Here is a 122,087-nt window from a genome sequence, read left to right as displayed (position 1 = left end):
AGCTAGGAACTTGACCTTCCTATTATCAGGCATATCCTTGTATTCGAACATGTACTCTATGGTATCAATCCAATCAATAAATTCTTCTGCCTAAAATCCTCCTATGAACTCCAGCAGATCGACTTTAAAAGCGAAATACCAAGATATGCTCTCCCCAACACGAGGCTCCAACACAAATAATAGGTTTTCGAAAGTAGCTTCTAACTCACCCGTCATCATAGTGTGTCAGGCCTAGAGTTTGCACCAAGCACCGAGTTAACTCCTCAAGTTTCTATCTCAATGTCTTGGAAGTCTAGTTCTTACTGGATGGGCTCATTCCCAATACCTAGCCGTTGTCCATATCCACAAACCATGATGCCTTATGGACGAACGTTTTGCGGTGGCAGTCAACAATTGACAAGTACAACAGTGTTTTAGAGAGAAGCAAAAATTGAAAGAAAAAAAAAATTACAAACATAGAGATCTCCGTTCTCCACCACACACCACAAGAACAAGCAAAGAAAAAACCCACAAAAGTTTCTCTCGCCATGTCAATTGCTTTTCATTCACCGTCATAAAAAACAAACCGTTACAATGTTCGCTGCTGTATTTATATAATTTCCCCGTTGTTTACTAAAGATCTCCTACCAAAGATAAATACGTAATTGCTTTATCTTTATAAAGACTAATCTTGCTAACCAAGAAAATCTTGCTAGATAGGGGAAACAAAACATGGAAACAAAACAACTTATTGGATATAGACTCTTATAAGGATAAGGAAAAAAAAAAAGCAAGATAAAAACAAGGACACTAATAAAAATAAGGCCTTTCCAAAAAAGAAAATAAAATGGACTGCTAAAACAAACAACTTTCTTAAAAATTAAAGAGGTTCTAGAAATAAAATAAATATTACGATATGATAACTACCCAATAATGTTTTCTTGCTAACGTCTTTTCTTTCGATCCCGATTTGACTGCTCTAGATAATCCATCGCGATAATTTCGACTGTATGACCTAGTCACCAAATCCAGCAACAATATAAGTCCAAGATAAATTTGGACATGAAATATCCTCTTACCGCATGGTTTACTTGTTGGGCTACCCTTTAACATATATTCCTAGATAAAATTCCAAAAGTACGCCCGGAGTCTAACCACACACATATTTACCCAAGTGAGCGAGCTTTGGAAGTAAAGGTTCTTATTCCACATAGAAACACCACCTTCCAACCTTCATACACATAACACTCATAATTTAGACCTCAGAGAGAGAGGGAGAGAATAGGGAAAGGAAGTACAGAGCACAGGCAAGGTAATGAAAACACACCGTAGGGAGACAGAGAGAAAGAGAGGGGTCAATGTTCTATGACTTGGGGTACATCGACTGGGTAGCGATCGATCCGATCCGACCATGCATTCTCCGGTCTCCCCTCCAAATCCGAAATGCATTTCCAGACCGCGCTGTTGCACTTAAACCCACTCCCAAACGCGATCTGCCATATCTTGTCCCCCCTCTTCACCTTCCCCTTTGCCTCCAAGTAGCACAACTCATACCATATCGACGAGGACGAGGTGTTCCCAAACCTAAACAATGTCATCTTAGATGCCTCCACTTGCTCTTTGCTAAGCTTCAAATTCTCCTCTATCGCATCGATCACTGCCCGACCTCCAGCATGTATACAAAAATGTTGGAAAGCACTGCCAAAGTTTGGAATGTACAATTGGGATTTAGCGGCCCATAGGGCCTTGCGAGCCGCAGAGAGCGCATAACGAGCTTGCTCGGTGAGGGGAAGAACGAGGGGACCGAGGGTGGCAATGTTGGTGCGCAGGGCATTGGCAGCAACATGGGGGAGGCCCCGGGAGAGGGCGACACCAACTGCCCCTTCTGTGTCTGTGTCCTGAAAGACGCAATGGTAGGCACGGTCATCTGCGCCCATGTGGGTGCGAACCAGATGTTGGAGCTTGTACTTGGCGGAGGGCCGGTTCTGGCGACGGTTCGAGAGGAGAATGGCCGCGCCGCCCATTCGAAAGAGGCAGTTGGTCACTAACATGGACTTCTCCTGGAACAAAACACCATGGTAGCATCATATTTAGCAAAAGTGCTTCGTAGCGTGCTACATGTAGGATACAAATAAGAAGGTGAATGTGATTTCAAATACAGCATATGCTAAATGTAGTATGAAAATAGAATACTTCACGCAAATTTATTTCCTTCAACTCACAATGGGGGCCTTCAGTGCCGAAGGTTTCATTTCTTATCATTACATGTAGCATTCGTGATACTGTTATATTTAGTGTTTAAAACAACGATGCAGTTTCTTTATGGAAAACAAAGTAACTCCTCACCTTGAATCCTCATAAAGCACTTTGGACGTCAAAAATCTCAATGATGACTCCAAAATTAATTTCCCACACTAATTATCAAATTTGAAGTTAAAAAAATAGTCCAGATCTTTTGGATAACGTGTTTTTATGGCAAAATAAACGGTTTAGACAATGTGTTATAATATACACTATTTTTAAGATTTAAAATGTTTATTTTTTCACAACTATAATGGTCAAGGTTAAGATGATCAATTTAAAAGTTTTTTCGATTAGTTTTGTGGTGAGGTTTTACTTACTTTGATAAGCAGCCCTATGAAGATGTTTTCCTTAGAAAAAGGACAAAACTACTAGAACCGACCGGTTTGGATCACAAGCAGGGGCAATTGGTTCCATCAAAATATTAGAGAAAGAACCGACTGATTATGTTAGAGAACTGCGTCCACCTTTTATTTTTACTTTCTTTTTAAATTTTTTTGTTCTCAAACCCATCAAAATATTAGAGAAAGAACCGACTGATTATGTTAGAGAACTGCGTCCACCTTTTATTTTTACTTTCTTTTTAAATTTTTTTGTTCTCAAAATTTTTCAATTTTTATTGGCCCGTTCATGTGTCCGGATCGCCGATCCAAACCAACCATCTGCTGAACCCGACCTATTTTCCAATGGGGGATCAAGGTCACCAATCCATTTTTTAAACCTTGGTTAAATGGAAAATGCCGACCTGAATCCATATCATCTTCATAATCACTCGGAACCAGGTGGTCTGCAGTTTCGGATGTGAGGAATTGAACACTCACTGGGGCTTCAGGAGAATGTCTGATTTAGAGTTCATTATAGTGAAGCAATTCACTGTATGGACTTCCGAGTCTGGCCAAGTCTGGTATGAAACCTCATTTTTGGGGCTGAAATGGACGAACGTGATTCAATCGTAATTTTATCGGAACTATGGATCTTCAATTTCGTAGCAAATCATGAAATTTAGCATTGAAATGGACGAAATGTGCACGAATTTTGCAAAAAAATTCTTCTTATCAGTTATTTTGAAGATAAACTTGAATTTTGTTAGGAAACAAGTGAAATTTGCATGAATTTTTGCAGAAATGTTTCTCTCTCTAAACTATGATGTGTTATTGTACAAAAACTGTCGGAAGAATTTTGCGTAAAAATGGGCCAAATTTGCTGAAATGCACTTTCACGTGATTCCTTTAAAAGGTCTATCTCTCTGAATGGCAAAAAAATGGCAGATTATTCTTGGTGTTCCAAACTGCATTAGAATCAAGCCAATTGTTGTAATAATCAAGGATTCCGGGGTTTTATTGAATCTCTTGCCAAGAAACAAATAGGAGAAGATACAAAGTGGATAGAGATTGTGTACCAATGTTTAGGAACTTGACTTGGGCCCTGCTCGAGCCGAGTAACTCGAACGCGTCTCGTAGTGTAAGGGAAAAAAACAACAAACTCCTAAAAATAATCAAAAACATTTTTAAGGACAAAATAAAAATATAAAGTCGAAATAAACTGTAAACAACATTGAAAGTCCAAATAAGATAAAAAAATATTTAAAACATGATTTAGACAAAAATTGATTTATAGCTGATTTCAAAAAAAATCCAAAACAAGAGAAAAATATAAAGGAAAATTTACAACAATACTTATAAAAGATGAATTATTCAACAATTAACTCATTTGGAACTATACCAACTTAAATTATTTTTCCAAATATAATATGTGACAAGAAACACTCACAAATCAACATAAAAAAGATTAGGGTGATTATAAAAATGTTACCCTTTTCAAAACTTCGAAACATATCCAAATTCTTTAACATTTACATATATGCCAATTCATGTGATGGTTTTTTTTTTTTTTGCCAAAAATACCCTTAATGTTTTTATTAGAATCATAATGTTCCAAGGCCCATTGATTCGACTTCATGATGTGTTACCATACTATTAATGTGGTGATGCTTATTTCAATATTATTAGTACTGTCATACTCGCTAACATGAACGGTGAGGACATACCACTAATAGTGCCATGTCACTAATAAATAGTAAATATGAACAGTGAGTATCGGTCTATGTAGTAAGTATGAATAGTGACTATCATTGCACTAGTAGTACCATAACACTCACTATTGGATACTTATTGAATAGTGAACGTACTATCTATTGGGAACTATCATGGCACCGTGATACTCACTCTATTAATCCCGTGATACAATTGATATTAGTGGGTATCATGCACTAGCAATGCCATAATAAGCTTCATGTCATTAACAGTGTCGTGATGCGTTGTGGCCATCGATGGATCGACACGGTTCTAAAACGAACCATGTAAGTGTATTTTTTAAAAAATCTAAACCATCACTCGAAAGGGTATGGGTGTAGATTTCAAAAAATTTGAGTGTGTTTCAAATTTTTGGGAAAAAAAAGAAGATATCTTTTATAATTATTCAAAAGATTAAACATACACAAGAGGTACATTGATTTTACCATTGAACATAAATTTTTATATAACCTCGAGTTTTACCGTAGTACTTTTGGCAATAAGTGGACTCTGGGTAACTCGGCCGAGTCAACTGCCAGACCCAAAAGGCCAAAAAGATACTTCAAAATCGAAAATTGTTGAGGGAGAGAGAAATTGGGGTGGAGGAGAGTTGGGGGGCTTTGAGTAGGGGAAGAAGAAAGCATAGAGGTGGTCAACTGGAGAGCAAGAAGGAAAATTATTTGGAAAAATGAAGGTCTGAGGCAAATTTCTCAGAGCCCACATGAGTGAAAAAAACAGAAAAGAAAAAAAAAAGAACTAGACAAAGTCACAAATCACTATGAGTATTTGAGGGTTGGAATCAGTGGTCCAAACCGAGGATCTGCGGGAGCCCGAGTTGGCACCATAGGCTAAGTCTATTTAGTGCTAAAACTTCTTTCATATTTGTTAGTGAGTGTCGGACCGGTTGGCCTTGTCTTGATAACTATGGTTGATTCTGTAGACATATATAAGACATGTGTTTTGACAAACCTTGCCAGTGTAGCCATTAGAGCTAAGGATCTCCATGCTGACCACAAGTGCCAAGGAGTTGGTATGCACCCCGAGGAGGTCTCTTGCCAGGCTTATGGAGAGGAGCCCTGCACTGCACCCCATCCCAGCAAGACTAAAGGTTTTCACATTGCTCCTCATCCCAAATCGGTTCACCACCATGGCCGAGAACGAGGGGGTATGACAATATAGACTACAGTTAGTCACCAGAATGTCTATACATTTGGGGCTCACACGATTGCTAGTCAGTACTTCTTCGATTATGGGAAAGGCCACCATTTTGAGTTCTTCTAAACCACCCGTTACAGAATGATCAGCAGGCAAGTGACTAATGGTCGGGGGCATGCATGTCTCGTATCCGAGCCCTGAACGTTCCAAAACTTTTTCCTGGAATTCAATGCTCGCCGAGTCCCATGCCTCATTAAGCACTGTGTGCTCCATGAATGTGGACATTGGAATTCGGTACATGTCGGGTGGCCGATAGCAGCAAAAATCGATGAGGTAGACCTGCTTTCGTCCCCACAATGCATACACTGCTAGCGCTAAGAGGCATGCCGCTACCAGATAGTAGGCATATGTGATCTGCGGCACTGAATTCGGGACTAATGATCTTGCTAGATGGCTGGGATTCATGGCTGATTTGAAAAGAAGCAGCAACAAAGTGGAAAAGTTCAAGAGAATTTGGGAGATGAGTGTTGTCTGCCTCTCTTAAACGAATGGAGAGAGTATGTGTGGTTTCGTATGGTTTGGTGGTTTGTTTTGACAGAGAGTTATCATGATGCGGGGTTTTCTTTTGCTGAATGCATAACTACCGGAGAACTTTGAGGGCCATGCCAAAGGCACCTGTTAACACTTCTTTAAAAAAAAGTCACGGTAACTATAGCATGATACATGTAGTAGGACGGAATATATTGCTAGGATCACCTACACCATCATTTATCAGGATCGGTCTTATTCACAGATCCTCCATTGTAGCACTTTATTTTTCGTGGAAGAACAGGTCATCTCGACCTTGTAATGTGCGCAATGGATTATAGAGGTGACATGTAGAATACAGATTTATCATACTTCTTATATGCTACATGGCTTATAGTTTACATCCCAAAATGTTCATTTGCTGCATGTTTAGCCGTAATGATTTTATTATTATTTTTTATTCTTGAGCAATTTACATACGGAACCTAAAATTTTACATCAATTACAAAATGTTCCACTTATGTACGGAAATTACAAAGAAGGTCGGTCAACCCATTTTTTTTATTATTATTTTTAAAATTGCCCCTCAATCAACCCAAATTTTGAATTTTTTTTTTTTTTTTTTCGATAGTACGGCAGTGCCCAAGCTTTATGGTACAGCCCTACTAACGAGAGAACAAAAAAAAAACTAAAAAAAATTAAAAAGTTAAAATTCTGGTTGATCAAAGGGAAATTTTGGATAAAAAAAAAGGGTTGACCGACTTTTTTTTGTAATTTCCACATATATAAGTGGAGTATTTGTATTTTACTTAAAATTTTAGAGTCAGTACGTAAATGGCTCTTTTTTTTTTTCATATTTGGAAACGATGAAGAGCTCTTTTTAGTATTTGACAAAATGGTTGTGCTCTAGGAGTTGTGCCAATGAGGCTCGAGCTTGTCGTGCCACTCGAGAATGTATGTGGGGAGGTCTCATGCCCTGCAAGTTCGTGCGGGAGGAGGTGTTGCCTCGCTCCTAAGGTACAGCCAAAAGCCTTTCCCAGCCTGGGGTGGTGGGATGGTCATGGCCTCCAGCCTCAACCCAACATGAAAGAGTTAGCCAGACCTGCCCATGTCATGACACTAGAGACCAAGAAACGACCCACTGAGCCCGTAAGGTGAGGTGCTTATGCACCAAGGAGCAAGGGTGGGGAGTGCTACTCCTAGGTTTGTATACCTAAAGATGATGATGAAAATGGGGACCATCATTTTTCATTGTGCTTTTACTTCTTCTATTTCGGAGTGGGCTTTAAAGCTTATGGGTATGCAATTAACACTACCTGATAGCACATGGATATGACGGATTTGTCAAAGTGTGGACAAGTGATTTCGGCGTTAAAGAGAGGATATTAAATAGTTTGTGGAAATCTCACATTCTATTGAATTTGAAGGAGATTGTCAACAATTATATTGTGTGCTTCAGACGAGAAGGAAGGTGGAAATTGCCTTTGCCTGGTTGTATCAAAATGAATTTTGTTGGGAGTTCTCTTTGGAATCCAGGCTTGGCGGGGATCGATGGAGTTATTGGGAACCCATACGGATTTCTTTTATTCTTCTATGTTGGCCCTTTGTGGTTTTTTTATTTCTAATATTGCAAAATTCACTGATTTTATGCAAGGGCCGAAATTAAAGAAAGAGAGGGGATTAGGTAGCTATTGTGTGGTGGAAGAAGATTCCCAAAATGGTATTAACTAACGTAATAGGATCAGAAAGCCTCCTTATTTATGCCTATTTGGGCACAAGTGTTGGACTTATCTTAAGATTTGGTGGCATCCTTTCAGCATGCCTATAGAGAAGCCAATGATGTTGCTCGCGGTTTGGCGAAAAGGGGGATTTACTTTGGTAGCCTTGTAATCTCTTATGATATTGTTTTTTGAACACGTTGTAATGCTGTATGATCAAAATAAAATAAAAAAAATTATACAAAAGAACATTGGGAGAGAGAGGTAAAAAAAAAAAAAAAAAAAATCTTAGAGAGTTTTGGCTTTGATTCCAATAAATTTGGTAGGGCTTTTGTACTTAAAACATTTTTTTTGGGAGAAAGTTGAACACTCGAGCACTTTAACGGGTTGAATTTCAAAAGACGACAATAGAAGGTCACCTTCTTGCTTACGACACTCCTTACATAGTTACCGAATCTATACCTGCATCACCACCACCATCCGATGAGCAAATTCAAGCCTACAACAGATGGATGGAGAATGACTACATTTACAAAGGGTATATCCTCAACACTTTGACGGATCCGATTTATGACATGTATGCAACAATGGCCACAGCGAGAGAGCTATGGAAGCTCCTTGAAACGAAATACCTTACTGAAGAATCAGGTAACAAAAGGTTTCTCATTTCTGATTTTCTGGACTATAAATTCATTGAAAACAAGCCAATTATTTCTCAAGTGTATGAGTTGCAACTTGTGGTCAATGAACTTAAATATTGTGGAATTCCTTGGATGAATTTTTTCTAGTAGGCTCTATTATTCATAAGCTACTCCCATCTTGGAAAGAATATTAAAAGACAATAAAACATAAAAAAAAGTGAACTTTGATTTGGTTCAACTTCAAAGATCTCTTCGAATTGAAGAAGAGAATAGACTTCTAGAAAATAAAAAACTCTAAATTTTCATAGTAAGGCAAATATTGTTGTGTGCTCAATACATCAAGAAACCTCTCTTTCCCAAGGTCCATAATGCCTATTCTAAAGACCAAAAATCTATTGCCAACAAAATCCAAGAAAAACCTCTTTTTAAGTATGTGGAAAATTGGGACACTATTCAAGAGAGTGCCGACACTGAAAATTACTCAAACGGCCTAGAGATCAAGTGAACATAACCGCTTGATGAAAATTTTGTGGCACCGATTATTGAAGTAAACATGATCAATAAAGATAATAGATAGTGAATCTATTCATGTGTTTAATAATAGAGATCACTTTAAGACATTTGCACCAGTGGGTGATAATAATTTGGTTCAACTTGGAACCCAGATTATGGCAAAATGCTTGGAAAGAGTCCAGTGGAACTAAAATTTAGTTCGAACAAAGTTCTTACCTTGGAAAATATGAATTACATACAGGATATAAGAAGAAACCATGTCTCCGGATGTATCGGCTTTAAAATGGCAATTGGGTCTGATAAACTCATTTTGACCACTAGAGTATTTGTTGGGAAGGGTTACTCTTGTGATGGGATGCTTAAATTTGATTTAGTTAAATGAATAAATAAGTTTCCTGCTTATATTATGATTTCTTGTAATGTGTGGCATGGTATATTATGACATGTTAATTATGCTTCTATTAAATCTTTAGTTACGTAGGTTTGATTTCTAATTATGATGAATTATCTAAAGAAAAATGTGAAGTATATGGACATGCTAAAATGACTAGAAAATAATTTCCTTCAATAGAAAGAAATAATGAATTGTTAGGACATATACATAGTGATATATGTGATTTAAATAATGTCCTAATTAGAGGTGGTAAAAGATATTTCATTACATTTATTGACGATTTCTCGAGATATGTTTATGTTTACTTGCTTAGACAAAAACATATGGCTTTCGCAAATTTTAAAGTTTTCAAAGCAGAAGTGGAAATTAACTTAGCAAAAAAATTAAAATTTAAGAAGTGATAGGAGTAGAGGGTAGTTATCAAATGATTTTAATGAATTCTGTGAAAATAATGGCATTACATCAAGTGATTGCCCCTTATACTCCTCGACAAAAGTAGAGTAGCAGAAAAGAAAAATAGAACTTTAGTAGAAATAGTAAATGCAATGCTTACTGCTTCATTTTTGCCATTAAATTTATAGAGTTGAGTATACTAAGATCCTTTATGAACTTTAGTTCAATAGAAAACCTTCTTTAAACTTTCTTAAAATATGGTGTTGCCTTGTATATGTTAGACTTCCATATCATAAAAGAAATAAATTAGGTCCTACAACCTCTAAATGTGTGTTTGTGGGATATTCACAAAATAGTAAAATATATAGATTTTTTTATCTAAATTCTAATGCAATAATGGAATCTAAAGATATTGAATTTTTTGAAAATTTCACTTGTAAAAGTAAATTAAATAAAACAAGTAGCATACAAAATAAAAATAATCATAATGTTGACGAAGAGCATGTAGAAAATAATGTTAATGAGAAAATTGAACCAAGAAGAAGTAAAAGAATTAGATGTGATCCATCTTACAACTTTGAACCAAATTTTTACATTTATCTAATTGAGGCTACTCAAAATAAAATATTAAATTCAATACCCATAATATCAAATGTGGAAGAAGATCTTACATCAATAAGTGAAGCCTTGGCATCTCAAGAAGCAATTTTTTGAAGAGAAGGTGTAAATAAGAAAATGGATTCTGTAATGGCAAATATTATTTGGAAATTAATAAACCTTCCACCTGAATCTAAACCCAAAGGTTGTAAATGGATATTTAAAAGCAAACGTAATCATGAGGCTCCTATTAACAAATAGAAAGCAAGATTAGTTGCTAAAGGACTTAAACTAAAAGAAGGTATCAATTATTTTGACACATATACACCTGTAGCAAGAATTGTTATTATTAGATTGCTCTTAGCAATAATCTATGTCAACCATCTAATCATACATCTCTTTCTTAAATAGTGAATTAGATGAAGAAATCTATATGGAACAACTTGAAGAGTTCGTAATATTTGATCATGAGAACAAATTTTTTAAATTAATTAAATCTCTTTATGGACTTAAACAGGCACCTAAATCATGGCATAAAAATATGACAATATCAAATGGTTTTAAGATAAATGAGGTTGATAAATGTGTACATAATAAGTAATTAAATTTTATGTGTCATAATTTATCTATATATAAATAATATTATTTTTAGCACTAATCTAGAAATTGTGGCGGAAACTAAAAGATTCCTCACATCTAATTTCAATATGAAAGATTTAGGAGAGGCTACTGTGATGTTTGATATCAAAATAAAGAGAAAAGAAAAAAATTAATCTTGAGTCAATCTCACTACATTAAAAACATGCTCAAAAAGTTTGAGCATACTGATAGTAAGTCAGTCTCTACTCCGATATATCATCATATTAAATTAAAGAAAAATGATAGGAGATGTATATCTCAAATTGAATATGGTAAGTAATTGGCAGTTTAATATATGCAATGATCAGCACGAAGCCTGACATTGTATATGTGGTGAGCAAACTTAGTAGATATACAAGTTTCTCAGGTAGAGAGCATTGGAATGTTATATCTCAAGTATTAAGATATTTAAAAAGAACTATCAATTATGGCATAAAAGCTGTGGGTTATTCTGAAGTATTGGAATGGTATAATGATACTAATTGAGACAAAGAAATTCAAGATTCAAACATCGGGATGGATTTTTACACTAGTGCGTGGTACAATATCTTGGGGCCAAATATATAAACATGTATTTCACCATCTATTATGGAGTTCGATATTATTGCTTTAGACAATCGGTAAAGAGGTAAAATGGCTAAAAAAACTAGGGAAAAATTGTAAACACCCCCCCCCTAGCAAATGCCCCACTATGCAAAAAGTTAATTTTTTTTGACAAAAATACCCTTCCCTAGTATAACAAATCATTTTCGGGTCCCAATTAAAGGAAACGCCGGACGGCACTTGTACAACGTCGAACTGCTTACTTCAAAATGCCAAACTGCTACTTCAAAATGCCGGACTGCCCCTTCAAAATGCCGAACCACCATATCAAAACGCTAAACTGCCCCTTCAAAATGCCGGACCACAACTTCAAAATGTCGGACCGCCCATTGCAACAAAAAATAATTGCTTGACTGCCACTATGAAACGCTAGACTGCTACCATGAAACACGCCGAACAGCCACCATGAAATGCCGAACCAGCCATTACAGCAAAAATAATTGCCGAACCACCTGTTCAAAATGTCGGACCGCCCTCTCCAATGAAAATAATTTGTTATGTGAGGGAAGGGTATTTTCGTCCAAAAAATGAACTTTTGTATGGGGGTATTTGCTAGGAAAAGTTGGGTGGGGCATAAAGTATGTAAAAAGTCTATTTTGGGGGGGTTTTCACAATTTTCCCAAAAAACTTGTTATATAATATTCACATATGGCTAAGACCAATACCTACAATTACAATATAGTGTGATAATCAAGCTACTATTGCGAGAGCTTGTAATGATATATATAATGAAAAATTTACACATATTGCTAGAAGGCATAACTCCATTAAAATATTAATTGGAGATAGGGTGATTAGTGTCAAATAAGTAAGATCAAAAGAAAATTTAGCTGATCATTTGACAAAACGCCTTGCAAGGGATCACATTAGTAAGATGCCAAAATGAATAGCGCTAGAGTCCATTGAATAATCATCTACAATGAGAATCCAATCTAGTCTATTGAACCTCAAAATTTTAGGTTCAATGTGGTAAAAACAAATTGTACGTATGATTAGTTTGGTCACTAAACATCAAAATATTATAAGCACAAATTCTTAGAAAATCCATACTGTGGATAAGTTTAATGATGACTTGTATGTTAGTAGGTTGAATTATATTGTTAATATTGTCTATGGACTATATATAAATTGAAGTGTTGAACACTCTTGACAGACACACCTATGAAAATGTGGAAGTGAAACTGTTTCTTATGAGATGTGACTTGTCTCTAGAGCACTTATGAAATCAGGATATAAGCACAAGACCTAAATTGTGTGTGATATTATCAGTCTGTTAGATAAGCAACTTGGTTCAAAACTATATGCTACCACGGTACTTGATGGACTTTGTACTGTACACTCTAAGTAAATGTTCAAATCAAAAGATAAACTTTCATGGTATACAAATAATATGTTTCCGATATTTTTTTTATTATTTTGAAATAATAGAGGAAAATGTTGGTATTTTTGTTTGAAAAATAATTGTGTATTTTAAACAACATTATGTTTTTGTAGTTTTTCCTAAGCTATATTTTATAGAGAGAGAAAGTTGTAGGTTTTTTAATCCTACATTGAAGAGGAGAGAGTTAATTGTGTAATACTTTAAGTGTATGCATTCGCATGCCTTATATTCTTAATAGAAATGAGATAATGATGGTGCATGTACAAAGCACGCAAAGTATGCGACGTGCTCTTGGGCGTGCGAGGGCAAGGGCGTGGGCACAAGGACGCTTGATGACACACTTTGAACTTTGCACGCTCGCATCAGCGTGAGAGGCGCCCTACACTTGAGTACGTGTATGGCCTGAGGCTCGATATATTTTTGTGAGCTCAGCTCGTTTCGGTCATCTAATGATCATCCAGCCGTTGATATAATGGAGGCAAATGCAAGCTTGTAACAACAACCTTAATGAGGTGCATATAACTTGTAGCTATTGGTTGTGCATGTAACCACCATTACAATAATTGTGCAGCATCCGTATAACTCTATAATATAGGGTCTTTTTCTGATACATGATAGAGTTTTTTTTTTACATCCTTTTGCATCTCTCTTTGTACATCTTTCTCTATGATATTCCATTGAGTAAAACATAGCTCTATCTCTCTGTGTTTTTTTTTTTCTCTTTCTCTCTCTAAAACATCATAAGATTCTGATGCCTAGTGTGTGGGTTCCCACGTTCGGGTGCATAGAGCTTTGCAGCAAAAAAGAGACCTCTCTATTTTTTTGCATCCTGAGGACGAATTGCTCTTGTCATGCACACCAATTACGATATCGAAGGGGGATAAATATCATCTTGAGATAGCGCTCCTGTATACTCGAAACCAATAAGAGATCAAACTTCAATTTTCTGAAATTGGATTATATCTTGCTCATTTGTCACCTAACCAAAATTCAAACAAACATACCAATATTTTGAACCAAATGACAGACGATTTTCTTGCGAAATGAGACACTGAATGCAAGAATGTGGATTGGTTTTGATGTTCAAAATATTGAAAAAATCTCTCTTAAATGTGACTTTTGATCAAAAGAATGATTTTCGTGAGCTAAGATATTAGTTCGTGTCTAAATCGATCAAAATAAGAGTTTAGATTATTGCATATGGATTGTCGGTTAAAAATAAGAAATTGTATAATCCTTTTCTAAAGTTTTTCTTTTACTTTAAAAAAACAAAATGAAAGAGGTACGAGGTGACTTGTCCTATTACACGAACCTCCTTGGTATGGTGCCTGTTGAGAGCCCCAATTCAGAGTAGGCTCGGTGAGTTTTTGGACATATCCAAATAAAACAACCTGATTGAGGGTATTTTGAAGCAAAATAAAATCACCGAGACAGTTGATGTGGCTCCCAAGTTTTTTGGCCTTTCAAAAGGGCCTTTTTCTTGCCCAAATAAAACAATAAAAAAATAAGTCTGAACAGTGGCCGGCTAAGTGCAACCCCACCAGGAGTAAGTTGTATATACATCCAACATGATAACTACTCGAATTTCACAAGAATCATCAGAACTAGATACAGCCAAGGGAAATAATCTCAAATTAAGCTCAAAATCAGAAAATCCCTTTGAAATAGATTATAGAAAGGCCCTGGCTGGAAATGAAAAAAAAGCAGAGCTAGTAGTATGCTTAAGGTGATAATCAGACACGTCAGAAAAGAGCACCATCAAATTTTGGTCTCAAAATTGTAACCCGACCATCTAATCGTTAATCTACGGTATTTAAAGGCTACCCTTCCAAAATCATATTGATTCAACCATAGATGACCAAGATCCGGCCCCACAAAATTGGAAGTACAAAGGGGTAGCTAAATTGGTCTCCAATTTACAAAGGAAGCATATGCATTATGTGCTCGTTTGAAAAGACACAATGGAAAAGGCCCCAAATCTAATATTTCAACTCAATTGAATTTCCCACAAAAAAAAGAAAGAAATTCTTTCTTATGGAGGCCCATTCTGCAAACACTAATCTAACCATCTCAAACAATTCCTTCACACCCAAACACTTTGTCTTCAGAACATCTTCTAGTACGCTCCTTCCAAAGTTCCCATCCCACTGCACTTTTAACGATTCTCCACCACCTTTATCAACCTCCCTCAAATTTCACTGTGTGAACAAATCCATAGTTTACATGGGAAGGCTCAATAGCATCTCTAAATCACCTAATATCCAAAACCAGATTCTCTTTGTTAAAGAGCATTGTATTAACACATGATCAGTTGTTTCTTCAACTTCCTTCACAAAATGCAAACATTAGTAATTATTTTACCCCTTTTCCTTAAAACATCAATGGTACGCCTTCTTTAAACACATCAACCAAACAAAGCATCTCACCATATCCGGAACTAACAACTTCCAAACACAAGATAGTCTAGTTTCACTCACTTCCTATCATTAAATAATAGTGTAAGTCGAACTCATGGTGAACACCTCACATATTGATCAATCACCACTTCAAATTGCTTATTATAGCAGCATCGAATATCCCATGTAGTATTCTCTCCATAACCACTGACCATCTCTTTAATGTTTAGGCTTTTAGATGTAACTTTTCCAAATGATTTTGGAAATTGAACTTTGAGAAGTCTATCACTAATCCACTTTTGTTGCCAAAACCTTGGTTTTCTTTCATCACCTACCAATATTTTCATATTTCTTAAGAAAATCTCTGTGCATGGTACAATCCCTTTCCACATCCTTCTTATTAGCTCATTTAGCTACCAATCCATTATCTTTGTCAATCCCATATCTCTCCCCTCAAAATCACTCTCCACAATGGCTCCTCTTCATTTGCACATTGCCACCACTATTTAGTTATTCATTATTTTCAATCTCTTCACTCCCAAACAACCAATCTTTAATGGGGGTACACACCTTACTCTAGGCCACCAAATTAAACTTCTAGAACCTCCCTAACAGAACTTTCTCATAAGGCGTTCCAATTGTTTGACTATTACATTAGGCATCTTGTACAAGGAGATACTATAAATGGGTAGGTTAGACAGAGTTCCTTTTGCAAAAGTTAACCTCCTCCTGAGAGAGAAACTTGGACTTCAAAGATCAAATCTATATTGTATCCGCTTTACATAGGGTCCCATAAAGATCTAGACATACAAACATTAGTTAAAGATAATCAAGATACGTCAAAGGAAACTCTTCCACACCCCACATCCAACTATAACAGCAAAGTTACACACATCTTCATTTTTTACAAGCTACCCCAATAAAATGTTTTTTCTTTTCTTAGATTAATTTTCAGTGCCGAAACAATTTCAAAACATTTAAGAAATCTTTGAGTACAAGCACCACAAAATATCAATGTATCTTTCTTTTTTTTTTTTGACAAACATTCCAAATTTTATTAGATCATACTAAACAAAAGAGATTACATCGTTAGAGACCACAAGGGAAGGCAAAGATGCCCCACCCAGAATCCGCAAAAGCATTTGCTTCCCAAAAAACATGAAAGAAAGAAACAGACAGAGGGGCAGAGAGGTCCAAAATTTCCAGCCAGATTGACCACAATTTCCACGGGATGTGTAACTCCTTGTTGCACCAACCAATAGCATTTAAAGAATCCCCTTCAAAGATATAACTATTACCAATGTTGCAAGAGATAAACAGCTTTATCCCTTGCAGCAAGGAGGCAAGTTCTATATGGTTAGCTGTGGTAGAGCCTAATGGACCCGTAAATGAAAAGATGACCACTCCTTGCTCATTGCGTAAAACGCCGCTAATACCAGCTGGCCCATGGTTGCCTAACGAGCTTCTGTCGAAATTCAGCTTGAATGGACCAAGCTCCGGAAGAGACACAGTAGTTCCTCATTTGCATTCGTAAGTGCGACACAGTAGTTCCTCATTTCCCTTTAAATCCTCACAATAAACCATTCTCTTCAATCACTTTCAATATTACACTAAAACCTCCGGCCATGATAGTAACTAGAAAAGGGAAAAGAGGGCCCCCTTGTCTAATGCCTTCATTAGCTTTAAAAAAGCATTTCGATTTACTATTTATCATTATTGAAAGTGAGCACTAGATAAGCAACCTCAATCTATTTTTGCAACTTAGTCCTGAAGTGCATTCCTTCCATGATCTTACACAACCCCCCTTAATCCACTTTAACTAATGCTCTTTCCAAGTTCACTTTACATATGACCCTATGAATCCCCTAAATGATGGAAAAAACCTAACGGAAACCATTTCGTCCTGGAGAACTATTACCAAATATACTAAATACAGAATGTGATTTCAGTCTCGGAGAATGGCCTTTCCAAACATAATCTCCATTCAACAATCAACTTCTTAAATGGGACCATACTGAAGTCAACATCAAGGATATAAATTGAAGAAAATACAAAGTCAACATCAAGGATATAAATTGAAGAAAATACATTCCTATAATAATTGACAATCGCCGTTTCCAACCCCTCTTTATCATTGTAAGTAATATCTTAAATCTTCAGCCCTTGAATGATATCGATTCTTCTCCTAGTTTGTTGTGACCAGTGTTTCAAAAAGTGCTAGGCAACCCTTAGGAGGTCGAGGGTTTCCAGGCTGCCCAAAGCCTAGGCGGGCGCCCAGGCGGGCACCCAGAACCTGGGCAACCAAGTAAAAAAATATTTTTTTTTTGGGTTTTCTCTATCTAAAATAGCCTCTAATTGGTTTTAGGTTTCAAATGAACCTAAAACCCACAATTTTGCAATATTAAAAAATGATCCAAAAATATCTTGAAGGAGCTTCATTTCCTCCACCTCTAGGTGGGGTGCAAGCCCTGAGCAGCCGCCTAGACGGGTTCAAGCAGGCGCCTAGGGATATCCACCTAAGCAACCACCTAGGCACTGGGCGGTCCGCTTTTTGAAACAGCAGTGACGCGACAAAGTTTAGTAATTTTTTTCTTTTAACCAGTTCACCCTCGATCTTTATCTCAATGAAGCTCCTCGGCCCTCAAATGTTTCATGAGTTATTTATTGAACTCATTCCTTAATCTATCATTCTAATGTTCAAAGCTTCTTATCTACTGTTTAGAGGCATCTACCACCTTTTTATTATTATTATTATTATTTCCCCAATTCTTTTCCTAAAATCAGTATTACCTTCCTTCCTCCAAGACACTAACGTCTATTCTTTGAAACCGACACCAACCACTTGAATTATTTCATTCATCTTAATATCTATCCAACATATTTCAAATTTGAAATATGGTCCCCCCAACTGGTTAACTTTACTTTCCGGTAAGGAATTGCTCATGATTGGGTAAAAGAAAAAAAAAAGATTCAAATGTTTGGGAGAAACCAAATGCTGGATGCATTAAGTTGAACTTTGATGGTAATTCATATGGAAATCCAAGAAGGGTTGGAGGTACCTTGAGGAACTTTAACAGTGTAACATTTAAAACTTAACGTGGTCTAGATGGGTTTGGGACAATCTAAAATCTGATGTGGGCACTATTACGGCAAGAAGGAAGCTGAAGCTTTTCTAAGGTGATGTTATGGTAGAAGGTGACTCCATGAATGTTATGAATTGGTGTCTATAAATCATGGAGGTACCCTGGTCTATTAGATTGCTATGGCAGGAGGTAATAGATAGTGTTGCAAGAATGAATGATCGATTTTTACGTGTTTAATTGTTTATAGAGAAAAGAGTTCTTCTGCTGACATGTTGGCTAAAGGAGTGTTGATTTGTTCAAGATAATGTTGTTTCCGAAAAGATGTGTAATACGTGTGCATAGATGAGAGAGTACAAGGAAACTAATATTATACTTTGGTTTTGGTGTTATTCTTTGCATTGGCTTTATGGTTACAACATTTGTAACTATTGCCTGATTGTTGTGTTTTTTGCTCTCTGTTCAATGGAATAAAATGTGGTTATTCTCGTCAAAAGAGAGAGAGAGAGAGAGAGAGAGAGAGAGAGAGAGAGGTGCATAGCAATAATTAAACAAGACTCCAATTCCCATGTCGAGATTCACCTTTTCCCAGTACTAGTACAGGAAGAGGTGTGGAAAATGTGAACATATTTATTAGAGGAACCATGTATTTTTAGTAACATGATTCCCTGGCAGAACCATAAGAGAATTTTATTAAAAGGAAATGTAAGCAGTATGAGGCTACATTATGCTAATGAACAGTTATGATACAAAACTTGGCTAAAGAATAGGAAGAATCAATTTCTTGAATGAATAAAATCAATGCAACTCCCATTGACATACAGGGTTAACACTGAGTTAAAATTTCTGCCCCATTCTCAGTGATCAATAATGTATGCTCAAACTGTGCAGACAAGCTGCCGTCTTCTGTAACAACAGTCCAATTATCATTCCACATAATGGGATTAATGCTACCTAATGTCAGCATTGGTTCTGCACAAATAAGACAGTAAAAAATGAGAAGCACATAGAAAGATATTCACATCATGTGGGTAGTCTACATCCAAAGCTACAGCAATAGAATCAAACAAAATTTTAATAATAATTCCCACATGGTATACAATGGTCTACAGCTGCATATGCATACATGAAATTGAACATGAAAAACGATAAGGGGGAGGTAATGAACAAAGAAAGTTCTAGAACGCCCCCAACAGTTATAGTAGCATATACATGCATGTAGGTATGCAAGTATGTAACCGTTATAAAATTGGAAAGTTGACTTCAAATAGTCGACGTAATCCTATTCAAGTGGGGACAAAATATAGTTCACTTTTAATGTAAATAAAACCTTAAAAGGAAGAGCTTAATAGGATTCGTTTGAAGTTCACACGCTTCAACTCCATGAATGTCGGATTCACCGAGTTTTTAACTAAGTCAAAACTTAGTTGAATTGGTGAATTTAAACTTTGACAATAGATTTTATAAAATCACATTTCACAGCCTTTAAAGGTCCTAGGTGTCAGGTCAAATTAGTATGGTTGAGTATAAGACTATTTGTGTTTTTGAGATAAGGTTGCGTATGAGATTATTCATAACAAAAAATGAAGTCCTCATAGACTTTCCCATCATTTATGCGACAGTTTCTCAGAAAAGCAATACAAAACATCACCTATGAGATTGTCAGAAGTAGATCTCTCAAAATTAAGTTAAAACCATTGGAAACTCCCAGGGCGAACACAATTGCAGAAAATGCTCCATCAGAAATGTATGATAGTGACTAATACCAATTTCATACAATAAGAAGCTACTTAAGTTTACTAAAATATGTAACTAATGTTTAGGTACCGATTGTGAAGGTCTGACCGAGCACCATTCGTCCACGATCATTATTTCCTGCAAAAGTAATTTGTAATAAAGCTCATGAATAAATCAAGCTCAAGGAAGAGAGAGAAAACTATATAAATCAAATTATTTGGAACTATATTAACACGACTAAATTCTCCCAGTTTGTAATTGTTAACCTCAAATCGCATGCCTGGCTATAAAATTGAAATTTATCACTCAAAATATACAACTGAAGTTGTACATACTGTAATGGAGAATAACAGGATCAGAATGAAAAACCCGTCCCACACCATGGCCAACAAACTGTCTCACAACACCAAAACGAAACTTATCTGCATAATCACTTCAGAAAATACAATTTCTAATTAGCATAGAATACAAACCTTACAACTGTAGAAGATAAAATTATTCGTTGTTAAAAAATTATTTGTAGACCATGGAACTAGAATACTGACTACTTTAAATTGTTATATCAAAGAAATAAAGTATTGGTACCGAAGTAAATGATTAAGAGCACATTTGGTGTGAGGAAAAGTTCTCCCTTTCCCACTGGACACTGCTTTCCCAAGTTTATTTCATGGTAAACCAGTGGACACTGTAGTGCCTGGGGGAAGGCTAGTGTGCGAGAATCGCGCCACTAGCATATTTTTGTAAGAAAGCGCTTTCATATGAATTTTGGTATGAAAACTTTCCTGTGTGATGGGAGCTTTCATATTGGAAAGCTCTCTCCAGGGAGAGCTCCCAATGAAACAAACGTGCCCTAAAGCTTATTGTAGAATGCTCAAAGCCACTTAAGTAATTTAGAAACTAGAGGTGGCAACGGGTTGGGCCATGTCCGGGTCAACTCCAGCTCGAACTTGACCCATCTAGGTCTAACTTGGACCCAGATCCACATCAGGCTCAAGTTGTTTTGACCAGGTTGGGTGCGGGTATAAGAATAAAATAATAATAAAAAATGTATGATATATTTCTATATACAGGGTCGGGTTGTGTTAACCCCGATTAAGACCCAACCCAATCTGATAGGGTCCAAGCAGGACCTGGACCTGGACCCGGTAAGGGTTGGATCCCAGTCATTTGGACCCAGACCCGACATAGCCGGGTCCAACAGCTGGACCCAAATCCGGAACTGGTTCAGGTCGACCCACAGATCCACCTGATTGCCACCCCTATTGGAAACATGTCTGAACACATTGCGTAGGAAAGGCTGCATGCATGTGATTATTATTTTTATCAGTATCCCAACCGAAATATAAACTTTTTTTTTTAATTTTGGAAGTTTCTTTCTCCTTATTGTTACTTTTAGAAGTTTTGTAACTGACATTAACAATTATAGAAACTCACATAATGCATAACAATCAGAGAAGAGACATCATAAATTCAGAATTGAAATCCAAGAAGGAGAGGAAAAATTAGAAAGAAGCAGTAAATAAAAGGTTGCTGACTGCTATTCTCGTCCTCTAAAGTTCTTGCATATTCAATTTATCATGCTAAAATACAAGCTCAGGAATATGAGTTTCGTGTACTTGCTGCTCTGCCCCTCTCTTAAAATCATGGATCTTACTGTGGATGATTGTAGCAAATCCAACGGATGATTTAGCAAAGTAAATTCTTCAAATGAAAAAGAGACTCTGCACAAAGCCAGAATGGGGAAGTCATAAACGCACCTCTTCCCCTATTTTGACATTATTGAAGAACATAATGTACAGTTTGCCACCACTAAGAAGCTTCCTTCAATATTTTGCACTTCAAATCAGTTCCGTGATGTTTCATAGATCCCAAGATAGATAGTACTCAGGCAAACAAGAAGGGTATGGTGTAGAAAAAATTTTCCTACTCTTCACACAAAATATAGGCAGATATCAGAGAAGGCACTGAAGGCAGCTAGGGGAAGGCAGACTGAACATAGAAGGCGATGGCAACTGCTAATCATCTTACTCTGAAATTAGGCAGGTTGTCTGTTGTTGACAAACACAAAAAGGTGAGGAACCACAGCAAAGCCACTTAAAGAGCGTGCCTGATGGCATCTTAGCGTTTTCCGTTATTCTTTTCCTGCTCTTTTCTTTCCCCTTCAGGTCAAGGAAGGACTTTGTGGGATAGAAGAGACTAAAACTGCAAGGTGAAATATCCAGCACAGTAAATGTACCTTCATTGATAACCATAGGACTTCATAGAGCATCATTTTCGCACAACATCGATGCAAGTGAAATTAAAGCAACAGAAAGACCACAGAAAATTAACAAAACCGAACATATATGGTCTACATAGAAGACTTAAATCTACCAACCATTTCAGGACATCACATTTTTGGACTTTCATAAGCAACCCACAGAAGGAAAAACTAAGGGAAAAAAAGATCATACTGTATTGTCTGGCCAATTTTCTTAAATTCCACACCCGGTCCACATACTGATATTGCCTTATAGAGACACTCCCTCGTCACCTGAATAACGGCCATAAAACCATATAGTATGTCAGACGCATTAGGAATGAGATGAGCAGCCTAAAAAAAGAGAGCATCATCAATATCAAGAAATAAAGGAACCATGAATCCCAGAGCCCTAAAATTAAGGGAAGGATGAATTTAGTAGACTGCTCGATGTAATCAAATATCATAGAAGAAACATGTTCCACTTGTCTTCTCTAATTTCTCTTTTTGTTGTTTGTTTGAGGGACAGGTAAAGCTCTCAACAAGCCAGGATCATGCCAGGCCAGCCCTGCCGTGGGCCCAGCCTGAAACAATGTAAGGCAGGCCCAGGCCTGGCCCAGGAACCAAATTAGTTTTGATTCATGAGAACGAGGCCCGAGCCAAGCCTGGAACAGAAAAATTTGGGCTCAGCTGAGCTAGACTGGGCCCAAATATAAATATGGTAAAAAAAAAAAAAGCATAATATATATGTAATATACATTGAGAAGTTTTCAGACAGGGCCAGTGCTAGCCTAGCCCGAAATTATTTCAGTCCACCAAGCCTGGTTCACAGGCCTTAACACATGGCCCAAACCCTGCCCAAGAACCAGCAGGCGGGCCCAAAAGCCGATGGCCACCCGGGGCTCGTTAACAGCTCTAGGGGCCAGAGATATTTGTGTTTAGTTTGCTAAGTTTGGATGAGGCACAAACGTTGTTCAAACCATATACCTTCCTTCACACATACTGAACCATCCAAGCTTTATCGCCATCAGTGTACAACAATAGTCGTAGTGGAGAGATCTTGTAATAGAAAATTTGAAAATCAGGCCAAGTTATCATAATAGTTGAATTACTAAAGTTTAAAATCTTTTTGCATTTTGAAAGGAATACAGCCAGGCAGTTAGTAATGCTGTAACACGTCAAATCCTCTCTATTTGATTTAGGATATCAACTATCCAGGTTAAAATAATTGGAGTCCACTTATGCTTTACATCCTGTTATTTGCACTTCTCTTTTTTAGTTTTACATCACGAAAGTTTAACCCGTCCCAGGCTCCGATAAAGAAGGTGGTGTTAGGTAGGCAGCCAACATAAAACTTTGCCACCTCTTATCATGATAGCCGACCCCAAAACATTGGGATAAAGCTTGGATGATGATGATGATGATGACATCACAAAAGTTTCTATAATTATAACGAATTTGCAAATACAATGACAAAAGGAATAGGGATACAAGGCTGACAATAATGGCACCCTATGTAATACAACAAAGAAACACGCCCATTAAGGTCCGGCACCCAAAGTATTTGAAATATCAACATACTCATCGCAGCATCTCGGTTTTTCTCATCTAGTAATCTTTACATCAGCTCTAGCTTTTTAGAAGTAATAATAAATTTACATCTTTCAATATATGGAGGAAAAGAAGCAGTATACTTTCCAACTTGTGTACTAATGACTTATGATAGAGAGTATAGAACTTGCTGGTGACCTCTGACTGTGACGGATGGATCCACCCCATGGTTGTGATCGGAAGGTTCTAAAGGCCCTTTGGGTACTTCTGATTGGATGGAAGAAGCAGCCAGAGCTCTTCATTTGGGGCTCAGAGTCTTCTCTCAGTATTTTGGGTTTATTATGGCAAAAGATCAGATCCAAAACATGATGTGGATGTTACGTCATTAGATGCATGTCTTCTACTTGAATAGAATTGGATTAAAATCAAAACATAATGTTTGCTTGAGTTCAATAAACCAAAATAACGATGGCTTTAGTTCAATAAACCACTTTATGCTTTTTAAGATTATTTTGGTGCTTTCCATTTTCTCAGAATAATCAAATATTCCATGGATATATAGTGTTTTATAAGAAACTTATTTTTTAAATTACAATTTAGAAAAAGTCAAAGATGTCTTTCTGACTCAACATGTAGAGTACAAGTCGCATGTCTTTCAACAACAAAAACAATAGTTGCGGAGATCTTGGTCAAGGGGTGGCATTCCCCTCTTGGAATCTCAATCCGGCAATTTGGGAGCCCAAACCCAAGCGGTACTTGCTTCCTCCCATAAGGAGATCTCGATCCCTGCCTATTGGGATCTCGGTTCCTAATGTTAAGGGATCTCGATCCTTGATTGCAAAGGATCTTGATCCTATTGATGGGCGATCACAACTCCTAGAAAGATGGATCGCGTTCCGAATATGACGGGTCAATTTGTAGGACTTGTATGAATGTGCTTATTACCATTGATGGTAATGAGTTTATAGTCCATGAGAAATCTTTTAGTAATACTGATGTTGATGAGTTTATAGTCCATGTCCTCTTTTGTTTTTTTTTAGTAAATCCATGTACTCATTTCAATTATGGAGCATTGCCCATGACAAATCTTATAGTTTTACTATCAGACTATCAACATTAATTTAAATAAACTTTATCAATGTATTTAAATCAATTTACATATATGCTAATGAGTATACACTCAATGAACTCATTTCAAACATGTAGTATTGTTCATGAGACATTAATTTAATTCCATTGATTAGAATACTAAGGATATGGCTTTTTAATTAATAAAATTTCATACATTAATTTTTGTAAACAAAATGTCTTACATATCTTTTTATAGTTCCTACAACTGACGATTTCTTTTATTTTATATTACTTAAATGCGTTTGAAAGTAATGGCAGTTTTCATTTATTTATTTATTCTCAAAAAACAAGTTCTTTTTTTTTTGTTGAGAATAAGTTAACTTTATAAATAGTAAAAGAATTTTACAATAGAAACAAAGAAGAGGCAACCCACAATAATGGGCGCTCAGAGTACATAATAGAGAGAGAAGATGAGATAGGGAGTTGCAGCCCACAATATTGGGTAATCACAGTACATAATAGAGAGACAAGATGAGAAACGGGGTTAAGGAGAGAAACACGGACAGAAAACAAGTGAGTAGAGAGGGAGAAAAAAGCAGGTTTTAGAGACCACCATTATAGTCTATGCATGGGCATCTTGCGAGGGATGGTAGCAGCACCAACACAACCTGAGTAGCAGATAAGGCGCGGCACTGTTTAGGCAAGTCATGCAGCACCGACAAAACCGAGCAGCATATTTAGCGTGGCACAGACTTCTAATGTGAGGCAGCAAAATCTCCGACAAAAAGGAAAAATGACGAAGAACAAAGAGCAGACAAAGATATAGAGGTAGAAAGGAAATGGAAGAAAGAAGAAAGAAGAGAGAGAATAGACGAAAATGGACAGACAGAGAGAGGAAAGAGGGGAGGGAAGAGAGGAGAAAGGGAGGTTAAGGGTAAAATGGGAAGACTTCTTTCTTCCTCTATGTCCTATATCCCCCTATCTTTCTTCTTCTTCTTTCTTTTTTACTCCTTATGAATTTCATGATTAAATTATGGTTTATAGCACAAAAGTTTTTATGGATTTCATAACTACATTTATGTCTTTCATCTCTTTAAAAGTTAATTTAATATCATTTCAAACATCTCACTTCAAAGCTTTCTTAGATAGAGTTCTTGATTTTTTTAATCATTAAAATGTCATAGAAATGTATTTTTAATCAAAATGTCTTATCTATTCTATTTATATTTTCTACAATTGATGATTTTTATTATATAAGCAATGAAGTAGTGATACTTTTTATTTAGTTATTTATTATCCAAATTTTCATAAAAAAAATTTGGATGATATTTATTAAATTTCATACTTACCTTCATGTCTTTTGTTCGCTAAAAACTTAATTACATATCATGTCAAGCATTTAATGCATCTCTCTTCAATTCTTCCTTAAATCAATTTCTTGATTTTTAATTATTAAGATTTCACAGATTATATTGTTTTAAACAAGATGTCTTATTTATCTATTTATATTTTTTATAATTGACGAATTATTTAATATATTTTCCATTTAATTTTTTTATTCTCTTAATTTTCATGTCAAAATTTTAGATGATACAAAATCTATTATTGCATTCTGTACTTACGTTATGTCTTTCAATTATTAACAAACTTATTTTGCATCATTTCTAACATTTAATGCATCTCACTTCAAATCTTTCTTGAACATATTCCTTGATTTTTTTAAATTGTTAACTTTTTACTATAATACTCATACTTTTATTTATAAAGGGTATGGTTTCTATAAGGTATAGACCTTATATACGTGTGTATATATATACATATATATATATATATAGGAAGTATCTACGCAATGCCTATGGGTGAGATGCTATAGTGATCTTGCCCATAGCGCCATCGCCGTCCATTTTTTTAGGACAGCAAGGATTTTTCGACGGCCATAAACATAGCATGTCCGTGACGTACTATCCTGGCGATCGAAAAATCCACGGAACCACCACGGACCACGTGCCGTTCGTTGCGTCTCCATTCAATAAACCGCCACGGACATTGCAAGTCCGTGATGGTAGCGAACACTATTCATTTTTGTCTATAAGCGTTTTTAAGCTTTTTCCATATATATATATATATATATATATATATATATATATATATATATATATATATATATATATGGAAGCATCTACGCAACGCCTATGGGAAAGATCATCGCCGTCTGTTTTTTTCAGGCGGCAAGGTTTTTTTGACCGCCACAAACCACGCACCATCCGTTGCGGCTCCGTTCAATAAACTGCCATGGGCATAGCAAGTCCGTGACAGTGGCGAACACTATTCATTCGCTTATAGTCGTTTTTAAGCTTTTTCCTATATATATATTGAAAGGTGGACTATGTGACTGGGCAAGTCAATATCAATCAAAATTTTTCTACATTTTCTTTCAATGATTTTAAAAGAGGACTGCCTAGCGCCTTGGGGGTCCAGAAAGCCTAGGCGCATCGCCCAGACCTAGGCAGCCAAATTAGGCGGGATTTCCTTGAGCGCCCGGGAACCCGCACAAAGCCCAGCAATGGGAGGCCGCTTAGGGGCGGAAACGCCCATCGTTGAGGGGCTTTTTTGGATTTTTCTTAAAAAAAATTGTTTTTAAAGGTGGGTTTTAGGATCATTTGAAACCTAAAATCACTATAGCTCATTTTAGAGAGAGAAACCTCAAAAACTAGAACTAGATTTTGTGATTTTCATTGGATCGAAGTGTTTCTCAAAGTTAAGGGAAATGGATCCAAACTTCACCTATTAATATTAGATTTAGTTTTGGAGTTGTTTTAGGCTTATTAGATGGTGTTTTCAAATATTTTAGCACTAGAAAACATCTCAGAAGTGAAAGTTTGGAGATCAAGCAATCAAAGTGCAAAATTTAAATTTTTTGATTGCTTGTATTATTTTGAGATGTCTTCTTCAGAATCTAGTCCAAGTGGTGATCCGAGTCGTAAATATGGATATAACCCGAATCCTTTGGATAAAAATTGCATAAGATGCAATTATTGTGAAAATGATACAAAATGGGGCATAAATCGGTTTAAGAAGCATCTTATCGATATTAGGGGGAATACTGCCCATAGTAAAAATGTTCCTGAAGCCATCAAAGAGGAGATTAACCAATATATGAGTTCAATAAAACACAAACGAGAACAAAATCCTTTTCATTTGTATAAGTCTATTTATGGTTCTGCTAGAAGAGGTGACCCGGGTTGGAAGTATGGTTATAAACCGAAAATAAACGATAAAATTTGTATAAGGTGTAATTTTTGTGAAAAAAATATCAATGGGGGTATTAACTAATTTAAGAAATACATTGTCGGTATTAAAGGGTATGTTGTTTCTTGTAAAATGGTTCCGGGAGCTATTCGGGATGAGATTAGACACTATTTGAATTTAGTAGAACCAAAAAAGGAAGAAAATGAGCCTTGTTCTATGGAAATATCTTCTCCAAGCTCTTCCAGAAGTGGTGATCCAGGTTGGAAGTATGGTCATAATCTGAATCCGAATGACAAAAATCATATTAGGTGTAATTATTGTGGAAAGGATATTAATGGGGCTATTTACCAGTTCAAGAAACAACTTACAATAAGGGGGGATGTTGCCCTGTGTTAAACTGTTCCTGAGGCTACCATGGAAGAGATTATACAATATTCAAGTTCAGGGAAGCACAAAAAGAAAGGAAAAGGTGAAGAGGCACCAGGTAGAGCAGCCAAGACTCCTAGGGCCTCATCTACACAGAGTAAGACGGAGGTAGAAGAAGAGGACGATGAGGAAGATTCAAAAGAAACAGAGGAGGACAAACGTTATATTGAAGAGGGAGATGATTCTGACGATGATGGCCTCGAATCTGATGCATATGATGAAACTTACCCTACTCCATCAGATGATGATAATGATGACTAAAAAATGAAGACGTTTGATTCTTGGTGCTGACTATTGAGTCTTAGTCTGTATATATACATATTTTTTTTTTGTAGTTTCTAGTTTCTACTATTTAACTCTTGTGTGTATGCTTGTATGGTTTTAGCACTCCTCATTCATGGAATATAGATTATGGATTATGTGTTATAGAGTTATACTGTTAGACTTAGACACTTAGACTATAGACATTTTTCTTTCTACTGGGCCGCACAGATACCGGGTGCCCGCCTAGGTGCTAGGCAGCCTGAACCCCTCGACCACCTAGATGTTGTCTAGCACTTTTTGAAATATTGTTTTCTTTAGTATTGTTGCCTCATGGTACATATTTGCAAATAAAGATGCAATGGAATAATAAGAGCATAAAACAAGAGAATACCTTTATACCTTACCTCGGGTCACCCCGAAAGACTTATTACACTCCACACCGGGTCTCCTCCACCAATGGCACAAGAGATCTTGGTCTAAGAACTTGTCTCACAAATTTGAAAAGCCTTCACAAAAACTAGCAGAGACCATAACATAGGATATGCTTGACCAAGGCTCAACACATGAGCATAAAGCCAAGACCTAGGGCTAGGCTATGTGGTTTGGGCGTGCCATCCCCTTAGGATTTATTTTCTATCCTAAACCCTAAAGCTTAGAGAGAGAATTAGAGAGTGGCATTCCACTTCTTGAGGTTTAGATAGAGAGATGTCAAGTCTTGAGAATGAGTCCCACTCATAGCTAGTTTATATAGAATAAAGGTTAGGGTTTCTAGGGTTAGGTTTTTGCTATCTTTGTGAGACTTAATCTTGACCTTTGATCTTGGAGACCTATAGGGTGAAGGGATCTTATCCATTCATCCCTTAGATCAGCCATCATGATTAAAAGGATGAGATGGAACCATTATCCCTCAGTTTCCATAACTCCATTCCCATCAACTAGAAGCAATAAATCAATCACTATTAATTTATTACACCTTCTGATTTTGAAATCAATCAAAATCTCTATACAAAAGGTTTCCTAAAATATCACGTCAACATATGTGATATGGCATAATTTCCATCTTTCAATTTAGGAAAGTTTTGAGAAGGTGGCACACCACCCATAGGGTGGCCATATGGGCCCCACATCCTATAGTATGGTGGGCCCAATGTACCCCAATAGGCCAACAAATAATTTAAACATAATTTCAAACAATAAAACAATTTTATAAAAATCTCTAAATATTTTATTTTCTCTTTGATTAAAATAAATCCAGAAAATTGTTTTTGCTTAGTTAAAAATCATTTCTCAATAACATAAAATACATAGATAGGTCTAAAAATTCATTTTAATTATCTGAAAAATAATTAGAACATATTTAAACATATCTAAGAAGATTTGATGAGAATTGGATCTATAGAGTAACGATTACGACAAATATACCAAAGACTTCATCCTCTCTAGAGACCGTATCTCACTGCACCATCTCAAACTGACCCAACAGTTCCCATGACCCACAGCAACTCGCAAGGGTTCATGATTGGACTATCAAAGTCAGTCAATAGAGTGAAGGAGATATAATTCTAGACCATGAATTATACGTCCCTCCGTGAGGACAAGTCCATGCCTCATTTCAGTAGTATGCTTCATGGGTCCTTCCAACATAGTCCAGTGTTTCAGGGAGTCATCTCTTCTACACATGTACATGTCACATACCCTTATCCAATAAAAGGGCGGCTTCTCGGACACTATCTAGTGTACATGTTGTATGATGGTAATGATGAGGATTTAGGCTCTTGACCTATCAGGTCATCCATCCCACACGGGGGTCAAATCCATGGCTGCTGAACAAATATCCTAGGCATATTTCCGACCTCATCAAAGGATAACCCCACATCGAAATTATCGGTTGTGTTCACACAATGCCTAGGGCTACAGGTTTTTAAACATTGCACCGAGCCATAGCCAATCATAGCTCAGGTGTGTCCGGGCATCAGAAATACCTTACAGTCCAAAAGTGGACCACACTCCCACTAGAGCCAAGATATCACTATATAAATTCAATAAATGCTCTCATAAGGCCTTTAAATTGCCACATAACCCCAGCATATATTTGGAGCGCTCCCTGTTGGCATGTATTTTTTATGCACTTCAGTCCCTATGCGCATAAAAGAAGAGGTGGTTGCGACCACAGCCCATAGGCATCAGATATAACTAGGGACTACGGAAGCCCATGCAGAATAAACCCAATTTTGAAGAGTCATTGCAAGAGTATTATCTCGGTCCCAAAAGGTGTATGAGAGTAGCCTTTGACGTCCAAAGTCCTTCCCCAAGTTTCGCCCCAAGCAGGCAAAGGCATCAAGAGACAGAAACAAGATACGGCTTGGAGTACCGCACTCTAGACATGTACAAGCTACACCATACCCAAAAGTCCCGAAAGGTGTTCTCAGATGATTTCCAGACCACCACAGACAGCTTCAGAACATCGAAAAATGCTTAACTAGCAAGTTTCATGCCAAACAGAGCTTTCTAAGTCCTACTTTCCTAAAATGGGTAGCCATTTACTATTCAAGTATGGGCAAGCAAAGCCAGTTGCTTAAAATAGTAAAAAACTGATACACCTTCCCGATAAAGAGATAGTCTTGTAACACTCACATCCCATCAACCATATCGCAGATCAAGCCCAAATTTTGATATGTTGTGCTCCACATACGCAATGGATGAAGCTGACAACCGAGTCGAGAGAAATTTTAGAGAGAAGGTCACACAAAAATGCATTATACAGAGAGTGTGTGTATGACGTGCTCTCGCTCCAACAATCATAACTCGAAGCCCCAAGGTCGGATCGACCAAAAAGCAGAGGCATTTCGATCGTGACTCAAAGAGCTTCGATTTGAGATAAGATATGTCAAGAACAGTGTCAAAAAGCGCTAGGCGGGTCCTAGGCAGCCTGGGGGGTCTAGGCCGTCTAGCACCTAGGCAGGTGCCCAGAACCTAGGCGACTGCCCAATTGAAAAAAAAATAAAAATCCCAATATACCATATTCCAAGTTGAAAAAAAAAAAAAAAAAAGAGATAGAAGTCGAGAAGAGAATTTTGATAATCCATATTGTTAAAACAGTAAACTGTAAAACCATATACAAGTATAGGATATAAAAGTCAACACTCAACACAACAGAAACATACAGAAATTTAAAAAATATACAGTTTAACAAAAGTCAATACTCATGACTCAACACAACACTCAACGGACTCAACAGTCAGCACCAAGAGGTAAGAGTCTTCAGTCATCATCATCAGAAGGAATATCAATAGGGCAAGCCTCATCATATGCATCAGAGTCGAGGCCATCATCTCAGAGCCATCTCCCTCTTCAATATAACACTCGTCCTCTTTTGTTTCTTCTGAATCTACCTCTTCCTCCTCCTCTTATTTTACCTTCCTCCTCCTCTTATTTTACCTTCCTCTTACTAGTATGTGCAGTCTGTGCAGATGAGGCCCTAGGAGTCTTGGCTGCTTTATCTCCTTTTTTGTGCTTCTCTGAACTCAAATATTGTATAATTTCTTCCTTGGTAGCCTTAGGAACATTTTTACACGGGGCAACATCCCATGTCATACCGGTAAGGTGTTTTTTAAACTGGTAAATGGCCCCATTAGTATCCTTTCCACAATATTTACATTTAACACGATTTTTATCACTTGGATTCAGGTTATAACCATACTTCCAACCAGGATCACCACTTCGACTAGAAACTGGAGAAGATACTTCCATAGAACAAGGCTTATTTTCATCCTTTTTTGGTTCTTCAAAATTCAGGAGACATCTAATCTCATCTCGAACTGTTTTAGGAGCCTTTGTACAAGAAGCAACATTACCTCTAACACCAGCAAGGTATTTTTTGAATCGGTTAATACCCCCATTGGCATCTTTTTCACAAAAATTACAGCTTATACAATATTGATCATTTGGTTTTGGGTTGTACCCATACTTCCAACCCGGATCACTTTTTCCAGGAGTAGCAGAAATAGATCTATGACAAGGATTTTGTTCTTGTTTTTGTTTTTCATAATTTAAAAATTGCTTAATCTCCTCCTTGATAACTTCAGAAACATTTTTACAAGCAGCAACATCCCCTTTAATACTGACAAGATGTTTCTTAAACCGGTTTATGCCTCCTTTTGTATTTTTTCACAAAAATTGCACCTAACGCAATTTTTGTCATTTGGATTCGGGTTGTATCTATATTTCCAACCCGGATCTCCACTCCAACTAACTCCTGAAGAAGACATCTCAAAATAAAACAAGCAATCTAAAAAATGCACCTATTTTGATTGCTTGAACTCCAAACTTTGAGAAACACTTCGATGATTCGATCCAATCATATATAGTTTTTTGCTGGTTTTTGTTACTCTAAAAGGGGTTCTGGTGGGTTTAGGGTTCAAATGGACCTAAAAGTCATCATTCTTAATTGTTATATCTTTGAGAAAAATGAAAACAAAAAATTTCCGCCTCTGGGAGGGGCACAGGCCCTGGGCGGCCCCCAAGCGCTGGGCATCGGGTGGCCGCCTAGACGGATTCCGTACAGTCCAGGGACCACCGCCCAGTAGGAAAACTTCCCAACAACACAAAATGGTCAATCTGAAGTCATATCGTGTGATTCTTGATGCAAAATAATCAAGGCAATTTCCCTTTCGATTTACCAACAAAAAGAAGACCATAAGACCGACATTTTTGAACAAGATTGAGCGACAAAGAAAATTGCATGTTGACCAAAAAAGTGAAATTTGCAAGAACAATCAAAACTCTAGGACGCTGGTCAAATCTTATATCAAAATGATCATCTCGATGTGATCTACAATTTCAAAGCAATAGATCGCCTGAAACGTCACCAGAAAGTCCAAAAAGGAGGCCCCAAGCTATGTGGATGGGAAGAGGCTCCTTTTTAGGGACCTAGATGTCATTTGCATGTTTTTTAAGGGTCCTTTTTTATATTTTTCCATTATTTCGGGATTACTACTTAGTTTGCTTTATTCTACTTTTCTTCAATTGCATGAGTTTCGCCTGTACACCCATGTTTCAAGGGTACCTCTATATAAACCACATACTTTGTAATGTTGAAAAGGCTTGAAAAGATTGGAAATTGTGAGTGAAACTAGGCTTAACCTAGTAGAGAGAAAGTGCAGTTTTCTTTGAGCTTTCTTGAAAATCTACTACCCTTGAGTGAGTAGAGAAAAAACTGTGCTTAGGGGAAAATACCCTCCCACCATATACCCTAGTTGACCTACACTTCCATCCTAGACCCTACACCATACCCTTCCATACTCCCGACCACCCATACTCCCTACCAACCCATACAACACACCAACCCATACAGCACACCAACCCATACTCCACCCCTATATCCCTACACCATACTTAGCCGCTGGTTTCTCTGCCTAGCCATCAGTCTCTCCCTCTAACCGTCGGTCTCTCCTTCTATCATACTCCCTTACCCCACCACTCTCTAAGGAGGCTAATGCCTGGGTTACGTGACTTGGGTTCGTCCTGGCAATCACCCTTGACAAGTCTCCAGGGCACTTAGGCCTCAGCCTTAGTACCATTTCCCCATGTCGCCGGTAGTGCCTCCTAAGGAAGGTGACACCAGAAGGTCGGCGGATTTGTTGAGTGGTCCTCTAACCCCATAGCCTAGCCTAGCCTACTTAACCCAGTTAGCCATCTAGCCTAGCAATAGCACACTAGCCTAGCTCACCCATCCCAACCTAATCTAGGCTAACCAACCAACCTAGACCTGCCTTATACCCCAACCAAGACTCACATCCAAGCACATCTTTTCCAAGCCGAAGAGACAAGCCCAAGGGTCCATACGACTCAGACCATTTGAGTGTGCATAGCTCCCTAGGGAGCACCAAGCCGAAGCTTGCGAAGAGGTCAATTCCAAACTGCACCGACTTACGGCCAAGGGGCTTTTCGCAGGCGCTCGAGGTGCAGGAATTTAAGAGGGTAGCCTGCCCAAGTGCATCCGACCCCATCCTCACGAGGTAAGCCTTACCTTACACATTTCTTTTGTTGACTTGAACCGCTTCACCAAACCGCCCACTCTTATCCTAGAGGGCACGGGATCACCCATGTGTGCACACGCGCACGCACCCTAAAGGGCCGCAGCAAACACCTCTCTTTTATCAAAAACAAAAAGAAAGATCTCGTGGTTTTCAAAAGGGGTTTTTCGAAAAAATCTAAGGCCGACCACTCTCATATACATGTAGTTCACATATACGTGATCGCTCGCAAGTCGCTCCCTGAGCAACGCTCCCAAGTCCTCCAATGGTAGGGAGCTTTAGGCTTCACTCCTTGAGTAACACTCCCAAGTCCTCCAAGGGTAGGGAACTTTAGTCAAGTGCCATCCCGGGTTCTTGCACCCGCACCCGCTCTTGTTCTCGCTCCCAACAACTATGACAAAAACAGTAGAGATGCTTCACACAGAGGGCACTATAGTGTGTAAATTCGGGGTCTAGTTGGTGACAGCATTCAAGGATTCACGTTCGACTGCATAGACAGGCCCTAGATTCCAAGTCACCCAAAAGAGAGAACGTTTTTTTTTTTTCTATTGTATGGGTATTTGTGTGTGTATGTGGGGGGGGGGGCTCCCTCCCACTTATGGTTTCGATTTGTATAGAAAAGCAATATTAACGCCATGCCATGTATAGATAAACTAAGAAACACTAACATAAAGGCAAAGTGCATGTCTTATTGTGTAAATGTGCCACATGCGCGCTTTTTAAGAACCGAACCCTCTCTCTTCCAAAAATTAAAGAAAGGTACTTTGCTCTCACAAAAATAAATAAACAAAATGGAAAATATCTTCGTACATCCTATTTTCGATACCATTTCCCAAGAGACCTTGCGGTTTAGAAACCTTTTGGTGGCATAGAGATTCTAGATAATATATCTTCTAACCTCCTGGATTCCAGATAAAACTAATGAACAGAATTACATCTAAAATAAAAACTATCTCCATCTTTGAAGACCAAATTCTCTCTCTAATGAAAAAAGCATACTTTCTCTCTTCCCATAATAGAAAAAGGGCACCTTTCCCCATAAAAGTAAATGAATAAAGTACAACTACAATAAAAAAATCTCTCTATAGACAATTCTCTTTTCCTAAATAAAAGAACCACTTTATTTCTCTCAAAAATAAAAAAGGTACTTTTTTGTCTCCAAAATAAATGAACAAAAGTACAATTATAATAAAAGCTCTCTCCCTCTAAAGACCGAATTCTCTCTTTAAACAAAAGAACCTCTCTCCCAAGACAGCTATCTTGCTTTCTTCGTACTTTCCTTTTTTTTCCTAGGAGAATCTAATGCAGGCAGAGGTGCTTGCCTTGAGACTGCCAACGTGGCCACCTAGGCACAAGTGCCGAGGGCGCCTGCCTAAGACTTCGATGTCCTGTTTGGACCGCCTTGGCGGGTCCAGCTAGACATCCAGCCAGCCAAATTTTCGAATGGTGATTGGTAGTCCTACACATATCGCTTGCACAATAGACAGCAAGATCTAGCTCTACCGATGTGTTACAGCTAGTTGAAAAGTAGATAGGAAATGGTCCACAACAAATTGATGAGAAGTGCAGCCACAAATGCAGTTAGAGACAGGAACAGGTGTACCATTGTCCTCCTATTGACTCATGAGGTAATGGGACACCTAAAGGGAGATATTGATGAAAGAAATGAAGTTGAGTAAGACAACAAGATTCAATTCATGATGTCCTCTATGGCTTCTCCCTTTGTAGCTCAGAAAGTGAAACATATTATGGAGTTGCACCTAGGGAAATTACACCTAGTAACTTTAGCACATAGGGCAGCGGAAATTATCATCCTATTAAGCCATTAATTATTTGACAGAATAGGAAGTATGTATAGCAGTCTTAGCCATAATTGAGATAAATAATAAAGTTTTTCAGGAGTACTTTGCTCATCTGTGTAAATGTTGACGTCCACAGGCAGTTTCATAACTTTTCTACTAATCTTCAAGCATAAGATCTATGAACAAACAGTAATTGTATAATGTACAGTTCCTTGATCTTCATCAGTAGCAATCATGGCGAAGGGCAGATAATCCTTTAATAATATGGCATTTGTACTCTTAGAGGGACTTATAGAGCCAGCTATGATCACATGCAAGAATGGAACATGTTCTTATCAATAAATGGGATCAGTTTGAATAATTAGTGCTTCAATATAAGTCAAATAGTTAAATAAAAGGGTCCAACAAATTGCACCTCAACCAATTGCTTAGCTTCCTCTTCAACATTGCCACAAAAGAAAGTTGCAGATGTATCGCCATGATAACCCTACATTTGTATTGCAAACATAATTAAAAAGACATACATATTAAATATGAACCAAAAATCTGGGAATATTACAAATTAAGTATTAAATATGAACCACATAATCTGTGAGATTAACAGATTTCATGTTTTTGTTATCATTTTAATGAACATACCATGCATTACGGAACAATGAAGTACAAAAATGCAATAAAACCATACCATCACGAACACCAAATGGAATTGAAATACAAAGAAAATTTACTCGGTAACAAACAATAAGAGCAAAAGGGTATAACTATGAAAAGTATCACATTCAAGAAACTCCTCTCATAAAGATGCAGTCATCATATATAATGCCAGCATAAAGAAAAACTGTCATATACGTCGAACTAAATCGCATAATATATGAGTTAGAGCAGGCATCAAGCTTGGTTTGATAGCTTTTGTAAAGTAGTAATGAAGTATTGCTTCCAAAGAATTTCAGTGGACCATTCTTTGTTGATTTAGTCTGATGGAAAGATATCACCATTCTACCACTCTATGTAGATGGCATTCTTCTCATAGGTAACTTATCGAAGACAGTGAATAATGTTTCATGCATTTCAAAAGAAAGATAGGATGGGCAGCACAAATATGCTTTGGACCTTTTAAAAATCACAAAGATCATAGATGCAAAACCAGCCTCTGGATCTACAGTTTTTGAGTAGGAGATTGGGAGATAATGAAAGTTTTAGGGAATTTATTTCAAATCCAAAAGAACGTGGAAGTATAACTGGTTCCTTACAATATCTCACCTTCACAAGACCTGATATATCGTATGCAATCAATCAGGTATAATAAGAGATCACATATAGGATGCCAAGAGAATATTAAGGTACATAAAGGGCATTACGAATGATGGGCTGCTTTACTTCACGACTAATCTTAAGGATATGAATCCCTTAAGGTTTTAACTAAAAGTTTGCCATAGTGAACTAGCACGGTATATGCGGTTTTTAACTTTTCTCTTGTTTCATTTTCAAAAATACAATAGACTTAGAAAGGATCAAGAAACACAAACTGAATAAACAGAAAACACAAGTCCAGAAGATTACCTCAATTGGACTTGATACACCCCACTCCGGGTCTCCTCCTCTAATGGTCCACGGGATCAAGGTCTTTTTCAGATCTTATAAGTATGGGAAGCATACGCTAAGAACCCTTCAATCACAGAGAGCAAAGTGGAACAAAACTAGGCTCAGGCCCTTGCATGGGGCTTACTTACTCAAAGCTCAAGAACTAAGGCGTGCCGCCACTTTCTTTTTCTTACAAAAATATTTCTAACTCTTAGAGAGGTTTAGAGAGAGATCAGAGAGAGAGAGAGTGGCATACCACATTGTGAGGGAGGGAGAGAGAGAAAGAGAGATAGGTAAAAGTGTAGAGATTTAGGACCCCTCATAGCGACTATTTATAGAGTCACACTCAAAGTCAGGGTATTCTAGGGAAAGCCATCCTTATGGAGAATAGATCCAAACCATTGATCATAGGAGACATTGGGGTGAGAGATCTTAGCCTTACAATCCTTGAATCAGCCATCATGATTAAAATGAAGGTGCTAGAACTTTCTCCTTCAACTTCCTTAACTTAATCCCATCAAATATATATAATATGAAAAATATATTTATCTGGAGCAAGTCTTCTATGCTTCCCCTACAGCATAAAACTTATATACTTCCCCTTATCCAACCGTCCATTCTGAATGGAGGGCTAAGATTGCCCCAATCACAATGTCACGTCTCTACACTATTTTATTTTTAATTTTTTTTCTATAAACTATTTTGACACCAAATTTTGGATGTCCAAGCGAAAAGTATAAAAAAAAATATTTCCAATAAAATAAGATGATGAAAATACCCCTGAAAGTTTCAAGGGGTATTTTGGTCATTATATTTTATCGAAAATTTATTTTTAATATTTTTTATAGGTGCGCCCCAATGAGAAGATGGCACGTACCAAATTTCATATTCACACAATTTGTATAAAATAAACTAAAAATAAAATACTTTGAGACGTCGGATCTAAGAATCAAACGGTGAGTGGCTCTCTTGATCAAAATTGGACGACTGGATGGTAAGGGGAGGATAGTTCTTCTATGCTGTAGGGGAAGTATAGAAACCTTGCCCATTTATCTTTCCTTTCTTTTTTGTAAATTTCTTACACATGCTTTATTTGAAAACTTAAGTCTCTTTAATTGCAAAAACCTTCCTATTCAATTCAAATCTCTTAGATGGCATATTACAGCCTCATAAAATAGGAAAGTATATCAATGTGTGGGGCGTGCCCCTCATGGGGGCCACAAGTGGGCCCCACGCACCACCCGCATGCAATTTATCTAATGGGGCCCATGGAAATAATGGGCCCCCATGGGTACTATTAATTTTAAAATAGAGAAAATGATTGCTACATTAATTCTCTCTAATTTACCAAATACTGAAAATTCAGTTTTAGCCAATTTATAAATTCATTTTGAGAAAATAAAATACCCAGGGACTTCTAAAAATTCATTCTATTAATCTAAAAATTATATAAAATCAAAATAATTAATTTTAAATAAATTTGTTGGGATTTGGATCCAACTATGTTAAGGAATATCATAAATTATTGAAGCACTCCATCTTCTACTAGAGACTATGATCGACACCCACTTTCTCAAACTGACCCAGTAGTTCTCAAGACCCACAGTCCATCACAGGGTGTTCATAATTGGGCTACCAAACTCAGCCAATAGGTGAGAGGAGACAATCCTAGTTGTGGATTACAAGTTCCCCCTAGGGGCAAGTCCAAGGTCACACAAACCTATGCACACACAACTCATATGATGCATTTGAGGGTCATCTCTCGCACATGTACATGTCTAACCCTCAATGGTGATTTGCTTTCCGATATGGGTATCATGTATACATGACATGTGATGGTATATGATGAGGCTTTGGCCTTAGTCCCTACAGGCCTACCAACTACACACAAGGATCACACAGTCCCTAGGCTCACTACCTTGGGCAACTCCGACCTCATCAAGGTATAACATTGCTAACCCTTATCGATTGTGCTTTATGCCTAAGTATTTGGGGACTCAACCGGCCTAGCTTGTCAAACCTAGTTTGAGTCTCGGCAAACAATATTACCAACCTCGGTTCTAGACGATACTCCCACTAGAGTTTATTGTTCCACTATAGCAAATTTGGTTACATGCTCTCATAAGGCCTTTAAATTGCCATAAAAAACCCAACAATAACGTCTTTAGATGCAATCTAGGTTAGGGACGCAGGTACTAGATTCAGCTAAAGGTCATTGTGGGCAGCAACTTGGTTTCCTAGGGTAGCAAGAAACAAAGGAAGTGACACGATCAAGCACAAAGGTTGAGTATAGGGCAATCGCAGCAGTCACTTCTGAAATTACATGGATAATGAGTCTTGTTATGGTTCTTGGTCTCAAATTATGCAGTATCTATCCACACTGTGACGATTAAAGTTTGATAACTATCTCCATGAAGCCAGTGCTTCATGGTAAGACCAAACACGTCAAGAAAAATCAGCACTTTGTGAGAGACAAAATTGAAGACAAAGAACAGTTGAAAAATTTGTTGGCACAAATGAGCAAGTGGAAGATACTTCTACAAAAAGTCTGAACTGTAAGGAGTGGCTATGTGGAAATCAAAGTATTAAATACAAAGAATTTCTTTTCTTTTATTCAATATACTTGAATTCCACTCAACATGTTGTTGTAAATCAAAATTCATACCCTCGACACAGCCGAAGATCTTTACTTTCAATGCCAAAGCAAATAAAACATCCAAGAACAATAAACAATCTTCCACTATAGCTTTGAGTATAATATATATTCTGTGAAATTCACAGAAAATGAAATATGACTGAAAAATAATTAAATCTATTGGGAAGACTTATTAGAAGGTGCCTGGAGTAACCCTCACAGGTCTTGATTCACCCCGCACCTGATTCCTTGATCGATGGCGCACTTTTAGTCCTTTAGATGTTGCTGGAAAGTTTGAGATGGAAAAGCTCTACAGGTAATACCTTTCAATCTAGGATTTTATAGAGCTCAAAAACTTAACTAGGGTTTATAGAAACCCTAGAGCAAAAAATTAGGGCTGAATTGATGAGTTGATCTCTCTCTAGGTTGGGCATCTGCCTTCTTTCGTCATAAATACAGTAAACCTTAATTTAGGGTTTCACTTGCCACCCCCTTATTCTAATTTCTTGTTTAGGTGGCATGAAAGAACATGAGAGAAAAGAATATGGCATGTGCGAGAGAGGAAAAATTGGGGCGTGAAAGGGAGAGTAAACTTGGGCGTGAAAGAGAGAGAGACAATGGCGTGATAGAGAGAGAGAGAGTGAGGCTTGTCATAATTTTTGGAAAGGTTCAAACAAGTTTAAAGAGAATAAAATCTATTTCCTACTTGCAGCAAGATATCATCTAGGTATGCCTTATCTCACTTTCTTGCTTGACATTCAGGATAATTAGGAAATTTGTACGATGAGAGATTGAATCAGAGCCATCCATCGCACAAATCAGCCATCATGATTTTCGGTGGAAATTGGGAACCTTATTCGCTTATAATTTAACCCAAGTCCAACTTCAATTTGAAATATAAATAATAACCACTTTTAGCATTATGTAGATCTTCCATAATCTTTAGGAAGTCAAAAGATAATATTTATTTTTAAAACTCCCGTTTGAATAGGAAATCAAATCTATTTTAAAATTAAAATATTCATGGCAAATTTAAAAAAAATGGGGCATGCCATCATAGGAGATGACGTGGGCCCCACACATGCGTGGCACATACATGTGGGGGCTGGATCCTTGGTCCCTACATGTGCCTACTTGAGTTCTGAAATTTCAAAAACTTACAGCAAAAATAAAATTTTCAAATTCTGAAAAAATTTGTAAAAAAATCATAAAAACATTTATAGTACCAAAATAAAATAATTTTGAAGTGAATTAGTACCAATGGATCAAAATTAGCGACAATAGGGCCACCCCACCTGACCCAAGAATCATGATCCAATACTGTTTTCTTATTCAACCCAATAAAGACCTATGACCCACAATCTCAATGTTGGGCTCATGATTGGCTTATCAAAGTTGGACAATAAACAGTGGGACCATGATCCTAGAATGTGGATTTCTGCCCCTCCCCCTTGAAGAGCAAGTCTAGCACTAGTCACCACAGTGTAAAGGGGGCTCTCTCTATGCACATGTACATGTGTCCCTCTGTAGGGCTACTTCCCACTAATGCGTCTGTCATAAGTAGATGTCGTGCGGAAGATTGTTGATGTTTTGGCCCTTGCTCTCACAGGCCTAACAACCGCACACAGAAGACCACACAATTCTCCTGGCCTACAAACATCATCCTTAGACATCTCTCCTACTTCAACAAGCGATGACCAAATTGTAAACTCTTCTAGGAGTGCCACATGCCCAAGGGTAAGATTTTTGGGCATGACCAGGGTCATAAACCGCCCATCCCATGGTCAATCAAACACACAGACTCTCACTGAAGTGCATATTCCACTATAAATTATAATTTTTACAAGCTCTCTACGCCCACAAAACCCAACATCTCCTACTTGGCCTTTGAAGACTGTACAAGTACTACCTCTCAATTTCTGTCAAGCCCATCCCATATAGATGTTTAGTAAAAATAACATTTGCCACCAATCATTTTGTCAAAGGATATACTAACATAGCCTCTGTCAAGAGAAATGCAATCTAAATCTAACCTACTCAGAACTCGTTGTGAATGTGGTAGCAACACGGCTTTATATGCCTCAATTTCTTGTGAAACCTAGGCTCTTTTGACACGCAAATATCTACCTGATTATCGCAGAAGACTCTAACACACGGGCACTTCACTGAATCAAATCTGAGTTGATTCAAGAACTTCTTCAACCAAACTGCTTCTTTAGCCATAAGACAACAGGTAATGTACTCTGACTCAATAGTCAAGAGTGCAACATCTTGTTTCTTTGAGCACCAAGAAACAGCTCCACCTGCAAGCGTGAAGACCTATCCGAATGCGTCTCATCTGGATCACTTTGATAGTCTGCATCTGAATACCCATGTATATTTATATCCGAGCCTCCTCCATAAGTGAGTGTGTAACTAACTATTCCCTTCAAATAGCGCAATACTCTTTTGATGGCCTTCCAGTGCTCCGTGCCTAGATTACTCGAGAACCTGCTAATCAAACTTGTGGCAAAAGACAAATCCGGTCTTGTCCTAAACATAGCATACATTAGTGACGCAACTGCACTTCTGTATGGAATGTTCCTTTTCTTCTAGAGCAGTGGGACACATGGCTAGGCCAAGCTTGTTCATCTTATCAATGGGAGCTAATATGGGTCAGCAATCTTCCATTTCAAATCTTTCAAGACTTAGAAAATGCTTCTTAAGATAATTGAATAGTTCTCTACTTTGTTTTGGGTAATTTTGATTCCCAAAACATACGATGCTCCTCTAAGATCCTTCATATCAAAATGATCTGACAAGAAAGCTTTTGTGTCAAATATGAGACTCATCAGACTACTGGCAATTAATATGTCATCCACATATAGGGAGATGAAAATGTCACCCCATTAACCTTGACATATATATAGTAATTCTCCTTGTTGGGCACAAAACCAACTGATAACAAGGTCTTCTGGAACTTAATGTACCACGGCCATGATTCCTCTTTAAGGCCATAAAGGGACTTATTGAGTTCACACACTAGATTATCTTCTCCCTTTTCTATGAAACACTCTAGTTGTTTTGTATAAATTTCTTCTTCTAGCTCCCCATTAAGAAATGCGGTCTTAACATCTATCTGATGGAGTTTAAAGTCGAAATGAGCTGTTATGGCTATTAGGATTCTAATGGAGGGAAATTTTGCCACAAGAGAGAAGGTGTCATCATAATTTATTCCTTCTTTCTGAGTAAACCCCTTAGCAACTAATCTCGCTTTGTATTTCTCTAACTTCCCTTCTGAGTTCAATTTCATCTTAGAAATCCACTAGCTGCCTATGGGTTTTCTATTAAGAGGTAGTTTCACTAGTTCCCAGGCACTGCTTTGTTTGATCAAGTTAAGTTCATCAATCATGGCTTCTTTCCATTGTGCCTTCTCATGACAGGCTATAGCTTCTTGACAGGAACAGAGTTCATGCAGGGATTCTTCTTCAATTCTCTTATAATATTGTCCCAACTGAAAAACTTAGGTTTTCTTCTAATTCGATTACTTCTCCTAGGACAAGATGGTAAAAATCTAGGGCCTAACTCATGTCACAATCTATCTCATGAAACTCGGCATGCTTCTGAGTGGCACAACCCTCGAGGAACTTTTCCTCAAGGAAATGGGCATCCGAACTCAAGGACAACCCCTGTGTCAAGATTATAGAAACAATATCCCTTACCATGTGGTGGGTATCCTATGAAGATGGACATAACAGTTTAAGGGTTGTCCTAGTTTTATAGAGTATAAGGGCATGGGCAGAGCATCCCCACAAGTCTTTTGATTCCCACCCATATAGATATATTGATCCCCAGGGGCAATAGAGTTAATTTCTATACCCTTCCTCTATGTTTGACACATGGCCAGTGGACCCAGCGTCAGCAACACCATGACCCCAATTTAAGGTCAGTTAGCATGATCCCAAGGACCACACAAGCATGCTCCCAAAGACCACACAAGCATGCTCGCTATCGCCATTGGGATCCGTATTATTGGGTTCTCTATAATATTTCACAATGTGACCAAATTTCTTACAGTTTTATCATTGGGTATTCTTTAAATCGTTCCTTTTCTTAGGCCCTTTATTCCCTTTTTGATTCTCATTGGTTTTGTTCTTATTCTGGCCTTTATCCTTTTTCTCCTTAAATGAACCAAAGTTGTGTTTAAAGTTTACCAGATTTACGAAGTCATTCAAGGATGAAGTATTGCAAGACAATCTCCTTTCTTCTTCAGCTTTAAGTTTGGTGATGATCTCGTGCAACTTCGGCGTGCTCCCTCTTGCGGTAAGGTCTTAAATGAAGCTTTTAGCATAGAACTCAGCAACTAGCAAATTTGCACGTTTTCATCCGGCTTAACTTGCACAGCCTTGAGTTTGTGAACTAAAGCTCTAAACTATTGTATATGCTTGGTTAATTTGCATCCTTCATCTTCAAATATGAATATTGTTTCATATCCATTGTGTTCCCAGTGAGAGAAGGAGAGGCATAATTGGTCTCAAATCATTCATGAATCTCATTTGTGGTCATCAGGTACTCATACTCGAGAGCATGGGTGTCATCCATGATCATAAGTAGAACATGCTTTGCTAGAGTGTTTTTGTGCTCCGACTGAGCATAAGCATCTCTTACGAACTGCTTTTCATAAACATTTCCTCTTGGCGCAGGTGGGGAATCATCAGTAAGCATCTGGCTAAGTCCTTCAAAGAGGACATAGCCTATTTTTCACTTCCAACTAGCACAGTTCTTCCCATCAAGTCTTTCAGACTTAATAAACTCAGATAAGAAGCTTTTCAAGGTCATGTTTCTAGACTCAAACAAAATTAAAACTCCTAGACTGTAGCAGTAAAATATAGAAGCTCTGATACCAATGAAAAGAGTGGCTGTGGAACTTAAGGTATTAAATACAAAAAAAAATATTTAATATACCTGAATGCCACTTACATGGGCCACTATATGCTGCTGTAAATCAATATTAATACCCTAGATACAATCTAGGATCTTTACTTTTATTGTCAAAGTAAATAAAAAACATCCAGGAACAATAAACAATCTTCTACTATAGTTTTAGCTACAATATATGTTCTTAGAAATTCACAAAAAAATATGAAATACGACTGAAAATAATTAAATATATTGAGAATACTTACTAAAGGTGTCTAGAGTTACTCTCAAAGGTCTTGATCCACCCCACCCCCGATTCTCTGACCGATGGCGCACTTCTAGTCCTTTAAATGCCGCTGGAAATTTTGAAATGGGAAAGTTTTTCAGGCAATACTTTTTCAGGCAATACCTTTTAATCTAGGGTTTTAGAGAGCTCAAAAACTTAACGAGAGTTTGTAAAAACTACACAGGAACAAATTAGGGCTGAATTTGTAAGTTAATCTCTCTCTAGGCTGAGCATCGTCCTTCTTTCTTAAGAAAATACAGCACTTGAATTTAGGGTTTCATTTGCCACCCCCTTATTCTAATTTCGTTTTTAGGGGGCACGAAAGAACACGAGAGAGAGAGAGAGAGGTTGGCATGAGAGAGAGAGAAGAATATGGTTTGTGTGAGAGAGAAAAAATCGGGGTGTGAGAGGGAGAGCAAACTTAGGTATGAAAGAGGTGAGACAATGGCATGAGAGTGATGCTTGTCATAATATTTGGAAAGGTTCAAAAAAGTTTAAATATAAACAAATTTATTTCCTATTGGGAGTAGGATTTCATCTAGGTATGCTTTATCTTATTTTCAGTTTGACCTTTAGGATAATTAGAAAATATGTGGGGTGAGAGATTGAAACAGAGTCCTCCACAAATCAACCATCATGATTTTGGGTGGAAATTAGGAACACTATCCCTTATAATTTGACCCAAGTACAACTTCTATTTAATAATTAAATGATAACCACTTCTAGCATTGCCTAGATCTTTCATTATCTTTAGGAAGTCAAACGATAATATTTATTTTTAAAAATCCCACTTGAATAGGAAATCAAATCTATTTTAAATTAAAAGATTCCCTATCCAATTAAAAGATAGCATCTATAAAAAAAAATAGGGTGTGCCACCCTAGGGGATCACATGGGCCCCACACATGGGTGGCACGTACATGTGGGGGCTGGATCCTTGTCCTCAAATGTGCCTTCTCAAGTTCTGAAAATTTCAAAAATGCTCTTCTAATGAGATTTACAGCATAAATAAAATTTTAAAATTCTGAAAAATTTGTAAAAAATCATAAAAAAATTCCTAATACCAAAATAAAATAATTCACAAGTGGACTGGGACGATTGGGTCAAAAGTAGAGACAATAAGGGCACTCCACTAGACCCATGAAGCATGATCCACTACTGTTTTTTTATCCAACCCAACAAAGACCTATGATCCACAGTCTTAATGCAGGAGCTCATGATTGGCCTGTCAAAGTTGAATAATAAAGGGTAGGACCATGATCCTGGAATGTAAATTTCAATCCCCACCCTTTAAGAGCAAGTGTCGCACTTGTCACCGCAGTGCAAATGGGGCTCTCTCTATGTGCATGTACATGTGTCCCTCTATATGGGTGCTTCCTAGTAATGCGGCAATCATGTGTACATACCATGCGGAAGTTTGTTGAGGCTTTGACCCCTGCTCTTACAAGCCTACAACTGCACATAGGAGACCCTACAGTTCTCCTAGCCTACAAACATGATCCCTAGGCATCTCTCTGACCTCAATAACGGAGGACCCAATGTAAGCTCTTCTCGGAAGTTCTACATGCTCAAAGGTAAGGGTTTTGGACATAACCAGGGCCATAAACCGCCCAACCCATGGTCAATCAACATACACACTCCCACTGAAGTGCATATTCTACTTTAAATTATTATTTTTACAAGCTCTCTATGCCTTTAAAGGCCACAAAACCCAATATTAACAAGAAAGGATATAGGCTTCTAAAGGGCAAGTTGTCCATGATTTTTACTAATGTACAACTTGAGGGGGAGTATCAAGGATATAATGTGATGTACATGGGCAAATTTGTAAATAAATTTTTATATCTTAATTATTATATGTTCATACAAAATTATTAACATTGCCATGGGCATGTTTGAAATCGTACATTGTTAACCTTTTATATAAATATAAGGAAGTCCAAACCAAACTTAGCCTTGGATGATCCACTCATTCATCCATGGTCTACCTGTGCATATTCTTCTGTTCTTTCATTCTTGAATTATTTTCAAATTACAGTATGCTACATCAGATACGCCACTTATGATTTGAGCGAATAGTTTCATTTGCTCTTTCATGGCTTTTTACAGCACTCTTGAAAGGCGCTTAATAAGACCTATATTCAACGCAAGGCACACAATGCGAAAGAAGGAACAATACCGAATACAATGTTCAGAGGGTACAAATATAGATAGGAAAACGTGAGACAACCAAGGTATATCCAATGGGCTCTACATGGGATTTTTGGAAAGGCCCCCGATGGACCTAGCACTTATACAAGAGGCAACAATAGAACTTCCAACTATTATTTTATCCTGAAGGAAACAAGCAGGCAAAAAGAAATCTAGTAACTAATCAACGGCCAAACTTTTGTCCAAGAAAGCATAAAAATCTCACAGGATTGTTCTCTGAAAAAAATAATGGCACTTATGTAATGCACATGCTTCGTGATGTACTAAGGTCTTGTTAAATGACATTAAGAAGATCAAACATAGACAAATGTTTAAAACATGACCAATAGAATTTTCACATAGTATAATTGATTATCAAAAGAATATTCCATGCAAGATGCTTTTAGTCAAGACAGAAAATTACCAGAGCAGGGACGGGTGAAGTATAAGAACTTACATTCAGGTAGACCGTAACATCAATGTTGATTATGTCACCATCCTATCAAATATAAATTAGTTTATCAAACTGTCCAGAAGATAAAATTACTTGTGACCAGGATAACAATAAGAATAGTACCTCAAGAGCACGAGAATCTGGTATTCCATGACAAATACATTCATTTACAGATGTACAGACACTCTTTGGAAAACCACCATAGCCAAGAGGGGAGGGGTATGCACCACGATCAATAATCATTTGGTGAACGGCTTTGTCGATCTCATCAGTTGTTGTCCCTGGCTGAAAATAGAGATTAAGGGCTATAGCTTTGGAAAGAATGCAGAATAAGAACTGTTCCCATCGTATAGTGATTTTTTGTGCAAAATCAGAATCATCTCTGTTCAATTCCTCAGTCGTTGGCAATTTCAGATACTATTCGTGTTTTAAACACAAAATCGGTGATAAAATGTACCACACATCAAGGAAGTTAAAAGAGGTTAGGAAACAGACAAAACCAAGAGCAATAAGCAATAATTCGTAAATGTTACAAGAGTGAGAAATGCTGATGGGATGGCCGCTACAGGTCAAGCTAATTGAACAAAACTTGCCAATAGTAGAAGTGCAATGACAGGGCCATTCCAAGACCACTTGTAAGCATTTCAGTAATTGATGCTCCCAGCATGACATAACAAAATGACAGGAAACTCCCCTCTCCCAGATAAAGTGGCATTACACTTTTTTTATTCACCTTTCATGAGATAAAAGGTTTATACTTCATAGCAATGACTTGCAAGCATCCTATCGAATTATCATAATGCATCCACATGTAATGAATTGTAACCGAACCCATTCAAGAAAAAGTTTCTTGCGCCATATCTCCCATGCCAGCAATTCCACGACCCTATAGTTAACCTCAGCAAATGATATTCACGACTATCATCAGTTCTATACTTTGCCAAGATACAGGAATAGCACCCATATATCCAGAAATCTTTGAGAAGTGCTAAATGAAGAGGACTAGGGGGAAAATAGTATCACATAGAAAACCTTAAGGCAAATACTCTTGGACTTGGAAGTAACAAAGCATCCCATTAGCAGCTTTATGGTGCCACCTGCATGAGCAATATTAGGCCAACCAATAGTAAGTAAAATCAACTTACTCATTCTTATAAGGACAAGAGTTCATAGAGTCCACCGTATCTAACAGGTCCATTGATTACATACGTCCCAGCAGTGAATTACCTGCTGTGTTACTGATGTTTCATGTCACTAGTAGCAAATCAGTTGCATTGATTGGGTGTGATGCAGAAATCCTCTTCATAATATTTCTACTCTGACAAACTACTTATCCAAATCTTGCATGAGATTTGTATGATTCATATCACTGTTCAAAACCTTGAACTTAATGACCAAGACAGTCCCTGCCAAAACCGAGTCGTTGCTGGCTTAAACAGTCAACTCAAAAATTAGGGCAATTTTTCAAAATTCTGTGAAGCATCTAAGCTTGCTATCAAGGACAAACAACATTTCTACCACTTCTCAAAATCTCATTTCCATGCAAAAGACACAGACAATCATATATAACAAAAACCCAGATGAATCCGAGTTTTTATTTATAGAACTCACCCCACTGTATGAGTCAATTTGAATTGGCGAATTTTTCCAACTCGGAAACGCGTTTTCATTCACCATCTTGTATTTACCCAAAAATAATAATAAATCAAGAATTTGTATATCCTCACCGTCATTGCTAGTTCTCAAAAGGATACCTCAGCAGAAGACACATCGAGCGTAAAGATGTTCTCGTTTCCAATTAGCAACTTGAAAAGTTGGCCCACTTAGCAAGAACAACAAAAAGAAAAAAAAAAAAGTTGGCTCAGTTTCTCTTTTTCTTGCTTTTTTCAGTATGCTTAGGCGACAATGATTCCTGATTTATCATATCTTTTGTATAGCGCTACCAATTAATCGTTCTTGAGAAGGCAAAGTTTCATTCATAAAACAATGCTGCGAGGTGTATTTCATTTAATATCTACAAAAGAAAGCCAGAATCTAAAGATTCAAAACCCGCCCAAGAATAACATCATGCTCAAGCCTAGTAATGCCACAGCATGGGAAATGTTGCATGCATTGCTACATATGATTCTATCTTTACACTTTTGTGCAGAAGGATACCAAAGAAGATGCACTACTTGGAAGCAATGTTCGAAAGTTCGGCCGCCTATCCGCCAAGGCAGGAAAGGTTATGCCTAGGCGCTACATTCTACACGGCCGCCTAGGCGCCACCTCGAGGCAGGTTGCCTAGGGCGGAAATCCCTAGGCTAGGATCAAAATTAGTCATTCCCCTCCCCCCGCCCCCTCTCCTGAAATGGGGCAAAGGAGTTTTGGGGGGACATTCTGACCCCGTAAAACTAAATCCGTGCCATCTAGAGAGAGAAAAACTACCCAAAAACCTCTATTTAGATCGATAAATTTTCGATGTTTTCGATTTCTTCCAAAATCAAAAGAAATAGTTTGTGAGTGTTTTTAGAGCTTCTAGTAGTCGATTTTGAGGACTTTTGGCAACCCAATAGACAAGATTTAGGCCAACATCATTTCCATATTGATATTTTTAGAGCATTATGCCATTTTGATTTTGAATAAGGGTTTTGAGTTTTTTGCTATAATGTATTATGTTTTGAATCATTTGATTTTTCTTTGTTGAACTTTTTTTTTCTTTTATGATATATTTACATTTTTGTAGTTGATAGATTGATTTTTTTTTTTTGTGATTAATTGATAATTAACTCGTTTGGACGATGAAATTGGTCCTATATCGAATTCTTTTATAAATAATTGGTTTTTATTTTGAGCAATGTGTGATGTTTTCATATTCTATTAATTTTGTTTTATTTTTTTGATATTTTTACAAATTTGTAGATGGAACATTTACTGATTTGCACTTAAAATTTATGAATAGTCATAAACTTTAAATGAAATTTTTCGTTTTGTGAATATTTGATATCCAAAACCAAATCATATGAATATTAATCAATAAGTAATAATTATAACTTTTATCTTAATTAACAGTCCACCCGTCCCTGTTCCTGGTGGGCGGCCAAGCATTCAAAACGCCTAGGCAGGGCACGCCTACGCCTTTTTGAACATTGCTTGGAAGTACGATCGAATATATCATACTGTAGATGGTAATTTACTAGAAAGACTTCTCTCGGAAGACAATGATCATCATCCTATAACTTAGTGGTTAGCAATAACGATAGCATTAGATAAGAAGCCCTTATGAGACATCCATTTAATAGAAATACACCATCCAGCTGAGTCAAAATTATATACTCAATGGCTCCAAATCCAGCCCCCAAATAGACAAATAAATCATTCTAGGATTCTAATTTGGCAGGTGGTAGTTCCTTGTCTTTTGTTAACCGTATTTAACTCCATTATTGAATCTTGCAACTATGATAAATACATTGGATTGCTTGGTTTAAGAGCATGGTGGCCATGGCTGGAATGAAGAACATGCTAGCATGTAAGACCATTCGTAACAATGCATTACAATTTGGTTTACAACATAGTTCTGCAAAAGCTTCCCAAGCCCCAAATAGATAGGAGAATCCCTTACTAATCTATCTGACAAAATTTAAGGAGTGTACCTCAATGATACCAAACCCAGCAAATCACAATTTCCTCGACCCATGCAAATCTGCAACTCTCATTGTGCTCCATGAAACACTTCAGGGCGATCCTATCATTACAAGGAATGGCACCCTCAATTTTAGTTAGACTCAGGTTACCTTTGGCACATCCATCGAAGTTGATCTTGATCACACCTTGAGGAAGGGTTACCATATTATTGCAGTCCCCTATAATGAAAAATTCAGATCATCCTTCTCCCAGAGTTCTAGAATTTTGCACTTCTATTCCATCTATTGCTGTTTTTTGCACTACCCAACCACAACATCCTTCTTTGTAGTCAAAATCAGTGTCCACTTTCCCAAATCATCATCATCATCATCCGAGCTTTATCCCAACTATTTGGGGTAGGCTACATGAATCATGTTCCACCACTTTGCTTTATTAGACCATAAGTCACTATATCTTTTCTCCCTACTTCCATCAATGTCCTTTGAGGCTTTCCCCTTTCCCTTTTAGAGCCTTCCACTGGAACCAAATTCCTCTCCAAATTGTTGGTGTTCCAAGTCGACACTGCATATTATCAGACCATCTAAATCTACTTTCTCTCATTTTATCGCCTATTGGAATTGCCCCTAAATTCCCTCGAATGCCTCCATTCCGAATTGTATCCTTCCTTATCTAGCCACTCATACATCTCAACATCCTCATCTCATCTATGTTCATTCTAAAGATATATGGTTTCTTGACTACCCACGTTTACGCCATCTCTGGTCACATAAATAAAAATTATGTCATCCACAAACAACATATACTACAGAACCTCATCCTGTAAATATCTAGTTAACTTGTCCATAACCAAAGAAAAAAGATATGATCTTCTTTATAAGATTTTATTCCTGCAGTCTTTCCATATTATCCAAATAGCCAAACTAATTCTATCAAATTCTATCTCACAGTAACCCCTCTACATTCTCCGAACCATACCCTTATGTAACTCACCGTAGAAAAAAAGAACCGCTTCCAATAAAATTAAAAAATGAACATTTTAATCTGACAAAATCTTCTCATATTTACCATAATAACAATTCTGCTACACAGTCCCCAACAAAAGTCATGCTTTGAGTTAGATGCAGCCAAACAATAATATAGTCAAGAAACTTTGAGTTATACAACCAGCTACTTTAAAAATATAGAGTGGTTGTGAAACCTGGACCAATGTTCCGGCATACTCCAAAACTTTTGCTGCAAGTTTGCCTGATTCTCTCATGCATTTCATTCCCTCTTCATCATGCACTTCAGGTCCACCATTGATTCCTGGTAGCTGCCTTGACTTCACATATGGAGGTTTTGGTATATGGTCTGGAACAGGTAAGCGAGGTGACACTTTTCCAGGTCCTAACCGCTTAAGATTTTTGGAAGAAAAGCCATTACTTTTTCTGCACAAAATAAGAAATTCCACAAAATCATAAAACAAACAACTATATCCAAAGTTCCAGGCTTCCAGCAACCTCATAAAAAATATTCAAGGCATGAGAGTGAAGAAAGGTGATTTCCTTGGGCTATTTCACAATTCCTCCCTCCAGGACTTATGCACATCCATATCCTTCTAGCCAACAAGTTGTTGAATGAAAACTCATTTACCAAATCAATTGAACTCGTAAAGAGGCCAACTTTTGTAAAAGAAAAAGACGGTATGTGCATGATCTTTTCCATATATATAAATGTTTGTGTTTATTCTATTGATGTGGTGGTCTTTCCAATGCGATAGCATTAAGTTTTTTGTTCGAAAAGGGTTGGATTTGATTCCCATCATACACTTTTTGCCTTTGAAAACTTTTTTTCACGTGAAATTTAGAAAAACTTGCTGAGTTTTTCAAGTTACACTCTTAATCATCTTGGTTTTGGAAGTGATTAGTCAGCCACCAACTTTGAGATTTTGAACATTGAATAAGACAAACCTAGATCCCATTTCTCATTGGATCTTTATGAAAACTCCTCCATATTTGAAGCTTATTTAGGAATATATATTAGGTTATGTTAGACAACCACATATAATCCAAATACTTCAGAAAAATATTAGATCTTTCAAGCCCCTAGGCTATGTTTAATTGGCCCAAATCTTATCCGAGAAAATTAAGAGAAGCTCCTATTTTCTAAATGCCACAAAATTTAAGTAGAACTTGAATTTGTAGGATTTAATTTCTCCATTACTAAAAAACTAACGGGATTTGGGTTGCTTTCCTCTACCACCCCCGCCCCCCCAACAAACCCCATGCCCCCTGAATCTCTTGTACCTACACCACTTTATCCCCTCATTGACAAAACCAAGCTGGCTGCCAACCTCTCCAGAAACTAATTTCCCAGAAACTGAAATGAAGAAGACACTCGACCAATCACACCTAAAGAGAGAGCATCTATCTCATTTTAGCTCTTCTTCTATAACAATGGAAGTTTTAGGTTTTGGTATAGGATGAAGCATCAACAATGATGATGCTGCTGGCATAGGAGTAAACTGTGAAATCAGCAAGAAAGATTGTAAGGTACACCATTAGAGTTGGGTTACACGAGGAAACCTATCGGTCCATATAAAAGACATGTGCCTCTTTCTGGAACTTGGTTAAAATCCAATGTACATATTGATAGAAGAGGAGCTCTCTCATATGTAGTGATAGCTCCGCAACTCTTTGATCATGAAAACCATGAAGGAGGCTGTTAGCAAGTCACTCTTTAAACCCATTCTCTAGGCTAAGATTAGCCTAAGCCATGCTCATTTCTATGTAAAAAGTACTTTGAGCATGGAATGGATCACCCAACACACACCTAAGAAACAATTTTCTAATAATCATTAGGTCGACAATGACAATGAACATTGATCCTCCCTCATCCCTTCTAAACTCTTCAGCGCAACAGCAATTGAGTGATAAGGCTTGAATGGGCAATGAGGTGCAGGCAACTGAAGTATTTGGGTTCATTCTAAGAAGGGGAAAAACAGTGGACTACAAGAAGAGGAAGGAAGGAATGGATTTGTTTTATTATTAAGTAGAGAATTGTTTGGGCTTGACAAATAATTAATGTCGATCTTTGGCCATAAAAAAATATGTTTTTGTTTCCATTTTGGCAACTTCAAACTTTTTTCAATTAATTGTAACCTATATTTTCAATTCCGGGATTATTGAAAAAGAAATCATTAATTTCGCATATTTTGATATGTATGCATGTGAAAGGAGTAGCAATGTAGAATTCCATGCTGTAAATTCAAAAATTTCTTTTCTTTTATAAAGAGGAAATTCTACTTACAGGTGCCACAATACAGTAAAACAAGCCACCTACAATCTAGGATCTTTAATATCTTACTGCCAAAATAAACTTCATTCAAACTGAATAAAACTTAACAACTTTAGAAAAAAAAAATATGCAAGAATAACATTCAATAAAAGTAATTAAATATGGGAAGACTTACTGACTATTGCCTAAGGTAATCCCCTTAAGGCTTAGCACACCCCACACCCGATAATTTGACTAATGGCGCACTAGATCCTAGAACCTGCTGAATCCACCAAACTGAAATGGAGAAGCACCTCTAGGACTAGGACACCCTTTTTCTACCTTGGGGCATGCCACAACTGGCACCTCCCCAATTTTAAACCAAGAGGGTTGGGCGTGCCCCGTCTCCTTGTCTCTTTCTTTGAGGTGTTTGCCACCCCTACAATTATGGGGGGTAGCATGCCACCTTTTAAAGAGACGAGAGAGAGAAGCTAGAGAGGATGAGAGAGATAAAGTGTCGCATAGATTGGAGAAAGAGAGAGATGAGAGAGATCTGTGTACTGAAATAAGGGACAGATCTCCCCTATTTATAGACCTCTAGGGCTAGGAGCCCCAGTTAGAGGTGTTCAACATTATCTAGGATTTTTATTAGGTGATCAATAGGTGAGAGAGAATATTTAATCTAAGTCATTCATCTCCAAGATCAGCCATCAGGATCTAGAGTGAATCTGTAGGAAATTATCCCCTGAGATTTGACCCATATCCACTTTTAATTAATCTAAAACTATGACCCATCAAAACTTATCCGCTAGAATTATCTAGAACAAAATAGGATATTCTAAAAGTCCTATTCTTTCACAAAGGGATAATTAGGAATTCAATTGTGGCCATTCATGTGAGATAATTAGGAATTCAAACTTGGCCAAAGATAAGTAGATAACAAGAAAACCACTAAGATAATCTCTAAAGAATATTCGTCAACCAAATAACTTCACTAAGATAAATATCCCACAAAATACTTTTTACTAAAAAAACATGTGCCACACAGAAGAGGATGTCCGAATTAATGCGACATGTGGCCCCTAATGGGGTTCATGTGATACCCTCTAGTGGGGCTCAAACATGTGGGGTTGTGCTCTCAGCCCCCTCACAGGGGACCCACATAATTTATAAATTTTCCAGAAGCCATTGAAATTTTAAAACACCCTTTTAGGGTTTTATACATTTAAAATTGGTTTTTAAAATTTAAAAAAAATTATAAATTTACATTAACACATTTTTAGTAGAAAACAATATTTCTGAAGTTTTAAAAAAATCTAAAGCACATAGAAATACAACTTAAAAGTGGATAGGTACCTAATAGGTAGAAAACAAGCAAGTATCAAGGCACTCCACCTATGCCAACACTCCACCTGTGCCAAGATCCAAAATCCACTACTGCCTTCTCAAGCTAATCACACAGGACCCTTTGCCCACATTCAAGTGCAAGGGTTCATGATTGGCCCATCAAAATTAGCCAATAAATAGAGGAATCATAATCCCAATATATGCGTTACAGGTTCCCCTCCTGTGAGCAAGTCAAATACACACACAGTGCAAGGGGCCACTCTCTATGCACATGTATATGTGTACTTCTATATATGGTTACTTCCCAAAATGTAGTTTTCATATGTACATGCCATGCAAAAATTTTGTTACAGATTTGGCCCTTGCTCTCACAAGTTCTTCCTCCACACATAGGAGACCATACTGCTCTCAAGGCCTACAAACAACATCCTTGGGCATCTCTCTAACCTCAAAAAGGGATTACCCATAATTAACTCTCAACGGCAATGCCACATGCCCAGAGGTAAGGGTTTTTGGACATGACCCTGAGCCAGAACAACTCAACCCTAGGTCAATCAGCCATAGTACATTGCGACTGAAGTGCATGAATCACTATAAATGATTTTATTTACAAGCTATTTTAGGCCTTTAAAGGCCACAAACTCCAATAGTATGTGCATGTGTGTGTGTGTGTATACATATATATGTTGGGCGGACGAAAAGCAATATATCTATAGAATGAGTGTAACGGAGATGAGGATGTTGAGATGGATGAGTGGCAAGACAAAAAGGGATAGAATTCAAAATGAAGCCATTTGGGAGAATTTAGGTGTGGTACAAATAGACGATAAGATGAGAGCGAGTAGATTTAGGTGAATTGGTCATGTGTTGCGCCAACCAAGTACAGCACCTGTTCGGAGGTGCGAGTTACTTCAAGTAGAAAGACTGGAAAAGGCAAGAGGTAAGCCCAAAAGGACATGGTTGAAAGTAGTCTGAAAAGATATGGGGACTTATGGCCTCACAAAGGGTATGGCCTTTAATAGAGCAAAATGGCAGACCGGGATTCGTATAGCCAAGGCTATGATGATGATGATGATGCTATATATATGTATGTGTGTGTGTGTGTGTGATGATAACATTTACAAACACCGAACGAGTGAATTTCTATAATACTTTACTCATGGCTCATCAACATCCAAAGTCTATCAGACAGCCCTAATTATCCAATAGTATTTGAACTTTAATATTTGTTCTAGAAATATGATTTATCTAAAATTTGGGGTGTGTGAATAACTAACCAGCTTGCACCTCAAAAAAACATTAAAAATAATAAAAAAATGGTCAAACTACCCATGTAACATCCATAAGGGTAATTTAATTATTTTAATATTTAAATTTTAATCATTTTATCATTTAAATGATTTTTTTATATTTTATTTAGGTGAGCCTCATTACGGCGCACACATCCACAAATTTTGAGGTTCATCACATATGTAAAAAAATTATTAAAATTCAAATAGTATTAAATGTTTGATGGACTTTGGAGTGTGATGAGACATGAGTGAAATACTGTAGCGGCTCACTTAGAAGCGTTTTTAAGTGTTTTCCTATATATAAGAGAGTTTTTAAGTGTTTTCCTATAAATATATATATATATAGGGAAAACGTTCATATAAGGTTGCAACCTTAAAATGTAGAATTGCGGATGCACCTAAAAAATCCATCGAAAAAAGTCGTTTTAATATTGAAAAACGCTTTAATTGATCATCTAGACATTGAAATGTATGACTATGTAAAAAACAATGATTTTGAGTCCCATAAATGGTGCATCTTACAACACATTATCTAGATCGTCCATTTTAAAGATTTTCATATGTTTATAGATCTACTTGATTTTAATCATTTTTTGAGTTAAAAATTTTATAATTAGATATGAAAATATATTTTGAGAGAATCTTAAGAATATTGTAATCAAAATTATTTGATTTTAATCATTTTTGGAGTTAAAAATTTTATAATTAGATATGAAAATATATTTTGAGAGAATCTTAAGAATATTTTAATCAAAATTATATGTTATGATAAAATTTGCGTAAATGGATTGTTTAAGGTTGCAACCTTATGGAAACCACACCCATATATATATATATATATATATATATATATATATATATATATATATATATATGGAAAAATCTTCCCAACGCCTATAGGCGAATATGAACAGTGATTTCGCTTATTTTTATCACCGTCCAAAGTTCATCGCACGGTCACGATTGTCCGGTAATGTTTCAATTTTCATTTTTTTTGTAAATCGGAATGATCTGAAATTTGGAGCGTGTGTGCATCTTAGTGAGGTGCACCTAATAAAAATATGAAAACAATATTTCACAAAATATAAATTGACCAAAATACCCCCATAAATTTTAAGGGTTATTTTGGTCAATTTATATTTTACCAATTATTTTTTTATATTGTTATTAGATTCTCCTATGAACACACATTCCAAATTTTAGGATATTCCGATTTGTAGGAAAAAAATGAAAAATGAAACACTATCGGACAACTGTGACGCGACTAACTTTGGACGGTGATGAGCATAGGCGACATCACTGTCCACTTTCGCCTATAGGCATTGCGTAGTGTTTTCCATATATATAAAAAAAAATGAAAAATGAAATACTACCGGACAACTGTGACCATGGGATGAACTTTGGACAGTAGTAAGCATAGGCGAAATCACTATTCATTTTCGCCTATAAACATTGCGTAGTGTTTTCTATATATATATATATATATGAAACACTACCGGACAACTATGATCATGCGATGAACTTTGGACGGTGATGACCATAGGCGAAATCACTTTTCATTTCCGCCTATAGGTGTTGCTCAGTGTTTTCCATTTAGGCGTTGCGGAGTGTTTTCCATATATGTAGGTATGGAAAACACTCCGCAACGCCTATAGGTGGAAATGAACAGTGAATTCGCCTATGCTCATCACCGTCCAAAGTTCATCGTACAGTCACAGTTGTCCGGCGTTTCATTTTTCATTTTTTTCTACAAATCAGAATGACTTGAAAGTTGGAGCATATATTCATCAAAAATAGGTGAATCTACGAAAAACTATCAAAAAAGTATTTTACATGGAAACAATTGACCAAAATGCCCCCGAAACGTTTTGGGGGTATTTTGATCAAAAACATTTCGCGAATTATATTTTTTTTATTTTTATTAGGTGCGCCTTGCTAAGATGTACAAACGCTCCAAATTTCAGATTATTCCAATTTTTAGAAAAAAAATAAAAAATCAAACACTACCGAACAATAGTGACCGTGCGATGAACTTTAGACAGTGATGAAGGTAGGCGAAATCACTGTTCATTTTCGCCTATAGGCGTTAGGAAAACTTCTCCTATATATATATATATATGCTTAGATATGGAATCCACAAGAAAAGTGTTTGAAGAATAGATATTGAAAACCAATCTTCATGGGAAGCCATGACTGATGGTAGTCGTGCTCTATTAGCATTGTCATGGCTTAAATAAACATTTGATCAAATGCTTAAGAAAAACTTGGTTTCACAAAAATTCGTTTTGTTAGCCAAACAGTCAAAATATCAAATCTATGAAATTTATAAATTACTTGTAGACAGTCAAACAAACACAAAAAAGCACATGGTCGGAAAGTATGCAATCTGGAAATATGGAAAGCCAAAAAAGCCTTTATTCAAATTTTCAAATTTTTGAATATTTAAAACCTATTTTATCAGACATACTCTTATTTGCTCCTAAACTACTAGGATCACAATCATTAATTGTTTGTGCAGCACTTAGCAAAGAAGATCATTGACCACCGGATTCATAGACCAACAGTCATAGACAATAGTAACACTATTGTTCACTCAACCATTCCATTTGTTTCTATGATTTTAGTTACCTCTCTTGAAATACTCAGAATGTGGGAGAAATGGAAGAATTGAACATCTATGTTGTAGATTTTTCCACCTTAATGCTAGCTAGATCACGATCCGGTTCGAAACCCCGATTCAGTGATTTTGACAAGGAATCTTCAAGGAACCGTTTTCCTAGAACTCATGAATCTCAACTCCTTAATTTAGGAATCTCATTCCAAAACCTTTTCAAAATCTCAATCCCATTATTAATGGAATCTTGGTCCCACCTTTTTCAAACCTCTATCCAACATTTATTGAATCTTGATTCCACATCATTTGATTCTCGATTCTACATTTAATGAATCTCGATTTATTTTGGCTTTCAATCTAGAATCCACAGCATCAAGTACCATGGTTTTTAAGTGTAGGGAATTTCGATTTAATCAACATGGAATCTTGCTTCGACCTCCTCAGAATCTCTCGTGACAATTTTGGAATCTTAATTCCACAAGATCAAGTACTATTGTTCATAGATGCATAAATATGTGATTCATTGTACTTGCAATCTCAACTCAAATATTTATGGATTTTGATTGCAGTTATTTGAAACCCAATTGGAGGACATTGTTTTCCATGGTTTATAGGTGCTTTAAATGGTAATCAGATATATGCAGTGCTAAAGTATTTGTAACTCAAATTAACTTTCAAATGCAAATGTTTACAGTTCAGAGATACTCAATATGTATGATTCTAATGCCTTTTGTAGGTAACAAAGATAGATATAACTAGGGTATTGAAGCATTAAATTCAAGGCAACTGGGTCCTTTGACCATTAAAATTTAAATACTCCACATATTCACACTCAATATCACAAGGCACAAAGCCCTCGTACGTATGGGATTTGCATTCATTTTTTTTCTTTTATTGGAGAAGTGATGTTTTCTATTTCAAACCTCGCTTTGTTTTGGACGAATGATGCTTACGATATCAAAGCATCAAATTACTCGACATCCAATCTCAAGTTACAAGATGCAATCATCTTTATGTCATATTTTTTGGCAGCAAATGACCAATAAAAATCAAGTTGTCTATCTTCTTTATAGATTGATTTCATTAATAATGCATTGCAATGATTCATTAGAGAGATTGCCAGTCGGGAAGTTTAAAACTAATGTACACATAATGTGTGCCAAGTTGATCAAAGAATGGCCCTAAAACTCTTTAGAGCATAATTTAATTTTGCATGGTAGTATTAGATTATTGCTTTGGTACTAAGTTATAAATGGTTTGGTAATATTTCATAGCCAAGTAGAACAAAGAATCAAAACTGACTTCCATGAGCCCACTTGATGCTTGGTCAGAAATGGTTTACAAATCTCGATTTCCATATGGGTCAAAACTCGATTCCAATCTGGGTCGAATCTCACTCCAAACTGGTATAAAACTCAATTTGAAATGCCTAGGAAGCTCAATTCCAAAAATGTAGGATCGCGGTATAAATGAAAGAATCTCAATTCTATGTTGGTTGCTTTCAAATAGTTTGGAAACAGATTCCATAGAGGTAGGAATCTCAATTCCATCTGTCTAGGGATCTCGATTTTATTTTGGTTGAATCTCAATTCCTATAAAATAGGAATCTCATCTCCCACGATTCCTTTTGTGCGGATGTCAATTCCAAAAACAAGAATCTTCTAGCCGGCCGCAATTCCACAATTTGGATTCCTAAAATGAATCGGATTCATAATCATTTCCATCAACTTTGAGCTAGACCATTTTCAAGGACATTTAATAAAGAAGGTACCAAAAATACCATACCATGCTTTCATATTAGAAAATGTCTTTTAATTTTAGGCAAGCTAGATTTTGTGATACTAAAAATATGACCCAGACTTCTCACATTCTATAGGGCATGATAAATTAAAAGATAATTTCAAAAAAATCAATACACGTCAAAAAGTTCCAAGGAACATAATATTCTGGAAACATTTTAATTTCGTTGGTTGTGCAAACATTTTTCCATCATTTCCAATTCTTTAAAATTTCACTAAAAGGTTAAAGGCGTAGTAAAGAACAACCGCGTTGACTTGGGACTCAAGAATTGACTCAGCTTGGATTGAGCTGTCATATGACAACCTGGGCTTCTATGAACTCACACAAAGAAGACGGACGAGCATAAACACATAAACATACACGCTCAAATAAGTTTCATCAAAGGATGCAATGTGTATAGGAAAAGGCCCTGTAATGGTTGGGGAATGGTTTTTTGAGACGCACTACAAAGAGAGATCATAGGGAAATCCTTAAATAGGCACACATCTCTAAAGATCAAGAGAAACATTTCTGGATGTCACAAAGTCTAAGGCTCTTGCATAGGATTCGTGAGATTTGGTTCAAAAGACCCCTTCCTAGGTATTGATACTTGAAAACATGGCTCCGCAACTAGGATTGGCCATCTGAAAAACCATTCGGCAACTGGGATTGCCCATCCGGATCTGTGGATCAGCAGATCCAACCTTAAAAAAAAAAAAATTACTAAAAACTTCTTGAAAATCTAGTTTCTTAGGATTCCCAAAAACTTGGGGTATTGCATTATTGATTTTTATTATTTTATTGAAAATAGGTAAGTATTGAGAACTTGTTTTATTTCTGAGTGTTTTTTTTACCATTACATTCATTTTATAGTCAAAATAAAGTTTAAAATGCAACTCCTAATAATAAAATACATCTCTCACTCAATTCTTAGTTTTATATTTTTATAATCTCCAATGCCATTTGCGTTTGTAAAGATGAGGTATTGCCCCCTCTCTCCTTTTTTTTTCCCTTTTTCCTGAAAATTAATTTATTAAATTAATTATTTATTTCCATACGCTTTTTTATTATTGTTTCATCTCTCTAGAGGTGTCATATCTAATTTCGCTCTAGAGGTGTCGTATTTATTTCCATTCATATCCAATTAATCTCTCATAATTTGCTTAAAAATGTCATTCACCTGCTCTCTATTAATTTAGCATAGAGAATTTCTTGCATAGATTTAGGGCACACTCATGTTCAAAAAAACAAATAAATAGAGTCCAGAGGATCTCTCTCTCTCTCTGATCCCCACATTCTCCCCCTTATGATGCCTCTTTCTCTCTCTCTTCCCACAAATTCTTTCTATTGAGAGGATCTTTCTCTCGTGTCCCTCAATTGTCTCCCTACATGCACTCTTTCATCCATCATCACTCTCTCTCTAGATGACATCCCTATCTCTCTCACTCTCACATACCTATAGGCTCTCTCTCAGTGGTCTCATGCCCACAAATTCATATACACTCTCTTCCACCCACCAGACAAAATTCTTTGCATATACATTCTCACTCTCTTTAAGCTCAACATATCCATATCTCCATTATATAAGGTCTTGTGCTCTCTCTCTTACACCAAACCAAATAATCATCTCTCTCTCTGAAGTCTCAGCCTTACCTTCCCATGACTTATCCCTAAATCACCTCACTCTCATACCAGTGGATTCATGATCTCTCTTTCCAAATTGAGAGAGGGAGAGAGAGAGAAAGAAGGGAAAAAAAAGTGTGCCAAATCGATGCCTCTTCTCATGGTAGGATGTATATTTTATAGGTTTTATTATGAAAATATTTTGATTCAATATAAAATTCTTCCGACTTTATTTGTCGTGTACGCTTTTTATATCTATATGCCTATCTATGCAAGTTATTCTTTTAAATATTAAAATTTGTTTTTCCTTTTTATTTGGATCTTATTGTTTTGAATTATTTTAAATCGAGTATATAAAAGTAGAAAGATCTTTATTTGTAATATGGTTAGTTTTTTCATTTTAAAATGGAGCCCAAAAAAGTAGGGAGATCTAAAAGAGAGATAGAGATAGAGAGAGAGAGAGTGATGCTCATAGCACCCAAAAGTTTTATGTTTTTAAACTTTAAAAGAGTTATACCATATTAAGGAGGTTGGAGAAAAGTTGGGCACCAATGAACTATAAAACACCACATAGGGGAAGGCATGCGTACTCCATTCCACCTAGTGGTGTGGGGCATCCACAGAAATGCAGCGCCTTTAGTAAGAAAAATTTGAAAACATAAAAATATAAAAAAATTTAATAATAAAAATTACATGGGAACCAGGTGATTCTACAGGACCAGATCATCCCATTCTCAAACAGAACTAGCCAGCTTGCAGAACCAGCCGGTTCCTCGTATATATAGGGAACTGGAACAGTCCCCCTGAAACCGATCCAAATCGGGCAATTCGAATCTGGATCAGTGTTTTCTAAACATTGCAGGGGACAAAACTAAGGGCACATATGGCTTTTTTGCTATCATTTTTCAAGAATTTTGAGAAGTTGTAAACAGTGAGATTATGAAAGTGTGTGAAAACTACCATGAGGGAAAAGGGGACATCAAAGGATTTCGGACCAATAGGCCATGCAGGAAGATAAGCATTATGGAAAATCTTCGCTATTTAAAAAATGCCGATCCGAATCGAAATCACCTGAACAAGGGGAGTGGTCTGGTTCCCTCTATATATTAGGAACCAGCCAATTCTCTGACAGAACTAGCCGATTACGTCAGGGAATGGGGTGATCTAGCGCTACAAGATCGTCTGATTCCCATGTAATTTTTTATTTATTGTAAGTTTTTATTTTTTATGTTTTGAATTTTTTATTACTAAAGGCCCCACATTTTTATGTGGATGGTCTTATGCACACTAGGTGGAATAGCGTACACATGCATTTCCCTAGGTGGTATTTTATAGTTCATTGGTGCCCAACTTTTTTGCAACCTCCCCAATGTGGGATAAATCTTTTAAAGTTTAAAACTTAAAACTTTTGTGGGCTATTCACATCTATACCGCCTAAAATCTCTCTCTCTCTCTCTCTCTCTCTCTCTCTCTCTCTCTCTCTCTCTCTCTCTCTCTCTGGTTACCAACTTTCATGGGCTCGATTTGAAATAACAAAAAGATGATCACATTATAATAAAGTTCTCTCTACATTTATGGGCTCAATTAAAAATAATTAAAAACAATAAGATTAAAGATAAAAAGTTCAAGCAGATTTCTTTTTTTTGATAAAAAAGTTCAAGTATATTTTAATATTTAAAGGTAAAATGTACATTGGTGGGCATCTATATACAAAAAGAGCACACGGCAAATAAAATTAAAAGAACTTTATGTTGATTTCAAAATACCTATATAATAAAACCCATAAAATGTCCTACCATGACAAGTCATCAACTTGGACACCTTTTTCCCTTCTCTCTCTCTCTCCCCCTCTCTCTCCTCTCTCTCTCTCAATTAAGCAAGAGATTGATCATGAATATGTGGGTAAAGGGTACGGCATTTTAGAGAGAGGACATGTGTAGGTAAGGCTGAGACTATAGAGAGAGAAGATTATTTGGTTTAGTGTAGGAGAGAGATCACGAGACCTTTTAGAGAGGCTATATGGAAACGTGAAGTTTAGAGACAGAAGCTATACACAAAAAATTTAATCAGATGTGGGGGAAAGGGTACATGTGAATTTGTGGGTATGCGGAGACAACTTAGAGAGAGCATGTGGTTATGTAAGGATGTGAGAGAGAGATCATCTAGAGAGAAAATGAGGATGGATGAAAGAGAGCATGTAGGAAGAGAATTGGGAGATGAGAGGGAGAGATCCTCTCACAAGAAAGAAGTGCGGGGATGAAATACAGAGAGAAAGAGATGTCATTTGAGGAAGAATGTAGAGAAGAGAGAGAAAGAGAGAGAGCCAACATTTTCTTTTTAATAACACGATTTGTACCACAACTCTGTGCAAGAAAATCTCTATGTCAAATCAATGGAGAGTAGGCTAAGCCGACATTTTCAAGAGATAATAAGAAATAAATTGAATATGAATGGGAATAAATACAACACCTCTAGAGAGAGAAATTAAATACACCGCTAGAGAGATGAAACATCAATAAAAAAGCATATGAAAATAAATAATTCATCGTCGTCATCATCATCATAGCCTTTTCCCAACTATTTGCGGACGGACGCACGAATCTTGGTCCGCATTCCCAATATGGAAATAAACAATTAATTTAGGAAAAAGTTTATATAGAGCCTAGGCTCTAAACAATCAACTTAGAGCCTACCTCAGAAATTTCACTGGAACAGGTTGTTTTGATGCCTAAATATCCTCAAATTGATCATCTCGACAACAAGATGCCAAGACATAAGAAAAAAATGGATTTCAAATTTTGGAAATAGTGCATCTTGTAATGTATTTTTGGACCGTCAATTTTCAAGATTTTCAAGTTTTCATAGATTTGCTCAATCTACACAACTTTTGAAACCTCAAATTTAATAATTAAAGAAGAAAATATATTTTAAAGCTGTCACAAATATTTCCAATATTGAAACGACATTCCTCAACACTATTTGAAGGTGGGCACTAATTTGATTGCTTAGAGCCTCGGCTCTATACAAACCACACCCATTAATTTAATAAATTAATTTTTAGCAAAAGGGAAAAAGAAGAAACGAGTAGGCTACTCCATAATTTTACAAGAGCAAGTGGAATTGGATATTATAAAAATACAAAACTAAAAAAAATTGAGTTAGTGATCCATTTTATTGCAATGAGCTGCAATTTTAAACTTCATTTGACTGTAAAATGAATGTAATGGTCAACAAACACTCATACATGAAACAAGATCTTAGTATCTACGTATTTTTGATAAAATAATGAAAGGTCATAATGCAATACACCCCTGTTTTAAGAAACCTAAAACATTAGATTTTGAAAAAAAAAAAAGTAGTAATTGTTTGAAACTTTTTTTAAGGCCAGATCTGGCCAATCCATATCATTGATTTGCCACTCCGGATCGGTTTTCTGGATGGCTAATCTGGGTTTCAAAACATTGATCATCTCCAAGACGCCATTGCTAAACTTAAGGAGGTTATGCCCATGAGCATCTCACCCAATTAAGAAAGTTTTGCTTGGCAAATCCTTAACAAAGCAGTAATGGCCAATCACTAACACAAAATTCAAGTAATTACAGCCCGGAGTTATCAAAGAATGATCACGAAAAGAATGTCATCTAGTTTGTCAATTTTTAATATGTTGAGGCACATTCGAGTTCAAGAACAAATGGAATGTCAATACATGTTTTCTCGAGAAAATAATCTCAATGAGAGCTATTTTAGGAGCTCAATAGCCCAGAGATGAGGCCCTTTTGTTCCCTAAAGTAGAAATTTGTCATTGTATAATGAAGTGACATTAAAAAAGTAAATTTACATGAAGAACAGAGAACAGCCCAAGTGACAAAAAGACATCGCAATGAAAAGCAACCAATATAGATAGAAAAAAATTCTACCCATTCTCTATAAATTACAGTCAGTTCCAATCATTGGCCCAGACGCCCCCCCCCCCCCCCCCCCCGGGCTCTAAAAAAAACAAAAAAAAGAAAGAAAAAAAACAAAAGCATGTCTCATGTTCAAATAGTAGATGATTTAAGGCATTTATAGCTTTCTAGTTATGATCCAGAAGAAGGTTCTTCATACTGCGGTGATCAAGGGAAGACGGAGCATTTGGTTCATTAGGAGGTTCCTACAAAAGGAATAGAGGTGTAGGTATTCCTAACATCGGCTTGGCAATCAAAATACTGTGCTTAATGGAAATGGAGTTTAAGCAAAGAATCAAAGGTTTTTGGAATGATGTGATGCTTGGAAAGCATATAGATTAAGGTAGTGACGGTAGGGATGAGAAGTGAAAGTATTTAAAAATAAATAAACAAAAAAGTGTTTGTGAGATCTAAGGAGGAGTCATCATATGAGTTTATATGTACTATCTGGTGGTGGCAATAAATGATATTGGTTTTGGATAGATAGGTGGTGTAGCAGGTGCTACATAGCTGCTTCCATAGAATTTAGGTTTCGTAGACAACAAAAGAGTGTAAAGTTTCAAGTGTCACACATGTCCATGGGCGCATGTGCAGGCAAGCATACAAAGACATACACCTTCTAGGTGAACAAGTTTAATCCCAGACCACTGACCACGTAGGGATGAGAAGTGAAAGTATTTAAAAATAAATAACAAAAAAGTGTTTGTGAGATCTAAGGAGGAGTCCATCATATGAGTTTATATGTACTATCTGGTGGTGGCGAAAAATGATATTGGTTTTGGATAGATAGGTGGTGTAGCAGGTGCTACATAGCTGCTTCCAAAGAATTTAGGTTTCGTAGACAACAAAAGAGTGTAAAGTTTCAAGTGTCACACATGTCCATGGGCGCATGTGCAGGCAAGCATACAAAGACATACACCTTCTAGGTGAACAACTTCAATCCCAGACCACTGACCACATGATAAACTGCAAGAACTGCTAAAATCCCTACTAGATCCAATGAAATCTTTCACCTTGTGAATCTTTACGTGCATTCATGCCAATCAACATCTTAAATCTCAAATCTTGTCATGCAAAATGCATGTCTCCATATATCTCCAACACAAAGCATCGTGCAAGTCAAATGTTCAATATAAACACTTTGTACTTTCCAATTTGAGGAAGAGGCTTCAAAGAGCTGAAGACCTTAACCATCACATTCACAAACATTTCCATTTTAAAATAGAAGCAAGAGTAAGGTACCATGTGTGTTGCAACACCAGCATTATACAGGCAAGAACAATTTAAGCAAGTGATAGAACACAACTGAAAACAGAAGACGCACCTTTTATTGAATAAAAAATCAGTTACGCCACATAATGTTCTTGATAACTGTATTGACATGTCTCGAGTTCCTACAAAAAAAATCTCTTTCAGATGTATGTTTTCCAGTTTCATACTTTCATATAAACCAATTTGATTTGCGGGAAGAGAGAGAGAGAGAGAGAGAGAGAGAGAGAGAGAGCGCACCAGATGCAAAGGAAAATAACCTAACATTGAGTGAGAGAAAGAGCCTTAGAATTATATGGATAGCAATATACACCACGCTAGCTTAGAAATTCATACTCAATCCATTACAAAACTCAATTTTCCTATAGATAAGGAATTCATTTGATAAACCCAGGCATAAAGTTTTATTCAAAGAGCACATATCAAGGTTATAGGAAATATCATGTGAGACAGTGATAGGGAGGAAAATGGGTAGGAAGAAGACAGATAAGAGAGGAAGAAAAGGATGAGGAAAGATAGACAGACAACACAATTCTGAGCACAAGCTAGTGATATGTAAAGCAGCAAGTCCCACCAATTAATCGACTCCCTAGTTCCTAGACTAGCTGAGAGATGTGTTTGCCTCTATAGGAACACGAAAAATATATGTAAATTAAAAAGATGGGTAAGAGAGCATTAGAAAAATGCTCCAGAAACACTTGTTACTCTCAGAGGAGTAGGAATTGATAAATTTGAAGCAAACGTCCACAACACTGCATAATATCAACCCCTATTGAAACATATTAGGCTGCCTAATGTAAACCAGTGCTATGACGCCCATATATCTGTAACATCCAGTGTTTTAACTAGGGACAGACTATGGAACTAGGCAAGGCCCACTTAGAGCCAGGGTGGAGATTCCACCCAAGTCTCCAAAATAAAGGATTGGGAAAATGCAAAAAGTAGACATCATCATCATCATCATCATCATAGCCTTTCCAACTATTTGAGGTCGGCTACACGAATCCTGATCTGCCGTTCTACTCTATCAAGGGTCATACCTTCAGTGAGACCATAAGTACCCATATCTTTTTACACTACTACCAATCATGCACTTTTAGGCCTACCCCTTGCCCTTTATGAGCCTTCTACTTGAACCAACACACACCTCTTGATAGGTATTGTACTGGGTCTATGTTGTACATGTCCAGTCCACCTAAGTCGACTTTCTCTCATCTTATCATCTATTGAAGTCACACCTAAGTTCTCCCAAATGTATTCATTACGAATTCTATCCCTCTTATCATGTCACTCATCCATCTCAACATCCTCATCTCAGCTACACTCATTTTATGAGTATGTTGTTTTTTAACCACCCAACACCCCCCTATAAAGCAACGCTGATCTCACAACTGTCCTATAGAACTTCTCCTTAAAGTTCATTGGTATGCAGCGATCACATAAAACTCCAGTTACACATCTGCACTTCACTCACCCGGCTTTAATTCTTTGTGCAACATCTTTCTCAATCTCTCCATTTTCTTAGATTATCGACCCAAGATATCGAAAGTGCGCTCTTTTTGGAATTTTTGACCATCAATCTTAACTACATCCTTGTCTCTACTCCTATTATTACTAAACTTGCATTCTACACACTTTATTTTAGTCCGGCTAATTTTAAAACCCTTAAATTGTAGTAGAGTATCCCTCCAAATTTCTAACTTTGTGTTGATGTTGCTTCGAGTCTCATCGATCAAAACTATATCGTTTGCGAACAACATACACCACGCTATCTCATCTTGTAGATACCTAATGAAGTCATTCATAACTAAGACAAAGAGGTATGGGGTCATCGTAGATCCTTGATGTAGACAACATGAAAAGAGTAGATAAAATTAGTAAATTTAAGAAAATAAAAAAGCGGTATAATGGTTCTATAAAAAACAAAAAAAGCCAAAATATTATAGATATGGAGGGCCACATAAAGCTCTTGACCTGTTTGGCATACATTCGACAGTCCAATTAAATCTATTTCCAATACTAATATACAACAATAGTACAAAAGAAAATCAATGGCAAGGAGACGCAAACGTTGTGCAGTCTTCCTCTCTTTTCTGGAATCAGGTCTATGCCTTGTACCCCAGCCCCCCCCCCCCCCTCCTCCTCTCCCTCGCCGCCCTCCAAATGCTCACACTCAGCCTCTTCGAGGAAAACAGAGTGCTCCTAGTTATGCCGAGGTAGTGGCAAAGAACATTCGTCCCTCTGAGGTTGACACCCGGATCCCCCGGTCATCTCCTCCGACTGGCAATCTGGGGCAGTCTACTGTGCCTGACCATGGCTACTCTCCTGATCCTTCCTCTCGCCACTCCTTTGCCCCTAACTGTATTTCAGTCCCCCATGCAGAGTCGACCCCCCTCAAATCCAAGCTTGAGGCTTCCCTGGTCGGTTTTTTCTCACCAAGGAGAGATGACATCAGGGGGATTGAGAAACTCGCTCAGATCACCTGGAAGGAACCTAACCTTTCTTACAGGTGGCTCTCGGGAGGGGAAGTGGCTCAGCACGTTTTCTCTTTACCTTTCCCTCTCCACAACTGGCTCAACACGTTTTAAACGAGGCTCCACCCCTCTCTTTTAAAGAATCCACCGTTCAGCTTCACCTTTGGTCTCCTAAAGTCAGTTCCTTCTACAAACAGAGAGTCTGGCTAACCCTCGATCAGGTCCCCCTACATGCCTGGTCTCCTTCTACCTTCAAAAATATAGCTGTCGTATGTGGGGATTTGGTCTCAATTCTCTGGAAATCTTTGGAATTCCTTCCTCTTGGATCGATCCACATCCTGTTGGAAATGCTGAACCCTTACCAAATCCCTTCAACAATTTGGTTGGAGTTTGAAGATCGTTTCTTTCCGATCTCGCTTTTTTGGTCCCCAGCATCTCCGTCTTCCCCCCATTTCTTTCACCGCCCTTCCCACTCCTAGGAGCGCAGTAAGGAACCCTCTCAGTGGAGTCTGATCAAACGGAAAAGACGACGAAAAAGATCTTCTCGGCGAAATGCCACAGCCTTTTCAACAGGCTCGAGATTTCGGCCTATTTTCCAGCAAGCCCCTGGCACAAACGGTCACCTGCTCGACAAGACCAGAGCCACGTGTCAACAGACCCCTCACTCCTCGTTCAACTCAACTTCCCGGCCCAACAATTGTGATGTTGGAACTCTTGGGCCTGGGCTTAGCCCTGTTCAACCCGTTCCTGAACCTTAGCCCCTCCCCATTATCTCTTTATCCTCAGGCTCCCCTACGAGCCGTATCTCTGGCCCACTTTCTTCTTCCCTCCCTTTGACCCCCATCATTCCCCCTCTGACAGCACTGCCTCAAGCCCCTCACCTTTTTCGCCTCCCTCTTCTCCACCAATCACGTGTCCTCTGCTGCGACCTACGGGGTTGACACATGTCCCTTGTACGCCCCCTTCTCAACCGTTAATCTTACCTACCACCCCGCCCTCTCCTTCTTTCATCATCTCACGCCGTCGGTTGACGCGTGTACCTCCCCTCTCTTCGACCCCAACTCTTCTCCCTCCTTTCCCGCCCCCTCGCCTGACTCCTCCGACCCTCTCCCTGCTCCTTTCTCTCTACTACTTAATCCCTCTCACATCCCTCCACCTGTTTCCTCTACGCTTGCACCCCTCGCTCCCTTCGTTGCCTCCCCCTCCCCTGAGTCTGCCAACATCCCTTCGCTCCTTCCCTCTTCTGGTATCACCTCTCTCCTCTTCTTTCCTTTCCCCTTTACCTCTGTTGCTTCGACTTCCTGCACGGTTATGGAAAGAAACTTGCTCCCTTTTGGTCTAGCTTCGATTCACTCTTCTCACCTCTCCCCTCTTTAACCTGAAGTAGTCTCAGGCCTGCTGTCCCCTCATCTCCCCTTTGACCCCTACCTTGTTCGGGTCAGGCACGTTAGAATGATGCACGTCCGCTGTCCCACCCCTTACCACCACTTGTCGGCAGACAACTCTTCCTTGCACATCCACCATTACCTTGCCTACCTTCATTCTCAGACCTCCGTTGGTGCTCCCTCTCCCCTCTCTTTCCTTCCCCGTTTGGTTTCCTCATCCCTTCCTTTTTATAGATACCGTCACGAGGATCCTACAACGCTCTCCTCTCTGGGACCTTTACACCCCCACCCCGCCCCCCACTCTTTCCCCCTCCTCCCCATAACTCGCCCTATCTTCTTCCTCCCCTTCACCCTGCACATCACATTTCTACGTCCCCTGTTTCTTTTGAGGAGCCACATCCTGTCGACACGTTCCCCCTTCCTGTTCAAGCTACCACACCAGAAGCTGAATCCAGTATCCACCCTGTAGAGACGAACACCGTTGACGAGACTAAATGGAAGAACAAGACAGACACCTTGAAAAGATGAAGGAGATATATAAAGTCATGGGCTTCGAACATGACGGATCCGAGGGACCTGCTCACCTTTTCTTACAGGCCGACACTCAGAGCCGCATAACGGTGCGATCAAAGGGACAAAGGGAACTTCAGAACCTCTTTTCCTCTCTCTTACCTGTGCGTTCAAACCCGCCAACTCAGTGGGCTTGCACCACTACGCTCTCGAGAAGGTCAGCCAGGTTTACCTCTACCCAGGGAGCTACCCCCGTATTCCACTCGGACCCATGAAACTCCTTTCGCGGAATATCAGAGGATTGGGCCAGTCACGCAAAATAACTGTAGTCAAGGATATGACTGCAAAGTTCTTACCCACCATACTGACCATTTCTGAAACAAAACTTCCTGAGTCTACCCTCCCCCTTATTCGCCACGTCTGGGGATGTAGACCTAGCCAATGGGTATCCCGGCCTGCAAATGGGGCTGCAGATGGCATCTGGCTTATCTGGGACCCTTCAGATAACATTCTGGTCTCCTCCCACTCTGGAGACTTCTCGGTTACTATTCTACTCTCTCGCACTTATGATGGGCTTCTTTGGAAATTCACAGCTGTCTACAGTCCTAATTCAGATGCAGATAGACCCAACTTCTGAGCTGAATTGGATCATATTACTTCCCTACCACACCCCTGCTGGTGCTTGGGGGGGGATTTTAACATCATAAGCTGGTCACACGAAAGGAACACTACCCAAACCTACTCTAAGGGTATGAACGCCTTCTCTGACTTCATATCCCGCAATGAGCTTATTAACATCCCACTTCAGAGAAGTCGGTTCACGTGGTCCAGCCACTCTCTTCAACCCACCTTGTCCAAGCTTGACAGATTCTTGCTCTCTATAGAATGGGAGCAGGCGTTCCCTGGTTCTCATGCCCTCTCTCTTCCCAAACTACTTCCGATCACTACCCCATGCTCTTAGATACGACTGTTGTACACAGAGGCCCCAAACAATACAGATTCGAACTAGAATGGCTTCAAGAGGACTCCCTCTTAACACTGATTCCTCTCTAGTGGAACTCGATGTCCACAATAGTCACGGGAAGAGCAGGGTACAAGCTACAAACTAAAATTCAACTCCTCAAAGCAGCCTTGAAAAACTGGAGCAAGTCCATACCTGGGAACTACTCCCAAAATAAAACATCCCTCCTTCATGTCATTCAATCTCTGGATCGTTTAGAGGAAACCAGGCCTCTTTCTGACCAAGAAGCTAGCCTTAGATCCTGTGCGTGATTGGATTATTTTGTGAACCTTAAGAAAGAGGAACTCTTCTGGTTCCCGAGATCTCGTGTGAAATGGTTGAAGCAGGGGATCTGAACACGGGATTCTTCTATAGAGTAGCTAACTGTCGTAGAAGGGATAACACCATCTCGATCCTCAAAAAGGACAATTGCTCTCTTACCCATCCTTGGGAAATTGAGGCAGCCATACTGGAATTCTTCCAGTCCCTCTACGTAGCCCCTTCGGTCCGTAGGCCCAGAATGACTTCCCTCGATTTTCTCACTATATCGGACCAGTGGAGAACGTGGCTCGAGAGACCTTTCTCGGAAGATCAAATCGTAGGGGCCATTAACAATTTGGCAAAAGATAAGGCCCCAGGCCCTGATGGGTTTCCTATTGTGCCCTTCAAGATTTTTTGGGACACTTTTTGTCCTGACTTCATCGCTTTCTTTGATGAATTCCACATTAGGGGCATCTTGCATAAAGCTATTAATGCAACTTCCATCGCCCTTGTCCCCAAAGTGGAAGGGGTTGAGGAACTTAAAGACTTCCGACCCATTAGCCTCATCAACTCTTCTTACAAAATCCTATCCAAGGTCCTGGCTACTAGGCTTCAACAGGTCCTCCTGTTTATCTTTCGCCTTCTCAAATAGCTTTCATCAGAGGTAGGCAAATCCTCAATGGTGCTCTTGTAGCACACGAGTGCATTCACTCCAGACATGTCATAAAAAAGCCCGGTCCGATCTTTAAGATAGACTGGGAGAAAGCCTATGACCATGTTGATTGGTCCTTACTTGACGAAATTCTGGCTAGGATGGGTGTTGGTAACACTTGGAGAAAACGAATGCAAGGATGTTACTCCCATCCATATTTTTCTAACATCATCAATGGATCCCCTAGAGGCTACTTCCCTTCCTCAAGAGGACTAAGTCAAGGGGACCCTCTTTCTCCCTTCCTCTTCACAATTGTGGCTAAAGTTTTCAGCAGATCCCTATCCCGTCTCTACTAAGAAGGCCTATTATCAGGTTTCAAGAGCTCCTCTCAGGGACCTGTTGTGTCCCACCTACAGTATGCAGACGACACACTCGTCTCTCTAGATGCTACCCCACAAGAAGTTGAAAATCTGAGGATTTTCCTTAGATGTTTCCAGGATGCCACAGGTTTCAAGATCAACATGGATAAATCTAAAATGATGGGGTTGGCCATCACGATTGATCACATTAGATCCATGTTCCCAAGTTGGGAATGCCAAGTCCAGGACCTGCCTTCCACCTATCTCAGCCTTCCCTGGTCCAAGGTGATAGATAAGGTAGACAGACGCTTATCAAGTTGGACAGGAAGATTCCCTTCAATGGCAAGCCGTAAAACACTGATCAATGCTACCTTAGCAAACATTCCGATCTACCTTATGTCTTGATTTCATATGCCTTCCTCAGTTGCCAAACGTTTGGAGCAACTTTCCAAGAACTTCTTATGGTCTGGTCAAGCTGAACAGACAAGGTTTCATCTCATTTCATGGAATAAAGTTTGCCTACCAAAATCACAAGGTGGATTCAGGATTAAAATTCTGAGCAAACATAATATTGCCCTCTTAGGAAAGTAGTGGTCGCGCCTAGCAATACAACCAGACGCACTGTGGGCTCAAGTTCTCCGCTACAAATACAAGATCCCAACTACTACTTGGGTGCCACAAGTGAGACATCGAAGTCGAAGTTCAGGTGTGTGGAACTCGATTGCCCACACTCTTCCATTTTTCAATAATTATGTCAGATTCCACGCCAGAGAAGGATCGAGAGTAAAATTCTGGTCAGACCTATGGTTTGGTCATACCCCCCTAAGGGAACTCTTCCCCTCGGTTTACTCCATCACCTCACATAAAGACTCTACAGTGGCCGACGAAGTGGTTACCGTAGGAGGGCAAAGAGTTTGGAATCCGTCTTTTAGGAGAAACCTTTCGGATGATGAATACCACTCTTATATTCAACTCTCAGCAACCTTGCATGCCAGCTACATTCCTATCAGTGGGAACGACGCTTTGGTGTGGACTCTTTCCCCCTCCTGTTTCTTCACAGTCGCCTCGTTTTTTAGGAGACTCACCCAATCTCCCACTCTGCCCTTCAACCCCCGCTCGATTCTATCTAAAGTCTGATCATCGATTGCACCCCCAAGGGTCCAGACTTTCAACTGGATAGCTGGATCACATAGAGCATTAACTGTAGACCAATTGCAAAAGATGGGAAACCATATTCCAAACAAATGCATTATGTGCCAAAATGAGGACTGTTCATTCATAGCGAGCAAGCGAGATACCTATGGAGCCGGCTTTTACTACTTTATGGCTTACAATGGGTTACTCCACCTACTATCCTATCTCTTTTATCCACAGATTTCAACAAGCCCTAGCCCAAAGCTGGAAAAATTATTTGGAAGGCTGTCAGTGCTGCGCTTATATGGGTTATTTGGAAAGAAAAGAATAATAGGATATTTCAAGGACTCTATCAGCAGTGGCCTGCATTTCTCCACAAGGTCAAGATCTTGGTAACCTTTTGGGCAACCAATCACAAAGTCTTCGCTGGTACACCCACAAACTTTTTTCTAAGCCATTTGGATAATATCGTTCCTCTCGGGCCTGCCCCCCAGGCAGTCCCTTTGATTCGATGTTTTTAGAATGGCAAGAAAAAAAAAAGGGGGAAGCTTTTCGTCAGCTCGGCTCGCTCGACAGATTGGATCCTATTTCACTAGCCACGAAAAACTCAAAAACCCAATAACTAGCAACCACCCTCAAGGGGAACTATCAAACTTAATTTTGACGGTTGCTCAAGGGACAATACAGGCCCAGACGGGGCAGGTGGAGTCTTCCGAGATCACGAGAGGAATATTTTACTTACATTTACCAAACCCCTAGGCCAAACGGACTCACAACGTGCTGAAGCAATGGCACTGTCGTTGGGGCTCAAGCCCCTCATGGGGATCTCACTTGATAGTTGAAGGGGACGCATACAATATTATCTCTTGGGCTTCAGGAAAGTCCATACCACCTTGGTACTTAGCTTCGATCTTTCATGAGATTGAATTCATTTGCAGGGATATCAGCGTCTTATGGAGGCATATCTTCAGGACATCCAACAAGTTCGCATATCTCGTGGCCAATGATGAAGCCAATCTTACAAACAGTCTTGGACCTCCTTGAAGTTAGCTGCAGATTTTCTCTTCCATTTTTGCTCACCACTTGCATTTACGTTGTAAAAAAGGGTGTTTTATAAACCCTTTCACCATTTGGCTGCGCCAACTTTTTGTTGTCAAAGTACTAGACTGTTTTCTTTTCCTGTTTTTTCTCTAGAGGGACAACCTATCCCCTTCAAGGCTCCGATAGTTCCCAATTTTTGTATAGGATGCTCCCAACACTTGTAAATACTACTATCTTATTTAATGAAATACTTCACTTTATCAAAAAAAAAACAATAGTACAAATGTGCAAGCACTAAAACAAAATTACGAGGTTACACCACCTACAAGCATATCGTCGTGTAGGGTATAATCAGATCACTTAGCCTTTTGGGGAAAGGAAAACCAAATCTATGTCAAACAACCATGGATCCCTTCAGATCTGGAGTCTTTTGAAGAAAATACCCATCCAAAGCTATCACATAAAACCAAAATTTTTTAAGGATAAAACATGAATGGTGTGATCAAAAGAACTGTAAATCACTAATCAATCCTCAACAATCATAAGGCTTTGGATCTACTTGATCCAAAGTTAGATAAATCTTTCAATAGCTCCAAATCCTAAATCCAATGTTTAATAAGTGAATGAGGCCAACTCAGACTTACTCGGCTCATTTGGACCCGGCAAGGTTCCAACTCTCTTGGAAGCAAGGTTGTTTCGCTGAGAATTGCCCAGTTTACTGAAGAGACGTGCAAGGCCCCATATCAGACTCGTCAAGTTGGGGAGTCTCACCCGAATTGCTAGAAACTGGGCAAGTTCAATGTTCAACACATTTCAAAAACCAATTTGCCTAGCAGAAACCAAACTTACGCTTCGGATTTTCAGGTAGTTTGGGATGAAAGAAATTAGAGGCCCAAGAAAGGTTGTGGCCCTATTTTAAATCCCTCAAACATCTATCATTGCATTGCCAAAAAAACAAAAGGGAAAAAAGAGAAAAAAGGACTGAGATCTTTCTATTTGGGATCTTGAGTTGCCGAAAAAACTCATGAACATCAGATCAAGTAGATTTGAAGTCCAACTCCAAAGATACATTAGGGTTTTCAATTGCGGTGTTTGAGAATCGATTTGCAGTGGATAAGTGATTCATAGCACATTTATTTAGGCACTTACATATTTGTATCAAAATATTTGGATTTAGATTAATATCTTTAGCTATGGTACTTTTTACTTGAAAAGGTAGAGATCTACAGTGACCGAAGGCTTTTTGACATAAAATTGTTCATAAGTAATGTAGTCTCGTGATTTTGTTGTATTAATTACACTTTAGCTCTCTAGATGCGAAATTGTAAATTCTCTAGTGTAAAAGCAACTTGCGACTGGCTGCATCACAAACGTGCCATATGCCAGTCTTCCAAGGAATAACTAACATACATGTGGAAGTTCTACCACCCGATGACATGGATGAAAATTGTAGCACCTCAAGCTTGTCTGTAACATCATCCATGATCATGTTGCCTTTGACATCGCCTACAACACCAACTACCGGAAATGTAGTCCCCACAGACAAAACATACATCTCCTCCATTTCCCACGCATGTATAATCAGATCTTCTTCAATCTTCACGTTCAATAATCCCCATAATTGAAACATGAAATACCATCTAACATAATCTGCCCACCATAGCTCCATTGATTAACATGCATGTTACCCACATTGGCAACCAGATGCACCAAGTTGCAAGTGGTCATTACAGCACATTTACCTTTGGACTTTCTCAACCACATGAAATTTTCACGATCTCCAATCATGTGGTGCAAACAACCCGAGTTTATCAGCAAATTGGATGCATAGTCCACAACCGCACTTGCACAAGGCTTAGTTGCATCCATCTCCAATGTAGTGAGAGCAATGGAAATCTCCCCCGCATGGTGGAGTCCCATAAAAGTTATGTCCACGACTTGCAAAAACCCGAATTGCGCATCCAGCATCCCAGTCACCATCGCCTACCGACACTAACTATATGCCATCTATCACTACGTTCCCATTTTTAGTCTTCCCTGGCATTCGACAGTACCATAGATGTTGGAAACGCTTGAGATTCTGAATCGTTTTAGGAATCGAAATCGTTGAATCACGACTGGCTAGACTACTTTCGGAATTGACATCCGTGCAAGGGGAATTGCGGGAAACGAGATTTCTATTTTATAGGAATCAAGGTTCGACCCAAATGGAATCGAGATCCCTACATGTATGGAATCTAGATTCTATCCTCTTTGGAATCGAGTTTCTGACCAATTTGGAATCGACCCATATGGAATCGAGATTCTTTCATATATGGAATAAAGATTATGATATCTTTGGAATCGAGTTTTTTATTGCTTTTCATATCTTCTGGGTTGTTTTAATTTGAAGTTCATGCCTTATGTTTGTGTTTCTAATTTGATGGAGAAAGTATCATTAGATGAGGAATCCATATTCAACAAATGTAGAATTGTGATTCAACAATAACTAAATCAATAAATATTAGAAACAATATTCTATAAGTATTGGAATCGAGATTTTCAAAATAAAGAATCGAGATTCCTGACTTTATGAAAACAGATTATGTGAAGATTCCTTGTCAAAATGACATAATCGGGATTCCAAATCGGAATTGCAACCTTGGATGAGAGATTGCAGTAACTATGGGCACTACTTCAAGAAGTGGCATGGCTTTCCACAGCAATGTCAAGCATGCAACGAATACTACTATCCACTGCTGTCGTCTTTCTTTTGGCCTAGGGTCAAACTTCGAGGGCTAATTTTGTCTTTCCTCTCCCATTGCCCTTGGGTTGCCACAAACTCCTCACTCTCCTTCACAAAGAACTCTACCATTTGTCTTGCTAGAAACTCCTGATTGGCCAGAAGGTTCTCCAACTCGGTTAGTGGGGATTGTGTGGGCCATTCTTGGACAGCAGTCAAAAACCCATGAAACTCTAATTTAAACCTGCTGATGGATCAACCTCTGTATATGCTTCTCACCAATCCACAACTCCTCATCAAGTTGCGAGATATTGTTGCACAGGTTCCCATGTTCATGAAGAATTGAGAAACCGAGAGTGAACCATAGGTCGATGAACCTAGCTCATCATTCTATAACAACTTCAACCAGGAATTGTTCACTCACCAGAACAAGGACGAGAGCACATCCCATACCTCCTTCGATGTCTGTGTCTCTGATGTGGTCCATGAACTTTTCCAGGATCGATACTTTCAGGGCACACAGTGCCTTGCCTACTAGGATATTCCATTATGCAAGTCTCCATTGCTTCCATTGTTGGCAACAGCATTGCTCCAAAAGGAGCACCGCCCATCGCCTAGGCGGTCCAAAGGCCCAGGCCTAGTCAGTAAAAATAGGCAGCCTGCCCGTGCTTGGGCAACCATCTAAGCGAGCGCTCAGCCTTGGGTGGCCACTCAGGGAACAGGCCCCACCCAGGATGAAGAAATGCGCTCATTGAAGGGTATTTTTTTGTTGTTTTATAAAAATAAGAGGGGAAAAAGTTGAACCTAAACCCCATTAGAGTCTATTTTAGAGAGAGAGAGAGAGAGAGAGGGAGAGAGAAACCTCAAAAACTAGATTTTTATGATTTCCATATAATCGAAGGGTTTTTCATAGTTACAAGAAATCGATCTAAACATCAGCCAATGATATTATATTTAATTTTTGAGGTTTTATAGGTCTATTTTGAGGGTTTTTTAAAAGATTTTGAGATTAGAAAACATCTCATAGGTAAAATTTTGGATTATGGACTAAATTATGTCTCAATATGCATTTTTTAATGTCTCGATTTGAAATGCATAGAATTATGGACTAAAATATCTCGATATGCATTTTAAAAAGTTTTACGCAAAATATAACCTTAAAATAACTTTTTATTCTACTTGGGCGCCTAGGTTCTTGGCGTTTGCCTAAGTTCTTGGCGCCTGCCTAGGCACTGGGCCGCCTGGACCCACCGGCTGCCTAGCGCTCGGAGTTTTTTGGAAAACTGACTGCTGGTGAGACAATGTTGTAGCTGTCCTTGGAAATACACCGTCTCTTGCAGATCTTGTCCTTGGAAATACAAATCCATCCATGATCGTCAGTCGATGTAGCTGTGGTTGCCAAGCATCTCAACCCAACAAACAAACTCATGTTGTCTATCATATTCTTTAGGTTCCAACTTCCAATGCTCCAATCTTTCAAGCTGAGTACCCAAAATCGTGAAACTTGCTCACATACACTTTTTGAGTCACGCAGTGGAAAATTAATGTGCTCAACAAATACTCGTGCAAAATTGAAAACACAAGGAAACCAAACATACATCAAAAATCAATCCAGCCCAAATATAAAGAGAGAAAGTTCAATCTGTTAACAAAATAACATAGAACAAAATGGAATGACATCAAAAAAGCCACAGACCTATCTCTCGTTTCACACTGTCCATCTCTTTCAACTATCTCTCACAGCAACGCCTCTCTACAATCTACTTGGGATCTCTCTGTCTCTCTCTCACACACCCATCTATATGTAAATCATACTTGGAAACCTTAGCACATACTTACTAAATCCTATCAATTAGGAACTCCTAACCAATTAAGTACTCCCAGCAAATAAGAATCCGCATAGGACTCCTAACTTATTAATGGCTTCACCAATCAATCATTATCATGAGAGCAACGATGACTCTCAACAATTGTTGTATACCAGTATTAAAAATTGTCTTTATTGGACAACTAGATGCATGCCAAACACGTCCAAAAAAATTATTTGTATCCCTCAGTATCTATAAGTTTATTTATTATTTTGAAACCATTTATCCCTTTTTAATTTTCAAGGATTTAACTAATTTTCCTGGCATTTTTTTATCTTCTCCTCTCCTTTCTTTAAAACTTGCCAAGCTGGCTCAGACAAGGCTCCACCCAGTTTCAAGTTTTATAATACAACCCACATTCAAACACTCAAATCCATTTTCTTAGGGATTTTTTTATCAAATCTAAGACAAGTATAGGGCTTTAAAAATTGGGGTACAACCTTTTTTAGACCTTTAATACCCTTCCCTTCCCAAAAAAACTAAAACATAAATTTTCATTTGTTGGACAAAATAGTTACTAAAACATGCCAAACAAACTAAGTTTTACAGCGACTTGGGTGACACTCTAAACAGAACCACCCAAGTCTTTGCAATAACTTGAATGCATTTAGTCAAACCTTGGTTCCCATCAAGTTTTGGTTCTCAGCAAGTTGAGACCCCCGGCACCCAAAAAGTATCGGGTGACAAAGGAGATTCCAAGAACATCATTAACATTTAATGATCAACTATAAACGGTTGCAAAAATAAATAAATAAATAAATAAGCTAATGGTGTCTTACTTGTGATACTTCAAGTTCCTTTATCAAACACAAAAGTTTCTCATAAACAAATATAGTGAGTCACTAAATGAAAGATAGGAATTAGAGAAACGGGTATTAAATACTAATTGATTGAGTGGGATTAAAAACACTGCAATTATAGAATTCCACATCACTATAGTGTGGCTCCTACTCCTTCATTTTCCATTATGTACTTCAGTATTTGTAGATTTCACTTGAAAGGCATTTCAATTATTGGATGAAAAAAATGAGAATTGAGGAGATCACCAACCTGTCTTGGATATTAAGAAAATAATATACAACAACACACATTACAAAAACATGCAGCTAGAAATTTAGCATCAAACACCACTTCGCTAAAAATTCATATAGAAAATGTATGCACACATGCTGATGTATCCAAGTGGGTGTACCATGATGTATCCAAGTGGGTGTACCTAGCACAGCCAGGCATGTATTTCAACAAACTTTACGGAAATAATAAATTAATAATTGTCCTTGTGGTACAGAAGCCAATGGCATGTCAGCATGGGAAACTCTAAAACATCTCCTGCATGTGCATTCTTGCAATGTAGGCATCAGAGAACTCAAATAAGGAATTGTAACTCAATCACTATTCTGAGCAATCAAAGTTGTACACTCCTACCATATCAAATGAATTGTATCCATATATCAGAAAAATCAATGATATGTGAACACGTTCAATGAGGGACTCTGAAAGATGTCCAGCATGTTTTTTGTTGTTTCAAACGTACCAAGGAACTCAAATGCAGAATTAGAACCCAATTGTCCAGAGCTTATGATTCATGAATATTTTCTCAAATAGCAGGAAAAAGCTATTTTTCTTTCCATATAAAGTTCACCTAAGTGCTATTCCACCATATGAATTAGACTTCTTGTTAAGAAAGGCAGAGCTCTAAAAACAGTGAAAATTTTCACTAACAAACAATGATATACACTCGGAATCCTTTGCCCCTAACAAGAGAAAAAACAGGGTTTCCTGATTCAAACAATTCATCCAACAATGGGTGCTACTTCGACTTCACAAGAAGGTTATAGGTTTTATAAAGTTCATTTGTTATAATCTCAACCCAGTATTTTACACCTAGATAAGTCCAACTCGGACACGCCCGAGACCTTGCCCTACTTGGGGTTTTATGTATAGTAAAGAAGGACAGTAAATTAATGTGGTGATCCAGGGTGGGTTTGAGATGGAAGCAGGGCTAGACGCGTGTCAAAAGGTAGACAGAACGTTGTGCAATTGAAACACGTGTAAGGAATTCCCTGGACAGCACTAATTGACAAGGACAACTGGTTATCAAAGCTCCGAGGGCTCTTGGCAAAACGATTTTGGACCTTCCAGAAGGACGGTGTGGATTAAACTCTCTCTGCCCCCTAGTTGTCAAATTAACGATTTGAGCTCTCTCTCTCTCTCTCTCTCTCTCTCTCTCTCTCTCTCTCTCTCTCTCTCTCTCTCCACCATTCATTTTGAGGTATAGTGGAACCATCATTTCTTGACGTCCATCTATATCTAATACATGAGGAGACGCACGTGTTTGGGCCAGTTGGCTGACTCAATTAAACTGTGTCGTACTAATCTCAGTATATGTTTGCACTTGGGCTTATATGTTTTAGTGGCGTTAGAGGAGATTTCATGGATCTTTGCTTCTTAGTCAATCTACCAGATGGAAGGTGGATGGCCACCGCAGTATTGATCTAATGCAGTGCGAGGGGCTGCTGGATAATGGCCTTTAATCAATTTATTATCATTTACTTCTACAGATTCTTCAGGATTTTCCTTCTTTTATCTAGTTTTTCGAAGCTTTGGCCTCGGACTTGACCGAGTAACTCCTCCAGGCCCCAAGACAATTTCTACAGCCGAGCCAAGCCCAAAAACCATGTCTCAATGTACGGATGATAGGGAAATGGACAATCGCTAGCCCATTATCAGTTCATCAGAATCACCTTTAGCTGGTTATTGCCGTAATTTATTTAAATTCACATAAACTCACCTCCTAAAAATGCAACCCAGATTGCAAATAAACAAACCAAAAGCCACATTAAGTACGTTCTCCAAAAACAAATCACTAAATACAATTACAAATGATCCCACTGGACAAATTTACCCTATTCTGAGATCTACATAACTTCCTTACTATATGATAAAATATGAGGGCATGTGTTTTAAATTTCAAAGTTCTTTTTAACCATGTAACTACATTCAGTTCTTACAAAACAGAAAGAGATCACAACTACAGAGACAATGCCAGGCAAATACCAACTACTGGTTAGGCCATAACCAAGTATGAAAAAAGAAAAAAAAAATCCAAGCCCAATTAGCATTTATGTTGCTCACCTTTAATAAACCAGAATACTGGAATATCAGACCAATTTCTGCAACTAAAAAAGGCTCAGACCGTTCCTCATAGAAAAGAAGACGAAAACCAGAAGAAGAGAAGGAACAAGAAGAAAAACAAAAGCAATACAAATGTTTGACGTGAGAAAGTGAACCTGGTTTGTAACCGAAGCAAAAGTAGAGAGATAGGCAAGATTGGATGTAGCAGTCCCCAAAGAAAGAGGAGAGGAGAAGGCAGGATGAGAAAGAAGCCATAGAGAAGGAGAGCGAGGTCATTCTCTCTCTCTGTTCCTTTTCTACAAGAGAGAGATTCGCTATAAAGCCTTAACAATTTTTCCAAGTGCATATTGGAGTGCCAAGGCTCTTATGTGGTTGGGGAATATCTACGATGGATTGGATTTGAAATAGCTAAATAAGGGAAATAATAAAGGAGAGTCAAAAGATTTTTCAAATATATGGAGGCCGAAATATTATTTTTTTTTTATAATGTTAACTTCGTATTGCTGTAAGAGAGAGAGTACAAGTGAAGGGGAAAAGAGGGGACCACGAGTACCCACAAGGCGGGTACCTCGATCAAAAAAATAGGTCTGAAGACCCTATACAAAAAAACCGGCCCTGTGCTGCCAGATTACAAAAATTAGAGTGTAGCAAAAAGGGCTTATAAGAGACGCCCGAATGCAACAAAAAAGGAAAGGTAACTATAGTCCTGGGAAGCCTCTGTAGTCCAAAGCAAAAAAGGAGATGGACCGTGCTCCGTCTTTAGCAAGAAGATCAGCGAGCTAGTTCGACGTCCGACAAGTATGCCTCCATAAGACATTTATATCCCTGCATATATGGTTGATTTCATCAAAAATCATGGAGAGGCACCAAGGAGAAGGGGAGGTGCCTGCTGCCCAAGAGATGATGTTTTGGGAGTCTCCTTCCACCACCAAGAGTTGGCCCCAAGAGGGGTTGAATCTTTTAAGACCCAGCAAGAGAGCCAACACTTCAGCGAACTGGGAATCTCCATGTCCCACATTTTCCGAGTAGATGAGGAGAACATTGCTGTTGTGATCAGGAAATACCCTTCCTGCCCCTGATGGCCCTAGGTTTCCCAGTGAATAACCATCAAGAGTTTGATGGCGTTGACCAAAGTGGCCACCCTGTTGTGAGGTCTTTGTTTCTTGTGAGGTTGGAGGTTCAAAAGATTGTCCCACTGACTAAGAAATGTGTTAGAAGGGATCCCTACAAAATCCTTGCGAGAAGAAGCCCAAAAGGTTACCAATGACGTAACCTTCTAAAATAACACTAGAACTTCTCTTTTGTAGCCTTGGAAAACCCTCTCATTCCTCTCTATCCAAATAACCCAAATGGTTGCAGCAATTGCGGACTTCCACAAAGTTCTGCCAGCCTTAGGCCAATGGTAGCCGGGATAGGAGGAAATGAGAGCCTTGACTGAGGGTGGAAGAACCCATTGAATTTGAAACAGCTGAAGAATACGGCTCCAAAGTTCAAAAGCCAGACTGCAATGTAGGAAAAGGTGAGGGTTAGTCTCTTCCTCGTGCAGGCACAAACTGCATCTGTTTGGAAGCGAAAGTCCTCTTCTTTGAAGGTGATCGACTGTGAGCCCGTTGCAGCAAGCTATCCAATTGAAGGTTTGGACTTTTGGAGGAGCTATGGTTGACCAGACTTTGGATTGAACGGAAGTGGGGTTCAGTGGGTAAGTAGTGGGTTGAATGACTTTGTTGTTGTAGAAGGAGGCTATTGAGAAGATACCTGGGGAGAGAGAGTCCATACCAGTGAGTCAGTCCCTGAGGGAAATAAGCAGATGGGGTGTAGGGCAGCAGACAGAGAGATGAAGAGTGGAGTCTCTTTTTCGGTTAAGTTCCTTTTGAAAGAGGGATTCCAAGACCTTCTGCCACCTAATAGGACCATCTCTTCAGCGATGGTTGAATCTTTGTTGGCGGAGAGGTGGAAGAGTAGACGCCGAAATATCCATCTCCAAATGAACTATTTTGAAGATGGGAGGATAAGCCTTCCAAGAGACATGGTGTATGTTACCTATTGAAGGCTTTTTAAGGCGAAGTTTAGAATAGGATACATGTGACTTATTTACTAATATATATGCAATCATATTTTTGAAAATTTGATGAAATTATTCATTCTCACTTTCTCTTCTAGGCTCCAACTTTATTTTTAAAAATTGAGAAATATATCAAAAGGAAAAGTTTATATAGAGCCGAGGCTCTAAACAATCAAATTTACGGATGATAGGGAAATCGATAATCGCTAGCCCATTATCAGTTCATCAGAATCACCTTCAGCTGGTTATTGGCGTAATTTATTTAAATTCACATAAACTCACCTCCTAAAAATGCAACCCAGATTGTAAATAAACAAACCACAAACCACATTAAGTACGTTCTCCAAAAAAACTCACTAAATACAATTACAAATGATCCCACTGGACAAATTTACCCTATTCCAAGATCTACATAACTTCCTTACTATATGATAAAATCTGCGGGCATGTGTTTTAAATTTCAAAGTTATTTTTCACCATGTAACTACATTCAGTTCTTACCAAACAGAAAGAGATCACAACTACAGAGATTATGCCAAGCGAATAGCAACTACTGGTTAAGCCATATTCCCAGTATGAAAAAAGGAAAAAAAATCCAAACCCAATTAGTATTTGTGTTGCTCACCTTTAATTAACCAGAATACTGGAATATCAGACCAATTTCTACAACTAAAAAAGGCTCAGGGCGTTCCTCGTAGAAAAGAAGATAAAAACCAGAAGAAGAGAAGGAACAAGAAGAAAAACAAAAGCAATACAAATGTTTGACATGAGAAAGAGAACCTGGTTTGTAACCGAAGCGAAAGTAGAGAGATGGGCATGATTGGATGCGGCAGTCCCCGACGAAAGAGGAGAGGATAAGGCGGGATGAGGAAGAAGCCATTGAGAAGGAGATAGAGGTCATTCTCTCTCCCTCTCTGTTCCTTCTCTTCGATACAGAGAGCCGCTATACGGCCTTAACAATTTTTCCTGCTGCAAATTGGAGGGTCACGGCTCTTTATATGGTTGGGGAATTTCTAGGAAGGATTGGATTTAAAATAATAAAGGAGAGTCAAAAGATTTTTTAAATACATAGAGGCGGAAAAATCCATCTCCAAATGAACTAGTTTGAAGACGAGAGGCTCAGGCCATTCAAGATTTAGACATGGTGTATGTTACCTATTAAAGGACTTGGACTTTTTATGGGGAAGTTTAGAATTTGTGAGTTATTTACTCATATATATGCAATCAAATTTTGGAAATTTTGATTAAATTATTTGTTCTTACTTCCTCTTCTAGTCTCCATCTTTATTTTTTAAAATTGAGAAATATTATATCAAAAGGAAAAAGTTTATGTAGAGCCGAGGCTCTAAACAATAAAATTAAAGCCCACCTCAAAAATTTCACTAGAAGATGTTGTTTTGATGCTCAAATATTCTCAAATTGATCGTCTGACATAAAGACGCATAAACATGAGAAAAAAAAATGGATTTCAAGTTTTGGAAATAAGACATCTTGTAATGCATTTTTTGACTGTCAATTTTCAAGATTTTCAAGTTTTCATAAATCCGTTCGATCTACGCTATTTTTCAAGCTTTAAATTTTATAATTAGATATGAAAATATATTTTAAGGCTATAGCAAAGATTTTCAATATTAAAACCACATTTCTCGACACTATTTGAAAGTTTGTTCTACTTTGATTGTTGAGAACCGCGGCTCTATACATACACCATATTACCAACTACTTTACACGTTCCAATCAACTATTTAACAGGTTACATTTTTTTTATTCTCTTCTAACATAAAATTATATATATTTGATGGGTATTTTGAAATTAAATCAAAACACACACTGGCAAAATGTTAAATACTCGATACCTCTAGTGTATTTTGACAACGCTCACTTGTAAATTTAGTGAGCAAACTCTATTAGTTTTTCGATATCTATAATTAAAATCCAGTAAATTAATGTCAATATCCCATTATTTAGAGGTATTTAAAAATGCCCATGGAATTTTGCTTCCCCAGACATTCGCATTTCTTTTTTTTCTTTTCTTTCTTTCCCATAATGCCTTCCGTTAAAAGTCCAAGTACTAAATCATTCTTGTTATTTATTTGTTTATTTTTATTTTTATCAATTTGTTAGTTTAGAACTTTGAGTTCCAAGCATATATTTCTATTGAAAATTGATGTTCAAAACTTGAAGTTTCGAACTTGAATCTCGACAAAAATATCGTTTGGAATTTCAAATTCCGAACCTCTTTTGTTGTTCTTTTTCACTTTTTACCTAATTGTTAGTTTGGAACTTCCAATTCTAAAATATGTTTGGAATTTGAAACTCTGAACTAACCATTTGAAAAAAAATTGAAAATGGAATAGATTTGAAACTTGGAGTCTCAATTATTATTTTTTTTTGTTCAAAATTTAAGTTCAAAACCCCAAGTTCCAACATTAATTTTTAACCAAAAAACAATATGTCTAGAAGTTGGAGTTCCAAAAAACAACAAAACTAAAATGTGAAAGAAGTCAGTTTGGAACTTGCAATTTCCAAATTAAGGGCATTGAGAAAAAAATAAAACATGCATGTAAATTTGAAAAATGTGAGGATATTTTTTTACAAGGCGTAGTTTATATAAGGTGGCAACCTTATTTCTAAAATAAAAGTCGCAATATTCCATATTGTCACTTTAGTTAGACGGTGTAGATTTAACATATTTTTTAATACCGTGTAAAAAAGTAACAAATATTTTAAGATAGTGCTGAATCTATATTGTTTAAATAAAATAGATGGTATTGATTATGGCAACCTTACATCTGTAAGTAAAGTTGTAATATTATATAATTTTTTATTTATTAAATACTATTGAAATAAATTACCTTATTTTTATGGGATCTTACATGGGTGTATTTAAATATGGCACTAACCCTAAGTGATAAAAATATGTTAAATCTTCTAACTTAAGAATGCAGTTTTTGTGTTAAAAACTCCTGTAATTATCTAAAAAAAATTATTCTACCCCCAATGATCATCATCATCAAAGCCCTTTCCCAACTAATTGGCAGCTACACGAATCTTGGTCCATCATTATAATCTATTAATAGTCATATCCGAGGCCATATATTCCTATATCTTTTCTAATGACTTCCAACTATATCGTTTTGGACCTACCTCTTGCTTTTTTTAGCCTTCCACTTGAACTACCTCACACTTTCTAACATGTATTGTACTAGGTCTGCGCCATACGGGGCCAGCCCGCATAAATCCATTCTCTATCATCTTATCGCCTATTAACGCCACACTTAATTTTTTTTTAATATATTTATTTTGAATCTATCCCTTTTTGTCTCTCCATTCATCTATCTCAATATCTTCATCTCTACTATACTCATTCTATGGGTATATTGTTTTTTGACCGCCCCAACATTCTGCACCATTGAGCAATGTTAGTCTCACAGTTGTCCTATATAAATTGCCCTTCAACTTCATTGGTACGCAACGATCACATAAAATTCTTGTTGCACATCTCCACTTCTCCCACCCAGCTTTAATTCTATGTGTGATATTTTCCATAATCTCTCTATTTTCCTTAATTATATTTAAAGTGTGTTTTTTTTTGGTATTTCCTAGACGTCAATCTAAAGTACTTCCTCATCTCTACCCTTTATTAGTATTAAACATGTATTCCATATACTATATTTTAGTCTGGCAAATTTTAAAATATTTAGATTTTAAAGCATCCCTCAAAATTTTTAATTTTGTGTTGACACTGTTTTGGGCATCATCAATCAAAACTATATCATATGTGAATAACATGCACCATGATACCTCATCTTGTAGGTGCATACAGTTCATAACTAAGACAAAGTCGTATGGTCTTGCTGACCCCTGATGTAAACATATTGTCACTGAAAACTCACTCGTCTCTTCACTAGTTGTTCATACAATAATTAGCGCTCCATCGTACATATCTGTCTCCAAGTTGATGTAGTGCTTGGAGACTTTTTTCTAACACCCACCAAATCAAATATCGAGGACTCTACCATAACCTTTCTTTTGATAAATGACGACCATGTGGAGTCTTTTCCCTTTGCCCTAGACTTCTCAATCAATTGCCTAAGTAGGAAAACAACCTCGGTTGTTGACCTCCCTAGCATAAAACTGAATTGGTTTTCTGATACACTTATTCCATGCCTTAGTCGTTGTTTAATCACTCTCTCTCAAGGCTTCATCGTGTGGCTCATAAGTTTGATCATTCGATAGCTCGCACAATTATGCGTGTCTCATTGGAACTTGTAAATATGTACCACAATACTTTTTCTTTATTCATCTGGCATTTTCTTTTATTTTCAACAACTTGTTAAATAGTGTGGTCGGCCAATCAATGTCAATCTCCCCCATGCACTTTCAAACCTCTATCAATATACCATATGGTCCTAAATTATTTCCTATATTCATCATTTTCAAAGTTTTTTTCACTTATGATATCTTAATCTTACAAATGTGTCTATGATCTCTGCCTTCATTTATGCCAACGGTTCCTTCTACTGCCACGTTCCCATTGTGTTTGTCATTTAATAATCTTTTGAAAACAAACTCTCTACCTTTCGTTGACCTACAGTTTTTCTCTCTCTCACTTTTCCTTATTTTTTCACTTTTTCTTGTTCTCAGATTACTTTATAGATTATCATATGCCTTAAGTTTACATTTACTTATCATTTATTTAAAGTTTTTTTAGCATTTTTATATTCTTTAAAATTTTGATAATTTTTATTACACTGTCAAGTTTTATAGCATGATTGTTTTTGTTAATGGCCTTTTGAACCTCATCACTCCACCACCAAGTTTTCGCTAATGGCCTTTGGAACCTCATCACTCCACCACCAAGTTTCTTTATCTAAATTTATTTCCCCTTTAGATTCTCCTAAAACTTATTTTGCCACTTTCTTAATACAGTCAGCTATCTCATTTCACACAACATGGGCCTCATGTTCAAAGTTCTATTTTCTTTCTTTAATTAAGTTTTTCTTAATAAATATAGTTTTTCATTTTTTAAATTCAACCACCTTGTTCTTGGACACTTACTAATTTCACTCATTCTTATGCAAACATTTATAATGGCAAGCCTATATTGGGTGTCAAACTCTCTCGTTGGATAACCTTGCAATATTTACATGATGGTTGATCTACCTTCTTAATTAGGAATAGGTTTATTTGGCTTTTATGTGATCTACTTTTATAAGTTATTAAATGTTCATTTCGTTTTTTAAAGTAAGTGTTTTTCATTGTCAGGCCATAACATCTAGAATAGCCTTACATATCTCATTCTTTCCCCTAAACCCAAATCCCTTATGTACCCTTTCATATCCTCTACTATCATTCCTTATATGACCATTTAAATCTCCTCCTAAAAAAGTCATTTTTCAATTTGGAATGTCTTGGACTATTCCATTTATATTACCCCAAAATTGTCTCTTAACTATATACTGTAATCCTATTTGTGGTGCATAAGCACTAATTGCATTATTTATCTATTCTCCTAATATAAGTTCAAATAATAGGAACCTATCATCTATTCTATTGACGTTAATTGCTTTATCTTTTAAATATTTATCTACTATTATGCCTGGGTCATTTTTATTATTATCCTTTATTGTATACCAAATTTATATCCATCTACTTTTTTAGCTTTTTCTCCATTCTATTTAGTTTCTTGTAGACATATTATATTTACTCTCATTCGTCTCATTGTATCCACTAACTCCATACTCTTACCTATAAGCATTCATATATTCCATGTAGCTAGACGAATCATATTTTCTTGAACTAACTTCTTTACCCACACTCGTCCAGAATGTCATCAGAACCCTTGCCTATTTTTCAGTGCAACTGGTCGGCGATGCGATACATTGCTTCTGAGAAACGGCCTAGCAAGCCCTTGCTCATTTCTTATTGTACTCGGGTTCCGGTAGCCCTAGCATAAATAAATACTATATGTTCAAAATTCATGATAAGTTTTGACAAAATTTTACGTTCTTTGCCTACTTAACACAACCCAACCCCTTCACCCAGGCATGTGACAAGAAAAAATTGAAGGTCTTCCTCCCTTCTTACACCATTTCCACCCTTAATTATAAATTTTGAAGAAAAAAAAATTCTGACAAGGAAAAGTTTAAGATCCTCACCCCTTCTTATACCATTTCCACCTCTAGTTATAATTTTTGAAGAAAAAAAAGAACGTAAGTAAAAATCTACGAACACCTAAAGACCTCAAAAAACATAGATAAAAAAATGAATTGCAAAATATATAATTTTTTTAGGACTTACAGATCTTGACTTTTTCATAACTAATGGACATCTCAATTTTCGAGGTCCGCCTTCTTTTACACGACGAGGTTTCGCCCTGTAGTAACACATTGGGCTTGAATCTGCGCGTGGCGCGAAAATGGCAACTACCTGTTGCACTTGTTGGTTTCATCCTCTTACTAATACCAAATTACTATTTTGCCACTTCTTCAAAGGACACGTTCCAAATAAAGGACTCGTTCGAACCTCCTCAACGGGCCATAGGAAAGCAGCTGAGCGAAGAAAGGGGAGGGCGTTTTCGTCATTTATGGAAAAAATTATGTGAAAACGGCGAGAGCGCGCTGCTACTACAACCAGTCCCATTTCGACATTTCTCCTTCTCTCTGAGATTCAGAGCATCTCTCTCTACATTTATACATCAATTTGAACCCTCTCTCTCTATTTAATGTCATTTTCTCTCCTGCTCTCCCTATATTTGTCTCTCTGCTCTCTCTATACAATTTTTTTCACGACTCCCTGTGCAACCCTTCTCAGTCGGTCTCCTGTGGCGAATTAGGGCTCGTTGTATTATTCTTTTCGAATTAAATTTGGGCTCGTTGTATCCCCTTTCATGGCGCTCTCCATGTCTCTCAGCCCCGCTGCTCAAACCAAGGCCTTCTCGATAAGAACTCAACTTCAATTTAGTTCCTCTCCCCGGACATGCAGCCGTCAAAGTGAGAAATCCCTTTCATCTCACTCCATATCCATCTCCATCTCCATCTCCATCTACATTTTACTTTCAGGGCATTTTCCACTCTAATTCTCTCTCTATAAAGATTCAGGTTTCGGATCGCTTAGCTTTAAATCAATTGGGAACAAGGGTTTTCGCCCTCTAAGAGCCTCGACCATGACTAAAGTGAGGTCAGCTAATGATCAAATCAAGGACATTAATTCAGTTAATCCGATCATCGTGATTGATAACTATGACAGTTTCACTTATAACCTTTGCCAGGTATGATGCAAAGAAAGAAAAATGCAAATCTTTTGGGTTTCATATATAATTCCTTGCTAATTGCTTCTGATTAATCTTTGCATGTCACCTTTTTTTCTTTTTAATTGCGTTTTGTATGGTTTTATTAAGTATCTAAATTTCATGAACTAATTTCTGTGTTTATTGTTTTGGGTATGTTGGGCTCTATATAGGACTCTCTGCTATTTGCTTCTGATTAATATTTGCATATCAACTTTTTGAATTGGATTCTTTATGGGTTTATTAACATTTGCATGTTACTTTTATGAATTGCGTTTTGGATGGTTTTATCAATGATCTAAAGTTCATGTCCTAATTGCTATGTTTGTTCTTACTGGTATGTTGGGTTTTGTATGGAATTCTTTGGCATTTTATTTTTTGGTTTTTTTATTCTTTGGTATTGTATATCACTGATTTATATGGCTTTGTATTGGTTTATATGGTTTATTAATGAAGTCGTGTTAACTAAATTCTTTGTTTATTTTTATGAGCAGTTTTTTTAAAAAAGGACTTGGTTCATGCCTTGCTAGGTCTGAGTCCAAATAAAAACTAACAAAATATTGGTAACAAGCCAGAATAGGCTGGTCCCATTTGTTTGTTCGCCGAAACAGCAGCCTGCTGAGTGTTAGTCGAGGTTTTCTCTGGTGCGGAGCAATTTATCAGTAATGCAGATTTTTACATGATTATTTAAATATATGATTTAATTGGACATAGGCAGTGGGTATCATATTACTGAAGGATAACATGAGGCTAATTGGCAGAATAGATAAATGAGATATACATACCATGATTTATTTGATCCCGTGTAGATGAGAATGATTCTGCATGCAATATGAGAGCATGAATATTTATATTCTCTCTGCTTTCTTTAGTGATGATCTGACTTTGAGTTCTAGCATTAGTGTAGTTATTATCTAATGCAATTTGAGGCTCTCCAAAGGGGAGCTAAATATAGCAGGGAATGCTGAAACTTTACCATTTTGGCATTCAATTTCAAGCCTCTCATACATCTGACCAAGGTGGACTTTCTCTCACTCTGACTGACTATGATCAACTACGAACTCCAACACCCTCTCGCTCTTATGGATCCCACTTGCTGAAGGTGCCATTAAACGTAACTTCGATGGCTGCTCTCTCAAAAACCTGGGTCCCTGTGGTTTTGAGGGTTTATTCCAGGATACCAACTGCCCTATTTTGTCATCCTTCATAGGTGACTGCACCTGGGTTGAGGCGAATTCCCAGCTGGAAGGTTTGGTCTCTCATGGTGGAAGGTGATAATACTAACATTACCAGCTGGGCCAATAGATCGAACCAGAGTCCTTAGCCTCTTGATGCTGTAGTTGACTGCGTATTTTCACCTCTGCAGGCATCTTCGAGTTAACTTCCTTTATATTTGGCAAGAAGCTATTTCAGAGGCGTACATGTTAACCAAGGAGGGAACTGCTAGCAGGGCGCTCCCAGCATTCTAGTTTTGGGTTCATGGACACCTGCTTCCACTGGCTTTTTGTGTTGTCTTTTCTGCTGACTTTACTCTATCTTCTCTTTTCTCCGTCTCCTTCTACTCCCTCTCCTTTTTCTCTATCGCTTGTCATCTCTATCCTCTTAACTTCTCTTCTCATTACCCTTCTTTCTTTTTTCAAATCCCCTAACTTCTCCCCCTTCTCTCTGTGCGCTTTCTCTTTCTCCTTCATCTTGAGTTTTTCTGGACCACCCAAATAGAAGGCCCTCTTCTGAGCTCTTTCTCTCTCTCACTCCCCCCCCCCCCCCCCCCCCCCCCCCCCCCCCCCCCCCCTTTCCCTGCTTCTCTTTTCCCCTCTTCTCACCTTACCCTTTCTTAGCTATCTCCCTCTGCCCTTTATGCTTAAATTTTTCAAAAAGTCTCTCTGAGCTCTTGAGAAATGTGGGATGCCTCTTTCTTTTCTCACTATGAGCACCTGGTCTGTGGGCTGCTACTAAGATTTCTTGGAGCACCTGACATGTGGGAAGGCCTCCTTCTCACTCTCTCCCATGGCACCCTCATGCCTTTCCCCCATCTTTCCTTCCCTTTGTTTTTTCTCGGTCGTTGCTGCCCTCCTCCTAAGTCTTTCTCCTACATAATTATTTTTGGGCTATGTTAATCGACACTTTTTTAAGCATTCTTTTTTGGTTGGTTACTTTATCATTCTTTTTGTAAAGGAGCACCCAGTTTGTGGGCTGCCTTTCTCTCACTTGTCATGAGGAATTTTTGTAAATATTTATCTATAAGGCAAGGTTTCTATGCTTCCCCTACAGCATAAAAGTTATATACTTCCCCTTATCCAACTGTCCATTTTGAATGGAGGGCTAAGATTGTCCAAATCACAATGTCACGTCTCTACACTATTTTATTTTTAATTTTTTTTTCTATAAACTATTTTGACAACAAATTTTGGACGTCCAATCCTCTATTAAGCTCACACTAGCGAAAAATATTAAAAAAATATTTTCAATAAAATAAAATGACCAAAATACCCCTGAAAGATTCAAGGGATATTTTGGTCATTATATTTTATCGAAAAATTATTTTTAGTATTTTTTATTGGTGCGCCCCAATGAAAAGATGGTACGTACGAAATTTCATGTTCATACAATTTGTATAAAAAAAAAACTAAAAAAAAAAATACTTTGAGACGTTGGTTCTAAGATCAAACGGTGAGTGGCTCTCTTGATCAAAATTGGATGGCTGGATGGTAGGGGAAGCATAGATCTTCTATGCTGTAGGGGAAGTATAGAAACCTTTCCGTTATCTATATATTATTCAATTACCATTTTCCAGGAAAAACACAAATGATCCCAAATTCAATAAAAAGGCTGTTAGGATATAGTTAGAATTGGCTTTGCTTGTTGCCTTAATGGAATGATACTGTTTACTCATTTTGCATGTTCAAGCATATGTAACCATCACACTTTCCTGGTAGAGCAATAGCCTCCAATATCTGTTGTTCATAAGCCAGTCAAGGGTGGCAAAAACCTTTTGATCATCCACCTTAATCACCTCTTGACGACCTTTTGCCCAATGAACATGATCTCCTCCTTGGCAAAGATGCAATTTTCAAGCTTTACATACAACTGTTTTGTCCTCAACCTATCCGACACCAGCCTTAGATGTGTGATATGGTCATCTAAGGTCTCATTATATGCAGCTATGCCTTCTAAGTACACAATAATCGAATACCAATACATCAATGTACTTCCTAAGAACATCATTAATAGGATGCCAAAAACGTGCCCGGGCATTAATTTGCCTAAATGGCATTACAATGAACTCAAAAGACCCATAACGGGTTACACAAGGAGTTTTCTCTTCATCCCTTTTGCGATGCAGACTTGCCAATGCTCTTATTGCAGGTCAAGCTTACTGAAGACTCTATCCTTGGCTAACCAGTCAAACAGATCACTAATCAAGGGCAGTGGGTAGTGATTATTGACGTTCAACTTGTTTAGGGCATGATAGTCCATACACGTTCTCAACAAACCATCCTGCTTCCATTGGAACAACACCGGTGCACCAAAAGGAGATTTGAACGGTTGGATCATCCTAACATCGAACAACTCATCCAATTGCCTTTGTAGTTCTGACAACTCCTAGGGACCCATGCTATAAGGATATCAGCTGGTTGGTGCACACCAATTTTGAGATTTATGCACTGATTCACGGCATGTGGTGTATGCAGCATCTTAGGGAGCTCTTGAGGCATCAGATTGTTGTACTCCTCTAAAAGCCCCATGATTGCAGGATGCACCATCAGTCCTCCTCCAATCTCTTTGGCCAACAAGGCCACTAGATAGGTGGTGTGACCTTGCTGCAACCTTGTCTTTATCTGCAATGTGTAGATAACACCTTACCCTTTTCCATGCAAGCCACATGGACCCTGCAGGGGCACTGTTTGTCCATGATGGCCACCACACCGAGGTGCGGCACAACAGATTCCTTGGCCAACATCAAGAAATCTAGTTGAAGAATAACCTTAAATTCATCCAAGGGCATTGCCATCAACGAAATCTGCCCATTCAAATTCCCAACCTTAGCAAGCACATCCTTGATTATCCCCACAACTGACTTGGCCACTAAGTTCACCACCTTCATTTTACTGGTGTCCCCAGCTAGTGTGAGGCTTAGTGGAGCAGCTTCTCGATCTGACAACAGATTGTGGGTGACACCTGTCTCCACCATAGCTCTCATCTCCCTTCCATTAAAGGTGACCTTCATGTACATGAGGCTACCTTTTATGGGGTTCTACTTTACTACCCTTGGCATCACATGAAGTTGGAGAAGAGTCGGCCTCACGACCTCCCCTTCCTCCTCATGGATCGTTGGAAAACGTTTAGGGGCCTGCCAGAAGTCCGTAACTCTAATGGGGCCCTTGCAAATGAAGCAGCCTGAGAAGTCCTTTCTGGCGACTATCTTGTTAGAAGACCCCTCCTATGGCCTTTGACTTTGGGTCCCCACTAGCTTTATGGACTTTCCCCTTGCTTGGTCGTGAACTCTCCTTGGAGGCATTGAGCTTATAATCCATAAGGCTCTCGGCTCAGCCACAGAGTGGAAGTCTTCTCCTCCTTAGGCAGTTGTTTATGTCAAGCATGAGGCTTGAGAATTGTTTGACACATACTAGCACAGTAGCGTGTTTGAGCTTCCTCAGAGCCTTCCCCACAGTCCATGAAGCATTTCTAGGCAATAATTGCTCTTTCAACTCCTTTAGATTCTCCAAAAAGCAAGGGAAGGTTTTGAGCCGTCGTCTATGGCCCTTGTTCTCCACCAGAGCATGGCATCTCCTATGAAGTACATGGTGGTTAGGTTCACTTGATCTTCCTCTTGGGCATGGACAAGAAGAAGCAGTGCTCCATAGCTCAAATGAATTTTCCAGCTCCTTCGCAATCCTAGCTCCCCCAAATGGCTTAGGCTTAGGCACTCGGACCCTTGTTGGTTGAAGGACACTCGGGGAGTTGTTCAGGCCATCTTGACCAAGGCAAGATCCTCAATCAATATCTTAAGGTTCCCCTTGAATATGTCGGTTAAGGCAGCAATATCAACCTCTAAGTCCCTCATGTGGGTTTCTTAAGCAGGGGCATGCTCCCCATGGGTCGTCACCTATTATTCATGCTGATTGGAGATGACACTCTCTTCAGGAAGTGACTTAGGATGCTAGATTCACAAGGAGATTTTGGCAACACTTGTTTGAGTTAATGGGCACAAAGCTAAACTTCTCGACTAGCAACCACCCTCAAAGAGATGGTCAAATTGAGAGGGAGAATGAAATGTTGTAGGACTAGCTCTGTCACTATGAGACTGCCAACCAGCATAATTGGGTTAACTTGCTCGACTTGACTTAGTTTTCCTACAAGTTACATCGCAGTTCTTCAACAGGGAAGAGCACCTTAGAGATGGTCACAGATCGGTAGCCTCTGGCATCACTTGATGTGGCCTGCAACAAGGACAATCAATGGCTTGCAGCCTTGACATTGGCCAAAAGAAAAGGCCGAGCAGCTTAAAGAGGCATGTGACACTCTCTACCAAACCGTTCAATGCATGAAGAAGTATGCTGATGCTGGCTGTCGACACCTTGAGTTTCATGACGGGGATTGGGTGATGTTCAAGCTTAGCCCCCGAATTTGGAAGGATATCAGCACCAAGATGGTGCATGCCATGGCTTAATCTAGTGATATGATGGTCCTTTTGAGGTGACTCGGTGGATAGGAAAGCAGGCCTATCTCTTGACCCTCCCTAACCAGATCAAGAGTTTCTTGAAGCCCTATCATCTCGACGAGGATGAGACAAGGGTTCAGGTAGTTCGAGCACCTCCACGAGTGAGGATGTAGTTCGCACTGGAGGTTGAGGCCATCCTGCCAGGACGAGTATTGGGGCAATGCAGAAAGAGCCGAAGTGTTTAGTTTCTGGTCAAGTGGAAGGGCTTGATGGAAGAGGAAGCTAGTTGGGAAAAGGATGTGACCCTGGGGAGTACGACAGTTTGGTTCGGAGTTCTTCGCTGGACTCTCGACGAGGACGTCAGGATCTCTTTTTTTTTTCTTGTTTGGGGGGCTTGTCAATGCATGTGTGCTGACTGAAGGCACTGAGCGTGAACATCCCCTGGTGCAGGAAACAATTGAAGAAATGACCTGATAGTCATGTTAGAATTCGTGCTGTTTTAATGTACGGAATCACCACTTCTGGTGGTCCAGGTCTTTTATCAACGGACCTCTATGAGGAGGGAACCCAAGCCTTGGGCCGACCAACCGACCTTAGCAGACAAGGCAAGTGTGGAGCATGGTACATGGGGGGTTATGCCCCCATGGTAGGCTATCACACAGCTGGATGTTGGGCCAGACGGTGATGCTTGAGTTGTGCAGTTGGCTACGCTTGAATTGCAAGCTATACGACCATTTACAGTATAAAATCCAAATACCATATACTTTCAGATTTGAAAATATTTTGTGATGCCAGTACCTAAAGTAGAAGGCATGAAAAAATGGTAGCTTGCCTTATAGTTAAAACATACATGTAGAATGACTTACCTCCATAAGAGTCACCAATGCATTGCAGACACATTACAACGCAGAACAGAGCAAATTGCAGTCCTAGTCCAGGAACACTTTTGGATTGATATTAATCCTGAACCCTGCGGGGTACATGTAGACAAAAACCGACATTGCTGATCCTTTAACATTTTGCCTTGTAAATACTTCTGTGCACTTTTAGCTTCACCTTTTTAAACAATCTGTCCATTAGCCCTACTCATTCACTGGAAATGTCTCTCATCAATTTACCATTTTACTCTCAGTTTCATTATGTTCCAGCCCATTCAATTTAAACTCTTAAGGAAACAAGTTCAGTCAATTTGTGTCTACCATCAATTTTGGTCTGAAGCTACTTTGGCAATAGTCTTGAAAATAATCCATTGGTACTTCTCTTCCTACTCCAATGACAAACGGAAAATATCTGTGTTGGTCATCATCAGCTTTCCTGTATCATTCCACATAAAATAGGAAGAGAAACCATGTTTTGTGGTACTCACCACCCCCTTTTTTTTTTATCAAACACTGTTACATTTAAATATTGCTCTTGGCATGCGTTTCTCCCATTACCCCTCGCTTGACTGAATATGATGTTCTTTCTACGTGAGAGATTGCCTGCTTAGAACTGACGATGAACAAAAAACAGAATCTCAGTGAAAACTAACCATGCCATTAATTAGTTGACATGCATATAATGCTTTATTTTTGAATAATATGGATTTATGCATGTCTAAGCAGTATATAGTTTTTCTTTACCATTTTGCAGTACTTGGGTGAACTTGGTGCTGCCTTCGAGGTGTACCGAAATGATGAGCTCACAGTAGCTGAAATCAGAAGGTTTTCATTTTTTTTTTCTTTCCCTAGGTTTTCATATGTAATGTCTTACCTTGTCGTCTTTGTTTAATTCTGAATGATTCTGTTCTGTCTTGTTAAGGAGAAGGCCTAGAGGAATACTTATTTCGCCTGGACCTGGTAAGATATTTTTCCCATGTGCTTGTTACTTATGAAATAATATTTATGATTATTTTACACTAAAAATAACCTTTTTTTTGACAGGTACTCCACAGGATTCAGGGATATCACTTCAAAGTGTGCTTGAGCTAGGGCCAGAGCTTCCTCTGTTTGGGGTGTGTATGGGCCTGCAATGTATTGGGGAGGCCTATGGAGGTAAGTGGTTCTATATCCTTGTCTATTTCAACTAAAAGGCAATCCTACTATTTTCTCTCATGCTATCTACTTTATTAAATGGCATCTCAAAATTTGTGAATTCGAAAGTAATATATGTTCTTTTGTTTTAGTGAATTGTGTTCCTACCTTTATATACTCTTACTATTTTGTTAAACAATATGCAACAAAATTGCAACCTGCAAAGGTTTTGGAGAGAAATCTTGGGAGAGCCAAAGAAATATCTTGCCTCCTGCAACAAGAAGAAAGTTCTCCTCCAAAGGGCCTCACTTGACCAATGCTGGCATTGGTGAAAATTGACAGTTTGAAAAAGCAATAAACCAAATACTTGCTTCAATACAAGTACAAAGCTGCACATCGACCTTAACTGGTCACCGTAGTGATTCGAATCAAAGTGAGTTAAGATGCTTAGAAATCATTCAGAATCAAACATTGACAATAAGGGTTAAACACAAACATATGACAACCAAGGGAAAGAAGAAAGTGAAAACCTTCTGATCTCTGCTACAGTGGGCTCATCATTTTGGTACGCCTCAAAGGTAGCACCAAGTTCTCGCAAGTACTGAAAACTGATAAAGAAATATGTGCCTCTTAGATATGCAAAAATCCATATTATTCAGAAATCAAGCGTTTTATGCACGTCAACTAATCAATGGCATAGTTAGCTTTCACTAAGATTCTGATTTATGTTCATCATCAGTTCTAAGAAGGCAATCTCTCACATAGCAAGAACATCACATTCAGTTGTGTGCGTGTGTGTGTTTCGCGTGTGGTCGTGTGTGTTTGTGTGTGATATTCTAGAATACACCATATTAATGGTGAACTTAGAATTTTTAGATTACACCATACTAAATTTTTGACAACAAAAGGTCCTTATAAATATACAAATTACATTAATAATACCTTGTTTGAAAATTTTGAGAAGGGCATATTTGTAATTTTAGATTGCTTTAGAGATCTACTCATCATTCAAGAAGTCAAATGAATATTTTTAAATTTGAAATTAAGTTTTGGAGGGATTGTAAAAAGAGAAAATGCCTTTCCCAAAATACATGAACTATTTATAGTCAAAAGTCATTTTCGCGCACAAAAGAGCATTTTATAGTGAAAGTTTCACCATTGGTGTTGGCTATTCTAGAATAACCATGTGTGTGTGTGTATATATATATATATATATATATATATATATATATATATATATATATATATATATATATATATATATATATATATATATACATATATATATATATATATACATATATATATATATATATACATATATATATATATATATACATATATATATATATATATACATATATATATATATATATACATATATATATATATATATATATATATATATATATATATATATATATATATATGTATATATATATATATATATATATATATATATATGTATATATATATATATATATATATATATATATATATGATATTGGAAAGTGTCCTCCATCATGAGATATTGCTAAATTGATTGCTAGTTATGTTTACTAAATGTGAACATGATACATTCCAGAGCTTAGATATTTCCTTAGATGATCCTTGACATAGTGAGAGATGTACAAGGGAGATATTGACATAGTGAGAGATATGTATGAGGGAGAGCAAACTAGTGTGTAGACAAGTAGTGGAGTGACAAGTGAGTTCTGAGTGACAATGGGCCTACATTAGGGGTCAGCATTGATCTCATATCGCTTTGTTTTAGTTATGGATGAGTTAACTAAGCTCTTACAAGATGAGGTGCCATGGTGTATGTTGTTTGCAAATGATATAGTTTTGATTGATGAGACTAGTGGTGGTGTCAACACAAAGTTAGAACGTTGGAAGGATGCTCTACAACCTAAGACAGAATATATGGAATGCAAGTTTGGTCATATTAGGAGTAGACAATAAAGTAGTTGAGATTGAAAGTCAAGAAATACCTAAAAGAAATAGTTTTTGATATCTAGAGTCGATAATCCAAGATAATAGAGAAATTAAAGACGATGTCGCTCATAGAATTAGAGTTGGATGGACGAATTGGAGATGCGCATCCGAAGTTTTATGTGATTCGCCGCATATCATTGATACTGAAGGGAATATTCTATAGGACGGTTGTAAGATCAGCCATACTTTATGGGACGGAATGTTGGGTGGTCAAGAAACAACAATATCCATATGATAAGTGTAGCTGAGATGAGGATGTTGAGATGGACGAGCAACAAGACAAGAAGGGATAGAATTCAGAATGAATACATACGAGGGAACTTAGGTGTGACTTTAATAGGAGATAAGATGAGCTAAAGTAGGCTTAGCTAGGCTGGCAGTGTGTATTGTAGACCTAATACAACACTTGTTAGGAGTTGTGATTTGGTTTACCTAGAAGGCTCTAAAATGACAAAGGGAAAGCTCAAAAGGACATGGATAGATGTAGTGAGAAAATATATGATGACTATTTGGTCTTATTGAGGGTATGTCGCTTGATAGAGAAGAATAGAAGAATATGATTTATGTAATCGACCCCGAATAATGGGGATAAGGCTTGGATGATGATGATGATTATGATCCTTGACATCCTTGTGTCCCAAATTGTTGTGTTGTGGCATCCTCCAAATTTGGTTGGGCATATTTTTCTGGAATGCCAAAAAGAGCGCACTTTTGATATTTTGGGTCGATAATCCAAGAAAATGTAAAGATTGAGGATAATGTCACACAAAAGAATTAGAGCTGTGTGGGCGAAATGGAGATGTGCGATCGGAGTTTTATATGATCATCGCATACCAATGAAGCTAAAGGGAACGTTCTATAAGACAACTGTGAGATCAGCTTTGCTTTATGGGTGGAATGTTGAGCTGTCAAGAAACAACATTCCCATAAGATGAGTGTAGCTGAGATGAGGATATTGAGATGAATGAGGGTTGAATTTGAAATGAATATATTCGGGAGAGCTTAGGTGTGGCTTCAATAGGCGATAAGATGAGAGAAAGTAAATAGGTGGGTTGGCCATGTGCAACGCAAACCCAGTATAGCACCTGTTAGGAGGTACGAGTTGGTTCAAGTGGAAGGCTAAAAAAGGGCAAGGGATAGACTCTAAAGGACATAGTTGGAGGTAGTGAAAAAAGATATGGAGACATATGGCTTCACTGAGGGTATGACCCTTCATAAAGCAAAATGGCAGACCAGGATTCGTATAGTCAATCCTAAATAGTTGGGAAAAGGCTCTGATGATGATATTTTTATGGAATCTTGTATTATTTTACATTGAATTTAATCGATCACCACTCTTAAACAACTAATGAAATATACATATGTACATGCATGTCAGTGTTTGTGTGTATGGAGTAATTGAAACAAATACATATATGAATGCGCTTTGGGCATGTTTGGATGACATTTAGTTCCATCATGAGTATATTTCTTTGTCTAATATTATTATATATTCTGTAATACGACTTATGTAGTTGTTTGGCAGATGTTTAGTGAGAAAAAATAGCTTAGGGAATAGTGTTTTTTGGAAAAGGTAAGGATGAAACTGTCTATGGTATGAGGTAAAATAGATACGGCAGAGAGAGAGAGAGAGAGAGAGAGAGAGAGAGAGAGAGAGAGAGAGAGAGAGAGAGAGAGAGAGCATGGATCAATCAATGTCGTGTTTATGCTGTCTTTCTGGCCCCAATCAGAAAACCTTGCATGGAATGGCAAATGGATCTCAGTAAATTTTAACCCGAATCTCTTCCATGCAAAGAGGAATGGCGAACCTAGCCTAGAAACCTAAAACTACACATTGTCAAAGAACTCAAAGAGGGCCACAATTGATATGACAATCATTGATTCAGCTTTCATATTTAATTTCAGTGAAAAAAATGGCAGCACAAATAAATGCCTATGCATGGGTTTTTAGACTCCATTCTCCTAAGAAAGGAATCAGCACAAACAAATGCCTATGCATGGCTTTTTAATGGACATAGCAGAAATGTCAAAGACCCAATTTCCTTGGATGATGAAACAGCTCAAAAGTTGAAGGATTGGGGATTTTTCTTCACCAAGATAGACTTGAAAGCTCATAAAAAATTGTAGTTCCCAGAGATAATAAGGGCCAGTGGTATGGACATGTTGAACCTATAGGCAGAGAAAACAACATTGATGTGATAGAATTGAATCCATTGAAAAACCAGAGGTTGGGTTTTTAAATCAAAGGAAAATAATAGAGGAGAAAAATGTCTAAGACCCAATTGATTTGAACGAGGAAAGAGGCCAAAAAATAGAGAGGAATGTACTTTCTTGACTAAGAAATGCCTGGAACGCCGTCCTAATTCAAGGTTATAGGGAAAAGGCTGATAGTGCCTATAAAATCGAAGCCATAGAAAAATCAGTAGTTGGTTCATCGAGAAAAGAAATATAGCTGTGGAAAAAGTAGATGGTGGGACTTTGAACCAGGATGTCCTACACCAAAGAAACTGAGGACGCAGTTGCTTGTAATAATATACCAAACCAGGGTCTGGTGGGATAATGTGTTTGGTTAAAAGGCTTTCAGAACTTGCTCTGGATTCCAAGAGAAGATAGAAAAACAATGAATTTGAAGACGGTTTGAAGAGGGCAACGGTCCCGGGCTTGAACTTGTGAGATTTCTACCTATCACCAGTTATAGGAGTTGATTTATGAGCTGTTTAGTGGCGAGCTGCTTCCTAGGAGTTTTTCCACCTTGCGAGCTGTTTACTTGGTGCAAGCCATGGATTAGAGTTACAGCAAAACTTAGAGAACGAGCGACACAAGGGATAGCTCTGTCCTAGGTCCATAAATGGCAGCTGGGTGGGCTACTGGTCCACTACTAATGATGCATGATTTGGTTTCTTGAGGAATCAGCACCACATGATGGGGTTGAGGAATCAGGTCCTCATTGATTGAGTCAACCGGCAAAGCTAAAAGAAGTTACTCTTTATTAAATTATCAAAATTCATTGCATGGCCTATGGTCCAATACGTGAAGTATAGTGCATTCTAGCTTGGCTTGGACTTCGAGCAAACCTAGACTTGCCACATATATTCTACCAATCTACTTTCAAAATTAGGGAACTAGGGAACCTTTATATTTAGGATACCTAAGCTCCTATTATATAAAAGGAAACTAAACGCAAATGATTAAATAAGAAACTAAACTTTAATTTTTCATGGAAATTTTGTTTTTTTGAAACCTCATCCTATTGGAAACTTGAAAACAAAGATATGAAACTTGAACTTTGTCAGTAAATTTGTCACTAGTTCTCCTTATTCGTTATATGAATCAACGATTAAATAGGAAACTAAACTTTAATTCATGGAACTAAAAAAAAAAAAAATTGAAACCTCATCCTATTGGAAACATGAAAACAAAGATATTAAACTTGAACTTTGTCAGTAAATTCGTCACTAGATCTCCTTATTCGTTATATGAATCAACAAGCAACACCAAGCAAAAGGCCAGGTTCTGCACGAGCACTGCTCTCAATTTCTTGGGTTATACAACTTGCTTAGTAGCAAATTTTGTTAACAATATATTAACGATCTTGAATTTTGTCAAAAAATTATCATTAGGCCATTTTTCTTTTTTTCTTTTGTGGGAAAATTGTCTCTTTTTTATTAGGAACTTATGCAAAATTAATTGGGTGTTCAATATATTAAGTGCAAATACTATTATTCTGAAATGATTTATTTTTTTGAACATAATAAGACATTTTTCAATTATAAAAAAAATTTAATATGCAATACTTACATGCATTATTGAGTCCAAAGGAAGCAAATACATGCACATCTTAGTATTAAATTTGAATCTCAAAATATATTTATTTGTTTTTTATGTAAGTTGTAAAAAATCAATGGAAAACTCCTGCATTTCCACTGCCTATTCATGACATTGAATCATTAATATATTACCTTGTATTGTATGTATCTTTTGTTGACAACTTATATATGCAATAAAACTCCCTTTATTTAGTTAGTACTGAACTGAGATAACTTGCCTTTAATCTGCTTAATATTTTTAGCTTGCATTGATATCAACTAAAATCTCCTTCTATTTTGGCAACTAGATACTCTTTATGCAAGTATATATATGTGATTTCAATGTGCAACAATTTAAATAATTAATAATTACGCCCTATTCTCCCTTATAAAAATAATTCCCAATGCATTCACCATGTTATTGACAAGAGTTTCTCATGGGCAATGGAACCGTTATCCCATGAATTGTGAAGTGGTGATCCTACATGGTTCCCACTCTAGATTCATGTGAGCGGACCGACCAACCACAAGGGGCAATCATAGTATCTATGTTCAAGAGTAAGTAGGACTCATGCTTGGGCTTGATTGGTTGAGGTGTTGAGGATTGCAAGATTCCTTCCCAAGTTTGAACCATACCATTAGAACTTTCCCCACAACCCCTCACAAAAAAAAATGAAAAAAAGAAAAAAAAAGAAGAATACAATGATTTAAGAGTAAATACCTCTTGTCCATTTTTTTCATTGAAAATGATATGCTTGATTGAATATCTATGTAAAGGGCCTCACCATCAAAGTTACAGATAAACATAGAAATATTAATAATGTGAACGCTCATTAATAAAAGACTATTTTTCTCATTCTACAGGAAAGATTGTACGCTCTCCATATGGTGTCATGCATGGAAAGAGTTCTCTAGTTTATTATGATGAAAAAGGAGAAGCCGGTTTGCTTTCAGGTTTGCCAAAGTAAGTTTGCCAATTGCCACTATTGTTACAGTACATGCACCTTCGGAACAAATAGTAAAAGTGAAGTTTTTTTTGATATTGGAATAGTTGGGGCCTTTAGCCAAAAGCACTTCATTTTGAAATATGGCTTAGTTAACAGTCTGACATTAGGGTAACATCTAGCATTTCTAGAAAGCCACATGTCAACTTTCTATTTATTTTTCCAAAGCCTTCTTTAAATGTCTCTCTACCTTGTTTGAGCTAAGGCAAACAATTTAGAAAAGACAAGAGAGGGAGCAAGTTTACTAATGAAAACTAGCCATTCAGCTTATCCAAAAATATAGGGTAAAGAAACAAAAGAGAAAGTGTAGTGTATGAAAGAAAAAGAAACAATTTAGAAAAGACAAGAGAGGGAGCAAGTTTACTAATGAAAACTAGCCATTCAGCTTATCCAAAAATATAGGGTAAAGAAACAAAATAGAAAGTGTAGTGTATGAAAGAAAAAGAAACACAATTTGGCCATGTTTCTATTTAGGATATCCATTGAGACTTCATTTATCCCTATTTCCTATATCTCTTTATTATTCTATATAAGTATGGTATATTTCCTTGACGGTCATCATTTCTCTTTATCTATTTGTCTATATTATAAAGGCCTCATTTCTCTTTATCTATTTGTCTATATTATAAAGAATACAAATTTCCTTCTTCATTAGCGTATCTATTAAGATAATTAATATATAGTGTTTTTCATATTTCATAAACTTATTTACTATCATTTTGGGTTCGATTCCTATTGCTGACTTACCCCCAAGAAAAATGTATTTACTATCATAATTGCACTCCAGTGATGCACTGGGCATAGCAATTCTTGCCTACTTGTGTATGTTTGTGGAGGGAGGGAGGGACATGTTCTCTAGTGTAAGAGTGAGAAGGAGCATTAGCAACCTACAAAGAAAGTAATCATGATATAATAAGTTATCAGGAGAAAAGGTGAGAATATATTTTGGCTGTAGTTTTTTGTCCTAGTGAAGCTTTAGTTTCAAAAGCAAATAAGAATCACTACTGGTATAGCTTAAGTGCGTGGCATGTAGTTTCTCATTCATCAAAGTCACGCTGACATGCGTATGAACCTATCCTTGTTGTCTACTTTTTTGCACAGTCCCTTCACTGCTGCCAGATACCACAGCCTTGTTATAGAACATGACAGCTTTCCAAGAGACAAACTTGAGATTATAGCATGGACTGAAGACGGGCTGATTATGGCTGTGCGCCACAAAGAATACAAAAATATGCAGGTAGTTATTCTTGTTATTTTTAGTGTTATTTGTCTTGGTTGTCATATGTGCTGGTACAAGAAGTGCATATGAAATATACCATAATCAAATGGACTCTGGAAGAACATGGTCAATTTGGTTCATCGCCGTCCTTTGAAGTGGTTGACAATTATGGGGAGTCAATGGGGCCACCAGAGCATGGAATGATCCCAGCATTGGGGCCAATTGTCCTTCCATCAATGCCCATCATTTCATTGTATGATGATAACTTCATTGGATTATGGTTTTTGCCAGTCCATTGGATTTTAGTGTGCCCTCTCTTTTCTCTGTCTGTTCTTGATTTTTTTTCTTTCCCTATTGTTGTATTTTGATCGATCTATGTATAACGTGTAATTTGGTCTACGTGATGCAATAGTTCTGTGTTGTATGCTTGGAATTACTACTTATACATGGTGATATAAGTATGCTTGTCATATTGGATCTCTAGTTGGTAATTGGAAATTAACTGTATTCTATTTTTACATGTGAAATTTGGTGAGCTCTTTTTGCTTTATTGGGACTTGAGTTACAAAGTTTTAGTGAAGTGCTGAATTATTAGAACTGTGGGATGCATGGGCATGAATGAGAGAGAGAGAGAGAGAGAGAGAGAGAGAGAGAGAGAGAGAGAGAGAGTTATTTATCAACTTACAAAGTTGTACTGAAACCTGAAAATGTCAAGTTTCCCTATTTTATAGAATATCTTAGATTTTAGGAACCGTTTATGGTCGATTACCAGGATCTCCCAACATGTGTGGGTATCCCATTATGGGAACGTGATGCTTCCAGAGCGGAATCGTTGTCCAGCTGCATCCCATGTTGGAGGAGCACAAGCCCAATCCAATAGGGGTGTGGGTAAACAGATGAACACCCATATTCTTTATATTTTCAAAGGAAAACAAGCATTAATTGCATGGCTATAAAAAAGCATGCAAGAAATGCATATCCATGAATATAAAAGCGATAAATGCATAAAACAAAAGGCAATAACTATTCAAATAAATGTTCCTTAGAATTTCCAAATGGCAAGAGATTATTAAATCTGCACCAATCAAAAAGAGAGGTTTAAATTCAATGCTCCCAAATTCTTATTTAATATAGGGAATAGTTATCGTACTTATTGCACAAATGGTTATGGGATTTTGAACCGTCTTCTTTTTAAAACATGTGTACAAGAGAGATAATGATCTCTCTGTCCCATCTCTATCTATTCTCTATTTATCTTTTTCTTTATCCATACTCCTATATTCATTTGCTCTCTACACCTGCAGCTTAGGGGTTTCTCTTTCTTTTTTTCCAATTTAAATGAAGGGGGAGATATGTTAGGAAAAGGGCAGGACTTGTATATGATTAGACTGAAATAATATTCTTTATTATCATGTACAATGGAAGATCAAATAAATATGTTTAGTGAATCATTGTGAAGATCTGGTATTTGAAGTAACTAAATTATTTGAAGTAAATAAATTTATTTGAAGTAAGTCGTTAGTCTCAAATAAATCATTGTAAATAAATGTAAGTCGTTAGTCTAAAAAATTATTTGAAGTAACTCATATGTAAGCATAACAATTATGTTATATTTATTGGTAAATTTATTTGTAAGTATAGTAATTATGCATCTAAATATTATTTAAAAATTGTCATTAATTTTTAATTTTTTTATTCCATTTTAAGCATTTATTGTCTGGGCACTTGATCTCTCCTTTTAATGAAGTGAAACAATGCAGGACTCTGGCAAAGAACTCACACTTCCTTTTTAAGACTAGCCTTACTGAATTTGAAGTATGCTTCTTGTACATTTGATTTTGGCTAAACATCCACTTCCTTTTACAAGTATGAATTTTAACTATGGGATTACAGTTGAAGCATTAAGTGATATTGAAGTTTTGCTATCTTTGGGTTATAGGGTGTTCAGTTCCATCCAGAGAGCATAATAACCAACGAAGGCAAAAGGATTGTCCGCAATTTTATCAGCCTTATTGAACAGGCAGAGGCTCGATTACAAAGTGGGATTATGGGAGCTTAGAATTTTGAAGAGAAATACAGAATTTTCTTTGTTGCTCTCTCTCTCTTAGGGAGGGATGTTTCTCTATGTTATAAGAAGTTGTAGACATCAGTTGATCCTCTCATTTGCTTGTTTGTAATTTTAATTATAAAAAGAAAAGGTTTTTGACGATTATGCTCTTGGCTTCTTGAATACTCTATGGTTTTCTTTCGGGATTGTATAGTATGTCATTGTTTAATCTTACGTATAAGTTGGTAACCACCCTTAGTCATCAAACGTGAAACTAGCCAGTTGGATGTTTGTCATTTAATACACAAAATGTTGATAAAATTATCTCTTATATCTGAGCTTAGATGATAGAACACCCCTAACGGTGCTGATTTCATATTGGACAACTATGGATGATTATGACTTTTCTACTAAAAGTAAATGATCTCATTGTTTACTCTCTTTTTATAAATGTAAAGAAAAATAGTGGCATCTTCACATTTGGTTAATTTTCCATCGAATGGTTAATTTTCCATCGAATGAGTTGGCTTTCTTGGACAGAAAAAGTTTATAGAAGTGTGGGGCTCTAAGCAATCAAATAAGGGTGCATCTCAAAAATTTCACTAGAAGATATTGTTTTAATGCTCAAATATCTTCAAACTGATCATCTCGACCTCAAGATGCATGGACATGAAAAAAAAATGGATTTCAAGTTTTAAAAATAGTGTATTTTGTAATGTATTTTTGGACTGTCAATTTTTAAGATTTTCATAAATTTATTTGATCTACATTATTTTTGAAGTTTTAAATTTTATAATAAAAGATGAAAATAAATTTTAAGGCTACCAGAAAGATTTTCAATATTGAAACCACATTTCTTGACCCGGACCTTTGATAGAAAACATAAATTGGAATTGACATTGCACGTGCTGTCCATGAGTGTTATGTCAATTATTACCTTGGTTGAACTATAATTGCCTAGGATAGGTGGGTGGGTGATCTTAGTCCCAGAAGGGGGACGCCCTGGAATTGACGATTCTCAAAGATTTTTGCATCTATCTATTACTATTTTTTCTATTTCCTTACCAATTTGTTGTTCTGGATCCTCGATCCAGATCTACTGTGTGATTGATTTGGCCACCGATCTATTTTTCTAAAGAATGTAACCCTACATAGATCTCATCTTTATTGGAAAAGAAAAATGGAGAATTTACAAGGGACACTCACCAAAATTAATGCCTCAAACACACCTTTACTATGTAATTGTAGTACATACTGGTGGCTTTAACTCTCTCAAATCTTACACTGAAAACCTGCTTACTTTATTAATCAAAATTAAGTTTTTCAATAACTGACCTAGTTATTTTCTAACGACAATCAAGTCCCCTACTCTCAGCCGCTCCCCCTCCATTTCCGCCCCACTCATTCTATCGCCGCTACTCCTCTCCATCGCTCAGCCTAACCTTCCCCTATATCTAGCCAACCTCTCTCGAAAAACAACTAGGTAAACTTAACAAAAAACAAAAATAACAATTGGGTGGCATGAATATTTCAATAAAATCTAGTCTAATATTTTGTTAACATATTTCTTCATTAAAAAAACAATTAGATGGATACACGTGGAGTACTAAATCATGATGTCTTGAGTTCCTTTCCTAATAAGGGTAAGAGATATTACCATGTATTCTATTCCTACCACGGGGTATGGGATGTACCGAAAAACCAACTGGATATCATAATGAATATTGGTATGGATCTAAAGAAAAAAAATTGGATAGCATAAAAAATATTTCCAGTGATATTTTCTCCACCCTAACATTTCGCAAGAAAAATGTTGAGAATGAATTTGTCCAATGTATCTTTTTTTTAAAGCCTAACATTTTGCATGAAAAATTGATGAGAAATGTCAGCAATTAGTTGGAGTAATTCCGTTAAGATATAGATATCTCGGGTTCATATTGATATACATCATTATATATATATATATATATATATATATATATATATATATATATATATATATATATATATATATATATATATATATATATATAAGGTTAAGTATCTAGAAGATAGAGACCAAGTTACTTGGTCATCAGGTTGTCATACCAAGTTACTTGGTCGCATGTCTTGATACATTGTCCCTTCACCTTTGCTATTTGGTCTTGGTTACTCAGTATGGTTGGAATATCTTTGCCACTACTGCAGAATGTAGCTGGGATTATTTCTCAATTATCACTTCCTTTTTTGCCTAAAATTGGAAGGATTATTTGGAAGATTGCTAGGGGCTTAGTTATGTGGGAAGTGTGGAAAGAAAGGAACAAAAAGAACCTTTGAGGGTGTGGTGCTGCCTGTTGGTAAGGTGATCCACTTGGTAAGACTATCTATTTGGTCTTCTCTTTCTGTGACTAAGGAGGATTGGGGGATTTCGAAAGTTGATGAAGTGATTAATTTTTCTAACATTTTCTCCCTAGGTGTGAGGAGTTCTCGGCCTAATACTATTTGGCATGTCGCCCCAATGGGTTGCCTAAAAATCAATTTTGATGGGAGGTCTATGGGTAACCCGGGGCCGGCAAGGATTGGGGGTGTTATTAGTGATTGTTTTGGGAACACAATATTATCCTATGTAGGCCCGATTGGTTTGATAACAACGAACTTTGCAGAAATCACAGCCTTACTTAGAGGGTTACAGATTTTTACAGAACACAAACTAGGCACCGTATGTGTGATTGAGGGAGACTCTTTGAATGTCATCAGATGGTGTAGGAAAGAGCAATCGGTTCCTTGGGATTGCAAATCTTGGATGTCTCTATCAAATTAACGGTCTCCTTCTCCCATGTTTATCATAAAGCAAATTGTGTTGCAGATGCTCTAGCTAAAAGGGGCATTTCTCTCGGTTCTCTTTCTATTTCTGATTCTGTAATTTCATTTTAACCATTTAATAAAGTTTTGAATTTTTGTCAAAAAAAGAAGAAGAAGAAGAAGTTATCATACCATAATTATCTTATCTAATTGTGTGATTGTCCTCTATATATCTTATCTAATTGTGTGATTGTCCTCTATATATAGAGGTACTTATTGATGTAAGCTTTTATCCAATATAATGAAGATGTAGCCAATTGGGGCTTTGGATCCGTTGACGTAAGGCTTCGGCCTGAACCATGTAAATGTTGTGTTCCCTCTCCATTCTATGGTCCCACAAATTTTAATAATTTATACACTACAAGTATAAAAAATAAAAGGGAAAAGAAAAATATGGAAATGTGTTTCATCTTCTGAAGTTTAGGGTTCTTAACATTAAAAAAAAAGTGAGGGCAATTGGCTTGTTGATAATTTACTAATATTGTGTCAATTATTTTTCTAATACTGTGCAGAATATTTTACTTTTTTTGCTTTTATATATAAAACATCATATGCTTTTACCATTTTCTACTACAATTCACGTGTAACGCACTCTCTATATTATCTCTCCTAAAAAAAAAAGTAGGGATTTGAGCCTTTACCATTTGGTGAGAATGAACTCAAAGATTTCATCATAGGGCTTGTTGATGCTATCGCCAAGGCCCCAACCCATTTTCTTTAAAAAGAGTAAGTCAGTGGAGATTTGGGCCCTACCATTTGATGAGAATGGAGTCAAAGACTTCATCATAGGGCTCATTGGTATTACCGCCAAGGCTCCAGCTTATTCTTAAAAAAGTAGTAAGTCAGTGGGGATTTGGGCCCCTACATTTTGGTGAAAATGTAATCAAAGACTTCATCATAAGGCTCGACAATACTACCACCAAGGCTCCAAGCTATTCTAAAAACAAATTGATAAGTCAGTGGGGATTTGGGCCCATACCATTTAATGAGAATGGAGTTAGAGAGCTCACTATGGGGCTTCTCAATATTACCGCCAAAGCTAGGCCTAAGTTAAAAAAAAAAAAAAGAACGCTTTCTAAGAGAAAGCAAACATGGACCTAGTGTTAGATTTGCGGTCATAACTCGCGATGATTTATCCATAACTAATGAGAAGCCCAATTTTCAGCATTTTGCAGGTAGGGAAATGACCACCATTCCTCCTTCGAACGCAGTCTTTGTCCAATCGCTTAAAAAATCTTCAACAAAAACACAATTCTTAATACGATATTATTTTCATTAGGCCTAAGCCTTATGAAGAAAAAGTAAAGCCTCATATTGAAACCTTATTCAACGAAATACTTTGGGTATGAGAACTCTCAATAATGTCTCTAAAATCAATTTCCACTATTAATTACAGAATTTGTAGCTCAGAAAACGGTACAGATCTTACGGATCCATAAACAGTTATTTTCAAGACAAAATAGATAGTCTAGACAATATGTTATCACATATTATTTTGGAGATTTGAAACCTTTTTTTTTCACAATTATAATGGTCAAGACTGAGATGATCGATTTAAAGTTTTCTCATACGAAAACAGTTTTGTATGAGTTTTGAGGTGAAACTTTACTTCCTTTGAAGTTGCAGCTCTATCAAAAATATTTTCCCCTAAATAAGTTCGTTGTTTTTAGGAAAATTGTTTGATGCAGGCTGGACCGCATGACTACATCTGTAGGACTCGACCGCATGACTGCATATACAGTCCAAAAAGTATTAAGCATCCATCTTGTAGGTGTTTCATCTAAAAACAATAGAAATTAACGATCCAAATGTTTTCTTGCTAAAATTATTATTTCTAGTTTTTAGAATTTACTTATAATTTAATATTTATGATATCTATGTTTGAGATTACATGTCTTTAAAAATTAAATCCAAAAATCCATGTCAAAAATAGATTTATTAATAGGCTTGGGCCTTTCGCTATTGTCGTTGAAAAATGACCGGATCTTGAGAAACAGAAAAGTGTGATAACTATCACTGCGGTCCTAATATAAAAAATATAATATTTTAACAAAATTTTTATTTATTTATATTAATTTTAATTCGAGAGTAGCTACTTCGCCTCTAACCACTTCGATAGAAAAACTAGATTCATCTCCGCCAAATCGTTTTTGTCACTTGTGCATCATTCTTGGACAATAATTTTAGAGCGCCATTAATTAGTGCAACAACCATTGAGTTGACTAATCCCAATCATTCGTCCTGATTTTTTGACACGTAGACCACGTGCGCCAAATCTGAAATCGCCTCCAGATTTTTGTCGTTTTGTAATAGACTGACGTCATTTGGGCATCGGATTCCTTCCCATTAAATGCGACGTTGCGTCCGAAAGTAGTTCGTGACGTCATCATACGCATATTGGAGGGGGCCACAAGAATTTTTTTCTATTAAAAAAAATCACATTCTAAATACCAAATTTTTTTTTTATTTTTGCCATGTTCAATAAATCTCAAAAATTTTAAATTAAAAATCTATTTCAAGATGATTTAAGAGGGGCCCCTAGATATATAGCATGAGTCGGCTGACTCATAGAGACTCAACCCGAAACTTGATGAGGTGGTTAAATAATCTAATTGATTACATTTAAAAGATAACTTTCCCTAGTATGTTCTCAACTATTTACTAAAAATATGTTTAGAATGTCACCATTTTGTGCTCTGAACCGCTATTAAGTGTGTGCTTTTGATAATTTAACCGTTTTATTTTTATCTTTTTTTTGAAAAATAGCAGTTTAGATTAATTGAAGCAAATGACGTGAATACTTTTGTTTCTACGAGGTTCCAAACATTGAATATGTTCTTCATTAAAAAGACCTTGAACCTCTTTAAGGTTTTCCATTGAAAGGACCTTGAGCTTCAAACCACCAAAAAACATGTTATTTATGTCATTTGATTTGGTAAAATAAGTGAAGCCAAATAACCAAAATGCACAAACCACATTCCAAATCTAAGAAACAGGTTATTAGACTCCAATGACTATTGAAGTCCTGTGCCAAATTGGGTATGATGCTGGTGTTTTTTGGGACATAAAATCCTTGCCGTTTATCTTTTTAGTCGATGAAAACTCTAGATTATCCTAATAATTATCAACTGATGTGATTAATTTTGTATTGAATAATGGTTTGATAGGGCTGCAGTTCTATCAAAATAAATAAAACCTCACTTCTTAACTCATCAAAAATTTCAATTCAAGTGTTGAAAAACCATTAAATTGATCATCTCAGCTTAAACATTATGATTGTGAAAAAATAAAATTAAGATTTTAAGTTTTAAAAATTGTGTATATTGCAACAAATCATCTAGATCATCCATTTCTCTTAAAAATAAGTGTTAAGAAATCTTACAAATCTATACTGTTTTTTTAATTTCAAATTTTATTGTTGGTGTTGAAAATTTATTTTAGAGCCATCATGAAGATTTCTAATACCCAAAATGCTTTCTAAAGGAGGATTTGAGATGAGCTTTAAGCCTATGCCCTATTGAATTTCATCCTTTTATATTAGTGAAAATAGCTTTGATAAAATAAGAGCGACTACCGCGTATTCCCAAGAAGCACACTGAACTCATACTTTGGCCAAATGATATTCTTAAGAGAATTTTCTTGTTCTAAAATTTTGAGTCCATTTAGAAACACTAACAACTATTTTCAAGAAAAATGCTGGACATGGAGTTCCCAAACATATGCATTAGACCATCGGAAAATTGGAAGATCTTCACAGCTTTTCTGTTTTCCAGGCACATAAAGTTGCATATAATTTTATTTTATTTTTATTAGGTTGGTCTCTCGGTTCAATTTCCAAAACTTGAGGTCCCAAAAATATCCCTAGATAGGGTGCTCATGAGGGAGTGAATTGATGATATGTTTCCATGGCCGCATAGGCTGAAGACACATATACCATGGGAGCATACTATGCATGTATTCACTTGGGTGAATGACTTGCTTAGAGGATTTTCTTGACCTGAAATTTTGGGATCCTTTATCAGATGAGTATCAATAAATAAATATATAAATAAAATAATAATAAAAAAAAACGGTTAGATTTTACATCTCTAAACACTTGGATCCGATCGTCTAAAAATCGGAATGTCTCAATTCAATATGAGACACTCTTTACAATTTTAAAGCACATATAGGATGCCTTTTTTATTTTATTTTAATTAACTTATTTATTCATTTTATTTTATTGACTGCGGATGTTAGATCCCAAAATTCAAGGTCATACAAATAGTATTTTTTGACTGAAATTATAAATTTATATTGTCAAATAAAAACCAGAATTACATCATTAAGGAATTACATCATGCTGGATAAAGATAGATCAAGCGCAACACCTCTCTTAGCTAAACCATCGGCAACACCATTGTAATCCCTAAACACATGATAGAACGATAATGACAACATCCCTGCCCAATTACCCCAAATTGACCGATGCATCCAAATACTCTCATATGGGTTTCATGTACAGGAATGAATTAATAATGTACTCTTTTGGGAGCATATAATCCTTTGGCTTTAGATCGCCATAATGCTCCCATAAGAGCCGTAAAAAATAAAAAGCATAAAAAAAGTGAGAAAAAATCTAGAACTTGTAAAGGGTCTCCCTATTCGTATCACAGCCATTGCTATCAGCACTATCTTATAAAAAAACGTATCTTTTTGAGATGCTTTGAATAGTATAATTTTAAAAAGCAAGATAGCGTTCGTAGGGCTGCAGCCCATCAAAACTTGAAAAGCCTCACCTCATAACACATCAAAAATTGCAATTCAAGTATTGAAAAACCTTTATATCGATCACATCGGCTTGAATAATATGATTGTAAAAAAATTGGATTTAAAGCTACAAAAATAGTGTGTATTGTAACAAATTATCTAGACCATCCATTTTCCCCTAAAAATAAATGTACAAAGATCTGCAAGATCTTTATCATTTTTTGAGTTTCAAATTTTATTGTTTGTTTTTAAAATTGATTTTAGAGCATCACAAAGATTTCCACTGCGGAAAGTGCTTTCCAGACAAGGATTTACGGTGAGGCTTTATTGTGTTTTCATAATTATTAAAAACTTCATCCTTTTAAAAATATCTTTAAAGAAACTCATTTTGATGAAGAAAATTAAATTAAGCCATATTATATCATATTTCAAAAGGCATTTGAGGAAATTTTCTTAGATGTTTTTCAAATTTGAACCTCTTTTGGTCCATTCCACCGAGCCCCATTTCTCTCTCTCTCTCTCTCGCTCTCTCGCTCTCTCTGTTTTCAGTTTCTATCTTCTAAAGCCATAACATATAACATTGTATTCACATTTACTATTTAAACCTTAATTAGTTTGTGGAATGAGTTTTCTTGGTTTAAAATGACAAAGTTTTAGTGATGTGACATTGTGCTTGGGGCCATTTCAGCCGTCCATTTAGAATGGATGGTTGTATAGGAGGAAATATATAAGTTTTATGTTGTAGGAGAAGCATAAAAAGCATGCCTATATTACAAATAAGTAGGAGAAGAAGAGAAGGACATGCTGCCCTCTAGGATCCTAGCCTCACAACATCAACACTTGCCTCTAGACCCATGCTCCTTTTTCATATTTTTTCTTTTTCACTAAAATAAAAAGGAAAAATATGATACATAATCATTAAAGAGCTCAAAACATCCATCTACCACAACAGGCGCGGCTGAGAATCGGTCGGATCGGATCCAAATCTACTATGATCCGGATTCGTTATGAAAGTATACATGGGATTTGGACTCGAATGCGAATCTAGACCCAATCAGATCAAGAATATTCAGATCCATACCTGGATCCAAAAAGTATACATAGGATCCAGATCGGATCCATTTGTACCAAATCTGGTTTGAATTACTATCTAGATCCGACCTATCGGAACCAAATCTTAGATCGACCCGAATTCGGATAGGGTCTGAAATTCGAGTTTTGGATCCAAACCAAGTAAATCCTCAGCCCTAACTGCAAGGTTCACTATTTAAGTTTCATTTCATAAATTTACCTCCTCAAAAA

At 37.4% G+C, this 122,087-nt stretch overlaps 3 protein-coding genes across 41 annotated transcripts; 1 reads left to right on the top strand and 2 right to left on the bottom strand.

Annotated features, from left to right (window-relative positions):
• Positions 1–1,163: 1,163 nt before the first annotated feature.
• Positions 1,164–6,451, bottom strand: LOC18425089 (3-ketoacyl-CoA synthase 7). The gene is made up of 2 exons (XM_006829643.3): positions 5,322–6,451; positions 1,164–2,039 (listed from the first exon to the last, which is right to left on the bottom strand). Exons 1-2 carry the CDS (start codon positions 5,970–5,972, stop codon positions 1,335–1,337), a joined length of 1,356 nt encoding a protein of 451 aa, XP_006829706.1. The 5' UTR covers positions 5,973–6,451; the 3' UTR covers positions 1,164–1,334.
• Positions 6,452–19,039: 12,588 nt separating this feature from the next.
• On the bottom strand, positions 19,040–89,127 carry MAP1D (methionine aminopeptidase 1D). Of its 38 annotated transcripts, XR_016054521.1 has the most exons (14): positions 88,940–89,127; positions 69,612–69,681; positions 53,632–53,860; positions 50,037–50,215; positions 49,842–49,906; positions 48,933–49,094; positions 48,813–48,854; positions 37,180–37,251; positions 22,581–22,660; positions 22,156–22,329; positions 21,885–22,050; positions 20,463–20,560; positions 20,218–20,265; positions 19,040–19,362 (listed from the first exon to the last, which is right to left on the bottom strand). XR_016054521.1 is itself a non-coding variant. In XM_088865269.1 (13 exons), the coding sequence occupies exons 5-13, from the start codon at positions 49,547–49,549 to the stop codon at positions 19,217–19,219; spliced, it is 858 nt and encodes a 285-aa protein (XP_088721395.1). In that variant the 5' UTR covers positions 49,550–49,906; positions 50,037–50,215; positions 53,632–53,860; positions 69,612–69,681; positions 88,940–89,127; the 3' UTR covers positions 19,040–19,216. The 38 variants fall into 38 exon arrangements, 30 of the variants coding, with proteins under 30 accessions (XP_088721395.1, XP_088721391.1, XP_088721394.1 ...); XM_088865269.1 differs by lacking the exon at positions 21,885–22,050 and having other exon boundaries at positions 48,780–48,854; positions 48,933–49,090; positions 49,543–49,906; XM_088865265.1 differs by lacking the exon at positions 21,885–22,050 and having other exon boundaries at positions 48,780–48,854.
• Positions 89,128–94,859: 5,732 nt separating this feature from the next.
• Positions 94,860–113,516, top strand: LOC18425060 (anthranilate synthase beta subunit 2, chloroplastic). 2 transcript variants are annotated; one of them, XM_006829648.4, is made up of 8 exons: positions 94,860–95,154; positions 95,263–95,432; positions 102,745–102,815; positions 102,913–102,950; positions 103,035–103,145; positions 109,790–109,889; positions 111,031–111,166; positions 113,088–113,516. In XM_006829648.4, the coding sequence occupies exons 1-8, from the start codon at positions 95,052–95,054 to the stop codon at positions 113,205–113,207; spliced, it is 849 nt and encodes a 282-aa protein (XP_006829711.1). In that variant the 5' UTR covers positions 94,860–95,051; the 3' UTR covers positions 113,208–113,516. The 2 variants fall into 2 exon arrangements, with proteins under 2 accessions (XP_006829711.1, XP_011629225.1); XM_011630923.3 differs by having other exon boundaries at positions 95,257–95,432.
• Positions 113,517–122,087: the final 8,571 nt, after the last annotated feature.

The sequence above is a fragment of the Amborella trichopoda genome, chromosome 4, assembly GCF_054954075.1.
Source record: "Amborella trichopoda isolate Santa Cruz 75 chromosome 4, AtrichopodaSantaCruz75HAP2 v2.0, whole genome shotgun sequence".
Taxonomy (NCBI): domain Eukaryota; kingdom Viridiplantae; phylum Streptophyta; class Magnoliopsida; order Amborellales; family Amborellaceae; genus Amborella; species Amborella trichopoda.
This window is presented reverse-complemented; position numbering and strand designations above follow the sequence as displayed.

What these genes read in the sequence shown, in the direction of transcription:
- LOC18425089 (XM_006829643.3), bottom strand. Translation starts at nt 5,972, where the DNA reads ATGAATCCCAGCCATCTAGCAAGATCATTAGTCCCGAATTCAGTGCCG. An exon ending in CTAATGGCTACACTGGCAAG is followed by an intron (nt 2,040 to 5,321) that starts GTTTGTCAAAAC and finishes GTTTTGTTCCAG; the next exon opens with GAGAAGTCCATGTTAGTGAC.
- MAP1D (XM_088865257.1), bottom strand. Translation starts at nt 89,060, where the DNA reads ATGACCTCTATCTCCTTCTCAATGGCTTCTTCCTCATCCCGCCTTATC. An exon ending in ATGCCGGAACATTGGTCCAG is followed by an intron (nt 49,095 to 53,631) that starts GTTTCACAACCA and finishes CTCTATTTTCAG; the next exon opens with CCAGGGACAACAACTGATGA. An exon ending in TCCTGTTATTCTCCATTACA is followed by an intron (nt 20,266 to 20,462) that starts GTATGTACAACT and finishes TTACTTTTGCAG; the next exon opens with GAAATAATGATCGTGGACGA.
- LOC18425060 (XM_011630923.3), top strand. Translation starts at nt 95,052, where the DNA reads ATGGCGCTCTCCATGTCTCTCAGCCCCGCTGCTCAAACCAAGGCCTTC. An exon ending in CCGGACATGCAGCCGTCAAA is followed by an intron (nt 95,155 to 95,256) that starts GTGAGAAATCCC and finishes CTCTCTATAAAG; the next exon opens with ATTCAGGTTTCGGATCGCTT. An exon ending in ACTTATTTCGCCTGGACCTG is followed by an intron (nt 102,951 to 103,034) that starts GTAAGATATTTT and finishes TTTTTTTGACAG; the next exon opens with GTACTCCACAGGATTCAGGG.